The sequence below is a fragment of the Neolamprologus brichardi genome, chromosome 7 (genome assembly GCF_056152115.1).
Source record: "Neolamprologus brichardi isolate AB-2024 chromosome 7, ASM5615211v1, whole genome shotgun sequence".
Classification (NCBI taxonomy): domain Eukaryota; kingdom Metazoa; phylum Chordata; class Actinopteri; order Cichliformes; family Cichlidae; genus Neolamprologus; species Neolamprologus brichardi.
This window is the reverse complement of record NC_142110.1, coordinates 29,374,895-29,516,882: the sequence shown is the minus strand read 5'-3', so window position 1 is coordinate 29,516,882 and position 141,988 is coordinate 29,374,895. Positions and strand designations below refer to the sequence as shown.

Here is a 141,988-nt window from a genome sequence, read left to right as displayed (position 1 = left end):
GTGAAGTTTAAACCTTTAAGTCAACAACAGGATGTTTTTTCTGCTCCTTGTAACAGACCAGCAGTGTAACCAAGTTGTAATGAGGACGGGAGGGAGAAATATAAGATTTCCATATGTTGGAAATCCTAGGATTGTTTTTTTGTTTATAAGAGTTCATTGTTTTCAAGGTGCAGTGTTTTGTCTAGATGTAATTTCAAGCTCTTAGAGTTAAGATAAAAAGCAGTGAGGGTTAAGTTACATAGGGCATTAACTGAATGAGCAGTGACTCCAATCTTGAACTAATCTACTGGAATGTAAGAGGCCTGAGGAAATTAAGTAATGAATAGACTCAAACAATATCACCCACTCACATGTAGGTGTGTTTATTCAAGAAACACACCTACACGTGAGTGAAATCACCCGGCCTAGTCAGGTGTTTTCAGGCTCCTTCTCTTTACACAATACTTATTCATGAATCCTTATGTGTATAAAATCAATTAAGCAAAATTCACCAAAACAACACAATCTATTGATCGTTACAGGTAAAATACAGTATAGCCAAATCATGGAAATCCATTACCAGACCACATCTGAAAGCCTGTTTGTCTATGTTGTCCTTACTTTTATAATTAATGGTACTCTGCCTTTGAAAAGATGTGGGGAAACCTTTTGTTGTTTTTGAAATGTAAAGAAATGATGAACAAACGTAATCATAGTCATTTCATTTATATGGGAGATGTATTTTTGTTATTTCTATGGAAAACTCAAGGAACCCATATATACATGATTGCTTAATAAAAAGTAAGAAATGGACTTCATGATGTTAAACTACCCAAGATTGAAGAGGAGACTGTTTATTACTGCAGTCAAATTAGCTGATGCCTCTCTAATGGACATCTACTCTGAATGTTTTGACTAAATTTGTTGCTCTGATGTTACGATTTTAAAACATACTGCATTTTACCTGTCTATTTGGCACCTTGTGTGTATGTATATATCCATATATGGTTAAAACAAATCCATAAACACATTTTTGGAATTTTTTTAAAAAAAAAAGTGTGAGTGAACAAACGTTTTGGCCGTCGTAGCTACATTACCTTAGCTCAGATATTTGCCAGGCATTCAATCCAACTGCCTCTCACTCAGCTGGCCACAGTGTTGGCAGTAAAAGGACATTTTGTTATTGTAAAGTAAGGCAGCACAACAACAAAATTACTTTAGCACATGCAAGACATACTCCACTATATTACATGGATTATACAAGTATTATATTGCACAAGATAGAAATACTATATATAACATAGCTTAGCTGTAAAATATATAAATACCCTGAAACAAAATATTTTGGCAGTGTATTGAACTTATTCTTTTTGGAAATTTGCTGGATGAATTTACAGCATTAATTTTGTTTTTGAATCAAACTCAATTTTAAACTAAACAAGCTTGGAAGAGTTGGCCGGAATTGAAACAGGCAGAACTAATGCAAACGCTACATTAAAAACATAATTTCATAAAAGAAAAATGAAAACGCGGATTCTATCAGTGTCAAAGTGCCTGCTGATAAGTGGTCATATGAATGTTTGTTTTCTTTGTATTATTTTTGGGCCTTTACCTCAATAAAATAAAGCGCCTTGATGCAACTGTTGTTATTTTGGCGTTGTATACAGTATATAAAATTGAAAAAATTGAAACTGAATAGTTCGATTTTATCATTTCCTTCCTGTAAAAGTTTAAGACCTGTACCGCGAAGCAGGATTGGTCTTATCCAGGTAACTTCATGAATAACCCTGGGTTTTCTCCACTATGAAGGTTTTTAACTTCTTATCAGTGTACATCACCATGCAAAATTAAGCTCCAAACATAATGAATAATAAGTTCTCTGGAAAACAGTGTCACCATTCCTGGGTGGTCTCTCAGACATCTGTGCAGAGGGTAAGCAGGTTTTTTAATACTGTGTAATGTGTTTGTGTTACACTCATCAGTGATGAATAGAGATTTTAAGTGTGCCTTATAGTGTGGAAAATACAGTACATCTTTTGTCACGGTTAGTGAAGCAACCGCAAGGACAGAAGAGAAAGCAGACCCAAGTGCCAAGCTGTGAGTGAATTTATTTAGTGAAACTAAACTAACTTTAGTTTAGACTTTAGACTAACAAAACCTAAACTGGGATAAACTAACAAAAGAACACGAGGAAAGTAGTAATCGTCACAAAAACCTGAACAAGGAGCCTGAGACATAGACACCGGGGATGAGACACTACAGATTGCACGCAGGCGAACCAGCAAAAAACAACAGAGGGATAACAAGGGAAATGAGGTAGAGGAGGAGAGCACAGGGAGTTTTTAAACATGATGAGACCAAGGGGAATTCAAACAGGTTTGATTTTCTTGCAACCATACAACTGCTGATTGGGAGCTGGACATGAGGTGTTAATTGCTTCTCAATACCCCATGTTTACTACATAATGCAGGACACACGATTAAGGCGAAACTCAGGCCAATCCCCCCCAAAGAATCGTCTCAAAATGGGCCAAAAATCACACAGTGTATGCCCAGCTTAAGAACTCTAAATAACGCTGAAACCAAAATACTGGAAATTATAAATAATGAACTCAAAAGAATGTATAATAATTCAAAATACAAAACCCTGGGTCACTGAACCAGGACCGTGACACCGTTGGTGACTTTAAAAAGCAAGTGTCAAAGTACACATACACTTCTACTAAAATTTGCTTATTTTTCGAACATTTCCCTCAAAATGGAAAATTCTGTTTATTCATGGTATATTTTCTATCATTACCCATATATATTTTCTGTTAATAGAAATATTGAAAATTGTCTTTATATTACTATTTACAGGCTACTTTACATTTTTAAATTTAATCCATTAAATGTACTTCTTTATACATTTAACCATACATTTCTATAAAATTGCAATAAGGCTGTTGTGTTTTTAAAATGTTTTAATGCTTTGTATCTTGTTCTATTTAATCTTAACAAGCCCCTAAAACAGTCAGTGATCACTGTCGGCTTCTCTCGGTTTTCTATTACCGCTAATCATTTTAAAGCTCCGTTTTTAAACCCTTACGATGTAACTACAGCCCAGCCCATGCAGCACTATATTAATGATTAACCTGTTATTGTGGATGGATTATCTCGGTGGTTCTCCTGATTGATGTTTGGTCCGTTTACAGCATCCTGCCATCCGAGTGTCCCTAACCATTGGGAACCCTCACATTAGCTTTTATTCAGTGGAAAAAAGTCCTCAGTTTGTCAGCGTTCGCCCTCCACTGTTATATTATGCTAACAAAGCTTTGTCACTAGCATATCATTATATTCCAGCTAAACCAACTTCAGTAATCCTACAAACGTCACTGCTGTTTACTTTCCTGTCTTCATTTATGTCGGAAGTGATAGCAGAAAGTAAACAGCAGTGACGTTTGCAGGACTACTGAAGTTGGTTTAGCTGGAATATAATGAATGATATGATACGTGATTGCAATTACGTCTTAATTTGTTTCAGCAATTTCTCAGTCAGAACATGGTGTATTATGGAAGCTAGCGAGCTAACTCCCTGCTAACTTCTAACTCCGTTAAATTTCATAAATTCTGTTGTCGTTTTTTTGCCTGGATGTTGAACTTAATTGTTACACCTGGTAAAGCAGCAACGCTGATCATTTTATTACAGGATTTAGACAGTTTTTCAACTCTCAGTAATGCTGCAGTGATCGTTTGACTTAGGGACCTGCAGTGGAGTTTGGGCCCAGACATGGCTATCTTGCCCAAGGTCTCAGCTGTGATCCATTCTTTATGATGGTGCTTCTTTATTACGACCACTTCTTGAGAGATTGTTCTCATGGTATTTTTATGGTCTTCCAATTGGCCTGTATACTGCTTTTCTCCTCTCCCTGGTGCAGCTTATTAAGCACCTTGATCTTGTTCTGTAACTGAGATCTAAACTCCTCCCTCGTGCCAGTAATCTTTAGTTGACTGACATCATACTTCCCTCTACACTGTGTGGTTTTTGTCCAGTTCTTTTTTAACTTCAGCTGCATGTTGACTACTACAAGATGGTGGTCAGATGCCACATCTGTTCCTCTTCTAACCCTAACATCCATCTTCTTGGCCTATAATTACAGTCCGACATTTAATTTCATAAATTAATTAAAGCGGTACAAGTGAATAGTCACATGATTTAGGCCATTTTACTGATCAGAAACAGTTCCTAAAATGTGTGACTGTTTGTTTTATGTGTGGTTTCACTGGCAGTGTTTTTGAGATCATCATCATGCTGAGAAATAAAGTCATTCCTAATTAGATGCTTTTCAGACGCTATTACATGAGAGTCCCATTAATTCTGCCTTTCAGTTGAGTTTAAATGTCATCAGCTAAATTATTCTATGAAGAAAGAACCTTGGCTATGCTCCTCTCACTGCTTTACTTTGGGCTTATGTAGGTTCCAGTGCAGACCCTGACTATAGTAATTCAATTTTATGGGATGACCTAACCAAAACCAACATCTATACATATATATTTTTGTAAATATTGTCTGTGGACCCACTTTCGGGCTTTTTTGGGTTTTGTTTTGGGGTTTTTGGCACACTGAAATCTCAGGGCATCAAAAAATAATAAAGAAAAAAGCCTAAAGTTTCCACTGTCTTTTCTTAGCATCACAATGAATCAGGGTCTGCAATGTAGGACAGGCTCTTTAAGAAAATGTTTGATAAATGGCCAATTAAACACTGAAACAAAAAAAGAAAACGTATACAGTTATGTAGGCATATTTCACAATACTTTAAAATAACAGCTGCATAATCATTTTTAACATGAAATTCTCAGTCATAAAAATGAAGAAAATGCTATTTTCTTTTGACTGTCATGCTGGAGTGAGCAAACATGACAAATTATACCACAAAAATAAAAACATTACTAAATTATACCTCAAATACTCCAAATATTTTTGAGCTGTCTTTTCCAAATTACAGATCCCAATCAGTGAAAATTTCAGGCTTCTATCATTAATGTTCTTTTGAGATATTCATGTTAAACATTGCACTCAGATTTAAATGTTTCTAAAAAAAAATAGGTATTTCATTCATTATCATTGTTATTTGGAGCTCTGTGATTTGTTCTGCTGGTTCTCTAGGCTATTCTTCATGCTCTGTACTCCACGTGAAGAATTATTTCTCCATAGTTGGGGCTACAGAGCAGGCTCACACATGATTTACGGGAGACAGGAAATGTGGCGACTTACCGTTACAGTAAGAATGCAGTGACTCAGTCGATGAATTCTCAGAGCCACTGATTACAGTTTAGGAGAAAGCTCCTGAGTAATAAACGTGTCATTTTCTTTTCCAATAATGAGCATATATTATGCCTTCAGTTGAGGAAGGTGTGAACATGTTCATTTAGTAATTTGACCTTTAAAAAGTAACATTTTGGGATATCTCAGCCATACAAACTTTCAAATACATAGACTGAAGCTAGTCTTGCAGTAATTGTTATTGTTATTATTGTAGCGTTATTGGGCCTCACAGCTCTTCACAGTGAGGAAAAACTAATGTTTTCGTTCATGTTGTTTGCTGTTTTAAACACCAATAGACTAATTCTGCTCCACCTCCTCATTTCTCTCCAAAATTCTGACACATTTTTTTTTGCTATCTTACAAAATATAGTTTAGGACATTGTGAAATCAGTGATGTCTGGGAAACATTTTAGAGAACTAATTGAAAAAGTTGCGAGCAAAAAAACAAGACAGCGCCTGAAAGTCTGGAATCCCTTTGCACACACACAGTGGAACAGAGCATGCTAGCTCTTTAAAAAGATATTATGTTTGATTTTTACAGAACAAGTATTAGAATGAAGTTTGGAAATCACAAATGTATTTCATGGTTCTTATTTGATATCTAGTGCCTGTTTATAAGCTTCCTTTCACAAATGACTACATATTCATGTCTACAATGGCGTTGTTTTGTAATTGATTTGTGAATGAACTGAAACTGAACCATTAAAGCTGATCAAACTATTGGTTGATCCACTGCGACAAATTAATCCTCGCCAACCATGAGTCCACAGTGCAGTGTTTAAACTACTATCAAACATCCAGCTTCACTACATGTACTTTGGTGTATTAAGAAGTCCTTTGGTGTCCCATTGTTAGGGCTTGCATGTCAGAGTGCAGTGATTCAGTCTCTGTCTGGAGACACCACGTTTAAGTTTAAGAGAAATATCTGTGCAATTAAATGCTTGGTTATGTAATATATTCAGAGTGACACATGAGAAAGATTGTGTAAACAGTTGCTTTTGTACTGATGACACATTTGTTGTTCATAATCCCCCTGAGATCACAGTTTCTTAGTTTATTAAAACTGAACATCTGTGTCTCTGTAATAGTGATGGGATTTCCGGCTCTTTTTAGAGAGCCGGCTCTTTCGGCTCCCAACCGGCTCTTCAGGTTGTTTTGTTGCTTTAATTAATTTATTATTAACAATAATATAAAATTATGCACAAAAGGAATTAGTAATGTAAAAAAACGTGGTTTTCTCTATGTATGTTTATATATAAATATGTATGGGGGCCCCTAGAGACGAATCACGTAAAAACTCCAAAACACATTTCTAACTGAACTTGATCACTTAAATTACACAATCGAATGCATATGTCTATTGTTTTTGTATTAATACACAAACAATCATATTATACATATATATATATATATATTCAAATAATTGAAAAAAAATTGAAAAAAAACTTAATTTACCTGTTACTACCACACACCCAATCTGATTGTTGGTACTTGCTGGCTTGTGTAGCCACTAGGTAACAAAAGCTCAACACGGCCCCTAGCATCCTGGAGCACTTCTGTTGTGTTTTGAAGTGGGTACGTGCTTTGTCTCTAGGGGCCATTGTAAATATACTTTTATTTATTCACTCCACATAAAATGTAATAAATAAATTATAAAATACAAAAAACAACTATTTACATTACATACATTTAAACTTTTAACTACTTAAATTTTCAGCTTTTTCCTTTTAGACAAATTTAAAGTGAAACAACACAAAACACTGCAAACCACAACTAAAATATGGAAAAAAAAAAAAAAAAAAAGGGGGGGGGGGGAGAATGCCCAGATCTTTATTTAAGGGAAAGGTTGGCATTTAGAAATATTAATATCACACTCAACTGACTGCGTTTTATCTTCCCATTGCACTGATGGTTCTTAGGTGCCTGTGCATGTTGTTTGTGGAGCTGGCTCTATATGATATCCTTTTCTTGTAGACAAAACACTCTGCCTTTGTTTTGTCAATAGGATTGAAATGGTTCCAGACTTTGCTACTTTTCTTGGTGTCACTCATTTTCTTTACTGTACCTTTCCAATGTGATGGTGTTGTCTCTTGTTGTTGCTCCTGGCTGTCTTTCTTTCCCTCTCCCTCCTGCTCTTGTTGTGTGCTACTGCTGTTGCGAGTGGAACTACCGCCCCGCCCCCTCAGCTCAGCGCTGAGCAGAGGGGGGAGGGGCACAAACGCAAGGCTCTGTTTCCCGTCTCTGCTCATCGCAAACACAAGGGTGACTTGCAGCGTGAAGCGAAAAAAAGTGAAAGAGAGGGGAAGAAGAAAGAGAGAAAGAAAGAAAAAAAAACCACGGCTCCCAATAAGGAGCCGGCTCGCACTGTTCACTTCAAAGATCTGGCTCTAAGAGCCATTTCGTTCGCGACCGACCCATCACTACTCTGTAACTTGATGTTACTGTGTCCTCTGTTAAACTGAATCATTTTTAAGCACATCAGCTATTTAATTACAGATCCACAGAAACACTGGTGGAAATAATGGTTTTATAAAACAATGATGTGATAATCTTTCTCAATCTGTTTAAATGATATGAAAGCTCACAGCAGAAGATTGGAAATGCGCTCCAAACATGTTGTTTCTGAGATAAATCTAGATTATTCGTAAAAATAGACACGTTACACAAAGATTTTAATTTTTTTGGAAGTAGTTATGGTAATGTTTAGATATGATTTCACAGTTTTCTCCCTGGTTTCCAATTAACAATGAACAAAAATTAATGAACCCTTTTTCTGGGAATTTCACCAAAACATTGAGTTTGTTTTTAAGTAACATCTTTGAGTTTTCCTCTACACAACTAAATGCCCTGACTGACACCTGTTCCGCTTTAAAGCCAAGAAGGCCAGGAGCTTACTGACACCAGTTTAACTGTGGAGTTTTGCCATAATGAAGAACCAGACACGCTTTACGGTAACACACATGCAGGTTTATTACACATCAAACGGGTGGCCCCTACAGGAGGATGATAACACTCTGAAATCATCGATATCTGGACAAAAACATCAAAGAAACTTTTGAAGGACAACTTGAAATGTCACTAACCAAATAACACACCTCCTAAAAGACCTCAATCTATTTACACATATATGGTAAACTGGGCAGACTAAGTTTTGCGCTTCACATAAAGAACGAAGAGGCTCTCAGCTGCATCTCATTTTGGTCATAACTTGTTTTCTTCACATTGTGTTACCAACAGCCAACACTCTGTGGGAGTAAACCTAAACCAAACTACAAACCTAGATTGGGTTGTTGGTGACCTGTTTGTGTTACACATCTGACAATAACACCAACTGAATGTCTCTCTATCCCATTAATCCCCATCTGAGGTTTAACTGTCTTGTTATTCTGCCTCTTCACTTTCTTTTCCTTTTCTGGTAAAGAGGCTGTTTTTTGGGGTAGATTTGCCACATTAGTTCTGATTGTGAATTTATCCCTTACACTATGAGATAAAATAAACCAAACAACACAAACTCTAATTTTTGTGATTTTGTTGGTGTTCATGTTGGAAATCAACTCTTCCACATGGGAAGGAAAACACTTCTAAAGGTGAACACTGCTGGACCTCACACCATGAAGTAGCAATGTTGTTAGTTTTCATTTATACTTGCATCTGCATATCTTTCCTTAGTTATCATCCTTAAAGTCCTTAAAGTTATCATCTTGCATCTGAAGCCAAAATCTTGCGTAACAGTTACTTTTACTGAAAGAGGGGGGAAAGAGAAGACTTAAGGCTAGCTAAAATTAGAGCCTTTTACATTCAGTTTCATAGACGTGTTGTCCTTGTGCTAATGTTCATACCAAAAAGACCTGTCAGAGTTGTTAACCACCCAGTGATGACATGGACTTGGGCTATAGTTTAGGAGCTGTGGTGTAGGGGCTCAAGTTGTTCAATCATCCATCCATTTTGATTATGAATTAATGAGTTGGCCTAAACCTAATCATACATTACATTTTGGAAATCAACGCTATGATGTAATTATTGTGTAGCTGTAAGGTGTAACTATGGTGTAGGAGCTACAGTGTAGTGAGGGTATAAGACTATGGTGCAAAATATATGGTAAAGGTGTAGCGATTTAATGCGGTACTATGTAATACGTTATATGACCAGCTGAATAAAAAGTATTATTAAACAGTGCAGCTGAAGGAAAGCTTAATAAGAGTCTTAAGAGCTCAATAAGTATTGCTAGCAGCACCAGACACTGCAAGTGATTGTTACTGAGGGGTTAAACACATGGTTTGGAGTGCAGAGTCCAAACTCTTTTTTTTCCTGGGGATTCTCAGTCAATAAGTTTCTTTTCTTATGAACTAAAGCATATTTGACCTGATATTCAGGTGTCACAGAAACTACAGCAGGCACATAGAAATATGCCAGGGCCAGTTTCATTGAGCGACTTTAAATTAGGTTTCTATTGTTATTCTATGGCAGCCATGAAAGCTAATGGGGATTCCCCTTGTGACAGTGCACGCAGGTCTGGTATGCATGTTTCACTGCTGATGTAACCCATGCATAAGCACTTTTCATCATTTACTGTGACTTACAGATTACAAACAAAGGCATGTGCAAGACTTCAGTTTCACAAGATGAGTCACCTCTTTTACCTTTTTATGTTAAGCTTTGTTGGCACATGTACTGCATACCAACTTTGCATATGAAACTCCCTGTCACAGCTGCTGGGGCAGTGTTGCCAGATTGACCTTTGTACCTGTAGGGCTGCTTTTGAGTTTAATTTACTGGTAGGGTAAATTAAATATTTACCCTACCAATTTACCCTACCAATATTTCTGCTGCTATTCAGAGATCTTCAGGATGTAAATTTCTAGGAATCAGAGGTCTCATAGAATAGAGTATAATATTTGATTATCATATTTTTCCACCCAAATAATTATGGGTTGTGACTGAGCTGGAATCTATTCCAGCACAAAAAAACTTGATTGGTGACTGGTGGTTAAGAGGTTCAGTTGCTGTGAGATTGTTAAAAAGAATATCTCAATAATAGGCTTATTAGTTGACTAAACAGACTGTTAACCCTAAAAGGTGAATGCTTTATTGATGTGTGTTCATCCATTCAGTCATTTCGCTGCTGGTTCAAACAGAATTTTACCTCCACTAGCTTTTCTGGAGGGTTCACAAGCTTGCCAAGACACATGAGCTCTTCAGTGTATCCTGGTCCTGCTTGCTTTCTCATTTAGATGTGAGAGATCCTGAACAACCGAGCTCGGCACCCTGCCTGTGCACCTGAAGCCAGACACCCTTCTGAGGAAGCATATTTCCGCTCTTTGTATGCATGAAACTCATTCTTTCAGCTAGTTCCTGAAGTTGACAGGTACAGATGAGGGTGGGAATGTAGATCAACAGTTTCTGTCATATCAGACAGTGCATGCATGCATTTCAGTTTCCTGTTTGAAGCTCTCTGAATTTGACTGAATTCTCTCTCAAATACCTGACTGACAGATACCCAATGCTCTAGGAATAGCACATGCTTAGGTGTTACAGTCGCAGCCTACAGCATGAGTCAGTGAATATTGTGAAATATTACACCTTTGTTTGCATTGCTTTGTTTCTTTTAAATAACAATTCAAACTAGCAAATTACATACACACTTAGTATTTTAGATGTGTGCTTTGCTCAAATGTTTCTCCAGAACTGATGGAAAGAAGTTAGAGAAAGTGGAATATGCTAAGACTTCCAGCCTCTGTCTGCCTCTTGATAAAGAAAAAGGGAAGTCATTTGTTATATTTAAGCCTCAGTAATCAAGTGATACAACACTTAAATGCGGGTTCTCTCTCAGTATGTTTCCATTATATTCATCCAACCAACACACTGAGTACAGCTGTGCCACTAACACTTGAAGAAATCAAGGATGATGCGATCAGAGTGAAATCAGATGGATTCTACAGGAGAGCATTTATTTTATTAACTGCCTTTGTTGCAGGTTTAAACAGAGCCTTAATATGTTATTCAGCCCAAAATTCCTACACACCTCAGAAAATGCTCATAGCGTGGATGTAAAATGTTGCATCACATGATTAAATAAACTGAAGTAACAGAAGAAAAATAATGAGCTGGTTCTTATCGGGGTCTTGCTTTCTTTTTAGAAGGTGGAATCGCCGTCATGAAGTTCTGCATGACAAACATGAAAATGGGAACTTTTGAGCTTCCACGTGTGTGACACAGCTTTACGGCAAACTAGAAAGCCCTGCTGAGCAAATAGATGATGTAATTCATCAAGCACGACAATATCCAGGAAAGCATCATTCTGCACCATTAAACCTTGTATTCTTAATAGGAAACCCGCTTTATTTGCTTAACTGTAAATTTAGTGGAAATTTGAGCTCCTGGTTTTGTTTGTGAAGTTGTTTTATGAAACTTTTTTTTCTTTCCCAGCATCAAGTAGGTGTAACACTACCAGAGTGCAAGTACGGACACCTGCATTTACTGTAATCCAGCTTTATTTAAAGCAGAAGGGCCCGTAAAGACAAACTGACATGTTGGTCAATGTTGCCTCAGTGACTTAAGTTACCTTAAATCTTATTGCTGCAGGCTGCGGGCCAGCACTAAACTGGACACTGAATTAATTTTTTCTTATTAACTGAATAAAATTCAAACAAATATAGAAATGTGTGACTGTCCTTTATCTACTTCATCAGCTTGAGAAGTTATAATTGGTTGTATAGTATTGTTTAGTACTTCCAGTCCACTCACACCTCATTAAAGTTACTGCACTTTTGTTTATACACACTCAAGATTTTCCAACATTTGTTTCAAATTAAAAGCCCTAATCTGTGTATTGAAATGCTTCATTTTCTAAAAGGATTTTTATTGTGAAACAGTTGAAAGAAAATTGTGAAGAAAAAAATGTAGTTAGAGCTGATAAAATGTGCAAAATTATGACTCACATTGTAATAATTATTGCATGGAATTTTTCTTTAATGGATCAAACAAGGCCCGGGTCTTTGAAGTTTTCACAGATGTCAGAGTATTTGCCAGAACTGTGTAAGTTTCCACACAACAACAGACACGTTTGCACAGTCAACAAACTGAGCGCTTCATTACACTCTGTGTACACATTACGCAATAAGAGGAAATCTAATAGGTCACATCAACATAACCTGACTCGAACAGTCACAGGTTTCTTTCTGATAATCATCAGTATTACTAGAAATGAGTCAAACAGGCAGTTTTGCATAAGTTTTTTCACACAGCCTCAGATCAGGAGATGGGAAGCCAGCTGCAGTTTGGACTCTGCGTATAACAGAGGGGACTGTCACACTGATTTCTCTGGTCTCATAAAAATTAAAATACCGTAGCTGTGCAGGTATTTCCAGAATTAGGTTCAATCTCTTGAAATGGCAGGACACCTACAGAGATCATCATGAAAACCTCAAGACACCCATCCACACGGTCGACATAAGCACACTGTTCCACGAAGTCAGACGAGGTTCCTCTCCTGTGTGCTAAAAACATTGGTGCCTAACAAAGAGGCTTTTACTTTCATCTGAAATCAAAAGTTACCAGAACTGGCTTTTGATACTCAACAAATGCTGTGTGGAGATTAAAGCATTCACTAACTCCTTTGTACCATAACAAAGGAGCTACGAGAACATCTGGTGTAAATAAAATCTGTGTCAAAATGACGTGTAGGCTCATTTTAGTCTTTCAGCACTCCTTTTCTTTTCTTTGTGCTCCTTCATAAAGGTCCAAATTTAAATGACTCAACTTTTTTCTTCTTTTTTGAGTTGAATAAACTGAAAAATGTAATAAAATAACTGCATCATTATTGCCATTCTGTAGAGTTAATTGTATCAAAAGACCGTCCAAGAACATCTGAGCTCTGGGGGAATTTATTAGCCTGGTAATTGGCACTAATTATCAGATACAGTCTATGGATAGAGCTTGCTAACCAAGTTCTCCACTATCTCACCTTGATAAATCTTTATATTGTTTCATCCAGGTGGTTAGAAGATACCTGCACAGCATTTTCAAACAGTGCTGGGTTATTAGCATAGAAGTCAGTGCAGGGGTTCCCTCTGTGAGCTGAACCAATACACAAGGAGCACAAACTGGGGCCAACAGCAGGTCCACCCAGTCCACATGTGTGACGGTGGATAGAGGTTTTTGCAGGTGTGTGTGTGTGTGTGTGTGTGTGTGTGTGTGTGTGTGTGTGTGTGTGTTGCTTGGTCCATTAGCTCAGCAGTTCTAGGTAGGTGACGGGTACTTTGCCCTTTTCGTTTCCTCGTTCTCCGATCAGCCAGTCGGGGTCCATTCCTGGTACGGTGTAGACGGTAATGAGCTGAAGAGAGAAGGACAAAAATAAAAAACTAAAAACATACACACATACAGGTTACAGTGACCAATGTTACGTTAAGAGGAAAGAAAATAATTGCTAGTGACGTAGCATAACTGCATCCCGTCGCTGCTCGTGCTCACGTTTTTCATGCCAGCCCATTATCAGGAATTTCCCCGACTTCATCTATGTGTTATTATCTTTAAACACTTCCTACAATTAGCACCTGTGCCAGCATTTCTAAAGGTCTGCTAAGGGAAACCCATGTGTGAACAAAAGGGGGCAAACTGAAAACAGCATTACATAATTAATGTACCATAACAAAGGAGGACATCGATGCTTTTTCATACCTGCTGCTGGGCGTTTGGCTTTTTGTCAGACTCTGGGACCATGGTGATTTTTGTGAAGCCATTTTTCTCATTGTCAGGTTTTAAAAATTGTGATTTTGATTTTTGTGAAGGAGACGCTCTCATGACTCATCGAGTGACATCACTGAGAGGCCAGTCTGTGGCATGCAGTCTGCTGGATCGCTTGGGAACCTGGCTGAGTAGGTCCTAAAAAGTACCTGGTACCAGATACTACCATCTAATGAAAAACCCTTAAAAATTACCTACACCCAGCTAAACTGAGTAGGATGCCACTTTTATGTTTATGTGTGTTTTATTACCAAATTTTCCTAATTTGACTTTTTAAAAGTCTTACATTGAGAAGAGCTCAGATGATTGCAGGTGTTCATAATTTCTTTGTGAGTTGCGTCTGTAGTCACTGAAAATCTCTTTCCTCTCCACAAGGTGTTAAATGGAAGCTTGAATGTTTATGAGTTTATAGTTGAGTTAAACTCAAAGGAAATCTGACACATCCCACCGCAAGTCTAAAATATTACCCAACTGTGACCGAGACCAGGGAAGTGCTAGAAAAGTACTTTAAATACATGAATCACACTTTTTGTTTTCCATACATGCTGATATTATAGATAATGTCTTGTGGCCTGAAAGAGAATATGCTGTCAAGTCTTCCCACACAAACATACAGCACAACAATGCATGAGAAGAGGAAGTGAGGCTGAACTTCTCTCTGGAAAGTAAACTGGATGACAGGATTAACTTAACTCCCTGCAGATGTGCTGTTGTTACAGTTAACATCCAGCTGTTACTGATTCATTTGTCATGTGGGATGTCAATGTTGTTGTGGTGATGTTTTGTGGTTTTATTCTTGTTTAGGGCGGCAGCTAGGCCAGACAAATGTTCTACATCCAGCAGTGTGAAGGTGGGGGCTGATGGTGACTACTAGTCCTCACCTGCTTTACTTGTAATGATCAAAGTGGACCTCTCCACTGTGTTTATGGGTCATTGTTACTAATCTGTGCCATTTAATGACATTAACCTTTTAGAAAAATACACTCGTCAAGTTCAGGATATTCTCTCCACATGTGACAAGTGTCAAAATGTCGTGTCCATTACTGTCATTATACTCTATTAAAGTATTCTGAATGCACAGTCACTTTCATAATTACATTTTCTATGTATGTATGGAAGGAGTCATTCACGTTTTATATTGATTCTACTATTTGACATGACAGGTATACCAGTCCACTGACTGAATTGAATTATTCATGTCCATATTTAAAAGTGAGCTGCGAAATGTTTTAAATGGGGGTCCTCTGGATGTTGAAAAATTGTTTTCACGTAAAATGCGTAAAAGACTGGATAGAGAAGACTGCACTTCATTCTTGACTCCTTCACTGAGACACAAAGACTTTGTTCTAGGAATGTCTCACAGTCTGTTCAATAAGTGGCACAAAAATGGATTAAGGGTAATTGGCGATTTGTTTCGAAACAACACACTAATGAACTTTGAGCAATTGCAGTCAAATTTAAATATTCCTAGAGACCACTTTTTTGGCTTTCTCCAGGTTCATAACTTTGTTCATTCTAAAATTCCACAGTCTTCAGAAATAGTTATATATGATGATATTGAGACATTTCTTATTAAGCGAAAAGACAGAACTCATTTTATTTCAGCCTTTTATTCTCTCCTATATACTCTCAGTAGCAACACATTGAGTGGTATTGATACATGGGAGAGAGATCTTAATAATCAATATGCCAAAGAGGAGTGGAAAGGAGCCATTAACATAGGTAGTTCCACTTTTACTTGCAACCGCTTGCGAGAAACTCAATACAAAATCATACATCGCCTTTACATAGCTCCTAATGTCTTGCATAAGATTGCACCTCATATTCACCACTTCTGTAGCAAATGTCAAAAAGAAACTGGCACTTTTTTTCATTACTTCTGGGAATGCAAATTAATCAAAAGATTTTGGAGCTTCATATCTCAAGAACTAAGTAATATTTTTGAGAATCTGCTTCAAAGGGACCCCGGGTATTTTCTTCTTGGCCTACCCTCAAAAAACATTAAATCACTCGCAGCGCAAATTATGTGACAAACTATTGCTGGTAGCTAGGAAATGTATTCTCATTAACTGGGTTAAGGATAAACCTCCCTCTGTGACTTTGTGGTACAGGAAATTATTAAAAGTTATTCCTCACGAAAAAACTGCTGCTATTTTAGGAGGAAATGAGGGTCTCTTTCTCAATGTTTGGTCCCCTTTGCTTTCTTATTTGCCAAATGATTTGTCCCAACTGTTGGGGGGGGGTTTGCTTTTAAGATGTCCTCAGGTAAATAGGAAGTAAGCGTAAAGGACAACAGTTCACACTTGGAGTTTATCTTTTTTCCTTTGCTAAATCTGTGGGTAAATGAATGATAATATATTTCTTTTTTTTCCTCTTTCCCCCATATGTGTATTTGCACAGGTATATTATGACTTTAATATATTCCCTTTGGGTTTTTTTTTCTCTTGTTTGTCCGCTTTGTTATGTTTTTATGCTTTTCTTGATAATGAATAAAAACTGTTTAATTTTTAAAAAGTGAGAATTTTTTTCCCACTTGTTCGGACCATTTCAACAGCTTTAAAACTGTTCACATTTGGGGGTTTTTATTATATATTATACAGGAAGCATAATATAAATGTCAATGGAAAATTGTACTTAGTAGTCAGTATAATCTTTAATGATATAAGTTTGCATATGGTAGAATACTGCATGTAATCATTTGTGTTTAGAAGTATATAGTTGGTGGCATATTGAAAGAATGTCTCATCCTAGGAGGTCTGTAACAATGTTTTGTACATTCTTGGGTGTTCTGGCATTCACCCCCACATCCTAGGAGCATGGGAAAGGTTGTACCTTCTTTTATTGTTTTACGGTAGGATTAACGTAGCTATGTCAGTTTTAGTCTAAGTGCCTTTTTTACATATAGATGAACTGTTGGATTTTCCAGACCAGCAGGTTAAGGGAAGTCGTTTATGGGGTCACACTCTAACACACACACACACACACACATATACACCTCCACATTCCAATGTAAGGAACAAACACCCACTGATGTATAAATAAAGACCAGGGCTGGTCAAGGGCTGCAAGTCTCAGAGCCCTCACTCTCAGTGCGAGTGCTCTGTGCTGCCCTTGTATACAAGTAAAACTGTGTGTTTCTCCTCTCTGATTCTCAGCTGAAGAAGTGTTTTAGAATACATCTCTTAACAATAAAAGATTCAAAATAAAATCATGTCAAATGGTAAATGGCCTGTATTTGTAAAGCGCTTTATTAGTCCCTAAGGGCCCCAAAGCGCTTTACACGTTCAGACATCCACCCATTCACACACACATTCACACACTGGTGATGGCAAGCTACATTGTAGCCACAGCCATCCTGGGACGCACTGACAGAGGCAAACATAATTTATAGTAATGTTTGCCTTATGTTGACAGAGTATATAATAAATAGTCTTGCTGCCTGGGATGTCTGGGATAAACTGAGCACCAGAATGGAGAAGAAGGGTGATTTCATTGTCTATGAACGTAGCTTGGTTTCTGGTGCCAGGCGGGCTGGTCTGAGAACATCTGCTGATCTGATGAGATTTTACCACTAAACCATGTCTATTATTTACAGGTCTGCATAGGAGAAAATATCCAGCAAGTGTCTTTAAGTTGACAGCAAGGCAGAAGAGCACAATACATCCAACCTTGAAGCGGGTGGTCTACAGCAGCAGAAAACCACACCGGTGCCACTCCTGTCAGCTGAGGCAACGGTACCCAAACATGACCATAAACAGCATGAAAGCATTGATCCACCCTGCCTCGTGTCAACTGTTCAGGCAGCTGCTGGTGGTGTAATAGTGTTTGGGCCCTTTGGTACATGTGTTTCATGTGTTTCCGGCACTTTGTGTAATCCATTCCATAAAGAATAAAAGCATAGTGCAAGCAAAGGGCCCAAACCCAGTGCTATCAAGGTGTACCAAGTGAATGAATGTGTGGGATGTAATGACAGGACGTGCTACTTCAAGTAAAACTGATTAGTTAAAACAAATCATACTAAAAAACAAGTCTGTTTCTTATCATGATCGAGCCGATATTCATGTCACAATGTTCAATTCAATTTCATTTGTACAGCGCCAAATCACAAGAACAGTTTCCTCAGTGCACTTTATACTGTAAGGTAAAGACCCTACAATAATACAAAGAAAACAGAAAGCCCCAAAAATCAGACGACCCCCTTTGAGCAAGCGCTTTGGCGACAGTGGGAAGGAAAGACAGAAAACCAGAACCAGGCTCAGGGAGGTTTCATGTTATTTCTTGCCACGTTTCACCTCAGGGACTTTGTGAAGCTTCAGTTTACCATCTGTGACTCAGTATTTCTGCTGAGATGTGGATTCAAATATAGCAATGATGGCAATAAGAAGAAAATGAAATATAAGTCAGAATACTTGGTGGAGTTTAGTGTTACAAAGGTCCAGGTTAGTTTAACTTTGTGTGGTCTTCTGTGTGTTTTTTTCCATCGTTATCCTTCTGGTAAATTTGAGTGCTGAGTTTGTTTAGAAACGTACCAGTGTTATTCATTACCTTATTTAATTTAAGTGTACATAATGCAAGTAAAGCTGTGACTAACGGGAAAACACTGGACAAGCATCCTGAATCAAGATCAAGAAACTAATAACTGGAACCAAAACTCCACCAAGAGGCCCGCACCTCCATTCGCAAAAAGACAATCCCTGTTTTTTTTTAAAAGTTCTTATTGCCGTCATTGTGACATTTGACATTTCAGCAAAGATACTGAGTCACAGACGGTAAACGGAAGCTTCACAAAGTCCCTGAACTGAAATGTGGCAAGAAGCAACATGAAATGAATTTTCATTCAAGCTAGAAGTCAGACAGATGGAGGGAGATGGAACAGCTCCATTATTGACCTCCATCAAAGATCGTTCATTTGATATTTTTAAGTTGTCATGCTCAAGCCGGAGCAAGAGTGAGATTAAAAATCCGCTGCTTCCCTTTTAGGTCGACTTTTCGACTCTTTCGACTGAAGGTGATGAACATAAAACTTGTAATAAAACATTTGTTTTTGACAAAATCTTCTTGTAAAAATCCCCTGATTTGCCAGATGCCAAGCAGTAACGTCCAGTGTAATTAACTTCAGCCTGCATCTTCCCGGTCAATACTGTCTCTTCTTTTCATTTAGTTTGGTTAAATTATTTATTTTATGATGATTGTTGTTGTTGCCACTTAAAAAAAAGCATAAATGATGACTAGACTGTGCATGGAAATGCTCGGTGAGATCTAAGAGAGCTACTGCAGTCCTGTTTCAGGTAATGTTCAGCAGCTACCGATGTTCTCGCCTCATCCCACAGACTTGCTCAAGTGTTCCTCACTACACGGAGCAATGTAGCAACCAACACACGCCCCAGGCCAGTGCCAAGAAAGATTTTATATCCCCTCCTGTAATCATTTCCACACTATAATCTAACTGAACTGTTTTTATTCATACTTCAGACAGAAAATTAACTAGTAATTAGATCAGATCCTCCCTGGATGTTGAGGCGATCAGTGAGACTTCACAGTGGAACAGAGTGGGCATCAGCAGGACTACCAACACTTCCAGCATCTTACAAAAGCTTTCACCTTCACTCTCTCCACAAACACACTCACACCATACACAAAAAAGAGCCAGTACTTTAACCTGGATGCCTAAAACTGCATTTTTCAGTCTTAACATGAGGTTGGTTGGTCAGCTCCTACACTGACAGACTCGCTGAGTCTTTTAGCTTTAATCCCGTGAAAACACCGGCCCCCTACCCCCTGGAGTTTTTAACCCTTTGACACAATCACCCTTTTCTCTCATCTTTTTGGACATTTTAGACTTGCATCATAGATCTACACCATAAATATGCCAAACCAAAAACCCTTTCATAATTAAAGCTGCAACTTGGCGTGCAACTCACTACAAACACATCGGGCTCATGCAACTCACAGTCCCACACTTTCCTTTGTTACCCACAGCCTGTCACAAAACAAGTAAATGTCTTCCATTTCTTTATTTGAAACCATGAAAAATGCCAAATAAACACAGTTACAGAGATTAAAAAATGTTTAATCAACAGTTATTAGCTAAAAACCTGGCATCTCTCAGCATGGTGTGCAGGGTGTCCTTAAAAAGATTTTGAGGAAACTGGAAAGGACAAAAGCACTTTTCTATGCTACCTAAGCATTCGAAGCCCTTTATACAACATATCTTATTCGCACATTCACAGACACAGTTTTTTCTACGATTAAGTGCTTTCTTTTTAGCATTCACACTCGGATGGATTCACCAGAGAGCAACTTGGGGTTAGTATCCTGTCCAGAGATAAAAAAAAAAATCAACTTTCTGATTACTACATGACCTGCCCTACATCCTGAGCTACATAGAGGATTCCAGCAAATCATTCCCAATCATTAAAGAATACATAGAATCAAAGCAAATGTAACGCGGTTACGGACCAGGGCGCCTGACTGCAGCTTCATAGACAATGAGCTTTCAGAAGTAGTCTCGACTATGGAGCCTGAGTGTGTGAATAAAACACAGGAAACCAAAATAGAGCTCAAAAATATATATATATTGTGTATGTTATGATAAATATATAGACAGATATACAAAAAAATAAAAAAAATATATGCATATATATCACAAACAAAATAATGTTAACAATACAAAACAGCTTATTATGTTCCAAAAGGAGGTGGGATGAGGTTTAGTCCAGTATGAGATTTAGTTTAGTTCCATGGACCTGTGATAGGTCATGTGTCAACAGTTTAATTCAGTCCATAGGTTTACGATTCCTACCGCAATGTAGCGGTGGTCGGGTGGCTCGCCATCCCACGCTGATTGCGGGGGAAAAAAACCTGACCGTTGAGTCGATTGTGAGGTGGTGTAAAGATGAATGAATCGGCCGGGTTATTGCACGCTGTCAACTGGTCTGTAGTGTAAAATTTGTCGATATCTGACAAGTACGCCAACCACAGGGACAACAGCAGCCAGAGGAAGCAGGGAACATGCAGCTGATTGACCCGGAACTTATACGGGGTTTATTCCCGCCACAATAAAGGGACTGGCGGAAGTGGGGTCAGAAGTTACCGTGGTTACACAAAGCTATGTATGTACATGTTTGAATGGAAAACAAACACAGTAACTGCATGTCCTTCCCATTTTCCACAGATATGAGTGGTGGCAATGCAAAAGCATAAAGTCTTCGCTCTCTCTACCCTGTCATTTCCTTCCCATAATAATGACCTCGTCACAAACCCAACACTTAGTGGTTGGTGCTATCCAGCTGTTCCACTGTAGCCGATCAGGAGGATTCTTGGCGCGGGTTGAGTGCCTCAAGGGTGGTTCTGCCTCAGGACTCAGAGGCTCTGATTTAGTGGGTGAGTGTTGTGACAAGTTATTTCTGGATGCTTCTGAATCAGAAGACAGACTTTCTTCATCGGGAGAAGTTTCAGCAAGAGGAACTGGCACAAAGCCAGCTTCCAAAGTTCCGTTAGCAATAACTTGTTCCTCTTCAACAGGTACAGGTTCCTCTGAGAGAATAGCGTTCTCATCCTCTGTAGCCAATACTACAGGGACATCTGGCTGGTTGATAAGTGGAACAGGTTGCGGAGTATTGGGTAAGTCAATGGTTGCAGCTGGGATACATTGAGATTAACATGACGTTCCCAGCTGATTTTCTTGGTTCATCCATTAATGTTGATACACTTGCTCTTGTCGTGCCTGACGTCCAGCAATCACACCCAATGATACTTGTTGGTACCAACACTCTTGACGTTGCATACAGCAAACACTGTGATACCCACTCTGAGCAGTCATTCCTGCCAACTGGTTCCGGTTACATTGCAGTTTATAAAATCCTCCAGTGTCGCCACGTCCAGAATTCGAATGACCAGTATGCTCCTGTAATCTTGAAGTCAGACCAACCACATACCATTACTGCCGGCCAAACCACTGTCCTTGAGGGATGCCTGGTCACAAGGCTATTCCAAGGTGAGAAAGCAGTTATTCTGGAACACCCCACCTCCAGTTCTCTGCCTGGTGGACTCCTACTAAAAACCTGCCTTGTGGACTTACCTAAACGTCAGCCATGTTCTCTGCCTGTTGTAGTGAGTAATGAGTCTGACCATGAAATCCACATTCCAGCTCGAGCTATTATTGCAGAAATCAGCGCCTTCCAGGAAGTCATTTCCAAAGAGCAACACATTCAGTATTCAGACCAGTCTATAGAGTCGTTACCTCCATCTCAACCACAATACAACTTTGGAGATTCCCCTTTAACTCCAGACTGGAAAGAACGCATTGTTCAAAAACTCAACAGTATTCCTGAAGTATTTGCCAAACACGATTTGGATTTCGGCAGGACCGACAAAGTTAAACACCAAATCAAATTGTCCGATCCAACTCCTTTCAAGCAAAGACCACGACCAATTCACCCTCAAGATCTTGATGCTGTAAGGAAACACCTGCAAGAACTTCTTGACTCTGGCATTATCAGAGAATCCGACTCACCATTTGCCTCTCCAATCATGGTTGCACGCAAAAAGAACGGCAGTGTATGTCTTTGTATTGACTACCGCAAACTCAATCTGCAAACAATCAAAGATGCTTATGCTCTGCCCAAACTGGAAGACACCTTCTCCGCACTTGCAGGATCAAAGTGGTTCACGGTGCTAGACTTCAAGTCGGGTTACTACCAAATTGAAATGGAGGAGAAGGATAAGGCGAAGACTGCCTTTGTCTGCCCATTAGGATTTTGGGAATTTAATCGGATGCCACAGGGGATTACCAATGCACCAAGCACATTCCAACGGCTAATGGAAAAATGCATGGGAGAATTAAATCTAAAAGAAGTCCTGGTTTTCATTGACGATCTCAGTCTCATCTCTGCTGATGACAATGACGAGAAATTTGTCGATATCTGACAAGTACGCCAACCACAGGGACAACAGCAGCCAGAGGAAGCAGGGAACATGCAGCTGATTGACCCGGAACTTATACGGGGTTTATTCCCGCCACAATAAAGGGACTGGCGGAAGTGGGGTCAGAAGTTACCGTGGTTACACAAAGCTATGTATGTACATGTTTGAATGGAAAACAAACACAGTAACTGCATGTCCTTCCCATTTTCCACAGATATGAGTGGTGGCAATGCAAAAGCATAAAGTCTTCGCTCTCTCTACCCTGTCATTTCCTTCCCATAATAATGACCTCGTCACAAACCCAACACTTAGTGGTTGGTGCTATCCAGCTGTTCCACTGTAGCCGATCAGGAGGATTCTTGGCGCGGGTTGAGTGCCTCAAGGGTGGTTCTGCCTCAGGACTCAGAGGCTCTGATTTAGTGGGTGAGTGTTGTGACAAGTTATTTCTGGATGCTTCTGAATCAGAAGACAGACTTTCTTCATCGGGAGAAGTTTCAGCAAGAGGAACTGGCACAAAGCCAGCTTCCAAAGTTCCGTTAGCAATAACTTGTTCCTCTTCAACAGGTACAGGTTCCTCTGAGAGAATAGCGTTCTCATCCTCTGTAGCCAATACTACAGGGACATCTGGCTGGTTGATAAGTGGAACAGGTTGCGGAGTATTGGGTAAGTCAATGGTTGCAGCTGGGATACATTGAGATTAACATGACGTTCCCAGCTGATTTTCTTGGTTCATCCATTAATGTTGATACACTTGCTCTTGTCGTGCCTGACGTCCAGCAATCACACCCAATGATACTTGTTGGTACCAACACTCTTGACGTTGCATACAGCAAACACTGTGATACCCACTCTGAGCAGTCATTCCTGCCAACTGGTTCCGGTTACATTGCAGTTTATAAAATCCTCCAGTGTCGCCACGTCCAGAATTCGAATGACCAGTATGCTCCTGTAATCTTGAAGTCAGACCAACCACATACCATTACTGCCGGCCAAACCACTGTCCTTGAGGGATGCCTGGTCACAAGGCTATTCCAAGGTGAGAAAGCAGTTATTCTGGAACACCCCACCTCCAGTTCTCTGCCTGGTGGACTCCTACTAAAAACCTGCCTTGTGGACTTACCTAAACGTCAGCCATGTTCTCTGCCTGTTGTAGTGAGTAATGAGTCTGACCATGAAATCCACATTCCAGCTCGAGCTATTATTGCAGAAATCAGCGCCTTCCAGGAAGTCATTTCCAAAGAGCAACACATTCAGTATTCAGACCAGTCTATAGAGTCGTTACCTCCATCTCAACCACAATACAACTTTGGAGATTCCCCTTTAACTCCAGACTGGAAAGAACGCATTGTTCAAAAACTCAACAGTATTCCTGAAGTATTTGCCAAACACGATTTGGATTTCGGCAGGACCGACAAAGTTAAACACCAAATCAAATTGTCCGATCCAACTCCTTTCAAGCAAAGACCACGACCAATTCACCCTCAAGATCTTGATGCTGTAAGGAAACACCTGCAAGAACTTCTTGACTCTGGCATTATCAGAGAATCCGACTCACCATTTGCCTCTCCAATCATGGTTGCACGCAAAAAGAACGGCAGTGTATGTCTTTGTATTGACTACCGCAAACTCAATCTGCAAACAATCAAAGATGCTTATGCTCTGCCCAAACTGGAAGACACCTTCTCCGCACTTGCAGGATCAAAGTGGTTCACGGTGCTAGACTTCAAGTCGGGTTACTACCAAATTGAAATGGAGGAGAAGGATAAGGCGAAGACTGCCTTTGTCTGCCCATTAGGATTTTGGGAATTTAATCGGATGCCACAGGGGATTACCAATGCACCAAGCACATTCCAACGGCTAATGGAAAAATGCATGGGAGAATTAAATCTAAAAGAAGTCCTGGTTTTCATTGACGATCTCAGTCTCATCTCTGCTGATGACAATGACGAGAAATTTGTCGATATCTGACAAGTACGCCAACCACAGGGACAACAGCAGCCAGAGGAAGCAGGGAACATGCAGCTGATTGACCCGGAACTTATACGGGGTTCATTCCCGCCACAATAAAGGGACTGGCGGAAGTGGGGTCAGAAGTTACCGTGGTTACACAAAGCTATGTATGTACATGTTTGAATGGAAAACAAACACAGTAACTGCATGTCCTTCCCATTTTCCACAGATATGAGTGGTGGCAATGCAAAAGCATAAAGTCTTCGCTCTCTCTACCCTGTCATTTCCTTCCCATAATAATGACCTCGTCACAAACCCAACACTTAGTGGTTGGTGCTATCCAGCTGTTCCACTTTCAGCTTCAGAGGATGCATGTGTGTGTCTCCAAAAGCGAGACAGTGGGGTGTCTTCCACAGTTGCATGAAATATTTACAGAATTTTTCCAGACACATGCTCAGAAGATCTAGATTAAGAAGCTCTGTCTCTGATTCTAATCATCTACAATCGTAGAGTCATGTTCTCTTGGCTCCTTGTGTCACATAAATCAAGTCAATACAGAGCAGACATGCTCTCCCAGAGTAATGACGGGTTATCCGTCATTACTCTGGGAGACAAGTTCCTCTGTGAGGTAACCTGTGAATCCAAGATCGTACAGGATAGAAGGGTCAAAGTGCCAATGTCTATCCCGGGAGGGCGGATTCCTGACGTTTCAATGAATGAAAACCGCTTCCTTTATCCGTGTCTCGTGGTCCTCCAGCTGCTTTCCTTGCACTTGTAAAAGCAGAGGGACCGGTCCTAGTTTATCTTCAATGACTCTAGTGAGGTTCACAGTTACTTCCCGGATCACCTTGTGGACCGCTGGTTCCGATCTAATATCCAACTCTGCGTCGGCTCCCATGCTAGTCTCCTCATTAGCTTCTCTGCTCTGTAGGTTGGTGTCAGACACTACAACTTTCCTTTGCGGCATGTAGTCGGACTGTTTCAAAAAGTAGTTGCTGATGCTCATCCCAGACTTACAAATAGTTAATATCCATGTTGTAGCTTTAAATGCAGGTTATCAGTGTAAAATCAGCGAACTTGTGTGGTAGCACTCTCTGCTACAACCATACTTCAAGCCGCCATCTTGAAAAAACCAGAAAAGCTGCATTTAATCACATATATATTTTTTATTTCACCATTCTTTCTCATCGAGACACGAGGTCTCATTTCTAAGAGTGACCGGTTTTAAATATCCATACAAAACTGCAGCATGTTAAAACATACTACAGTCAATTCTACAGTATTCCTAAGTACTCGATGAGTTGTTGCTGTGGTTACTGAAAATCTCTCTTCCTGCCCACCAAAGGTTAAGTGTAAGTTTGGCAAACAGAGGTCGAGATTATGAGCTTATGTGCTGCATCCTGCTTGTGGTCAAGCACCCACACGAGTGTAGTAATACTAAGGAAAGACTGTGACTTAGAAAAAGCCCTGAGGAAGTTTTCACATCCTGTAGCTGCTCAAACAGATCATCCAAATATAAAAATATTGCATGGAAACTGTCCACTTGGACAAGTTCCTAAAACACGCTTGGCACACAACCAGAGTGAAATCAGACGGCTTCAGCAGGAAAACATTTACTGAATTGCAAGCGAGCAGCCCAAAGCAGGGAGTCATTCCAAAAAGAATCAGTTTGTGCCTTCCACTCCCAACACTTATAAAAATCTGCTGTGATTTGTATTCCTCAGCCAGGTACTCTGTGGAGGGTGGAAACAAGTGTCAGGTTTAATTTGTGACACAAGGACAGCAGCAAGAGTGAAAGAGAGGTTTAAAGATGGCAGTGAGACCTGCTGTCATGGTTTGGAGACGGTGACACTGAAACATAGACAGGAGGCCAAGCTGGAGGTATTCTGATGTTCATTCAGAGTGAGCGGGATGGACGTGACTGCATGAAAGTTGTTCAGCTGTTTGAGTTGTGGCCTGTAAGTTGAATACACCCTCAGGTCTTCCATGCGTTGGCACGGACACTTGAGTATAAACACTTAAATGCAGTGGGGCAGCAGTCAAAGCAGTTTTTTTAAATCTCCATTTTCAGTGACCCAAAACGCCGCTTACGTGTGGGCGAAAAGCCCAAAAGCATAGAAAAAGCTGCATTTTTTAAAAATACCCCACCCAATCTGTGGGTGTGTGACACCTCTCACAGTAAGTATCTGTATATTTTCTAATATATGTGTTGCTGGTGCTGTATGTTTATTGATGACTAATGCCATTATAGGAGTTTATGGTGTGTTGCTACAGCTTAAATCTTTCCCAAGGCATCAACTTAAAATTAGTGCCAGTGATCAGTTACAATATCCAGTACTGTGGGCTCACAGACACACAGGGTCACAAAAAACTAAAGAGAAAACCACAAATGAAAAGGTCACAGCTCTCACTCATCTAGCCACTGCGCTTTGATGTGTTTACTGCTGTTCTCCAGACTTAAAGGTCACTCAGCTTGTCCTGTTGTGGAAAAGATCTCAGCTTTTTGGACAAACTTGGCTCCAAAGCCTGAACTGAATGAGCGGTTGAGTGGTTGAGAAAATTGATAGGTAGTAGTTAAATCTGGTAAACATCAGTAGCTGATGCATCATTTCTTTTGGTTGTGTTGAGGTTGAGTTGCATTAGTGCCTTAAATCTGCATTCTGCCCGTTGACCACCAGGGGGCGACTCCCCTGGGTACAAGAAGAAGTCAGACTGTATAAAAGTCTATGAGAAAATAACACTATTGGTCTAATGCTACAGTCACAATAAGGAAAACAGTGACTTCACTGCAGAACAATCAAAATGATAGCAAAAGTGATTGTGTGTGCAATGAGCTCTCCTTGTTGAAAGCTGAAATGGGGACGGGAACCAGGCCTTTGACCACTCATAGCTAGTTACCATCTTCAAAATGACCTCATCATCGTAAAACAGGAATAAGAAGGACTCCGTCTGCGATTAGTTTGGACTGAATGGAGCCAGGTTTGCAATCCATCAGCGATAAATCAGTGAAAATCCCAAATCTGTCTACAAAAGAAAACATACATTAACTACTTCAAGCAAGAACCTCAGATGTGAAACAGAAATTTAAACAGTGACTTAGTTGCTGCAGGACAGCAATTTAAGTGCAAACATGAGTGCTCAGCAACTTTGGTTTGATATAGCAATGTAACCAAAACACAGGTTGCTGCAAACCAGCTGAGTCGAGTCCTGTACTGCAGAAAGAGAAGACGAGTCGAGCTCATCGGTTTAGACTGACTCAGACTGACTGTAACATTTGGCAATCTGTGTTTATAAATTAGTGACTGCGGTCGGTCTGAGTTGTGATAGTTTGCAGACTTTTTGATCAAGTGGTTTTGCACGCTCATACAATAACCAGTTGGTCACAGTAAACACTGTGCAAATACTTCTTTAATATTTAAAAAAGAGTTCATTCTGTAAATTACGGTTATAATTAATGGAAATGGGAGGATATAGATGGAGTTGTTTAGGGCTACTAAAAACTGTTTACTGTAAGCAGTGTTTCCAGTTCAAAACAAAAGATGATGAAAAACAGTAAATGTGACGTTCTCTTAGTGTTGCTCACACTATTTGTGTTCATACGTTAACCATTGTGAGAGACGTTAGTGTTTATTGTGCCTAGGAAATTCTGTATTTTGAGTCAAGGGTCCATGTGCTTTCATTTAAGTTTCTGAGTGAATCTTTGGTTTCGTAATTTCCTCAGAAGAGCTTTATTAATCCCTCGGGTGGGTTCCTCTGGGAAATTTGGTTTCCAAAAAAGCACAGCACCGACAGAAGTTACAGAGTTACAGAATATTATTTATATATATATATATATATATATATATATATATATATATATATATATATATATATATATATATATATATATATATATATATATATATATATATATATATATATATATATATATATATATATATATATATATATATATATATATATATATATATACACACACACACATATATATACACATATATAAATACAAAGACATATATAGATAAAATATACAAAGGGGATAAATAGAATAAATAGGAATAAAAATAAAAATACAAGTGAATTGCACATTTCAAGTATGGAGTCTATTGCACCGCTGATTATTAACAAAAAGTATTGCACAAAAGGTAATTGCACAGTGAAGTGGAGAGGCACTACAGCTTAGTTGTTCCCCCCTCCTTTGTCCTCCTGTTTCCCCTCCCTCTCCCCTCCAGAGAGGAGTTAAACAGTCTGATGGCGTGTGGGACAAAGGAGTTTTTAAGTCTGTTGGTTCTTGTCTTTGGGAGAAGCAACCTGTCACTGAACAGACTCTTCTGGTTGTTTATGGCCGTGTGCAGAGGATGCCCAGCATTGTCCATAATGTCCAGTAGTTTCTTTAGTGTCCTTGTTTAGCGTGCTCACTTTAAGTTCCCGTTTATTCATCGTGTTATTTTTTCACCTTGTGTAAATAAAGTCCCTTTCACTTCACACGTGCTTCTCCGCGTGCTGTCTGCATTAGACTACGTCTACACTAACCCAGATAGATTTGAAAACGCTGTTTTCATCTGAAAACGCTCCGTTTCCACACTAGTGTTTTCCAGTCGTTTTCACAGAGTTGTGCGTCCACATTGAAATGGCCGAAAATGCTTACGTTCCAGTACTGTGCATGCGTGAAGCGCAAGAAGATTCAGCCTGCCTCATTTCTATCTGCCGTTTATTTACTTTCTGGCTCTTTGAAACGTCGCAGCAAAAGGTCGAGGAAAAGCACCAAGTTTTTAAATGGACTAACAATGAGGGGGAGTTGTTGCTGCGAGTAACACAAAAGTACAAAGTTGCAAAAGCGAGTGAGAAATAAAGAATTTGAAGAAAAGCTATCTGGAGCATGTACAGACTGATATTAATCTTTAATAGGGCTGTCAAAACTGAGAGCAAACAAAACAACTGCTGTATAATGCCCTCCGCTATCTTTGTTTAATTGGTCACATGACTGCATCACATGACTAAAATGCGTCACCGTTTTAGAAAGTCTGCGTTTTCCCTGTCCACACTGCGATGCAAACGCACCGTCTTCAAATGTATTCTTTTTCGAGAGCATTTTCAAAACGCGGCATTTTCCTTGAGCAAAAACACCGTCTCAGTGTGGATGGGAGGCCAAAACGGAGAGAAAACGATGCGTTTTCAAACGAAAACACATTAGTGTGGATGTAGCCTTAGAGTCCTCCCTTACCCCACTCTCAGCCGTGAAAGCTTTGTTCTTCTAAAGCCAGCTACCCATATCAAGACAGGCCATCATTTCCTCACACCCAAAACATTAAAGATTTTTCTTCCTAGACCAGAACAGAACATCAAAAATGCTCAACCCCAAATCAGAAAAGACAGACAGAAGTGGTGCTACATGGCTCAGTCCACGACATCTGCTGGAAAAATAACCAAAAATATGTCCAATGTCACGGCGTGTCCAAGAGGTTTTTAGGTTTTGGAAAGTTGTTCTCTCAAATCTTTGAAACAACAACATTTTTTCTTTAGGACTTTTTCAGAAATATAGGGTTGTGGATTGTGTGGCCTGAACTTTAGAAGTTAAACTACAAATGTCTGATCTGACATTAAACACTCTTTCAAGTTCCGTCTCTTTAGTGCAAACCCTGCGTAATAATAATGACTGCACTATTGCAATCGGGGGATTCACAGCCTGTCAGTAGATATCTTTGTAAAAGTTGAGAATCATGTCTCGACCTGACGTTGGGATTTTAGGCCATTGAGTTTTCAAAGGGATCACAAAAAAATGCTACACATGCCCATGCGCTCTTTCTATTCATACTCGTAGCCTTAGGCTCAGGAGTGTCTGAGACGAAGGCAGGTGAATACATACACTTCCTGCTGGTTTGTCTCACATGCCATTGAAACAAACACTAACAGTTTGCATTGTTTTGGACAGCTTATATCTGTATTTTGTGTGGGAAGATTGAAAGCTGAAAAAAGATTCCAAAAAAAGGCAACCTTTAGCAATAAGGCACTTGAAGAGCCACACTTCACTTACAAGTGAAGTGTGTGTGTGTGTGTGTGTGTGTGTGTGTGTGTGTGTGTGTGTGTGTGTGTGTGTGTGTGTGTGTGTGTGTGTGGTGACTCAGCTTGACTCTGCTGTACCTCATCAGCCAACAATGACAGCTCACTGGTGTCGTGGGCATCATAATCATACAAGACCCTGGCCTTCCTGGCACCCGTGACGGGCAGCTGTGACTGCTCCATGGCGAGTGTGACCGGCTTCTGGCTGGATGAGGAGGAGGCGGCAGGGACAGCGGTTCCGGAGGATGCCGGTCCAGACAGAAAGGCGGGGGACACAGGGTCGGGGCAGACAGAGGCAGAGGAGTGGGGTGCACTGACAGCATTAGCACATCTGTGTGAAGACACATACACGGTAGGTATGGTTTACTTACTGTAAACAAACATTTTATGCCTTCCAAAAAGGAAGAAATAAAAATTATTATTTACAAAAAATAATTTAAAGCCTCTTTTTATTGAAAGAGTCTCAAAAACTTCAAGGCTTTATTGGTGTTTCTTTTTTTCTTCTAGTGTATGCAATTATTTCGGGGGGGGGGGGCAGTTGGACAGTTGGACTTTTAGCAACAGTTTTAAAAGCAAAAAGCTTTCATCTCTCACTTCATAACCTCATACACGACCCCAGGATCCACTGCTTCAGGATTACTGGCAGGCCTGTTTAGAAGCTGAGCTGTCCTGATGTGGAGTCATGCAGCTGAAATACGTACAAAATGTTAAAACCACATTTTGCTGATGGCCATTCCCCCAAAATCTCCTCATATCTTCCATCCTCCAGTTCCTCTGGGGAGACTGAGGTGTTCCCAAGCCGGCCAAGAGATGTAACCCCCCCACAGTTACAACTTTCCCCACAATGGCTTAAATGAACGTACAGTGGGGCAAAAAAGTATTTAGTCAGCCACCGATTGTGCAAGTTCCCCCACTTAAAATGATGACAGAGGTCAGTAATTTGCACCAGAGGTACACTTCAACTGTGAGAGACAGAATGTGAAAAAAAAATCCATGAATTCACATGGTAGGATTTGTAAAGAATTTATTCGTAAATCAGGGTGGAAAATAAGTATTTGGTCACCTCAAACAAGGAAAATCCCTGGCTCTCACAGACCTGTAACGTCTTCTGTAAGAAGCTTTTCTGTCCCCCACTCGTTACCTGTATGAATGGCACCTGTTTGACCTCATCATCTGTATAAAAGACACCTGTCCACAGCCTCAACCAGTCAGACTCCAAACTCTGCCATGGCCAAGACCAAAGAGCTTTCGAAGGACACCAGGAAAAGAATTGTAGACCTGCACCAGACTGGGAAGAGTGAATCTACAATAGGCAAGCAGCTTGGTGTGAAAAAATCTGTCTCTCATAGTTGAAGTGTACCTCTGGTGCAAATTACTGACCTCTGTCATCATTTTAAGTGGGGGAACTTGCACAATCGGTGGCTGACTAAATACTTTTTTGCCCCACTGTACATCCAACCCTTCCATTACCAAAGTTCATTCATTGTTCTGTGTGCAGATGTGTTCTCTGGAGTGATGAATCACACGTCTCCATCTGGCAATCCGATGGGCAAGTCAGGGTTTGACGTTTGAGAGGAGAACAGTACTTGTCTGACTTTACTGTGCCAAGTGTAAAGTTTGGTGGACGGGGGGATTATGGTGGAGGGTTGTTTTTCAGGAGTTGGTTAGTTTCAGTGAAAGGAATTTGTGATGCTTCAGCATACCAAGATATCTTAGAGAAGTTCATGCTCCCAGCTTTGTGGGAAGAGTTTGGGGACCATCCCTTTCTACTCTAATATCTTTAGTTCCTGTAAGTAGCAGCATTTTGGATGACCCTGAGCTCAGTAAGGACTGGACTAGTTTTGGGTATCACTTTGAGTCTGGATGTTTCTCTGGACTTTTTTTTTTTTTTTACTGCTAACATTATTCAGGTACCCAGGAGAAATCTCAGTGTTTAAGGCAGAGTAACAGTGTACCTGTTTTCTGCTTGTAGATGGTGTGAAAACCTCTGTGACTATATTCTCCCCTTTAGAGGGGATTTATATTGTAAGGTCAAAACCCTCCAATAACACAGAGAAAATCATAGTCATGAACTATTGATCATTGTGATTGCTTAGTTGAAGGCCTTACTGATAAGTCAGACATTGGATCCAAGTTAATTATTGGAAACAAAGCCATCATGGGTCCTTGAGAGACTGCACCAACTCCCAGTTGCACATAACCAGACCCAGACTATGTGGTCATTTTCAGTATTTTATGATGTGACTAACTCTGATCTTTCCCCATAAACAATTCAAGAAAAGGTGAAAATGTTTCTGATTCAAGAAATATTACGGTCAGTGGGAGTCCTGGCAGTCTCTGCAAATAAATGCCGACCTGTTGAGCTCCCGCTGAAGGTCCTGCATGTAGTGATGACACTGAGCGTAGTACGTGGCCTGAGCTTCAGCGAAGTCCTGCAAACAGCGCAGGTGGTTGAGCTGGTGGGAAAAGAAAGGAGAGGATTTACTCAACAGGAGTGAAGGACACCAAAGACTTTATAAATCATCATGCACCTTTTACAGCCAGTTTTCCCACTCATGGATGAAGATGGGACTGAAATATTTAGCTCTAGAAATGACCACTGACAGTCAAACAGCAGAATCAAAGCTGTACAGTCACCATTTACTGCCCAGCTTTGTGCCATGATTAAAGGCACAAAAATGCTTTAATCATGGCGGCCTGATAATATTCCACAGGATGCTTCTATTCACAGCATTACAGTAGGATGGACACATTAAAAGAGTCCCCCTGTGTGTTTTAGTCACGGGTCTTTTATTTTTAACTTTTGATTATGCAGTATACATTTTCCTTATAAACTGGTAATGGTTCAAAAGGAAAATGGTTACGTTGGAAGGGCATGCTGGGAAAAATATCGTTTGCCTTTCCCTGTCGTCTGTGCAAAACAGCGGTGAACCCGTAGACGTTAACTGTGCAACAGTTTGTTTGTTTTTTTTCCAGTGAGTGTCTTATCGAGCAGTCAGCCGGCCTTTTAACTGATGCTTAATGAGTGTCGCACACCTGAAAGATGAAGCTGTGATGATACTGAAACATTGTTACCACTGATGTGTTTCGTATGTTTCCACTCATACTGTAATACTGAGACATATCTACAAGCTGGTCGTCTGGAAACAATGAGGTGTGAGTGTGTTTGTGTTAGTGAGAGGGTGTGTTTGTGTGTGTACTGGTTTAGAAGTCTTTGTGAGGACAGAAAATTGGCATGCCACAATACTTGTGGGGACAAAATGCCCGTCCGCACAAATTTGAAGGCATTTTTGAGGCTCAAAATGTGGTTTTAGTTTCAGGGTTACAATTAGTTTATGATCAGGTTTATGCTAAGGGTTAGGGTAAGTGGCTAGAGAAAGCATTATGTCAATTAGTTGTCCGCACCAAGATATGAAAACAAGTGTAAGTGTGCGTGTGCGTGTGCGTGTGTGTGTGTAGGCACACTCTGGCACAGCACTGTGTAAAATAAATCTGCACCAGTACTTTTATTAAAAATAAACACATGTATTACAATATAAACACACAGACACAAAGATGACGTCAGGCCACTGAAATGCTCCCAAACTCCCAAACAAACCTCTCTGCCTGAAGGGTGGGCTCACGTAAAAGTTTCTCAGCACCATCGACTGGATAAAAATCCAGACAGTTCACAAGTTTTCTAAAGCCTGGCAGCTTCGTTGATGTGTAAACATGTGTAAACATCAACAAAGCTTTATCTGGCATCTAAAAGCTGTCTGCCTTCATCCATTTAAAACTTATTTAAAACCAATTTAAAATCAGCGTGAGAATAACATGGTTTGGTTCCCATGTGTTCATCTGCAATATTTTGACAAAAACATTCAAGTGATTTACACTGCCAGGCCTTTAACAGGAGCCCAGTGGGATGACTGGCCTGCGGTGACTCACGTGTGTGCTGCTGATGCCTTCAAGCAGCAGCCTGGTGACCTCAGCCTGGCGATCGAACTCCGTCTGGGCCACGCGAAGCTCGTGTTCTGCCTGGAAAACAAGACGAGAGGAAGGAAGGAAGCTGACAACACGAGTCATGCTTTAAATCTAGAGAGCACTTCCTGCTGGTGACGGTACTCACTTTGTCCACTTCCTCACTGAGCAGCTGAGACGAGTGTGGCGAGGACAGAAAGAAAGAAAAAGTCAGGAAGAGCAGATTATCTTGGTAGACACAGCTAAATCTACATTAGGGCTTTAGTTTCACACAGGGGAGGGGGAAAGCAGCCATCAGGGTAGATTTAAGGTTGATTTAAAGTAATTTTTATTGGCAATTTTTAGGCACAAACTATGGAAGAAAAGTGTACTTTAATTAAGTTTATTTAGCCCACTTAACTTTAACTTCTATCTTCTCAGAACATCCCATTTTTACTTTGGGTCAAGCCTGCATTACATTCCCACAAACCCTTTGGCCCTCTGTGCCTAAACAAATCTACTAATGCACACATCAGAATAAACAACTTGGCAGCACTTTATAATGACGTCAGAGTACTGAGGTATTAGCAAGTGCTTCATTCATCATTTATATAGCTTACTCTTCCTTAGCATGCTATTTATAAAAAACAGATATTACTGTGACTGATAGCAGTGGCAGCTGTACATGGTGTAACAATAGCTGTATAAACATGTCTGTGCTTATAAATGGCAGTAAGGATATGAAAATGATGAACCAAGCACTTAATAATGCTAAACAGTGTGAAACTATTATATATTGTATTAATATATATATTAATTATATTATATTAAAAAAAGCTTTTGTTTTTCTTGTTTCTCACATTGAAATGTGTGTTTCTGGGGAATCCCTGCACTAAAGCGGTGTCCCTGGAAAATGACTCCACATGCTGTGACAGTGCGCGTCGGATAATGACACCTGATAAAGGAGAATATCTTTCCACAGGAATATGCTGGTAAAACGAAAATCTCGACTAAAGGATTCTCCTTTTACACTGGAAAATGCCTTTAAAAGTGCAGCCGCCACTGTGGTCTGCTGTCATGCAGTCTTACTCATCGTGAATATGATAAGAAAACATGAGGCTCAAAAACAGCTGTAGTCCTTGAACACATCTCTACTATAACCTCAAGAGGAAAAGCCGCTGGAACAACCGGCATCAGCAGTTTTAACTGCAACATATAAAACGGAACAAGACCAAAACAAAATATTATTTCAGTTACTTAGCGAGACGCAGTGGGACTCTGAGGATTTTTGCAGGTTTTAAATGTTCCCATGTTAGAAAATAATGCTCAAGTTTCATCTTCCACCACACAGAGCTATAAAAAGATGCCATGGCAGGAATCTCTGTTTGTAAATAAGACTGGGTGGGTGGGGTTATCCTGTGCTGTGGGAAAAGTGAGATGGATTACGAAGGGAAAGGATAAAATCGTGTGAGTCCCCTTCCAAATGAGAAACAACAAATTGCTTTTTGTTGTTGTTTGCATTGAAAGCAGAAATCACAGGGGAAACCCCGCTGCTAAACAATTCCACTACAGAAAGGAAACATTTAAATCAAATAAAACCAGTTTTTTGTTTGTGTTAGTAATGCCAAACCCTGCATTAGCGACCTTTACACACTTTGCTTTACAAACACTTTTTGGTTAGTTGGGATCTGGTCTCCCTGTGAAATGATCCCAAATTCATGCCCTTCTACCCGGGCTATGACGACAGCATGCGATATAAACTGTGCTAATGTTTATAGTTAAGACTTAAACGCATCATTTCACTGAGTGAACCTGAGTTACAGGAGATGCTGAGTAAAGGGAAAGCATGACCTCAAATGCACTGTAAACACAGCGATGACGCGCCTCTTGCAGCAGCTGCTGAACTTCACACGACCTTTACTCTGCATTCTGCAGATGCTGAAGACTGGAGGAACTGGTGTGGAGCTGCGCCCCCCAGTGGTAAACATGCAGTATTGTAGCAGGGAGGGAGCATCTTTTGCTTTGAAAAGACTTTATGGACAGATACTTCATGTTTAACCATCCTAAATGTAGATGTGTATCCCTGTGTGCAGGTTTATACTAATTTATGCGAAAAATTGTGAGTTCTTTGGTCTTCACGATGCGGTTTGTTCTCTAATGTTCCTCTGAGGCTGTCACAGAACCGTGTTCTGTATTTAGACTGAGATTAAAGGACATACTCTGGACTCTGTTTATTAGACGACCTCTTTTATTTAGGGCTGTTAGAGTAAAGGGGGCTGAATACATATGCAGTCCACACAGATTTTTATTTGTAAAACATTTTGAACGTGTTGGTCTGAATGTGAAAAATTTAAAGAGGGTATGATTTTTTTTTTTTTAAAAACACTGCATGTCTGTTATAATGTTATTAACATTAAAATAATGAATAATGAATGAAACGGTAGAAGTAACCTTGAGGCTCTTTTTGTGAATAAAAGGTACAGTCCTTCCTATCTTGTGTCACACAAAGAATACAATTTATTACATTTCTCCAGCTTCACAGATTTTTATAAAGTAATTTATTTCCCAAATTTACCAGAAGAGTCTCCAGTGGAAACTGTGTGACATCTCTTTGGTCTAGTTTGCTGATTCAATCTGCAAAAGTAATCAGTGAATTTCCTACAATCTGATCTTCTGAGAGTGTCCTAATCGATGCCTGTCTCTGTGTTCTGTGCGCTCTAAAAATAACAAAGGGAGGGAACAAAACAACCGTGAAGTCTAAACAGGAGGGGAAATAACCATGAAACACCCTAAAAAAACATGTCTTTTCTACCCAAACTACTAAACAAACACGGGACTTCTAGTCTCTCCACGTGTCCAACCTTCCTCTGCTCTGACACGACCGGGTCGGGCTCCACGTCCCAGCTCTCCCAGCCGCTCTGCAGCTGGTTTAATGAAACCATAGAGGGGGTCAAAAAAATCAAAAATAAATAAAAAATCATATGTTGCATAAACACTGTAACTGTCTGAAATAACATAACAGATTATTTCCTGTCACATACATTTCCAGCACCAATATTAAACACGGCCAGTAAATAACAACATGAAGGTATAACCTCAGGTTTCAGTCGACTCTAAACCAGGTATTTGAAGCTCCAACCACTTCTGCTTAAATCAGAAGAAAGCCCTCTGAAAGGGGGAGGAGCTAAAAAGGCTTGTTTCAGACTGAGCATGAACTGAGGCTTGGCACCGAGGCTCTTTAAGGATATTTTTATTTTATGGTAAAATAAATGGTAAGTGGCCTGTATTTGTATAGCGCTTTACTAGTCCTGAAGGACCCCAAAGCGCTTTACACATCCAGTCATCACCCATTCACACACGCATTCACACACTGGTGATGGTAAGCTACATTGTAGCCACAGCCACCCTGGGGCGCACTGACAGAGGCGAGGCTGCCGGACACTGGTGCCATCGGGCCCTCTGACCACCACCAGTAGGCAACGGGTGAAGTGTCTTGCCCAAGGACAAAACGACCAAGACTGTCCAAGCCAGCGCTCGAACCGGCAACCTTCCGATTACAAGGCAAACTCCCAACTCTTGAGCCACGATCGTAAATGAAGCCGTAAAAATCCGGCAGGTTACAAATACAAGATAGTTGAATATAAAGTGACGAGGATCCCAGGGACTGTATTTATCAGGGAATGTGATTTGATCATAAAAATAATTAAGAACTTATGACTCCAATGAATTACAGTGATTTTTCAAAATAAAAGTCCATGCTTCTTTCAGGTTCTGCTGAGCGGTGTTTCTGTTTGAGCTGAAGCTGCCGTTTTTGTTTTATTTCACATGGACGTACAATAAACTTCAACAAGGCCTCATTTAAAAAGCATCAGAGCCAAAACTAAACAATAATAACCATGCTCAAACATGCTTGCGTCATCTGTAACACGTCATGCACAAACACGGTTATCTCATGGCTAACATGACATGCTTGACTAAACATTCAAAACACAGCCCTGAAAGATCACTCATGCTGTGAAATCTGCAATCTGACAACTTTTTATTTTCTAGGTGTTAGCGCAAAATAAAGGAGCCAGTGAAGTGTAAACTCCAGAGCCCTGATAGGTTCAGCTGAGATAAAACAAATCTCACTTTCAGATCTTTGTGTTCCTCATCTGTGCTCACAGACTTCTGTAAACAGCTTTTCTTCTGAGAAGACACGACCAGGTTTAGATTACATGCTGTGTTGTGTTTTCATTTTTATACCTTCCTATTGTTCATCCCTGAGCTTTCTTTGAAATTATAAACGTTCCAGCAGAAGTAAAGAAATAAACTCGTGTTTTCCTCTAAAAACAACAGGTCAGGATCTCACTGGGTTAAAAAGCTGTCACGTGTGCGTTTCAGTCTAAAAAAAAAACTTTTTGAGTGTGATTTGCAGAAAAATGCTGCTCAGATTAAAAATCTGAGATCCTGGTAATGAAATAAGATTCCCCCCCCCTTTTCTGTTTATTTAACTTTCATTCAAGCAGCAAATTGTTAGTGACAGCAGCAGCCTGGCAGTGTTCGCTAATACAGCTGTGGCAAAACTACATTTTGATTTGAACAGTTTTTTAATACATCTGAGAACCATTAAAAAAACTGAAGCAGTGAAACACAAAACCTTTAGCTTATTGGGTTTCCTTTTAAAAAAAAATGAATACATAAATAATAATAATAAAAAAAAGAATAATAAATAGTATTTCTGCCCATTATTGGGAAATTCTATTTTACAGTAGCTGAAATCATATTGATAGCAGGACTGGTAGCAGAAGCAGTAGCAGCACTAATAACAGTAGCAGTACTAGTATCAGGGGAGTGATAGTTAATTTCCGTTTCACCACAATAACAGCAGCCTCGACGTTCTTTATACTGTAAATTAAAGACACATTAATACGGAGAAAGCCCAACGATCAGATCACCCACCATGAGCAACACTTTGGCGAGAGTGGGAAGGAAAAACTCCCTTTTAATAGGAAGAAACCTCCATCAGAACAAGGCTTGTTTCATTGTTGTTATTATCATTATCATTAATAACAATAATGATAATAATAATTTAAAACTAAGAGAGCAAATCAGACTTTTACGTTTCTGCACCTACATTATGGACACAATTGATTTCATTTGGCTTTTTTCTGTTTGTCAATGTAACCTTTGTGTAACCTGATAAGTCATTAATTATAAATTCATATTTAATGTGACAGCCTGGCTCTTTTTTTAATGATGGCTCACTTTCCTCACCTCAGGCTATTTTTGTTTATTTGACTAGTGAGGTTGCTTTCTCAAAAAGAAAATAAATAAAAAAAAATACAATTAAAAACCAATTCTAATATATTTCCAACATATGCAGAAATATTTTTTAAAATTTTTTTTAGAAAAATCATACGGCTGTTTTTTCCCCCACTGTCCTCACTTCTCACTTTGTTCATTTGTGATTGCCATGAAAAATAGTATATTTAAATATAAAAAGAAAGAAAAACTAAATTTTTGATAATAAGTAAAACCAAAGAAAATACATAAACAGGTTGATGGTAAATGGAGGCCCGATTGTTAAACAAGCCTGTGTTAACAGCTTCAGCTGCCGGTCAGACTTAAAAATTCTGCTGTTAGCTTCTTATGGAGTTTTTTGCATATGACATGTTAAAAAAAATGCAGTTTCTTGATTGTCATGTGAGCCATGAGCTCTGCGGTGCTGCTCGTTTCTCTTACCGCTGATGCACTGGCAGAAAGAACATAATTTCGAGGCCGAGTCTCCTGAAAATCAGGTGTAGCCTACAGCAAAGGAGAGCAAGGAGGAGGAAACAAACACAGGTTGTCATGCAGTTACAAACCGTGAGCAGACAAATAAAAACATGTTAGCAGGAAGCACAAAGCAACCACAACGAGAGCGGATCATTGAGCCTGAAGCTGGAAGCATCCACAGCATTTAACCTGTGACCCCTGCTGACCCCAAAGAGACGTCACAGTGAATAATTTATCGCCTGCTTTTAAAGCTGCTGTGTGGTTTTATTTATTAAAGTTTACTAAAAGGACACTTTTGATTTGTTTTCACAAACAGAGGAAGGTCAGATCATACTGGTAGATTTTTCTTCCACTTTAAAAATTTTGTGTTTTATTGGAAATAGAAGTTTTTCAGCTTCTATAATTTTATAAATCCTATCGACCTCCCTGAAAAACCTCATTCATGCCTGTAATTCTCTACAGGTGTGTCTTGAAAACTCATCTGTAGTTTGTCCAAAATACTGCTGCTCATCTTTTAACAGGTGTTAGAAACATGATCACATCACCGCGGCTTTAGCAGGTTTACACCGACTCTACCTCTGTTCAGGTTTTAAGATATAAAGCAGCTAAAGTTCCTCTGACTGCTGAGGCCTCGAGTTGAAGCCCTGAGACTCTGGAATAACCTGAAACTTCATATTTGTGCTGGAGATTCTTTTAAATCCTGTCTTCAAACTCACTTTGTTTACCTTTGCTTTAAATTAAGTTTCACGTTGAGTCCCATCGGGCTTTTTTATCTTGTAGTGTCTTTTTTTTTTAGCTTGTTGTAAGTTAAATTTATTGTTTGTTTTCACGACTTACTTTGTAATATTTATTTATTGGTCTATGGTCTTTTCTTGTATGTTTTAAACTAACTTGTAAATAACTTCCATCAACTTTGTTGCTTTTAAATATGCTGTAGAAATAAAATTGAACTTAAAGTATCTTGTGTTAAAATATCTGAATTACTAACACCTATCAATGACATTGATTGGATTGATTGGACCTTCCATTTTTAAGCTTAAATATGTTTTGTGGCCCCATTAAGATTTTTGAGGATCAAAAATCCTCATAAAATGTCTCTTGTGATGTAAAAGATTACTAATCCCTGTCATAAATCTACTACTGAAGGGCTCATTTGATCGGAGTAAACTGGTACTGATGTTTTGTTTTGTGACACGGGCGCCCCCTGCTGTTCCTGATTCAGAGTTTTTGGTACCACAGGCGTCTGAGATAGCTCACCAGCATCAACTAATACCAGGTTTACCGTGTTTGTTTTCTTACATTTCTACATGCATAGGATAATCTGAGGTAGCTGTGTTAGATTAAATCATTTTAAAATCAATGCGATGGTGAACAGATGAACTCTGAAGGCTCCCAGTGATCACTGAACTGGACTTTAGTTCTGATAATCCGGTCATGGCTGAGACATCTGCTGCTCTGAGAGTGTTAACAGAGCAGCCATCAACCCGTCTGCTAACGAGGCGTCCACTGCATCTGTTGGAGTTTTTAAAGACTAAAACAAAAGACTGTTTGTAATATTTACATGCAGAGTTGGTGCATAAAGAAGCGTTAGGAACTTTTCCTTCATGAATCTGACAAACATGCGACAAGCAGCGCAGCCAGCCAGTAAGCTCTCCAACATGTCAGAGGTGAATCTGCTCACATGCACTCTGAACATGTGACCAAAACAAGAACAAAATGAGCACCTGACTGACTTCACTTAAAGCTGTCTGAGTCTGGCTGTGCTCTGATGGTTTCTGATCTTAGGGTAGAAGAAGAACTGTTGAAATTTGATCTCACCGCCGCTTTGGCTTCTGCCAGCTTGGCTTTTTTCAGGCGTGCCTTACAGATGTCCAGATCCAGCCGGCGATTCTCCAGCAGCCGCCTCTCTTTCTGCACGAGGAAGAAAAATGATTCATTCAGGAACAACCACGAGGAACAAACCTGCAGCAAACCTGTGCAACACGTCATCACCCCGAAGACCTCCAGCAGCGAGTACATCACTCTGACTCTGAGTTCAGGATTTGTGTTTTGATCACCATTTTAATTTTACTGATATTCTTTCCCTTCTTTATCTTTGCGTTAGGTACATTTTCTTCTTTCTTTCAGCTTCCCGCTTTATTTTGGTAAGCACTTTTTCCTATGTATTGCTTTCCTTTCCCGCTTTCCCTTTCCCAGCCACTGTTTTTTTGTGGAAAAAGTCATGAGGTTAGGGAAAAATGTGAAGGAGAACTGGTCAGGACAGAGGAAAGGAGAGGTTTGCTGCTCAGAGAGTCTGACTGCTCTCATAGATATCCAAAGATATGATATCATCACAAATCACAATATGATATTACTGTGATTTTTAACATTTTGAGACTTGCTGAGATTTCCAATAAGTGCAAATTACAACTTAAACTTTGTCAGTATCTCTATCTGTAAGTCCAAATGCTAACTTCGGGTATGCTTGAGATCATCATGCATGCCAACGCTGTCACTGAAACCTACTCATCTGTTATTGCAGCTGTGTAAAGGTCAGAGTTCAGCTGTGGTTTTAAAGGTTCAAACATATCAGCAGGTTATGGCATTGAATGAAAAACACACTATTAATGAACATTTTCATGATATTCACCACACAGCCATGCTGACTGTTTGTTTTTTAGTGATGGGATTTCCGGCTCTTTTTAGAGAACCGGCTCTTTCGGTTTGGCTCACTAAAAAGAGCCGGCTTTTCGACTCCCATCCGGCTCTTCAGGTTGTTCCGTTGCTTTAATTAATTTATTATTAACAACAATATAAAATTATGCACAAAAGGAATTACTAATGTTTAAAAAAGTGGTTTTATTTATATATGTTTATATATAAATATATACGGTGGCGTGGCCCCCAGAGACAAAACACGTACAAACTCCAAAACACATTTCTAGCTTTAACTGAACTTCCAAAACAGAGCTACCTAGATCACTTAAATTACACAATTGAAAGCATATGTGTATTGTTTGTGTATTTATACACAAGCACTCATATATATTCAAAAAGTGAAACAACACAAAACACTGCAAACCACAAAACAATTAAATATAAATTAAAATATGAAAACAAAAAGAAGATGCATATTCTCTGTCATATGGGCCTGCATGAATAAACTTTCTGAATCCTTTATCATCTGCAACTGAAAATACTTGTGGATGATTACTATACCTTTCTAATGTAATGTTGTTGTCCCTGACTCTCTTTCTCTCTCTTTCCCTCCCGCTCTGTTCCTGCGCTACTGCGAGTGTAACTACCGCCCCTCCCCCCTCTGCCCAGCGCAAAGCACAAGGCTCGCGTGCGGAGTGAAGCGGGAAAAAGTGTGAGAGAGAGGGTGAGAGAAAGAAAAAGAAAAAAAAAAAACAACCCACGGCTCGCGTCGTTCACTTCAAAGAGCCGGCTCTAAGAGCCGTTTCGTTCGCGACCGACACATCACTATTGTTTTTAATGATGCTATGAATTCTGGGACGGCACTTTCTCTTTTGCTTTCCTAAAGGATGTAATAAGGATGCTTACAGCTGCAAAGACTTCATTCCTATTTTGTATCAGCACGTCTGTATTTACTACCATATTTTCATACGACACACTCACTGATATGGTCCTCCAGTCTCCCTCCAGGAAGTTGCGCAGAGGTGAGAGGAAAGTGACGGCCGAAGTGTGGAGGAACTCGCGCTCGGCTCCTCCGAGCCTCTTCTGGTATTCCGCTACTGTGATCAGGGTCTTGCCTACAGTTACAACAGCACAACAGCACACTCAGGTTCAAACCACAGGTTTGATGGAGACAAAACAATCAAATCGGTTTTTAAATACAATTTGGACTAAAGTGTGTTTTAGCTGTTTAAGCAGCATCCACATTTTTTTTTCTTTTTCTCAAAAATGTAGTAAAATGGTGTGCTCTTTAACTGCTAACAGAAAGAGAGCTGCTTCAGAGGAGCATTTAGAGCTTCATGAGTCATTAGCTGCAGCAGTATCAGTTTCAGCTGCAGGTCCACTCACCGTATGGCGTGTCTGAACCGAATTCGATGGCGGCGTCCAGCATGTACTGACCCAGCAGCTCCGCGTTGGTTGTCCTGGAGGGAAGCTTCTTGTCCAGCTTGTCATAGATGAACTCCTCGATCCGAGCACCTGGATACAAGGTGATAAAAAGACAACTGTGACCAACACATTAAAAGGAATATCGCACACTGTTTATTATCCTACATTTAAGAGTCTAATTGTACGAAAGGTGCTATTAATCTCTCTGAACAAAGAAAGTTAAACAAAAGGTAATTAGCTGTCATTTTTGTCTTGAATTTATCCATAGTTTACTCCTAATACCAAAGGTTATTGTAATTGCCGCCACTACAGTTATCTTTGCTTCTAAAATAAGTTTTTTTTTAATGGGGAAACATTCCTCCAAATTCCTCTGATACGCTATGTGTAAACACCAGTTCACTGCAGATGCTTAATCTTCAGTCAATCTTCAGTAAGTGCAAACATGTTGGCGGTTCTGAAAAACATTCGCTTATGCACAGATGTGTTATTAATAATTCAAGCTGCATCAGAGCTGGCAGGAGGTGGTTGGGGTCGGTGGTGGGCGTGTACAGCTCTTGAAGCGTTTTTTAGTGGGAACCCACTAGTGTCATAATCTTCTATAAGTGGTCTTCCTATGGTATCACATTTATGTTTCTCTGGGGCCAGAATTGCAATTGACCAATCCCACCAACAGGGCTATCCAGGGGTAGGAGTGGATCGGCGTCTTTGATCATTAAATATTGGCAGCAAGATCAAAGCTGCAGCCCAGTGTTCCGTTCACCTAATGGAAGTATAGCCTTTGCTTTCCATGGCAGCTGGATCACAAACGGATCTATAATCTAGACTTCAACCTGTTTTTAACGACGGCATATAACTGCAGATAAATGTTGTGGGTGGCATCATATGTGTCGTGACATGATTGGTTGAAGTGGCCCATGAAAAGCAGTGACAGACAGATGGTTCAATCGCCTGCTAATCATTATATCAAAGAACCAGCCCTTCTCCAAATAGTTTCCAGGATGACTTCAAACCATCTGATGGGTCTGATTGGTATAATGTGTGATGGGAAATAAAAATACAAGTACACACAATTGTACCCGAGTATGGTATTTGAATCAACCAGGCCCCATGAAGGTATCAGTGGCTGTATCCCATCAAAAGTTGGCAGCTGTCTTCCTGAATAGAAGGTCATTAGTAATTCAACACCTGTTTGTATCTACACGCTCCAGTTCAGACCTTAAACAGCACAGCAGACGGTGCCTGAAGCTTAAAATGTGGGGCCGTACTGTAGGTCTGTGGTATGTGCTAGACTACAGATGTCTTCAGACGTTTATGTGCATGAAAAACCAGAGTAATTTTGGGCTTTTAATAAACTATCTAGAGCTTTACACCACCTTGGATTGAGAGGGTACCAACCCACAACGAAGCCCCTGCTCTAAAATGAACACCGCTATTTGGCCACAATGACAATATGTGTGTTTGGAGGAGTAAAGGTGAGGCTTTCCAACCTTATGCCACTACACCACCTCTCAAGCCCAAGATTACTTTGACATTCCTGCCCATGATGAGTTTATGGAAACTTTTGACCACAGCTATGTATGTATAATCTGTAGTCACATCACAATGCTTAGTAGGCTTTTTACACAAAGCACTCTGGGAAACAAGGCCAAGACTTACCAGTGTGGTCAACTGAAGCATGGAGGGTACAAAATACACAGGTCAAAGGTTAGGCATTACTCCCAAAAACCCAATCATGTTCACGTTTAACTATAAAAGCTTCTAAAAGGCACATTTCCAGAGAAAGTTCCCAAAACACCCAGGAACTAACGTCCAGGGACTTTCCCCAGGGTAAAAGTTCCTCCAGCAAGTTAAACTGATTAGACTAAAATTAATTTGGGAAATTGTGTCAAATTCTGACCTAACAACCTCAGAAGCTTCGACTTTCTTGTTAGTCCAAACACAAAATCCCCCTGGCTAATTATTTTCAATTATTGTCAGACACTAAAAACAAATCCTGCTTTTAGTAGTGGTTTCTCAGAAATGTAGAGCATTAAAAAATTGCAAGATTAAAAAGCTTTTATACATGACCACTTAGCATTAGTTGTTAACACGGGGAGGTTGTCAATCTTCGGAAAATACTAGCTCCTGAGCAAAGACTTATTACATATACATTTCAACAAAAGGGGAAAGGGGGAAATAATCTATCGCTGGAATTCGGGAACTTCTGGTGGAAATGATAGAGCTCAACGGGTTTCTGCTTCCCAGGGAAATTTCTTTAGTAGAAACCTTAACTTTTAGTTTCAAAGCTTAATGTTACTGAGCAACAATTAGCAAAACAAGTATGAACAGATCTTTTGTCAACAAGTTTAAGAACTACATCTTCTTTAAACCCAGTGCGCAGAGTTGAAGATGCGACTTTATATATGTAGGGGAACTTCCGCGATGTATAGAACTTACTTGGATTGGGCTGCAGCAGCACCTCTGTTTGTTTTAAGATCTTTTCAGTCCAATTCTTGGTGGAGTCGGCACGAGTGATCAGGTTCTCCAAGTGTGGATCCAACTCAGTCTTCTCAGCCTGGCCAAGCTTCTCTTCTGTGAACTAAGAGTGAAAAGCCACAGGTAGATGACACTGATAAGAGGCAAACAAGCTCTAGAAGAACAACGACTGTATGAATCTAAACCAGGTCATCCACTGCCCATCACCACACAGTTCTAGTGCCGGTTTGGATTATGAAAACCAGCTGATATTTTGACAGTTTTGAGAGTTGATCATCACATAGCATTTTTACAGAAGTTGGGGTAACTTCATGGGGAATATTCTGATCTGCATCTGCCAAAAGCTTTGTAGGGGTTCAATAGCCACTTCAACATCATTCCAACTTTGCTGGCACCAATTGTTTTTTTGGTGGAATCCATTCTCGTTTGGGTCACGGGCCCACGTCAGTGGAGAGGGACTGCATGGGGCTGATGTTTGGAGCTTTGAGTGAAGATCTCAACAGTTATTGCATAGATTTCTATAGAATAGTATACCGTAATATCTCTAATAATGCTTAATCTGTGATCATATTAGAAGAAGTGCGACATAATCAACAAGTCACAGATTGAATTACTTACTTAACAGAATGAATTATCTACCAACAAACCACCAAATCAATAGAGTTTGTCACTGTTCGGTTGGCATTCCCAAGATTAAAAGGTAATCCTTGACTGAGTCCAAAGGTTCTCTTCATCTACTTCAAAAGGATGTTCATTAAAAACAAAAAAGGATCACATGGCATTTTAGTTTTTATTTATACAGAAATTACAGAAAATCTCAAAGGTTTTACAAACCAATGTGAAAATATCTTAATTTTTAAACTTGTCCTCATGCTTTTCATCCACCGTTTACTCGATCTTTATGATCGCAATTCTATAATAATCAGAACAAACCCATCATATTTTAAGACCCAGACAAATTATCTTAAACCTCAGTTTCTAACTTACACATAAGTTTTTATTCTCACTAACTGGAACTTTGAAGCATGTCTTATGCAATCAAAGATGAGAAGGCCCAGTTCTGCTCTCTAATAACTGAGGCCAAAGATCGCCATCTGTGGTATCAGGCTGGGCTGTCAGATGATTTCTTTCATTCAAATCTGACTGACATACAGCGACGGCGGCCAGCTGGACTTCAGAGGCAGGCCGAGGAATTCACCGTCACTGTCACCAAGCAGCAGGGAGAAGCTCTGACTGACAGCAGCTTCATGGGCCAGATCGGTTCTTTAAAAGGCAAAAGTACTGGCAGGTATTCAGGAGCTCTACGATGGACAGCCTCTTATTCAGGGCTGGATTACTGGACTCCACTTAGGGCCTTAGGGACTGTAAAAGCCGTAGGTCCACCAAGTTTTAATTAATTTGTAGGTATTTAATTAACCGTTCCCATCCTTTACAGCAGAGCAATTTAAGGACTATGCAAAATACATTAACTCAGCACTTTGCAATTTCTAGTTTTATATCTCTTGGAGTTATATCTTTTATGCACCATGGGTGGCTTGGGATGAAACAGAATTTCAGTACACTGTATACTGTGTATACTGCTGTATTGTCAATAAAGCTCTTGAATCTTGAAGAGTCAAACTGGGATACATTTGAGTGTTTATCCAAATACAAAATTTAATCTAAAGGTCTTTAAATGTGCTTATTACGTTTTTTGCTTGGTCACTGGCACCACTAAAACACAACATCCAGTACTGTAGTTGCATTGTGTCAAAATCTGCACCCAGAAGCAGCACCAACCACAAAGAGACACAGAACAACTACAAAGATGCAAATTCACCACAAAGAGACACACACACAACGACTGAGTCTCTTTCTCTCCCTCTCTCTCTCTCTTAGTGTCTCACTAATGGTTGGTCAGACTTTTAAAGTCAGTGTGCAGGAACCCTTTCACTCCCAGTCCGTGAGTCATATATGATACGTGTAGACATGTAAAATACAGAAACAGTTAATGGTTTTCTGGTGTTGTGCAGAGCTGTTTTTTGTTTGTTTTTTTATACCGCTTCCTGCCTTCATTGGTTTCCTGTGTTTTCCCACAATGCACTTGGACAACCTCCAGGAAAGCAGTCTGACCTTGTTGCATTCATGGGTTCATTTTTTCCAATAGGAGCAGCAGTGTGCAGAATAAACCAGTTAATATGCTTCACTGGGCTTTTCTCCTTTTATTGATTCATATTATTCTTAAATGATTTAAAATACATTATTTTAATCTTTGAATTATACTGTGAAAGTTCATATATGGCGAAGTCAGAAGAGCCTCTGTCTGGATAGGATGAAGTGTCACTCTTCAAATAAAGAAATCTTTAACAGCATAATAACTTAGCAATAAATTCAATGATTTCTGACTAGAAAAAAAAACAGAAAAAAATGCATTCATGCATTGTTCATGCATTGGTCAGACCACATGTTTCAAGCTCATGGACAACATCCAGCTGTAACTGCAGAGTTGGTGTGATGTGGATCAATGTTCAGGATTTTAACAGAAATAGTGAAAATAAGCAGCTGTTGTGCTCGACTTGCTCGGAAACAGTGAGGCAACTTGTTGAATTTTTGTTGTGTCATTGAGGCTTTTATGCAGATTAAATTCTATCCACAATGTTCAACAATATTATACAGAAGACCCTTTTTTTATGTGGCCCTTGATGTGATACCAAACCGACTTCAGCTTTTAATGAAAGTCAGTTTGACCTCCTGCACTGTAGACTATTGTCTTTACAGGTGACAGACAACTGCAACTCACCCACTAATGCCCAAAGGGGATCCCAAGAACCCAGTTCTTAGTCTACGCAGCACTAAATGAACTTGGGTATAGATGCATGTGAATTTACTTGCGACAAATGGGAACTAAACAAAGTGAAGTAGCTTTCAGTTTTCATGCTCTCCAGCTGTGGAACAAACATCTTGAAAATATGGTCAGTTAGTTTGAAACAGGGCTTAAAAACTTGACTCTTTGAAGTGCCCCCATTTTATTATTTTTTTACTATATTTGCTTCTTACTGTAACAATTCAATGTATCCTGATTATAACGTTTTAAATACAGTTTTGATGTCTTCTCTTTCTTTGTTGAGTGAGATGGGAGACCTTTTTAAGCCTTTAATGAAAAGTGCATCATATGGCTGCCGAATTTCTTACTGAAGCCTAAAGATCCAGTATTGTTCTGCTCATTACCTGACTTGTAGCACAGACTTCATCAATGAATTTCTAATTTTTTGAATGAGGTTTGGTGTACAAGTTCTCGAGAGTGAATGATTTAATGCTGTTTACTGCTGGTGAGCCAGATAAATGAATGAATCTCTATGTTGGGGAGTTGGAGGGGAGCAGGACATAGTCTGCTGGAGTCACATGGGTGATGCACCCGATCACAGCCATCAATAATGGATCGAGGCTAGACAAACCTTTATCGGCTTACACGCAGCGGGCTGCTCGGTCTGCATGGAAAACACGCCACACAAATACACTCCATTATACCCACAGACCTCACAAATAAAACGCAAGGCTTCACCTGCTTTAATCGAGCTCCAGGCCCAACGGGATGCAGTGAGAGCCTAGCAGTAGTAAATCGGTCCACACATCACCGCCTGCAGCTGGAGTGAGGTCCGGTCTTACCTGCACGGCCCGGGTGAAGAAGACCCCCGCATCAGAAGCCAGTTTTTTCACGTTGAAGTCCATGATGGAGGCGAGCGGAGGCGAGCATACAGGCGGGGCTGTGCTGAGTGTCCCGCAGAGGGAATCCTCCGGATCAGCTGAGCAGCAGGAGCAGGAGGAAGAGGAGGAGGATGAGGAGGACTGATGTCAGGGGCTGTAATCCGCTTCGTGCACGATCGGAAATCTGCTCACCGCCCTGCGCTTAAAGAGACACCGCACCGGGCTGCAAGTCACGACTCCTCCGGTTCCCCTGCAGCGGTACTGAATCTCCACATGACCTCCTCTGACACCTTTACAAAACAAAAGCGAAATATCACAAATCTGCATTAAAAAACGCCTTCAAAGCGGACCTGTCTGCTTTTCATGTCTTCTCCAGTCACATCCATCATTCAGGGGCGTTTCTACGGTTTTTTGATGGGGTGGCTGCAGACAAAACACCAAAACCTGCAGTTCCTCTAGTGTCCACTAGCGGCTCTTAACAGCGAGCTGGTCCCCATGTTGAAGTATCAAAATAAATATGTTTAGGGATATATCATTATTTAGTTCAGACCTTCCCAAAGTGTGGGGCCCGCCCCCTAGGGGGGGGGCCAGAGCCATGGCGGGGGGGACAAAACGCTTGGACGCAAGCAGGAAATGAAGCATAGCTGAATATGTTTCCAAACCAACTTCATTCTAAGCCAAAGACTAGAAGATATGGTGAAGCATGTCTTCCCTTTGGCTTCACCTGCACAAGTGCCAAGGTAGGTCTCCCCTGCAGAATTGGTTTTCCCTTCGTCGGGAGCAGCGCTGGGCTCTTCAAATCACAGACAAACAGTATCCCACATTCTTGATTTTTAGTTCACAAACACTTCTTGTAATGACTAACTACTCCTGACATTTTGGAGATATTAGCTCTTTATACAGTAAAGTTACAGTGGGATACAAATAATATCAGGCTGATCCTGCCACGATTTATTCCCCCGGTTCAAATCACGGACAAACAGTATACCACAGCTGTTTATGTTTTTAAACCCATTTTTTACGGTGGCCCTGAGAGGCCAAACGGACTGCAACTTCAGAAAACACTTGCAAAAAGAAAAATGCTGCAAAAAGAAAAATGCTGCAAAAAGAAAAACGCTGCAAAAGCACAAAAAGCACAACGGAAATGTTTCTGGGGAGACAATAACCGGACGGACCAGTTGCACAAACCAAAACATGTATGTATGGCTGTATCCCAATTCAGGGACTGTTTCCCAATTCAGGGTCTGCAGCCTTAAAGTACGCAGCCTTAACGGTCCTCAAGGGCCGCGTACTCAAAGACCGCTGAGGCCAGAAGTGCGAGGCTTGTAGGCTTGTGAAATGGCCTACAAGCCTCGCACCTCCGTCAGCGCTGCCCAGGTTGCCTAGCAACCATGATACTAACAGCTGGAAACGTTTCATACAGCTTTGTTTGACAGAAATGAAGGAGAACATATTTTGTACATTTGTTTCTAGGTGAGCTTTGTGTGATTTGATAAGTATCTGAGGCTGAGACCACAGGACAGTAAAACATGATTGTTGGGCTTCATTTCTGTACTGAACAGTCATTTAAGATTAGCTAGTAAATAACAATTAGCTAATGTTGTTCATGAGACTAAAGTCATCTCACTTTGGTAATGTAAATATAATATGGCCAATATTATATTAATCATTATTAGTTATTACAGCAGTGAACATGAACTCTGTGCCAAATACTGAGCTTCAGTAAAGATTCAAGTTGCAGTTATTTATATTTCCTATCACCTTAAATCTTCACTTAAAGACAAGTATCTGTGACAGTGTATATATAGATGTATTATATATAAGAGACAAACATTGTTCTTTTAATATGTTGGCATTACTAAATTTGGCTCAATGCTTATATATGTGTGGAAGAAGCAAATGTACAAGCTGTGATAACTGTTTCTGATAAAATGAAGAGTAGACTGATATATTAAATATTCCTTTATTGGGTGAGAAAATCAGGCCATGTCATAACTGCTTTAAGTCATACAGAATAGATATCAGAGCCTTAAACAGGCTGACTTCTGCTAAATGGGTCAAACTGGGCAGAAAGTATCCAAACACATAACATCCTTATAGAATATGATGTAACACTAACTCCCACACTGAAAACTGGAATGATAAAATTATTTGAACATTACCTAATGTCTGTGAAGGTTCTCAGTCATCCAGGTCATCGTAGTCAAAGGAGCTTGCAAAGAAAAGCGTCTGGACTTCTTTAAGTTGCTTGAAGACGTTTCACCTCTCATCCGAGAAGCTTCTTCAGTTCTAAGGTCAAATGGTGGGGAGTCCCAGATTTAAACCTAGTGGGAGTTTCCCCCCACAGAGGGACAAAAGGACCCCCTGATGATCCTCTAATCGCCTGAGCCAAGGTGTGGAACTGGGTGTGGGTCCCAATCATGGGTCCCAAAAATTTGAAATGAGAAATGTCCATCTGCATCTAAAGGATAAAGGACACTCTTTCGAGGATGCCAATGTTCACATTTTGGACAGAGAGGACAGATGGTTTGAAAGAGGAGTGAAAGAAGCCATCTATGTCCACTGTGAGCGACCATCTTTGAACAGAGGCGGTGGTTTACGACACCAACTCTCTGCCATCTATAATCCAGTTTTGAGTTCCCTTCCCAGACGCCTTAACGCCCACTCACATCCTGGGCCATCTGACCTCAGGAATTTGTATGATAAGGTGGGGCCAGGTTTCATAATGAGCTCACCCGAAACCCTGGCTGATTGGGACCCACACCCAGTTCCACACCTTGGCTCAGGCGATTAGAGGATCATCAGGGGGTCCTTTTGTCCCTCTGTGGGGGGAAACTCCCACTAGGTTTAAATCTGGGACTCCCCACCATTTGACCTTAGAACTGAAGAAGCTTCTCGGATGAGAGGTGAAACGTCTTCAAGTAACTTAAAGAAGTCCAGACGCTTTTCTTTGCAAGCTCCTTTGACAACATTACCTAATAAGACTGATTCAGGACAGACAATTAGTTATGTTAAACTTTCCTGGCAGTCCTTCACAAACAGGGAACAGTCTGTCTATTCTCTCCATCTGTCAGCTGCTGCTGGCTCTTCCTCCTCCTCTTCCTCACACACTGCTGAGTTTGTCCTGGTGGATCATCAGGGGTGCAAAACCTCACAGATGATGTGCAGCAGTGGGTCCCTCAGTCTGTCCTCACTCTGGACACTTGTAGTTGTGACACATGGAAATCAAATGTGTGATAAGCTGCAGGATTCAAACACAAGTGTAACTTATAAATACATGTTCATACTTTTATTCCGAGCAGCATCACTGACTTTCAGCTTGTTGTGTTTGTGGATATATGACTGACTTTAATTATCCACAAAATCATCAGATTCTCTGTAAGATTAAGGTCGACTATCAAACGGCGTATAAAGTAAAGACTTTAAAACAAAGTAAACGCTGAAAGTACAAACATCGCTAATTTCACATAACTTTGCCGACACGTGACCAACAGTAATGTTTTAATGTTCCTCATTATTAAACATTTGCACATAAATAAGTGACATAATATTCAGAACTTACTTTTGAAAGTTTACTCTTTGGCCGCTCCACTTCCACTTCTTTGAAGTGTCTCCCAGTCCCAGTGCACCTGTTAGCATGTTTTGGTTCGTGCAACTGGTCCGTCCGGTTATTGTCTCCCCAGAAACATTTCCGTTGTGCTTTGTGTGCTTTTGCAGCATTTTTCTTTTTGCAGCATTTTTCTTTTTGCAAGTGTTTTCTGAAGTTGCAGTCCGTTTGGCCTCTCAGGGCCACCTAACATTTTGCACAGAGAGACATTTTTTGAAAAATGTATTGATAGCAATGTTGAATATTATTACACAGGAAAAAAAAACAACTACATGTAAAATAATCACACCGTGATGCCTCTGCCTTTGTAAATGGAGGGACATTAACTGCGTGTGTATATGTAAGCTGTAAAACCTGCAGATAGTCAGATTAACAGTTTGTCTCTATCTGCCATTCTGCAATTCATCTCATGTAAACAGTAACGTGGAGCGCAGCGTGACGTGAAAAAAGGCACATACCTTTGACGTTGTGTGAAGAACTCTGTATTCCTCGTCCACACATAAACGCAAAAAAGGAGTTTTAAAAATTCTGTGTTTTCGGTGATTCTAAACGCCGTTTACGTGTAGACGAAACAGCTGCGTTTTCAAAAATACCCATGTAGGTGCGGACGTAGCATAAAAGAGTTAGTAGTTTATTTCCTTACTACCTGTCATTTATTGCAGATTACTTGTATTTGCTTAATTGTTTACTAAATGTTTGAGGTGTAAAATAAACCGCAATGGAGCAAAATATGGGTGTGTGTGGTTGGAGGATGTGTGCGTGCGTGTGCGCGTGCGTGTGCGCGTGTGTGGGGGGGGGGGGGGGGAGGGGGCGAGCATTTTTCTTGTAAAACAAAGAGGGGCCTAGCAAAAAGAGTTTGGGAAGCACTGATTTAGTTGAAAGCAGGTGAAGACTGAAATGTCTGCCTGTATATTTCAGGTTGACATCAAATACATATAGAATGCAGAGTTTTTTAACTTGCAAAAGGTAAATATTTAAGAAGTGTGCACATATACTCTTAGCACTGGATCCCAAGCCTGGAGAAATGGGGAGGGCTGCATCAGGAATACAGGAAGTTTTAGCCAGTGATCATTATTTAAATCTGAAGGTACAGACATACAAACTTTACATTACTGTATTTGAAGGTGGTACAATCACAGCCGTTTTTGACTGTGTAAAATATTTTTGTTTGTTTGAATTTCAGTCCTCTGATAAAGGTGATTTAATGCTGAGTTATTTTCTTTTTAAATAAAAAAATAATTTGTTATAATAGATTTGTAAGGAGCTGCTAATGTCACATATAAGGCAAGCTTCTTTTTCTTGGGCAGACAAAATGCCCCTATTACTGAATTGCAGTTTGTTATCTGAATGAGGAAAAGCCCTCGAATTTGGACTTGTCTAAATCAGTGGTCCCCAACCACCAGTCCGTGAGTCGTTTGGTACCGGGTATGAAATTCATGGTTTTAAGGGTTTTTATCGTTAACTCTGTTCCCCTGGCTCTTTCTCCGTGTGTTATGAAGAAATCCTTTTTTTGGTGCCAGTACTGATTTTATTTTGTTGTATTTATCCATGACACCTTAAAGGCCAGTCCGTGAAAATATTGTCAGACATAAAAGGGTCCGTGGCGCAAAAAAGGAGCCGCTGGTCTAAATGTTTGAGGATTTAAAACAAACAAACAAGCAAACAAAAACAAAAAAACCCCCACATTTTTTAATCCACTCCATCTTTATTGCTTTTTCATATTTTTACACCGATGTCCTGGAACTACTGAGATCAGGAAAACGTGGAACTCCAAACTGTCTGGATCCAAAGTTCTTCACTTCAGTTTGGACTAAACTTATCAGCAGTTACAAAACAAACTGAGAACAGAGTGTGGACAAACAGGAAACCTAGTGGATGAAATCTGAAAGGCTTTGCCACACAGCAGTTCTCTCTCTCTCTGTTTTTTTTTTTTTATTATTATCAGTACATACATCTTCATAAATAAAGAACAGTCAAACCCAAAGAATAATGCTGTGTCCAGAAAGCATAAATGGAGACATTCAATGAACAGAACAGGCGACTGAGAAAGAAGATCTGTGCGACTCTAAAGAGCTTTGATCATGCATCAAGTCCTCCTCATATTCAACTTCCACACACACTGAATCATCATGATCGTCATGGTGACCGTGAGAAAGCAACAGAGACCTGCACCAATCTGATCCCTGAAATCACACAAAGAAAAACTGTACACGAGAACCAGGAAGCGCGTTTGGTTGGAAAACCGACGCGGCTGATATGAAGTAGCTAATCCATCAGTCAGGCACTGCTCATGAGTATGAGTACTGTAACGTTAAACCACAGGAAACAGGACAGCCGGTGATGTGTTCCTTCACTGGCGTCATCTGGGAGGGAAGCCCAGCGTCAGAAGCCTGGTGAATCAAACTGCACTCCAACTAAATCCTGTTAACAGCATCAGCGCCGCTTTCACCCCATGAAATGAAGACAGTACTTAATCCCTGTTCCTCCAGCCCCGCTCAGGCAATTTATTAAAGTGGCATCAAATCAATTCTGAGAATTAACGAATCACTGACGTAAAACTGCATTCAAAGAATAAATAAGTGTTTGGGGGCATTACATAAGGTTTAAAAAGAGGAGCCGAGGAAGGGCGATTATCCTCAGAGGAAAAGTCTGAAGCTAAAGTCGCAACTTTCTGGGAACAAACGGTAATATTCTTAAAACGAGAGGCATAATCTGTAAGGACTACTCTTATATTCTGAGGTATTATGAAATTACAGATTTTAATGTTAAGGAAAACAAACATTTCTGAGATGGTTGAAAATAAATGTGAGAAAAACTGCAATTTTATTGAAATCAAACTTGTAAAAATATCAAAACTGCTCTGAGATTAAAGCTGTTAATTCACTGGATACGACTGATCTCTGAGACAAAAAGCCAAAAAAAGAAAAAGAAATGAAAATCTAATATTGTTTCCTAGGTTTGTTGTTTATTTGCAAACAAAAAAAAAAAAACCTACATTGATATTCTGTAAGAATATAAAATCACAGGAAGGACAAAACTTTAATATAAATTAGTAAAAAAAATTCTTTTGATACAATAAAATCAAATTAAAATTAAAAGAAAATAAACTAATATGTATTTAGGTCATAAAGTTTGAATTTCTAAATTTGAGATGGAAAAACTAATCTTCTTTGATGGTTAAAAACAAAGTCTCTGAGTACACTTCTAGGAAAGCACTGAAGTATTTGTTGAGGTTATAAAACTCAAATGTCCAATAAAAACCTCAGAAAAGTCTTAAATTTGCAAGAAACATTATGAAACAGAGATTACGGTTGTAAAAACCTTTGAAATTTTCCTTTCAAAGTTTTACATTTTTGGAAATTAACAAATAAACTATGGACTATATTTGTCTCCAAGTGTTGAGCTTCGGGTTATTAAAGTCACACTGACCGAGGTAGGAGCCAATTTTGCCTTAAAAACTTGATTTAAAGACTAAAGGAGAGAAAATAATAAAAAACTGTAATATCCTCTGACATTAAACTGGTTAGTTTATGATAGAAAATTATAAATTTAGAACTAATTTATTTATTTATTCTTGATTAAAGAGCCACAGTCCTCCATCCTGTACTGTTTGTAGTTCTTGCAGTTTAACAGATATTTTTGAAGGTTCAAAGTTTTTCCTCAGAAACCCCCCCCCCCCCCCCCCCCGCCCAAAAAAAAAAACAAATAAATAAACCCAACAACAACAAAAAACACACACATCAGAGGCGAGTGGGAGGAGGAGCAGAACTGATGTGACAGAAGATACCGAAGGATTTATTCACAACTTCGTGCTAGAGGAGCAGCACCAATCGAGCAGGAAATAAGGAAACGAATGCCAACTGTCCTGTTCACACTAAAAACAAACAGCCAGATGTAACCAGGTGGTTTGTGGTGTTGGCAAAGCTGTTGGCCTTACTTGGTTGGTTCTGCTAATGGTGATTAATGTAATTTAATAAAATAAAAAAATAAAAAAAACAACAACACTACAACAACCTGAAACTGCAGTTTAGAAATAAATAATTACATTAGGTCTGTAAAAACACTAAAATTTTTAGAATTATCTGCATTTGGAAGTTTCCACCTACTAAGCTAAAAGCAACTTTTCGGAATTGAGATTGACATATTTTTTTTAATAAAGTAAAGTTTTAGTTACTTAATAAATTAAGAATGCTGTTTAAAAGAGGAAATTCCTGAAGTCATCTTTAAAGCTACAAGACGAAAAATGCCAGTGAAGGAACTTTTTAAACTCAAAGACATCTTCAAGGTGCCCTGTGGAGGTTTTCCCTTTCTTTTTTCCACCACTAGGGGTGCTGTTGAGCTAAGAAAGAACTCTTTTCCTGGATTTCTGATTCAGGTGTTCAAGATATTCAGCTTTTGAATGTTTATTGTGAAACAAACAAGCTGACCTCGGGATCTCCACAGGGCATCTTCAGGGACACTACAGCAAACAGAGAGGAGAAATTCAGAGTCTGGTTGTTGTCAATGTGTTTGAATGTGTTAAAGTGTTAAGTTTAACCTTAACCTGGTCAGCAGGGGTGGGGATGAAACATGAAACTTAACCTCCCCTCCTTCTGGATGACTAAACCTTAATTTGAAACAAGTCAGATGTGATTTTTTTTTTTTTAAGATCCCATCACCAGTGTCGAACATACAAGTGAACAGTTTTATTTTCCTCCCCTTAGCTTTTCAAAATAAAACTGTTTGATTTAAGTGAAGGAGTTATTTTAGCAGCAAGCTGAATGACCAATAACCATGATGGGCCGTCAGGTGTCCTCAAAGGATAACCGTTTATCTTCCAACCTCCTCTCTTTTAGTATCATCTGGACCACTGGAAGCACCAGGGAGTTCAGAGGGTTCTGGGCTTTTAACACCACAGAGAGAGCAGTACAAAGCATCAAAGCTCTAGTAAAGGCCAAGTATGTGGACACGTGAGTAGACCTGTAGAGGAACTCCAAAGGCTTTCCATGAGCCTGCGTTTCCAGGTGTTTAGGTGTCCAGCTGTACTGGATTATTGTTGTTTCATTTAATTTAGTGTTGCGCTTCCAGAAGACTCAACTCTGTTAATAATGAAATGAAAATTGCTGAATATTTTACTAAGTTGAGTAGAGAGCGGTACTGACACTGATGGAGATTCTCATCATGTAGAACCGCTGAATGTGACACCACTGAGGTCTGGCATTGCACAGTCCATGTTTAGTGCTGTAAAACAAAGCATGACAGTCAAGGTCTGCATGTCTGGGTCTTTTTTCCATTAGACTTCTATAATCTGACTTCACAGGAGTCACCCCCTGCTGGACATTAGAAGTAACACATGTCTGCCCAAAAGGCTATGTGAATCTTTTAATATACATTATATGTCCAAGTCAATTCACCCAGAGCCTGTGCAGGGATCATTTCTTACTGTCTGTCATCAGTAGCTCTTTGTTTGTATAGAGGCTTTATCACTTTGTATCCAGAAGCCTTAATGTCCACATACATTTGTCCATGAAGTGTATTTGCTTTGATTAATTTCACCTCCCTCTTAGTTTAAAGCTCACCGCTGCTTCCAGTAAGAGTTACCAGATAGGTTAAAGGTACTTTTTTGTTGTAAGTCTTTGTTTAAAAAGAGTTTAAAACCTAAACAAAAATCAAAAACACCAACAGAATGAGAAGAAATTACTATGTTGTTACGTATGGACCTGCAGAGATATCAACTCAAGTTTGACTTCTATACAACCAGAAGCCTTTTTCCCCCAACCCAAGAAGCTGCCCCCTGCTGGTCACTAGAAAGAATGTAGGCTTTATAATGTTAGAAAAAAAGGATGCTACACTGGCCGACTGCACTTTTTGGTTCAAAGTATTGCACAACAGTACAGCTTGTCCCCATTAAAACCTCAGCTGATATCTCTGTAGCTCAGCACACAGACGCGTTGGACATAATGTCAGAACTGCTGTTTCTTTACAGTCTGTTGATACCTTGAGTTAACTTTAAACTCATTTTAAAAGCTGGAATCTGCAGTTTGAGTACCTTTAAGATGGGAGGCTGAATTACATGTGAATGGTCCTTTAAAGAGTTTACAGGACTGCTATGAATGATTCTGTGTATAGTTTCTTAGCACTGACTGCAATCAGCCAGACCTAAAGAGATTTAAATACAGCGTAAAGTCATGAGTGTTTACAGTTATATTATAAAACATACACACAGTAAAAGGATGAGACCCACACATAATATTTACATATATAAACAAAGAAGTCCATCACAGAGCTGCGAGGTCTGCAGCCCGCACACTTAATGGCTAATATTCACTGTACATGTGTCCGACGGCTCCGCGGCCTTCGCTAGCACGAGCGAGTGTGAGCTGAGGCCTCCGACTCGCCACGCGGCCTTGTTTTTTGTTCGGTTACCGACAGCGAGCTGGGGGCGGCTGGCGCTGCCGTCCGCTGAGAACCGAGCATCACTACGGCTGTTTTGTTCTGGTTTAAACCTTTGACACGCAAACACACTCACACTGAGAAATAACAGTCACCCAACCCCACAAACCTGTCCCCAACAGAAGAGATGTGCAGCAAAGGTAAGCACCCTCACGACAAAATACCATGCACCACGTCTTAAGTTCTATGTGTCAAATATCAAACTGCTGTGAGGAGGGTCAGAGACACTGTTCTAACTCTACAAAAGAAGAAGAATTATAAGAATAATGCACACAATTGACCCTTGTGGTGATGATGGTGGGAGGGGCCTCAGGTTGGTTTTCTGGATATTTACTGGGAATTTCAGCTCCCTTGGCGTCACCCTCTCTGTCCAAAGTTTGCATCCTGTCCGGGATTTGTTTCCATCGGGTCTTCTTTGAAGTTTTCACAGTGCTCCATTACTTTTCTGCAAGAAGACAACAGTCACAGGTTGGAATTTTGACCAAGACGTTCTTAATTCATAAAAAATATATATTTATCTAATTTATTTCCATGGAAATCATCTGTGAAGCCACATCAGTGTTAGTTTCTTAGCTGTGCTGGGAGCCGGTCGTGACTGGTGGGCTTTATTTCTCAGCTAGCGTTAGTTTGACTCAGGAAAGATCCCATTTTTTAAAAATTGAATTATCATCGATTAAGATAATGGCATTAAAGAACCTAACAGCAGAAAAATGTCACCTGATACATGTTTTAAAAAAAGTGCTTGTGATATCTGACCTGCTGTGTTTGTAAGAAAAAAAACCCCAGATATGTGATTCAGCCTCAAACACTCGGTGATCAGCCCCAACAACTCTTATCATCCTCTCTGCTGAATGCAACAGAGGGCTTCTAAAAGCAGAAAAATTAGGCTTTCTGGCTGCTGCCCAGCCTCTGACTCAGTTACCACATCATCATACAGTTTGTTCAAAGAGCCGTCAGTCTCACCGGGCCATGTCCTTTGTGTCCGGATGTGAACTCTCCAGCTCCAGAACTTTCTCCAGAAGAGTCATTCCTCCTTCTTTTATCAGCAGAGGACAATACTTGCTTGCTGCAGAGTAGGAAAAATGCAAATGGAACAAGTGTGAGATTCCCAGAGAGTGGACTGGATAGAACATTAGGCCCAAAAGAAGCAGGTAAAGAAAATAAAAAAAAACAAAACAAAACAAACAAAGCAGTTTGAAGACAAGTAAACAAGTAAAGATAATAGCCATGTCCAAATTCATAGGCTGCATCCTCCTGAGGACCCGGCCTTCGCGGTCTACGTGGGCCGGGTCCTCAGAAGGTCGGGTAGGCCGGAAGTGAGCGGCGGTGAAATGGGACAGTCTAGCCTTCTGATTTGCGTCATTGCTGTGTCGGTGGAGTTTAATAAATTTGGTCGTCTGCTCCTTGCCATCTAAAATATAACAGGACACTGATGTAAATTCTTGATCATCTCACACTTCTGTTTAATCAGTTTTCCGTTTGATGTTTATTCAGCTGTGTGAAAACTATAACTTTAATCTCAACCAAACCGATTTACTTAGGAGGATGCAGCCCATGAATTTGGACACCCCCAATGTTTCACATATACTAAGTTATTCTGGTCTGTTAGGCAAGTCAGGTGACATATAAACCCTTCAGGACAGCTTTAGGGGTAAACGACACACGCTGTGCTCTCAAAGCCTCTTGATACTCACGGTAAACTGACACCAGGTTGTAAAGAGCCCATGTGGCCCAGTGCTGACTGACAGGGGAGATGCTCTGAGGCAGCAGCCGCAGGATGGGCTCGAATGACCTGAGAGAGGACCGTCGCTTTGTTAATATATTCAGACAGGACAAGCCACCAGCGGCTGTGGAAGTTCACTATAGAGGGGAAACGGTAATCGATCACCTGTAGTTGATGTTGCGCCGCGAGCTGACGTCCCAGCTCTGGATGGCTTCCCACATCTTCTCCATCACCATGTCTCTCCGCGGCTCCTCCATCTTCCAAACCTCAGGCCCGTCAAACATGATGTGCGACAGCACTCCACAGGCGTTGTACGACACCTCAATCCCATCGGCCTTACTGTCCAGCAGGTTACTGCAAAGAAAACAGGTGGAGAAGACGACATGAAGAGGCTGAGAGGAGAGACTGTGCAGACCAATAGTAACCACCAACAGAGTCTCAGTCCAGGTGTTTCTGCCTCTGGTACCTGAACACTGTGATAAACTGTGGGGTGAGCAGCTGTGGCCTCAGAGCTTTGACCTCAGCCACGTTTCCCAGAAGACCCAACATGTTGCGATGAAGCTCCTGCTTGTCTGGAAACTCCTGCAGAGAGAAATCATACAACATGAGATGAAAACATTTAGAAATGATGGCACAGCGAAATTCTCCATGAGGATTGCAGAACTGTATAGTCAAGTGATAATTGTATTCCCTCAAATCCACTCAGTGTTTACAGGTGAAGACAAATTTCAGACCAAACTTACAGCAGAAAAAAACCCATAAAAAGCAAAAATGTAACTACTCTTTGAAAGGAACATAACAGCAAAATAAAGGTACTCACTAAGTTTAAGGATAATGGTGAACTTTTTTAAAAAACTGTTTCCTCTGACACAAAATTAATTTTGACAGAAATATTTATTTTAGTATTTTTCAATTATTACACTTATCATCACCTTAACAGTGTGTGGACACGAGCTGTACACGAGTAGTGAAAGAAGGGCTGCACTTTATTTTATACTCCTAACAGCTCCTTTCATGGTTTTGGCTTTAATAACAAAAGCGATCATTGTTGTCGAGTCATTTCTTGTGAATCGAGCAACTTTCTATATCAGTTCAGTTTCTATATCAGTTCTGAAGAATAACGAGCAGCCTGGACTCACCTGCAGACACTCCAGGAACAGGCTCATGCCCCGACAGTTCAGGAACATCTGACAGTTGTCGGGCGTCTCATCTGTGATGTTCCACAGGGCGCTCCAGGAAAACTCCATCACCTGGTCACACTGAGACACACACGCGAACACAAAACATCTGCTTTAAACAACAAAACAAAATAAAGTATAACTGAATAAAGGTTCGTTTTCATTTAAACGATGATGATGAGGATCTGTTTCCTGCTTCCAGCAGGTGGAAGTGTTATGTTTTCAGTGCTGCTTGTTTGCCTGCTTCTCACCAAGAATAAATAAAAACAACAAAAACTGGACTTCAGGAGATTTGGTGGAGCACAGACCAAAGAAGAGACGCTGTAACACTGTAACACCTTCTCAGTCATTATAAATGTCTGGGAATTTTCAAAATTAAATACCTCCACATTTGTTTCACTACGAGGGAGACTATACTACAGTCAAGGCATAAAATGCTACAAACACTCTGGCATATAAATTTAGTCACATGATTACTGAGCTGAGTTTAGTAATCACGGTTTTAATAGTAAAGCAGGGCTCATTTTGATGTATACAGTAATATTAAAAATAAGCATGAATATTTCTCTAAAATGAGCCAGTGCCACTAGCCTGTAGGCCGTGAAAAGATGATTAAACTTTGGTGTCAATCCGGGGCGCTCTTAGTGAGAGACTTTGTGAGCACTCTTTCAGTTTCTAAAAGCCACGTATGAATCTGTAAAGCACTTAAACTCACCATTCTGTCCTGTAACTTCTTCTGAATTAAATTCAGCATTGTCTGAGAATGAGAAAAGAGTCAGGAATGAATTTATCACCTGTATAATCACCGGCTGATTTCAGTCAAAATGCAACACAAACATGAGAAAATGCAGCTTTGCTACAGAGAAACAATCCTGAATCCACTTTGAAGGTAGGACACCAGCAACAGACTCCTGAAGGCTACCTTTACTATAACGTTTGCTTTAAGTTATTGTAAATCAGACTAAATAATGCTGCTACAGCCATATATCACACCATAGATGTAGTACAATTTTAGCATGTTGGTATAAAATTCAAATTACAGAGCACGTTCTTTTTCCAAACATGGCTAAAGCGCTGAGATTGGATCTGAAATATCTGCACTGCTGTCATCACATGCTCTCAGTGTGTTCACACAGCTTTCCTCTGGGTGCTCTGGTTTCCTGCCACACCAAAAATAAGCTTGTTAGATAATAGGAGCTCCTGCTGCTGACCTTGACTGGCAGTAAGTAACAGGCCTGAGATCTGAAGCGGATCACCAACTTTTACACTAAGGAGGAAATTTATCCAAGACTTTCCAAGGTTTCTTTACCCTCACAAATCCCATCTTGCCCACAGCCTCCTTATGGTGGTTGTCCACCTGGCAGACCAAAGCATTGCAGAGGTGCACGGCGATTCTCTGGATGGACTCATCCTGCCTGGCCGGCTCCAGGATCTTCAGCAGCAGCTGGTTGACGCGGCTGTACTGGAACTCGAGCTCCTCTGGGATGCTGAAGTTGCACAGAGTCAGGCAGCAGTTCCTCTGGACCTGGTGAGGAAACAGGAACTCACAGATTCACAAATCAAATGTAATCGAAGAGCGTGATTCTAAATATATGATGGCCTTTGTTAATAATCAACTGAAGGCTAAGATGCATAGTCATGGTTTCCTATCAAATAGTGGACCTGAACAATTTCTGAGCCCTTTCCGATCTCCCAATCCTGCCCCCAGTTCTGAAGACGCCGTTTTATACATACTTCAGTCCTACAATAAAAACACAACTGAAGGTTTTAGAGCTTCACATAACACAAAATCTGCCCTTCTGCTTTAATTCTGTTAGTGTGGCCACTGACCATAACACTCCGCTCAGCTTATTTATGCAGCAGCTGGTTCATGGGAATGATATCAGACTTACAGTGACCTCCTGGTAGTGCTCCATCCCATTCAGCACCACCTGAATGACCTCCCGCCGTAACCGCACACTCTGATCGCTGCGGTACTCGGTGTTGGTCAGGTAGAAAAGAGCGGCGCTGCCCGTCACCTGGATGCTCTTATCGTATTTATGGCACTTCAGTGCTGCGATGACAAGCTGCAAACAAGGAAACAAAGGTTTCAGGGGAGGAATGAGAAGCAGTCAGGAGAGATGATCACAGGAAGTCACTGAAGGAGAACTTTAAGTCCTACCTGCAGAGCGCGGAGCAGCTGGCTGCAATGTTGTATCCTGGCAATGTCAAACAGCTGATTGATGGCTCTGTGGGCGAGCTCAGGGCGAAACTCTGTGTAAGCCTCGATGGCGTTCAGGACCTGGTCTTCATTCTTTGATCCAGTCACCTGAAAAAGTCCAGAAACACAAAGATTTAACCAACAAAACAAACCTTGAATAAAGCGCTATAGATGGTATTAATCTGCAGTTCAGCCTGGTGTGATCAGCTGAAAGAAACCCAGGTTCAGGTACCTTATAGGCAGGGATGTGCGTCACATTACAGAGGGTGGTGTCGTACAAGCCCAGAAACTGCAGGGGCCTCTTCAGCTCCTGGAAAGGGTAGATGCTGCTCTTGCACGGTTCAGTGCTAATGGAGAGAAAAACGCAGCTTGTTAAGAACCTCATTTATCATCTGAGGGTCAATAAAGGGAGATTCCAGCCTCAGCTCATCGTCACACACCTCGGACGTCCCATCGCTTCTTCAAAGTGTGGAACTGTGCAGTTGTCTAGCATGATGTGACCCGAGATGTCCAGGGACATCAGGTGTACCAGACGCTGGACGATGGCCGTCAGGATTTTCTTGGTCATCTTAAACTTTGAGATCCGCCTGCTCTCCTGGGAGATGTCGAGGTGCCTGAAGGAGGAGGGAGTGTCATCAGTGACTATTTTTCAAGTGATCAGTGGGCATACAAGGGGAGCTACACATGTATTAAAATGACATAATGCAAACTGCTCTCAGTTTATCACAGTTTTTTTCCTTCTCTTGGCTCAGGATGATGTCACCAAGGAGGGATTTCCCAAATATGGTCTTCTAAGGTCCACCCACTTGTGTTTACGAGGGCCAGCTAATCAGAAGAGGGTTGGAATAAATGGGGAGGAGCAGTAGGTTGAAGTAGGTTGATGGCACTTGAAAAATAAAACCAGGAGCTGAAACTGAGCAGAAGAGTTACTTTTAACTTGGACTTCAGTAAAATATATAAAAATATTCTAATAAACGCCCTGCGACAGACTGGCAACCTGTCCAGGGTGTACCCCGCCTCTCACCCTATGACAGCTGGGATAGGCTCCAGCGCTCCCCGCGACCCTGGAAAGGATAAGCGGAAGCGAATGGATGGATGGATGGATTCTAATAAACGTCAACCTAAAGTTTAACAGCAAAATATGTATGAGGACACTATAAATGCATTACTTTGCCTACTGGCCACAGATTTATGTGCATTTGCTCCCCAATCTATAAACAAGCTTAATGACATTTAACAATCCAGTACCACCAAATTTTGTGCTTCTTCTTGATCACTGAATATAAAATCTTTACCAAGTCTTTCATTGAAGATTGAGCCATTTAGCCAAAATGACAGGGAGTCTGTTTTGACAAATAAAGATGACCCTTTAAAATCTAAGAACACTGCATCAGGTGTGAAGCACAGCAGTGGTAGCATGATGCTGCTTGGCTGTTTTGCTGCCAGTGGTACTGCTACAATGAAAACCGACTACCTCCAAATTCTTCAACTTTAAATCAGCATCTAGATCAGTGGTTCTTAACCTGGGTTCGATCGAACCCTAGGGGTTCGGTGAGTCGGTCTCAGGGGTTCGGCAGAGCCTCCGCCATGACATGCATGGCTCATTTTGTGCACCAGTAAAAAAAATCACATTTTATTTTTCACTAAAGAGGGGTTCAGTGAATGCACATATGAAACTGGTGGGGTTCGGTACCTCCAACAAGGTTAAGAACCACTGATCTAGATGGCTTAAACTTAGACATAGTTTGATGTTCCAACAGGACAGTGATCCCAAACACATCAAAACTGGTCTTAGAATAAATAAAGCAGGCAAACATTAAGCTTCTGGAATACTCTTCCTGCTTAAATGCCAGAGTTCGTGCCAGGACACCAAACAATTTAAATGTGATCAAATATCCAGCCAGAATTATCAGGGAAGCTTGTTGATGGCTACCAAAGCATCTGGTTGCTAAGGACTCCTCAGCAATTTGCTAAGGGACATTTAACCAAATATTAGTGGAGATATATGCTTTTAACCCTGTGTGGATTAGAGAAAATCCAAAATAAAATCAAACTTGTGCACTCAGTTCTTGTTTGTTTGTTTGGCTTTTTTACAGCCCTTACAGATGTATGCGGTACAGTCATTTCACAGAACAGTTTAAAGATATCATTAAAAGCCCAAGATTCCCCATCATTTATGCCCATGATTAGTTTATGGAAACTTCAGTGTCTGATGAAAGGTCTCCTTTTACCTACAAGAGATGACCACAGCAGATAGATCTAAATTTTTGATTTGGCACTGATTTTCACACTGGTTGCCCTCTTTGACCCTTTTGTGGATTTAGGTCTCCTCCCAGTCTTGGACCAGACATTAATACTTTTTATTTGATGTGTTAAATGAACGTTAACCCCTTATCCCCCATCCCACAGAGCTTACCTGAGATTAACGAGCTCCAAAACTGTGCTGATCAACTCCTCGGATAGGTCCACGTTGTAGAGAACAAGAGAGGCCAGTCTGTCCCTCCACTGGGTGAGAAAAGATGTCCCCAGTAACTGTACATTGGACAGATCTAGCGAGGTGAGCGACTTCAGGGGTTTGAGCAGTGTCTCGGGGTCCAGCTCCTTCGGCATGCCACCCAGGTTGAGCAGCCTGAGCCGGTTGAATCCCTGGAAGTTAAAGTCTGTTTCTAAAGCATGCCGAGAGGCGGGGCTCTCCTCCTCGTCCTCGTCTGTGTCCTCGTTGCAGGCGAGCGGGGCGCCGCACTTCCTGTAGAAGATGTTGCTGCAGCCGAAGAGACAGAGAGACACCAAAGTGTCGCGGAAGCAGGACAGCGCTTTCAAGCTGCGAGACGACAGGTTGTTGCAGTAGGTGAGGTGGAGCTCGATCAGGTCCTGCACACAAAGACAGTGATTAGTGAGGCCACGAGAAGAAACCACTGACATTAACTTCTCACTGTCTCTATATCATGAAATTCCTGTCAGACGGGGTTTTCCCAGGCTTGAGACATGAATTCTCTCCTTCCTCCAGTTTTGTGCATTTACTTCAAATAATTTGCATTTTTGATGATAACAAGGTCAGAAAAATACATCAGATTTCTGTTAAACAAGGCATTCATTCACTTGACTTTACACTCTAATCGTGCTTACTGCCATGCAAAGCCTTGTTCTGAGCTCATGTTTCCTTCACACAGGCTTTATTTGTGCGGGCCACCAGTGAGGACAATGCCAGTCACACTTAATTTACTAGCAAACATTTCCCTCAGTCCTATTTTGAAAATTCAGTTGCTGTCAGCTCTAGCACTTCGTGTCTCCACTGTCTGGCTCTCTGGGAACGTTGCTGCTGCGCCAGTCCTCGATATAAATCCTCAGACAGGATGTCATCCAGCAGTCAGATAGACTCCAGCTCCTCCATCTTGGACTGCAGCTGCTAGTGCTCGCTCTGCAGCCTCGGTTTGTTTAGATTAGAAGCACATAGACCACTTCTCCACCTGCTGCAGGTTCTCGTTAAAGTGACCCACCACCAACTGCAGTCAAGAAGGTAAAGCTGGAGTCTGTCCAACAACAGAATGAGAGACATGGGGAATCCTGATTTTATAGCTGCATGTTCGGCATTTTTCCCCCAGCTTTTTAGTTTATTAATAACCTGTGGATGAAACCTCATGGCAGATCTGAAACACAGGGACACTGTGTGACCACACAATAGCAACCCACCAATGACAAGTTAGCCCCACCCTAAATCCTCCCTGCTTTGATGCCCTGTTTGACTCTACTTTTCTGAATTATGGTCCCATTAGAGTCTGAGATAATAAACTCATCAGGAAAGTCTCTACTGAGGTCAAAGGTCAAGTAACAAACAGATTTATACACAATCAGACTTGTTTTTAAAACCAGGGCAGTTCACATCAGAGGACACAACACTACGGTGGGAGCAGAAAATAGTTTTTGCTGTTGTTAGTCTTTTATATGTAGTGTTATCACTATTTAGGACAAACAGTCCAGTTTCCACACACAGTAACACTGTGATCCAGGAGGGGAACGAGCAGCCACGTCTCCATGGGACACATGAAACTCTGCTCACTGTGCTCCCTCAAGCTCGTCTATCTCAGTGCCCAAGGTTGTGTTTAATGTTTTGCTGCTGTAACGCAGGAATTTATGGTTAAATACAGTTTATATAACTTCATCTTATCTAAATTATACAGATGTTTTCTGCTTAGAGACATTTTAGGAGAATTCGCTTGTCCCTTATAATTTTATTTAAATCTGATTTGTTCAGTTTTGTGAGAAACACACTGCAGGTGTAATACCTGAGACTCCCCATCAACTTTTAGAACTGAAGAAACCTTTTGGATCACAGGCGAGAACCCACAGGAAGCTCAGCTGCCTTAAACTCAAGCATTTTAAACTATCCAGTGTTTAAATGTTAACACTCCATCGCATGTTCTGTCAGCTACACCATCCACCTTCAATGCAGTTTTTCTTCCATGATTTCTGATACTTTATGGATAATTTATCTCAAAACAGAGATTTTATTTTTGTACCAACCAGAAATTAGAAGCAGCACTGGCTGAAAAAAACCAAATTTTCTTAATTTTTGGTGGGTTTTTAATGGTCATATCTCCTGCCAAAAGCTTAAACGGGTGTGGTTACTCTTACCACTTTGTTGCCTCCCACCTGTTTTTTGATGGCTTCCAGGTCTCTGTCACGGACAAAGTCCTCTCTGAGCTGTACCCGGGTCAGTCTGGTGCTCCGGGGGTCTGAGAAGAGCTGGAAGAAGCTCTCCTCTGGTTCAAAGTTACTGTCTGTGTGGACCAGTTCCATGTATCTGTAAAAAAACAACAACAACAAAAAACAATTAAAAGTCCATGGCTACTGACATGACAGGCTGAACCCTTTAGACTGTTACTCACGTGTTGACCAGCTTGTCGCAGATCTCGCTGGGGAGGAAGATGTCTGAGCGCAGGCACAGCTTGTTCCTGAAGCCCTGGTAGCACATCGTCTTCTTCAGGTTCCTCAGGCAGAAGACAGTTGCCAGAGTCATGAGGCTGTCGGGGTTGTCTCCTGCTTTGGCTGCCATGTTCGCCTCTTCTTCTCTGGCTCAGATCAAGACGGGGCAGTGCAGGGGACCTGTGAGGATAAAACAAGTGAAGCATTTCTAATGAAACAGAAGAAAAAAATAGTTCCCTTTTCTAAGCCTTTAAACCAGAGAACATGTTTGATTTTCCCAACTAAACAGCAACCAAATTTACTCAGTAACAGCTGTAAGAGACAGATCAGTTTAGCCTCGGCTCGCTCGTGCAAATCAATTTACTAGAGATTTCTGGGCTATTTCAACCCATAAATATTCAGGCAATAGAAGAACTACTTCCTTCCAAAGTATGACCATAATGATCCCACCACATACACTTTACTCTGACAATTAGGTATATTTAGCAAGTAAATTTAGCATTTTTAAGTTACGGTCAGGGTTTTTACACTGCTCAGAATGGACCTTTGAGGAATGACATTGCTCAGAAAAACAACTGGCCCACAAGTAATTTAGACAATGAATGTGGGGGATCACATGAGCATTTTCCTGTTAATTTTGGCCATTTGATTAAGAAAAGTGGTGACTTTCTTTAGGCGGAAGGCCAAAGCGCTTCTATGCGTTAGCAACCTTGGTACTATATTTGATATATCAGGTAACTATACAGTTTTACAGATCATAACATTGTTTATTCTAGAAGCCCTATGTTATTTTTAGAGCAATTCAAGTGGTGTGCTTACAACCTTTTAAGCCTTCCTCTTGTGGTGAAATGATTATCATCAGAGCTATGTGCATATGCAAAAACATTTCTTATTTCTTATCAAATAGACAAGCAGACTGCACCTGCAGACCTCGACCAACGCTGAAAGTTAACTCCACTAAAAACTCAGGCCCTGTCCCATTCATGACACAATAATTATTTAAACACTTATAATCATATTTTTATAGATGCTGACACTTTTGTTTTGAGTTTAATTGGTGAAAATCACAATAAACAGAAGTACTTTGATCGTGAAACTGCTATTATCCCCCCCAAACACACACAAATTTTCTGTACTTTTTACATTAACATCACGATTTTTTTTTACCACCATAACCTCACATTGTGACTGCTCTGATCACTGCTATTACAAATGTTAAAATAAGATAATACCTGCCACTTAGCATTAACTGCTGCCTGAAACTGAATATATAACCAAATTATTTTTTGTAAACTCTACTGAAGGTTCAAACACTTAATTCCGCAAGTTGATAAAATACTTTAAATGCAAAACTTTTCTATGGCATAAGTTGGGAGCTGAAGTGAGCTGTCTGCCTACAAACTCGCTGAGTTTTTGTCCTGTCAGTTAAATGAACATGTTTCTGTTAAAGGGCCTAACTGCTGTCACACAGCGTGTTTACACTTATTTGCATCTTTGCATACATGTTAGCATTTTACTTCTAACTGCTCTGTACCTCCTAACATTTTCTACAAACACATTTTTCGTGTTAATACCAAAAGGTGATCACTGCTCCTGTTGGACTGAAGCCAGAGGTCCAGCTTTCACTGTTTTTTTTCTGTTGAGTTAGCCAAACACTCACACAGCAATGAATTCTGACTGTTACCAAGTTAGCAAGCTAGCTTAGCTAGCTACCTACACTGTAAAATAATTCCCTTTAACATCATTAACGCTGCGAGAAAACACACAACAGTCATGAGTGAGTCTCAACAGGCTCAAACACCGTGGATGAGCACTTGTTATTCAGAGTTTAGTTATAACTCGGGTCAGCAGTGGATTTCAGCGTCTGCATTAGCTCAAAGCTAACGATGACTTTCCCCCTGTGCTATGACGCTAGCAGACTTAGCCGGAGGAGCTAGCGCAGAGCTGTGCGTGTGTGAAGCCGGGATCCGAGCGCAGGGCAGCGGCATCTGAGTGCCAGGTTCCCCCGCTGGGGTCCTACCTTAGCTCTCGCCAAGGCTTCGCGTTCCGGTTGTAGCGACAAACTGATAATTATCAGCAGCCTTCACTCATCTGATTTTCGATTTCGCCCGATGTCAACAAACAGGCTCCGCCTCCTGCTACTTCTACAACTCTTCTTCTTCGTCGTCTTTTTCTTCTCCGAGGTCGGTGGCATCCAGCAGCCAGGTGTACTTCCGCCAGTGGAGTGAGGCTGATTCCAAATCTGCAGAAATACTCCTATAAATATGGATATCCAACAAAGTAATACATTAAACAATACCAATAACGGTTCATTATTAACCTATAAAGTTTACGTAAATCGCCACAAATAAAAATATGTTTATAGTCACACATACTATTTGACGTGAACACCCATTTAAATTCTGTTAAACTCAAGATCGTTCGCAGATTAGTCCTTTATTTTCTTGCCTTTCAGCAGCCATCTTGGTCATCCCAGCAGTTCTTTTGAGTAATGGATCAAAAATCAAAATTAGACTCACCAAGATATTAAAAACATACAGGAAAAGGTAAATGTATCTATATTCCCTTGTATAGAGGACGAAATCTGATGAATTTAAAAAAACAAAAAACAAAACAAAACAAAACCTTGTTTTAAATTTTATTTGTCATTTCCACAAAAATTAGAAAAACTGACTTACCTTTGTATGTGGAAGACCTAAACTGCCACGTGTTTAAAAAACAAAAATCAGAACTATGAACAAATGCTATTAAATAGGGAAAAAAATGAAAAAAGAGAGAAAGTACAGGTATTACTCAGTTAATTAATTAATTTCCCTTCCTTCCAACAGGAAAATTAAAAACAAGACTGAGACTGTGCAAAAGGATGGCGCAAAGGTTTTGGGTAATTAGAGGATGCTGTATTGCAATTATATAATAATAAGAACACTACAAAAAAGCTTCTTCTTTAAAAATAAATAAATAAATAAAAGCAGGAACCATGGTAAAACATTGAGTATTAATGTAAACATGACACGATACTTGAATTTCCTGTTTACGTCTATCTTATTTTTTAAAATTATTTCCTGTTTACTTGTTTGGTGAGATTAGTGATGCCAGCCTGAGTGACTTTCATCGTCTGTATTAAATCTGTATGTTTTACATAATAATAAAATGAATAAATATTACTGATTGCATGACAAACTCCTCTAACTGTCCATTGGAAAGGATAATCATTTCAGACATTCAGCATGCTTAATAGTTCAGAATCAGACTGTCGTTTTTTACAATAGTCTGTTGTTTATTATTCACAAAAAATACAAAATGTTTTCACCATGATTCATGGAGACAGTGTAGGATTATTTTTGATTTGTTTCCTGATGTATGTGATGTATGTTTTGTGTCTGTAAAGCAAATTCCTGCAATCAACTACCTACATCTTATCTCTCTCTCACTGCGCTGCAAAAACAGAAAGATCAAACAGTCATATTACAAATGGTGTCACATATTTGTGAATCCATAACTACGTGTATTCAGGCAGCTTGGCATGCAGAGACCCTGCAGCTGTTGAGGGGGGGACTGTCAGCGGGAGTGTATTTATGTCAGATCTATGCCAACATTTGCGAGTTACAAAGAAAGGTTTGGGCAGTAATTAACTGTCTTTTAATTTATTAATTAAAAGCTCAACTCGGAGCTCAAAAGCTTTACTCAGAATGTATTCTCTGGAGTAAATCTTCTGGAATTCTTCCGTTTAAAAATGTATTACTAACTGGCTGCAGGAGGCAGCATTGCAGCCGACAGTGCATCGCCTGTCGGATTTCCTTGGTAAAAGAAGAAGAGAAGTAGGAAGACTTCCCTGTGGCCAATAATTCATTCCTCTTTGGAAACAGTTAAAGGAAAGCACCGTCTCCTGCCTCGACATGTCTACAGCGTACAAAAACAGGTGAGCGGCATCCAAATCTCTGCCCTCGTGAGGGATGTAGGGCGCGCGCACATACTGAAGCTGTTTATTTCAGCAGCTAGCCTCCAAAGCGTAGAATTAGCATTAGCAGCAGCAGCCCCGCTGACCAGACACGAGCCCAGTTACAGCCGCTGGAACACGCGCACCGTGAACGCTAATATGGGTTTTTCAGCTAAAAAAAAAAAGGGTCACCGTTAGTATCGCAGATGGAAAGCGCGCAGGGTGCTTTGTAAACTCAAGTATTCAGGTGTTATGCTACCTCCGTGTTAGCACATCAGGTGACACAACTTCCTCCACCCCCAAAAGGCTAACAATTAGCCACCGTCCGGCTAACGGTATGTGCTGACTTTGTGTTTGTGTCGCCGAAAGATTGACAATCAGCTGTTCACACATAAACCCTAGACCTGAACTGAAATTAAAACACACGTGCTTACTACAAACGAACCAGGCCCTCTGACCTGATAACTGCTCGACAAAAAGACCTTATTAATGCCTTTTTTATTTTTTCTCTTTTGCTTTTTCTTCATTGAGCAAATCTTTTTCGTCAACAGTACATATTTTAGGGAAGCTGACAATATTACCATGTCTTTGCTGTCAATGTAATAATCAAATGTCAGAATAAATAGAGCCAAGTAAAAGAGTCGAAAACTATGTAAACACAAGCTGAAAATTTGACAGATAGAGGAAGGACGGTTACACAAATGGCAGATTATTATAATAGGAAAAGCAGGGTGTTTTCTGTTTAAAGTTTCCTTTAGATTTAAGGGAAAGGGGCCAATGTGGCGAATGTAGTAGGAAAAATAGTTACTGAGAAAACCCCCAAATTTGTTAGAAGAAAATAATCAATTTTGGAGGGACAAATGGGAACATTTGACCTGGTGGTGGTCAGAGGGCCCGGTGGCGCCAGTGTCCGGCAGCCTCGCCTCTGTCAGTGCGCCCCAGGGCAGCTGTGGCTACAACGTAGCTTGCCATCACCAGTGTGTGAATGTGTGTGTGAATGACTGAATGTAGTGCAAAGCGCTTTGGGGTCCTTAGGGACTGAGTAAAGCGCTATACAAATGCAGGCCATTTACCATTTACCATTACAATGAAATAATAGGAAGAATAATAGGTCTACAAGGAAGAAATGTTTAATTTCTGAGGGAACAATAGCAAATTTCTGTGAAAATGTTGAGGAAATAAAACAAAATTAATAAGGAAATAACAGTCAAATTCTTGAGGGGAAACATTTTTTGGGGAAAAGTGACACATTTGTGGGGGGCGGCATCAGTTTTGTTTAAATAAAAGGCACATTTCCGAGTCAAAAAAACACCCAAGTGAGAAGAAAATGGCAGATTTAAAGGAAATAATCAACTTAGGGAGGAAAAATAGCGAACGTATGGAGAGAAAAAAAAAATCTGTGAGAGCGAGGAACAGAGGCAAAGTTGTGTGGATGAAATGGGCAATTATACAAGATCTGGTAATGTAATGAGAATAAATGGAAAGTGTACAAAATTACATTTATTTACATCTGATGAACAGAGATGTTTTCTGTGCTTTAAAAAATGGCTCAAATATTTACATCTTAATTCTGGGTTTAATTTTTCCTGTGGGAGATCGTCTCAAACCTCTTTGGGGAACTGCCGTCATGTCCCCGATTGAAAAGTGTTAATAGTGAGCGATGCCATTTTCCCACCTTCATACTTGACTCAGAGACAAGAGGCTGTCATCAATCTTCTTCTAAAACTCACTCTCTCCTGTTGTCTCTCTAACTCTGGTGAGGTAACATTTGGGTCAGAAATGAAACTGACTCTTATCTCGCCTCCTTTTTTTCAGGATACAAGAGTTCAAAGTTGCCTTGGCTGAAGAAAAAATCAACTTGAAGACACTGAGGGAGCTGTGCTTCAATGGTAACTGAATTTTTTGAAGGGGTGGGGCTGGTAATGTAATAGTACAATATTCTGTTAAGCTTTACTGACGGAACCTTTCTTTATATAATGCAGGAATCCCTTTTGAAGGAGGCATACGAGCGCTCTGCTGGAAGGTGAGTCGCCCTGCCTCATGGGACCATTTTAGCTTTAACTGGTTGTAATTGTATAAACTGGCATCTCACTTTACAGACAAAAACATACAATACCATATCTCTGGTGTACTTTGAGGAAATGCCTCCAATACTTTATTACCTCATATTGTGAAAAGAAGATGTGCTGCCCTTTTACTGCTGAACACTTTACAGTTTACTGGGCTGTTTGTGTCTAAGACAACTAACAATATCAGGGAACTGATTTTCTCTCAGTGAAATATCCAAACTCCAGGAAACACGGAAAAATTGCTGTCTAAGAGTTTCACCAATAGCTGCTAATCTGTTGTCTGCACTTTCTTTTTAATGCTACAGCTTGTATGTCTACATCCCTGCTGACACATAACTCTTACAACACTCCCACCACATGAGACCAAACTACAGACTGTATATAAAAGCTGGACATAGCCTCAGTGATGTCACCCAGTGGTTTTGGAGTGTGCAAGGAGCTTTGATCTGTTTGTAGGAGTGAAACAGCTTTAATTATGTTTTTAACACAGTGCGCCGTTCTTCTTGTGTTTTACCTCCTTCTCAGATCCTTCTTAATTACCTACCTCTTGATCAGACCCAGTGGGAGTCTTTCCTGAAAAAGCAAAGGTAAGTGGATCAGTTTAAAGCCTGATCAAAGAGCTGGTGCTTTGATTTTATTTAGGAGAACCCTTGTTTTGTGTCAGCTGCTCTGAGTCTGACTCACAAAACCTGATGCTGCTTATTATGATGCATTATGGTTGAAGTCGCAGCTCTCTTGTGGTTTCCTCTGTTTCACATGAGAGCACTGAGACCCAGTTTGGTCTTAACCACTCTTTCCTTCGACTGGGGAAATCAGTGAAATCTAAGAGTGTTGAAAAAGGACATTTTTAGTAAATGAATATGCAGCCTAAAGAAGATTGTCTTTTCCACCTCTGATTATTTAGATTTAGCAGTAAGTCTGCTCTGTGAGCTTCCCGATGTTCCATGTGCATATATGGAAAGCTGGAGGCTTCTCGATTCTCATTCACTTTAAATGTGCCAAACTCGCGCGTGACCACACTACACTGTGGCTCTTTTGCTTTGTTCTGTGAATGCTGCTTAATTTGAAAAGATGAGTCAACCTAATTTTAAATGCTGCGGCTCAGTCGAGTAGTTCTTAAACTTTTTGCTTCACTTCAGTAGCTGGAAAAGGACACACAAGTTTTATCAGTCATCAGCAATCCAAATACAAGGACCCAAAGTAATCTTAAAACTTAAAGGTGACACATACACAGGGGGAAAAGTAAGCAAACTCAGAAGGGAAACGCTGACAAATTTACAAGAGGAAAAACTGTAGAGTCATTATTCTTTTCTTTTAGAGTTTAAACTATTTAATCAGTCAAACTTGTCAAAGAATAGAAAATCTAAAAAGAAACTTTATTTAACTTCAAAAACAGGACGTGAATCCTTCCATGTGATTCACTAATATATGAGAATCTGATGTGACTAATCAAATTCATTGATTATTAATCAATTAATGTATTCTTTCCTTTTCTTCCATGGGTCTCGCAGAGAGGTGTACTCCCAGTTCCTGAAGGAGATGATCATCCAGCCCGGCATTGCCAACGCCAACCTGGGCCTTTCCAGAGAAGATGTGACGATGGAGGATCACGTGAGTCATCCTCCGTCGTTCTTTCTTTGCTGCAGTGACGAGCTGAAAGAAATAATGAAACCAAATTGTGCTATGAGTGATAAATCGAAATGCAAATTAGCATCACCTGCCAACAGTTATACAAGTGTCAGATTGAGATAAACAGTGCGGATTCTCCTGATGAGTGCCATTAAACTGTGTCAGGTGAATATAATTACACAGTGAGGTCTAATAAAGTCGTAAAACACTCACGCAAACTGCTGCCGTTTTCAACTCGAGCACTCAGCAAGCAGGAGTTTGGTCTGGGTCTGATTCTGTTACAAATCTTTAGCTGAGGTCTGCACAATAAAGATTTTACTGGACTCGCAACATTAAATTTTATGGCTTGGCTTCATAAGGTTGTGCTTGAGTGAACCTTTAAACGTGTGAGTACTGAATAATACCTTTCACTTTGTGACTGCTGCCCACACTGGGCACCGACTGTGTGCAGTAATTTATATTTGCACGACGGCACAAGGTGTAGTATAAACTAGAGCTGTTACAGAGGCTTTTTAAACAACCAAATCCATCACAATGAGTCCCTACAAAATTAATCACTCATATGCACATGGCTGTGCTTCATCTGTTTGACTCTAAAAACGTGGGAGTCAGAGTCTGAAGTGATAAGAAGCCAAGTTATCTCCATGCACACAGTGCACACACGCAGCAGTGTGATTCTGAAAACTGTCGGATTTATATTTTGAAGTCACTTTAAAGTCAAATTTGCTCTGCAGTCAGATAAACGCTAAAGAGATGTACAGCGCGTCCTTACAGATCACAGAAATATAGATCACCTTCTCCTGTGGCTCTTTGTCATGAGCCACTTGTCTTGACGAGTTTGAATAGTTTTTATCTGATCTGATTCTTTTCAGCCTCTGAATCCAAACCCTGACAGCAGGTGGAACACCTACTTTAAAGATAATGAAATTCTGCTGCAGATCGACAAAGACGTGAGGTAAACACCTTTACCAGCTGTTCTGTTACTTCCTCCTGTTAAATAACAGTAATGTGAATGTGAGTGTTCACCTGCAGGCGGCTGTACCCAGACATGGCGTTCTTCCAGCGCCCCACAGAGTACCCCTGTCAGCTGATCCTGGACCCTCAGAACGACTACGAGACGCTGCGTCGCCGAGTGGAGCAGACGACGCTGAAGGCACAAACGGTCAACTGCAACCGCAGCGGGGTCACCAATGTAAGCCTACATCCAGGGCATGAATGCGATTGTGGGGTCCAGCTCAGTTTGGCTGATTCAGGCCCATCTGTCGAATTTTGACTTTTCTGCCCCGCTTACAGTACAAATAGGTTAGTTCAGGTACGGTGATGTGCTGAAACAAATCCATCATCCTGGTATTAACAGCAGGAAGGGTTGAAGTTACTCACACGGCCTACATCAAAGCTGACACAGGTACAGCTGAGAAAAGAAAACAGTTAATGACTAAGAATTTGTCTCATTAGAAATGTAATAGGAATGTATAACTTATGATGGAATGATGATGGCCATCGTCGGCTATTTACATTCGTTTGTTGTACATGACTTTTCTGTAAACATTTATCCACCTATAAATCACAAACCTAAATTACTGCAACATTACATAAAGTTTTTAAAACTACACGTTTACACAGTCACTTAAAGAGGAAATGGTTCAGCATTTTTCTACAGGTCAGGCATTTTAACCCTCAGGTTAATATCTGTAATAGGGGTTTTTAATTAACTTAGAAATTTAGATGTAAATGACTGAAAGGGCAATACTTTACCTCAAAGGAATGATTGTGGTTCTTTGGATAATATCTAGACAGATTCTTCTCTCTCTGCCGTGACCGTCTTTCAACCTCAGTTAATGGTGAAAAATGTAGATGATGTCCTGTACCAGGCAGGAAATAAAAACTTGGCAGTTGTTAAAACTTAAACCCCCTAGTGACTGCTAAAATGTGCACATAATGTGTAAACGTTAAGTTTGAGTTATGTGCAGAATAAGTGTGTGTTCACAAAGCAGCCTTGGTCACACAGTTTGTGTGTACAAAGAAACAGTAGTTTTATTCAGAGGGCAGCAAGATTATTTATGTAGTGGAGAAACCCTGCTCATGTGGATATGACTAATCGGCATGAGCACCATGTCTCCATTTGTTTCACATCTATTTGATATTTGGTAACATTTACAGACATAACTGGCATAAATCAGGTGTTTCCTTCGCCAGTAAACAATAATAACATGGGCACATGTGTAATTGTCATTAATAGCATGTGTTCTGTGATAATAAGAATATTTTATATGTGCATTTGGCATATTTGCGTTACAGTTTTGTCTGTTAGCATAAAAAAATGCAAAAAAAACCCAAAAACTAGAAGCGGCGTTAATCCTTGCTTCCATGTGATTGGCTGATTAGATATTACCGTTACTGTGCAGTTGTACAGGTGTGCCTAACAAAGTGGCCATTGAGTGTATGTTACTTCAAATCTGTTTCGGATCAGCTGTGTCTTGTTTTCCCAGGTGAGTTCACCTGGAAAGGCGCTGAACCTGTATCCATCTAACGAGTACGAGGTGCTGCCCAATGGCAGTGAAGCCCACTGGGAGGTGGTAGAGCGGATCCTCTTCATTTATGCCAAACTGAACCCTGGCATCGCCTACGTCCAGGGCATGAATGAGATTGTGGGGCCAATTTACTATACATTTGCCACAGATCCCAACAGCGAGTGGAAAGGTTTGTAACGTTTAAAAGGGGAAAAAAAGCTTACATAAACTCTATATGTTTTCCTTTTGGTGATATTTTTTGTGTTGTTTGTTTGTTTGGTTTTTACTGCGTCATCTCACAGAGCACGCTGAGGCAGACACCTTCTTCTGTTTCACCAATCTGATGTCGGAGAACAGAGATAACTTCATCAAGAGCCTGGACGACTCTCAGTGTGGCATTACCTACAAGATGGAGAGCGTGTACTCCATGCTCAAAGACAAAGACATGGAGCTATATCTTAAGCTGGTAAGGTTCACTTTTAACACATTTCTTGTTCCTTCCACTAAACACAGACGCAAACAAGTATTTTCTTCAATAAATCAATGACCAAATTGACTTGAATATGCTTTGTAACAGAGCTGCTTCCAGTCAGCCCTTTTCCAGTTTCTCTTATTGATACGATACTTTAAAAAAGTAGAAAAGATCTCTCCTGTCCTTCCTCTTGTAGGATTTAAATATTTTTTGTCGGACAGTCAGCACTTTTCATGATGTTTCTTTTCAAGCTAATTGCCTGTAACTGCTGTGATTCTTGGCTGTTTGACAGACTTTCTTCTCACTCATCAGGAATTTATTTCCTGCAAAACAGAAACTCCCACAGGTTAAACTGGGCTGACCAGATACGTTTAAAGCCTACTGACTCTGAATTACTAAACATGAGCTCTCACAATCAAAGCAACTTGTAATTTTCATGTTAGATTGTATGTAAAAGATGATGATTTTTTTTAAATTATTATTATTATTATTCATTTATTTTTTGGCAAGAATCAAAGCCAGTGCTGCAGCACCACAAGCTAATTTCTCTCGTGGTCTTTTGATGCTGGCTCTAAAAGCGAGTTAGTCCCCATAGACTCCCGGGTTAAAATGTCCAACTTTTCAGCAAAAATAAACACCTTTACAGCCTTCTAGAATGTGACTGACAGGTGACACATTCATCTGTAGCTGCTAGCTGTCTATTAGGTTTCACCTCAGCTAACTGGAGTCTCAGAACTGGACCTCTGGACTGTATGGTGTTTGCATCTTCTGGGCCAATTTGCTGAGGATAGGCCTAGCAGACAGGTAAAAACTGCAGTCAAGACTGAAACTGTAGACCTGAGCGGAATCCAAATGGATACTAATAAACCTTCCAACTCCAAATAGATCTGGTGACAATGGCTGCCTGGGTGTGAGCCCACTGGGAAGTATTCTGAGTTACTTTCAACAACCCAAACTAAGCCGTTTCTGGGCAATACACCTAGTGCTCCCAAAGCAGTACCCATAGGGCACACTTCTAATTCACTGTCAAAATATGAAATTTTTTTCTTGATCAGCTGCAGGTGCAAGGAAAAAATAAACGGCCCTTGGAATTACCAAGATATCTACTCTGATTATTCATAATTAGTCATAATTATAAACAAACACAAAATCAAAACAAACCAGTACTGCTGTGTTTTCTTTCATTTATGGAACAGCTTCACGTTCTCCCTGCAATAAAAATGTAAAAAAAGTAAAATGCAGATTAAAGTCTTGTTAAAAATTGTTGCATTGACTTCCTGTGTGTCTCCCCCCCCCCCCCAAGGAAGAGCAGAACATCAAGCCACAATATTTCACCTTCCGCTGGCTCACCCTGTTGTTATCTCAGGAGTTCCTCTTGCCAGATGTCATCCGCATCTGGGACACACTTTTTTCTGACCAGGACAGATTCCATTTCCTCATCCTGGTGTGCTGCGCCATGCTCATGTGAGTCTTTCAGACTGGATTGAATTTATTTCAGTTATTTTTATATGTCATCAATTGGACATCATTCTCCTGAGATTTTTAGAGCCAAATACAATAACTTTAGTTTACTTTAAATTTATAAATACAAACATGCAAGCAATCCAGGTCTTTGTCTTTAAGACATGCCTCTAGTTTTATTAATTGATCTGTCATCTTCACAATTATAATTGGGTATCATCTGCATACAATAGAAACTGTTATTTTCTAATGATATTACCTGAAGAACGCGCACAGAGCATGAAATGTTAATTATTCAGGTCTAAAAGACTATGGGCAGACTAGGCTTTCAAAGTCCGAGTCAGGGTGCTATTTAGCATTACAGTGTTCTTTGCAAAGAGGAAAAATGACTCGGGCAGTCATTGCAGAAGTACTTGAGTTTTGTGTGAATTTAGAAGTAGGCATTAGTTGTCTTGCTTCATAGATGGATATAAGTGGGTGTCATCTGCATAGAAGTGTATGCACTGTTTCTTTTTTGTTTGTTTTTTAAATAACATTTCCTAAGGGAAGTATTCACACTGCGTCAACTCCTCCTTCTCACAGACTCATCCGGGATAACTTATTGGCTGGTGATTTCACAGTGAACATGAGATTACTGCAGGTACAACTCTAAAGCACACAGTGTTCATGTTCAGACATGTAGCTGATGCTACAGGGATTAATTGGGCTGGATATGTCTTTCAGGATTACCCCATCTCAGACGTCCACACCATCCTGACCAAAGCCAAAGACCTGCAGGATACATCCTAACCTGGTCCTCGTCCTCCCGCCTTCTCTGGTCACGTGTGGTAGGTGGGAGTCGAAAACAAAAAGGAAAAAAAAAAAAAACAACAACAAAAAAACATTTGTCATGTCAAATGTGTTGTGGATGGACCTGACCAATGAAGAGTCTGCACAGATGTTTGGGACAGCGTGCAAAACTTGGGAGGACATGCTGAAACTTCCTCGAAATGAGTGGAGGATGGAGGGGTGCCTTGTGTCATAATGCATTATGGGAAAAGGCTCCCTTGGCACGTGCCTGTCCTGCTTTCTCAGCCATCTCTCCCGTGGAGACAAATGAATGTCTGTAGGGAGGCGGGGCCACAGTAATCCTACACTACCAATCGTAACCAGATGTGTTCAACGAAGGAGCCAAGAATTCAAAGGAAACTCCCACTGCGATCACGTATGTAGTCCGATTGAGTTTAACTGTGTTGAGCAGTATGTGCATGTTTGTTCTTCTTAAAAAAAAAAAGTTAATTTTCAATGATTTTTGCTGATATAAGAAACATGTATGCCTTATCTTTTGAAGGATGTGAAATGGGAGATGGCATTTCTGTGTATATTTTCACTCTGACATCAGAAACATGAAGCGATAGTTTCCGCCTGTTATCATCTCAGCAATGCTTTCTAACCTTTTGGAGAATCACAGCAGAAAGAAACTGCTGTTGAAAGAACGGTGTTGTTTTTTCATACTGAACATTATTTTCACAGCAGTTTTTTTTTTCTTCCTCTAGCCCAAAGAAGCAAGTCTCACAACTACGGTGGGACCAATGTGCACTTAATTTTAATAGTAATGAAATATTAACAGTATGGCTTAGTGAAGTTCTTAATTTCTGATCAGCAATCAGTGCAGCTTCTGGAAATTGCCAATTTAGTGTCATCGACCAATCGGAGGAAATGTGTGAGAAGCTAAAATAGCTTGTTTGAGACGGAAGGATTAACTGAGGGGCTTTAGCAAAGCCCAGTGTAAGATGAAGAAGGATTATTCTTATCTATGAATCATGCACAGTTGCTCAAGTAACTTAAAGTGAAAAGAGGGTGTTTTTTTTTGTTTGTTTGATGTTTTTGGATAGTGAGGAATTATCTTTACATAGCAATGCATCAACCACACAGCTGCCTTTTAGGCAAACTTTCTAAAAGTTGGCATGAAACACTTCTTTTCTACTCTTCTTTGCTACAGAGTGTAGTTGTTCAGTCAGAAAGGAGGCTTGGCTGTTTATAACAAAATAATAGCCTTGCTAAATTTAAGTTAATCACTTTTGGTTTAGACTGATGATGTTCAGTGTGAAACGGCATCCTGGCTCATTGCACTTTTCTCTTCTGATGCGCACGTCTGTGTCCAGCCTTGAGCTTGTAACACGTCAGTGAGAAGAATCGATGCAGAATCAGAAAAGAAGCGAACTGTTGAAGCTTATTGAGTGATGACGCTCATATTAAGGCACTCTGTGTGGATATTTTATCTGAACACGAATGAAAAGAGGTCATTCTAACTCTAAGAATTTGTAATGTGGCCCTACATGCACAGGCCTAGCAGGCACCAGGCCCAGGGCCATTAAAGTGCAGTGTTTATCGTCTTTACTAACACTTCTCAGAAGTTGGTTTGGGCATTAAATAATCTAAGCTTTCCCTGTCTGCTTTTTATTTTCTGCTTCTAAAAATTAAACCTAATCTTACACACTATAGAAACATTACTTTTCTTCATTTACTTTTACCTACAGTCTGTAACAGTGCTGAACTTTGAGGAAGTGTTAAGTTGCTCTTTCACTTAAACTGAAAAGATTATTCTTGCTCAACTTATCATAATGAATCAAAGTGGACCTTTTCTTCTTTTCCTGTTTCCTGTCTCATAGTTCCTGCTCCAGTGGTGGATGTTCATATTAAACACGGCCAAAGTTAACAAATAACAAGGTCAGTGTACAGTTAGTCCCTCTGACACCAAAGCTCAGGCTGCAAAATGCTCCAAACACTCATTTTTTTTCTACTTTTGGACTTGCATGAAGTCACAGAGAAGGGACGTCCCTAATACAGTCATGTTAAGCACAGACAACCCACACACTTCAGTTGACAAGGGGCAGGCTGTCAGAAGAAAGTTGGCTTAAAGGGGGAGGAGCTAAAATGGCTAGCTTGAGATCTAAAGGTCTGCTGCAAGGCTCCGTGTAAAATAAAGAAGTATTATTTTGAACTGTGAATTATGCAAAGCTCCTCTTATAGAGTTCAGAAAAAAAACTGGAGCTGGAAATTAGAACAATGCATCCACTTAAATCTAAAACCAGTAAAATCTCAGAACCTGAGAAATGGCTGTATTGTTTTAGTTTTAGTGACCACTTTTAACTGTCAGACTTAATATAACACTAACTGTTCAATAGCTTCATATAGGAATATGTAGGAAAAAATTAATGAATTACACATAAACTGCTTTAACACTTTGAGACGATAAAGTCAACATTTGTGAGAAAAAGGTGATGAGGTGAATCCAGATATAAAGTTTCCCTGATGGAAAAAACACAAATTTTCTTGCAAAATTATGACTTTAAAATGTAATTTTGGCTTTTTTTCATTTTTTTTATTTTAAAGAAAGAAAAAACCTTTAATGCTGAACTTTTTTTTCTTTAAATATCACTCTTCTTTAAACCTGCAATGGCTCATAAATTCTGCTGTAAAAGTGATCTAAGGGTGTTTTCACACCAACGCTGTTTAGTCTGTTTATATCGAGGATGTGTGAACATGGTGATCAGAGCAAATCAACCACACCGAGACCCTTTGGAGGAGGTGGTCACGGTGTGGTTCGTTTATGGTGTCTAAACGAACCACTAGATATACGCTACAAGTCTGAGCTAAAAAATGTAAAAGAGTAACATATGGTTGGAGTCACAGTACAGACACAGCTGGTCGCTGAGTGGACCGAACAGTTCACTTGTTTTCATCTCTGTGTGAAAACAGACCAAAGCACAGGGAAAAGCTACAAGTTTACAAACTCATCAAGACCAGATTAAACGAACAATAGGTGTGAAATCCCCCTAAACTAACAGTAGAAATCAATATTTAGTCAAGCTGGAGATGGTACGTCGCACTTTAAATGAAATGACAGATCTCCCAAAATCTGTATTTTCAGATTGTCTCAAGTAATCTGAGCTGTTTTTTTTTTTTTATTAAGGAAAACTGGAATCATTTTTTTCTGTACAATAATTTCAGTTTATTTAATGAAGCTGTTCAAAATATTAGGCTGGAAAAACACATTTGAGCTCTGTTTTAAAAACTGCAACCAGATCACTATTAGACCCACTACAGGTTTCATAATGTGAAGCCACAATCAGATCTTTAGTCAGCAAGATTTTTTTCCTAATTTTTCCTGACAATAAACTGCAGAAAACTTCAAAAAGTGCAGTTTGGGTAAAACTTTCAAGGCTCATATCACCATGTGAGATATATAGCTTCTTAAAACAAGTGATACCATATGACCGGCCTCCTTTCTACCTGCACTTTGATACCAGGGTTGTCCTCCAGCTGTAACTCCTGCTGTTTAAATGTGTTTTTCAACCACAAAAATATTTAGATCTCAGAAATCCTGGAAAGATTAAATAAATAAAAAAGCACCAAATTGCATCCCAGTTGCTGAGGTTTAATGTCCTGTTACTGTACAAACAGCCATGGTGCTAAGATGAAATTATAAGTAGCTTCAATAAATGCACTGGCGTTATTGTACAAACAAAAATGAGCTGATTCTGAGGAGGTCTGCTGGGAACTTTTCTCATATTTTGCTGATTTTACATCAAATCTTCCTCACTTCTTGTTGTACTTTCTAACCTCTTACTGTCCATTGAGTAGTTAAGGGTTCAGTCAGATCTTCCTTTTCTGTTTTATGTTATAACAGACGAATATTGAGGCCAAAATTGCTTTGAGAGTTGACTTGAGAGGCCCACGTGCTGAAACCATGTTTGTTAACATGCTTAAAATGCAACATCACTGTGACTGATACGAGGTTAAAGATCAGTAATCACGTTAAAAATCTGAGATTACAGTTTTCCCCCCAAATAATCACAATTATGATTTTTACCATAAGTAGCCCTGCCACAGCTGGGCTACTTATGCCTACTTAACAACAGGTTGTTCACATTTCTGCTGACACTGTTAAATCGATCTTTCATGTTTCTGACTCCGCAAGGAACAAACGCACAACTACACTAATCTTTGTTTCCTGACAACCTGCAGCTGAAGTAAAATCTGCTGTTTTTGGTTTTTTTGCATCTCAAGAAAAAGCCGGCATGAAAATGAAAGTATTGAAGTGTACTTCTGAACATCTGGAATATTCTGTTCAGTGTGAAAGAGCAAGTTTACGAAGACCAAAATTATTCTGTATTTTTACCATGTTGGTTTTTTTTATTTTATTTTGAGGGACTGTTACTAGTTAGATCCACATGCTCCTCTTTTAATGTGTATTTATTTCCTCTGTGTGTGTGTGCACGTGTGTGCGCGCGCGTGTGTGTGTTGAAGGGAGGGGGTGATGTTCTCTATACTCTCAATGTCTTATATCAGTTATATGCATGGAATGGATTTTGTAAGATGATTTTTGTAAAACGTCTCCAGTGTTAAGACTTGTAAATATGTTTTTACATGTTTGCAGACATGCATTAAAATATTAAAATGAACAATGGGATAAATCACATGCTTCTTTCTTTCTGGTTTCAGAATAAGTCGGATTCTGTAAAATTCTGTCTATGAGGACCCTACTTCTCCTGTGGCCTCTGTAAATACTTTCATGATGAGTTTATGATCTCAGCTGCTAGTTTCAAGTCTTTGGTCAAATAATCATCATGTTTTATTTACAATCATGATCTCATTCACAGTAAAAGTAATGTAAAGCAACGTATGCCTTAGATTGGGCCTACCCTGAGATTAAGTCATGTTTTACAGCAGACAGTTTCACACATCATTCCTGATAAACCATGTTTTGCTTATCACAGATCGAAACAAGCACCAGCCTCCAGCACTGAAGTATAAAAGCTGCAGTTGCTCTAATGTTGTCTTGAGGCTGGTTTTCACTCCTTCAAACTGTACTTAAGCTTAAAGTTAGTAGTATATTAGGGGAATGACCTGGAGTACCTGAATTGGACCTAAAGACCATGTTTGTTTTGTTGATGCCTTTTGAAGCATTAATAGAATTATCAAACATGGTGTGACAGCCACAACAAACACTGAAGCTCTAAAATGAGTTCTGAAATCAGTGGGTGGTATCACAGTAGCTATGCACACACACACACACACACACACACACACACACACACACACACACACACACACACACACACACACACACTCTTGCAGGGTAAGAATAAAAAAAAAAGACTAATTAATCAGACATCCTCGACCCACATTACTGTTTTGTTTGTGTTTTACTGCACAGAAAGTGTGGACAATTCAACAATAAAAAATACATTTATTTTTTTTTGCATAATTTAATTAGTTTTACTCAATCGTTGTGGGCATTTGTGTATCGTATGGTCCTAAATAACAGGAAACACATTACTCTTCAGGTAAGGTGACAACAGCGCATTGCTTTTACTACAGGTGATTTATTACATGTATAAATAACTTTGAAACAACTCCGATACAGAAAGGGCCTACTGCTGCTCTCCCATACTGAACACCAGCGGGTGCTGTTCCATCCTCCCACCGGAGGGGGCAATGATGAGCTCATTTCGCTGATGAAAATGCTGCTTATGGATAAATAAGCTTCACACAAAGTTCACATTTCTTCACTATTAGATGTATTTAAAGTAGGGTTTTTTTCAGTTTAGCAAAAGAGGGACACTAAGAAAGAAGAGTAAGATGATGTTTTTGCCTACACGCGCCTGTTTCCCAACTGCTCCGTAAAAAACGTTAAGCTAACGGCCACTTCTCACTTCTCCCATCGTTTCTTCGGAACCTTGGAGACTGAAGGTAACTTGGCTAGTTTTAGCGGCTTTAAAAGCAAAAACTAACGCTTAAAATTAATGACTGCCTATTTTAGTGAACACAGAACCGCACACACTGCATGTTTAATGCGAATTCACTATGTTAAACTGATTTTTATTGATGAAGTCCTGATTGCTTTTTCTGTTCACAAATCACCTAAACTCTTGTACAGGTTCACTTAAACCTGCTGCAGCCGATAGGGTTCATTTAAAAACAGTTGCATCACCAACACTGATTCAGAATAATTTACCTTAAAAAAAACTCAAATTAGTGGTAAAAAAAAATAGTTTTAAAACAAATTTAAAACGGCAGACTTTCAGAAGAAGGTTAACTTGAGCTTCAAGATTGATAATAGTTATAGTACCAGATTAATTTCATGTGTCGGTGTCTGATGGCTCTGATTTATTTGCCGCATTTTATTAAAATCACTGTTAGTGCTTCACACTGTTCACGTGATAGAACAGTTAGATTTTATGTAACACAATCAAAATAATGAGAACCAAAGCTTATGTCATGTTACGGTTATTCACTGTGTTTTATTTTCAGTGAAATCAGAAAATACCGCTGACATGGATGTGTGTGAAAACCTGGGAAAATCTTAGTTAGACTGACTTTATATTAAGTAAGTGTGTCCTGGTTTCAGGACGGTTGTTCCAAAGTCCAGGTCTTTTCTTCCTGGTTAGTAGAGCCATGCCTCGAAGTTTAGAAAGCTTTGGTTAAAAAGCAACTCTTTGAGTTAGTTCTTCTGAATTATGAAAAAAAAGGACTGCAGCAGTTCTGCTCAGTGCAGAGCGGTAAGTGTGTGTTTTATAGTTGGCAGTGTGAAATGTGCTTTCTTTGTAGGAACAATATCTGCCACAAAATAATAAGTAAAATTTAAAGTGCTCATTTACTGCTTAATATAACTCATAAAGGTCACAACATGTTTATGTTTACTCCCAAATCTGTTTATTCTGTGTCACCACAGACAAAGCTGATTTGTTTTACACATGCATGAAAACGGCCTTTTCCTGGTCCCTTTGACAATAAAAGTCACGCACACAAAAATCACACACAGAACTAAGTTTCCATAATCGTTTAAAAAGAAAAATTGTGAAAAAAATAATTTGTTTATTTACTCTTAGTGTTTTAGTCCTGCTGTCCAAGGATGTGTACAATGGCAGTCAAAACTTTCACCCATTCACATGTTGGTATTGTCTGTGTCAAGACTGCTGATGAACCTGTACCAATAACAACATAAAGTGTGGCTTAAATTCAAGCTTTTCTTATAAATTTTTGCTATACATAAAAACACACACACATAGTTTCAGAGAAGTGCACCCTGGCAGATGATGCAGAATGATGTCACAGAACTCAGACCAGGATATGATGACTGTTACCTTCCTTCACAGGCGTGTAGGATGCAGTACTGCAGTACTCGTGGGGGGGTCAGGGGCTGGGACTTCCGGGATGTTCTGTTTTCGGGCTATGCCCCAGATGGAGGGATGTTCATGCCGGAGAGTTTGCCTCTGCTGAGTCCCGACACCCTGAGGAGCTGGAAGGGGCTGTCCTACACCAAAGTGGTGGTGGAGGTCGCTTCACTGTTCATCCCTCCTCAGCTGATCCCCAGAGACCACCTGGAAAGTGAGCTGGGGGGAAAAATTCACCGTTGCATGCAGGTAGAACTGATCAGATAATCAGTGAGTCCTATTTACCGTGTTTCTCTTTCCCAGTCCTCGTGGGTGAAGCCCTGTCTGGCTTCTCTGTGCCGGAGGTAGTTCGAATTGCCCAGCTGAAGGGGGGTCTGTCCATCCTGGAGCTCTTCCATGGAGACACCCTGGCCTTTAAGGACCTGGCTATGACCTGCACTGTACGCTTCCTAAACTACTTCCTGCAAAAAGAGAACCGCAGGGCGACTGTTCTCGTAGGTGAGAGGAAAACATGTTTTTATTATGTGATAAAACCAGAGAACTAGATGCAGGTGAAAAACTGGCATAAATGTCATCCTCAGGTACGTCTGGGGACACCGGCGGCTCGGCCATCCAGAGTGCCAAAGGTCTCCCTGGGCTGGACGTGGTGGTGGTTTACCCCCGTGGACGCATCACTCCAGTGCAAGAGAAGCACATGATCTCTTGCATGAAGGATAACGTCCATGTTTTTGCAGGTACACTCAGAGAAGCTCAAACAGCCACACTTTTTATTGTTATAAAGTTTCTCTGAATCAATGTCACTCCGTCTGTAGCCGACGGCAGCTCTGATGACATAGACCAGCCACTGCGCCGCCTGTTTGCCGACCAGGAGCTTGTAAAGTCTCACGGCCTCATGAGCCTCAACTCAGTGAACTGGTCCAGGGTCATGATCCAGCTCGCCCACTTCGTCTACGCCTACTTGGAGCTCAGTGGGGTGAAGCAGGACGATGTGGGCGCAGCGCTGCCGGAGCTAGAAGTGGTGGTTCCCACGGGAGGGGCAGGAAACATCGCAGGTGGGTTGATAATGTAAGATTTCTTATCCATGTGAGAAATCTTGGTCAGACTGATCTGAGAGCCAAAGTAAAATCACCAGCATTACTTTTTCAAAAAACATTTTTATTTAAAAAGGGAGGTTTCAGTTACTCAGTTTTATTTATTATATTGTCAAAAACAACATCCGCTTATCTGGGTCCTGGCTGCAGGTCAGCATCCTCAGCATCCAGGAAACATCAAGAATTTTTCAAATATGACACAAATAAGGTTTTTCTTTATCGTTACAATCCATCCCGAGCTCCTCCCAGTCGCACGTTCCCACAACACCACATCTAGAAGGTGTTCAGGAGGCATCCTGGTCGGATGCTGAACCACCTTCACTGACTCTTTTGATGTGGAGGAGCATTGACTCCTCTCTAAGCTCCTCGTCCTGTTTCTCAAAGTGTGAAGTTTTTCCACAGTTCGATTTCATACCCATGAAATGAGGTAAATTGATGCAAATTTACCTGATGATGCAGAAAGAAATGGATTTATCTGCAGAGACTATATCACAGACCGTGGATTCTCCTAATGCTACCATCAGTCAGAAAAGGAGGAGGAGCTTAGTGATGTTTGAGCTTGAACTTCATGGATCAACTTTTCTATCAAAACAGAAGCTCAGCTCTCTTCAATGCAGCAGACCTTTGCAATGTCCTGATCACTGCAGACACTCTGTTTGGTCCTGGGGAAAGTTTATCCTACGTCCTAAGTAGTCCTAAGTATGATCCAAAGACGTCTATGAAGAAAAGACCAAGTGAGCACATCACTTTGCTTTGTACAGAATTACTGGGACCTGGGGTCAAGCTCGCAGGTGCACACCCAGTGGATGGGCCACATAGATCTGCAAGGTCTCATGGAAAAATGTGAAATAGTCAGCAAAAAACCTTTCTCTCTTATTTTGAAACTGACGGTTTCCATTAGTCAGTATGTTTCCTGTCTGCAGCACATATATTTTGTTGAGTCTTAAGAAGAAAAGTGTCACCACAGCTGCCAGTAAGACCCTGAAAAGTCTTTTTCTAACACTAACCAAGTAGTTCTGTGATTTTGCTCAGTTCTCACCAGACCCTTCTTTTCTTTCTCTTTCTTTTTCTGTATTAAAGTTAAATCATATACTCTTAGAATTTATGAACAGCAGTAATAATCTTGTCGTTTTGGTCCTCTTTTTTTTCTGTGTGTCTGTCTCTCTGTCCTTACACTAGTGCCTCCTTATAAAAGCTGTTCCTGTCTCTTTTCTTTTTGGTCAGCCGGCCTCATCGTAAAGCAGATGGGACTCCCCTTGAAACTGGTTGCCATGGTGAATTCCAATGACATCGTGCACAGGATGGTAACCAGCGGTGACTTTTCCATGGCAGCTAATGTCACACAGACGTTGGCCCCGGCTATAGACATCCAGGTAGAGACACTACACCTGCTCGTGTGTGCAGAGTGTATCTATTTCCTCCAGTCCTCAGACAGCCTGATGGCTTAAGCATTTTATTACAGTGCAGTTCCTCTGATGTTCACTTGAAGCTCTGACAGTCAGTTAAAATGTCCAACTTTACAGCAGATTCCCTCCTTTATATCAGCTGCACAGGGGTAAATCTCACCTGGTCTCACCTGTTTAAATTGTATAAAGGCTTAAAGTTTCCATTATTAGAGGCGTGGCCTCTGACTGACAGGTGGGTGGCGACACAGGTGACATATCTCTGGTTTATTTGTCTCCTGCAGGACCCATACAACATGGAGCGAGTGTTCTGGCTGCTGCTGGGCAGAGACGGCGCCAAAGTGAAGACGATGATGGAGGAGTTTCAGCGCTCGCACCGACACTTGCTGCCTGAAAACCACCGCAGACTGGTACCCGTCACCTAGCTGGTTCACGCCAGTGCTTCTCCTCTGAGGGTCTAATCGGATTTTTTCCTTTTCAGCTGTCACAGGTTATGTGGACGGGGACAGTGACGGACGAGGGGATCCTGGAGACCATGAGGAGCTGCTGGGAGGAGAACCAGTATGTGCTGTGTCCTCACACAGCTGTGGCAGTTTGGCATCACTACCACTGTCCTCACAGTGCCCAGCTCAACAGGTCAGACAAGTTTAAATATTCAGTCATATGACCTGTGCTCACGCTGTTCTTGAGGCTCTCCTCTGCAGATACTTTATTCTGTGACAGATAATAATCAGCTGATAGTTCACTGAGTCTCTCATCCCTCTAATAAACTTAGTTAGCAGTAGTAATAGCCTGCTGGGAGGCATGTGACATCTGCGTGTTAAGTCCACTTTTCTCTCGTTACAGATGTTACATTGCAACTGCTTCTCCGGCCAAGTTTCAGGCAGCAGTGGAGAAGGCAGCTTTGACCTTTGACCTTCCAGAGGCGGTGCTGGCTTTGGAAAAGCTGCCGACCCGTTATCAGGAGCTGGAGCGGAGCCAGAATTGGTGCGAAGACTGGGAGGACAGACTGAGAGAGACAATCCAGTCTGTGAGCGTGGCGAGGAAGAATGGCATGACTTACTACACCTGAGTGGACATTAAACAGTTTTTAGGTCAGGTGACTGTGGCAGCACGTCGCTGATCTCTGAACCTGCTTATCAGGATTTAGTGAATGATATTGATGGCAAAGGAATCATGTGAGCCCTCAGGTGGACTTTGGTCTGTGGTGTCATATGACTTTTGTGTTTTCACACCTGAAACGAAGCCGTCTCTCCACAGCTTCAAACTGTATGTGACAAATAAAATGAAGCTAATTTTTTATAACTTTAACCGTCTCAGCTGCTGTTTTACTGAATTTATCAATGTAGTCATGCAGTCATGGAAACACTAAAAGGATGTTTGAGGCCTTTATGTATTTTTAAGTTATGAGTTGGTCAACAGATAAAAACGGTCTAGGTTTCATGACAGCTCACCCTGAAATGTCAAATCAACATATTTTTGTACAAATACATTTTTGGCATGTCATTCTTCATCATATTTTGGCACCTACATATCAGGACAAGTACTATTTGTACTTTTGGGGCCTGAAATAATTTTAAAACTTTTGTTTTTGTGTGTCATGTTGAAGAGGAATCAGCTGAAGAAACCTTTAAACACAGCCACTGGTAAAACACTGCCCTCTGCTGGGGAATGTATCAATTAAAATTTCCAGATGGTAATTACAAACACTAAATGTGAAAGTTTTCCAGATTTGAGGGAGGGGAAAAGAACACACACACACCAACAGATAAATATTCCTGTCACTATCACTTTTGTCAAAAATTATGGTAAGATTGCACATTTATTTTGATAAAATATACTCTTTTTGGCTCCTTAAAGCTGCCCTGTGACCAAATGACTGAAAAAAACATGTGGTTTAAAGTAAATACTAATATATGAATACAGAAAGGAAGGTGGAGGAACCTAAATAAATGTAGACATACATAAATATTCAAATATATTTATAAAAATTAGAAATATAGAGTTATATATAAGATTTAGAAATAAATATAAAAATACAGGAATACATATGTGCAAAAATATAAATAAATTAGTTAATTAAACTGCTTATCCAGTGGATGTGGCTATAGATATACTTTATATTAGATAAATATCAGTGTAGTACAGCAAATTTTAAAATACAGATACAGAAATAAATACTTGCATCATTTGTTTTTCTTCTTTTTTTTCTTCCCCCCTTTCTCACCATCTCTACTCCCTTTTCTTTCTCTCCCTCCCTCTCTTTCATTCTTTCTCCCTGTCCTATCCCCCAGTCATGTCTGTAACAACTGAAAATCAAATCAAATAAATACATAATTATAATAAAGGTCAGTCAAATGGACCAATACAGCAAGGCCATGATGATCTACTTGGTAAAGTAAATCCACTTGGCATCTTTCTTGGCCTTCAGACAACAATTCTGATGGCTAAAGATCCAAACGGGACAGGCAAAAAAAAAGAAGTTTTTATTTATTTAAATATTTATTCATTTTTTTTGTGTGACATTGTGCACTCTTTGTATTTTATTTTATTAATTTGTTTTTAACAATCTTAATTATTCTTGTATTACCGTGGTTATGTGGGTCGCGCCACAGAACTGCTGACCTTGATGTCCAAATAATACACATAATTTTAATTTCTTCATAAGTAAAAAACAAACAAATAAAGGGATGTGGGAGGGGGAAATGGAAGAAAATATTAACTGGCCTGTCTTTACTCAAGTAAAAATGTCGAACTTGTTCCGTGAACGCCTCTCTGTCACGCTGTGAACTCTCCGAGGTTTCCTCAAAGCAACACGAGCTTTGACAGCTCGACGTGCCAACATGGCGGCTGGCAGCTAACGCAGACACCTCCTCCTCCGTCTTTATCGTTATCTTTGTCAGCAGTGAAGAGATCAGCGGGCCCGGGGAGGATTCACGGAGAGGGCCGGTGAGCGGATGTCTGTCCCGGTCTCTGTCTCGCTGCTGTCCGGTACGTGACGCCGGCTTTTTTTCTGAACCGACAACAACAACAACAGGAGGAGCGGAGGGTGGGCTGGTTCAGCGGGGCTTCTTCACCTGTCGACCGGTATGTCTCTCAGGTAAGAAGGCGTACCTGTGACTGCTCGTTGCTGTGCTGGCTTTCCTCCCTCTCGGCCAAGTCAGGTGACCCGTTGGCATTAAAATGGCTCTCAGAGATAAGAAAAGAGGAGCGGGCGGCTGACTGCTGTGACATTAGTCTGCTTAAATAGACTCGTCAGGCTTATTAAGGTTAAGGGTCAGAATGGTGCCACATCACCCTGATACAGGCTTATTTCTCAGAGGCTGTTTTTAAACCCGAGGTTCTCCTAAACAGAGACTCCACTGTCTCTGCTGTAGAGTCACAAGAGAAGGTCTTTTGTTTGTCATCCAAATCTAAGCAGTGGTTTTCATTAACACCTGAACCTGGTGGTGGCTCCACCCATGAGTGATTCATATTAGATAATCCCCTCCACTTATTCTGCTCCATTTTTTTTTTTTTTTTTATTTGGACTGAACTGAATAGCTTTGCATGAGTCACACTTCAAAATAAACCTTCTTTATTATATAATGGTCTTATTTAGCTATTCTGTCTTTAATAGGGCGTTTCAATTATTGGCTGCCCCTCATAAACAGAAGTGGGTGGAGCTTCTGTGTGACTGAGATGGCATGTTAGGAATATCCCCTCTGCCAGAGGCTGATATGATGGGTTTAGACCACCACATCTAACCAAACAGTTTTCAGTAGCTGAATAGAGCAAGGAAGCAGACATCGACATGAATGACCTGCTTCTGTTTTTCATCTTTCATTAAAAACATTCTGCTCATTTCAAGCTATGTATTGAGCATATGAGTAGCTTAGCATGCTTCAAATTAAAAAATAATCCTCCTTCATCTAATAAAGTCCTCTTCTGATTGGTTGCTCCTCGTAAACAGAAGTGGGTGGGCTACTGAGCAGGAGTATCCAGGCGGTCTGAGTAGTTTTTGTCACCTTAACATAATCAAGGTGTTTTTAATGATAATTAATAATGCAGTACATATCGAAAAACATGTCCTCAAGCTGCAGAGAGGCTTAAATAAATATATATTTAATATAAATAAAATATATTGATGTACTGTCTGGATAGATGGGAGCAGGATTAGGGGGGTTAGTGTGGAGTGGGAAGGGAGGCTTATTAGCAGCATATCTGGAGACTGTAAAGAAGACATAGAAAAGGATGAATGCTGGGAAACCAGCAACAAAGGCCGAGTGCTGAAAAGCAGCACAGGTGGATAAATTTGGCTTGGCGCCGGCACATTTGGCAGGGCTGAGTATTTGATTATGGAGCTGCTGTCATCCGGTGTGCTTCTGGTCTGACTCCGGCACACCTGAAACCACACAAACACAAAAAGGAGACGCTCAGGGAGGGGCGCAGGTCAGCAGGAGTGAAAGGTAGGTGGAGGAGGGTGTGGCACATGAAGCAAAATCTGTAGACGGCCTCTGTCATCTGTTTAACTTCCACCTGCTGGTTTTGGTTTTGCTTTGTGTGTTTGGATGGTTTTGGCCATACAGAGTACTTTTTGCTGTTTACATAAAGACACCTCACAGTTCCCACTGAACTGAGTCAAACCCTGAGGACCGCTGGAGAAATTAGGCGGGATCATGATCAAAAATTGAACCCTTGCTGCACATCCCTACCTCAGTGTTTTCCCTCTTCTTGTGCTTTTATCTGCTTCTCTGTCTTCCTCACACACGTGAGCCGAGCAGCAGGCACCCAGCGGGTATGTGCTGCAGCTGTCTGATGACCACGGTGGCGTCTGGGCGGAGACGCACATTCCTCAGCTACATACCAAACATGCTGGTTCCTGTGAAGTCTCAGGAAGTAGTCTGGGCCCTCAGACTCTTCCTCTCTGGTTTTGCAGGAATTGGTGAACTTTGCTCGTTGTGACCTTTAGTTGTTTGTTTTTCTCTCTGCAGGTAATCTAAGGAATCTCAGATAACCTGCTGATGATGTCATCACCGATGGCAGCAAAGCCATCCACTGCCTCTGCCTCCCAACTTCGTCCCTCCACAGCTCTGGACTCACTGTCCGTGTCTTCCCTCTTAAGCGGGGATCTGGACGATGAAGAAGATGGAGGAAGTCGAGGCGGTGAGGATGAAGGACTGGGAGACCTGGAGGTGAACCCTTATGATGGTTTGCCCTTTTCTTCGCGATACTATGCCCTGCTGGAGGAGAGGCAGCGTTTTCCAGTGTGGCGACTCAGGCAGAGTCTGCTGGAGCACCTCGAGAGCCACAACATGGTCCTACTGAGCGCGCCCAGTGGGTCTGGCAAAAGCACACAGGTAACCACAGGCAGGAAAACGTTTTGGTTTTTTCGAAAATGTAACAAAGCCAGTCAGATCTGTGACTGCCTCCCAGTTGCTCCCGTTTAGAGAATTTCCTAATCCATATTTGCATTCTTGGACTCTACTAGAGACGCTTTGCATGACTTAAAATAATCCATCTTTATCTTACACTTTGCACAGCTACGTTTGGCATCAAAAACGAGGCCTGATTTTTGGTCTTTTCTTTGTAAATTCAAACTGTGTTTTGAGTTTTGCTGGTTTAGAAGCCTGTGTGCTTTATGGTGGTTTTACTGGTCTCGCTCATTTAAGATCAGACTGAGCTGTATGTGTCCAGTCTGACACCCCGTCTTTTAACATGACTCGTGTGTGGAGCCAGCCTCAAGTGGACATCAGAGGAACTGCAGGCCTGGAGGTGGTTTCTGTGCCGGGTCTGTTTCTCAGGGACGATCTGGTTATCTATATACCTGCTCCATAGTCACACCCACCCACAGGCTAATGAATGACACCATTAAACCACTGTGATAGATTCACAGTGCTGTGCTGTAACCTGAACGCTCATTTCGTCCTGAAACACCCACAGATCTCATTTCCAGCACCTCCTCCTCCTTCTCCTCCTCTCTGTGAGTCTTTATGTGCTCGTTGCTTCGGTCTCTGTTGATCGGCTGTTTTCTGTGATACCATCACTTTGTCTTTCTTTTTGTGTTACAACCTTTATCTGCGCTGTCTGTTTATTAACCTGAATCTGGGTCACATAGCTGTTATCACTTTGACCTTTGCCCCTCAGTGCACTCGCTGTATGTCAGTAATTTCTTCTGTTTTTACTCAGTGTTGATGAGTCCTGATTTCCTCTTCAAGGTTTAATTTAGAAGAACAAAAATGTGTCATAAGGCTACATTTTTGTCTATTCTGGGTCTGAATATTTTGCTTATTTTGTATTTAATTCTTTATTCTTAGTTTGGGTCCCCATCAGCTTCCCCCTCCTCCTCTTAAGATCAAATGAAAGCTTTGATATGGATTTAAGCTCGATTTAAGGCCCAGTTTGTTCTCTTTGGTAATGCGTGGATGACACTTGTTGGCAGTTTATTTATTGCTGTTAATAAGGGATGGATGTAGCCATGGTGATGTCACCCACTGGTTTCTGCACCTTTTGAAGATGACTAAATGTAGGTCATGTGCAGGTTTTGGGACTTGTGCACCGGTTTCTTGTGGTGTCTGAGGTCATGCAGCATGCAGGTGGTTGTCTGGTCGCAGGCATGGCAGGCTCAGTGAGCAGACTTGACTAGCAGACGAGGGCAAATTCAAACAAGAGAACCAATCACAAGCAGCACTCAGAATTTGAATGCTTACAGCCAAATGACAGCAGTCCATCCAAAACCTCACGATGTTGCACAAGTATAGTGTGAATTATAGGCTTTGAAGAACTTTATTAAGTCTAAAAACATTGTGTGACCTCTGTCCTCCCATGTGCTCACTGCAGGTTCCTCAGTGGTGCGTGGAGTATGCGCTCTCCTACGAGTTCTCTCATGGCCTCGTGTGCTGCTCGCAGCCTCATTCGGTGGCGGCGGTGAGTTTGGCCCTGCGCGTGGCCGATGAGATGGACCTCAGCCTGGGTCTGGAGGTCGGCTACAGAGTGCCCAACGATGATGGCTGCACGCCTGACACCATGCTCAGGTTAGATCGTTTTGAAATCTTACGCTGTTTTCAAAGTAATTTCATTTCTGCAGTGGCAAATAAAAAGTATTCAGATTACTCTGAAATTTCTCCTTTACTCTGTCTCTTGTATCTTTAGATACAATATATTTTTAAGATAAATGCTTTTTATTGTGAATTATAATGTTATTTAAAAAATGAGGCACACAGTGCATAGAACAGAGCAGCACTGCTTCTTGTTGTCAGTTTCAAACAATTAGGTAATCGTAAGTAAAAGTAATTAATCTGCGGATTCTTTGAATCTTTGCTTCAATATTTACACTAGATATTGTCTTTCTTCTGCTTTCAAGATCAGCTGCCATCACTTCATAACACATTTATACTCTAATCCAGCAGGTACAGGCAGTATATCTTATAAGCATTGGATGATTGGATGATGCCCCTCTGCAGGCTTCCAGAAGGTGATCAATCAGGGGGGTCTTAAAAAGACGGGAGCTGAAATGGCTCGTTTCAGTTAGATGAACCGAGTGGTTACCTAAAGGCTCGATAAAAGATAAATAAGGATTGCTTTGAACGGAGCTACTGTAGCTCGTTCCCTGTTCTCATTTAACTCACAACAAGGAAGCAAGTATCAAATTATTCCTTTTGTTATTCTTTGAAAAGTCTCTGAAACAAACCTGCATGAAACATTTGATCCATGTTAAAGTCTAAACTTCTGCATCTCTGGATTTCTTTGGTTCTGGATGAAAATATTCCTCTGCCTTTCTTCTGCCCACAGCCTCACCATCAATTCTTATTCTCTGTACACCTTTAGTTTCCTCTGAGATTGATCCACGTGTCCTGTTTTGATGCCCTCTCTGCAGGTTTGTCAGCGACACGCTGCTGCTGGAGGAAATGATGTCAGACCCCCTGCTGCATCAGTACGGCGCCGTGGTCTTGGACGAGCTCCAGGAGCGCACAGTGCCCACAGACGTGCTGCTTGGCCTGCTGTGTGACGTCTGCCGCCAAAGGCCAGACAACTTCCGAGTGGTCCTCCTCACTCACCCCACTCTCGCCCCTCGGCTTGCCACCTTCCTGGGACCCTCTGTCCCTCACCTCTCCTTGGACAACCTCCCCTCAGAGCCTGCTAATGGAGACCAGGAGGAGGAGGAAGAGGGTGGAGCAGTGGAAAGGAAGGCTGTGAACGTGGAGGTGGAGACACTGTACAGGGAGCTTTCGGCGGGGAAGGAACCCACCGCCGTTGCCTGTCACATGGTGCTGGATCTGCACCGGAGAGGAGAGGAAGGAGACGTGATGGTGTTTCTGGCCAGTGCACAGGTACACAAGTAAACAGCCACGGAGAAGAAAGTAGATCCTCCGAGGTTTTTTGTGACAGAATATCTTTAAAAATTAATCTCCACATCAGCAGGCATGAAAATAATTTAAATACAACTTCTAATGAAGGAAAGCATGAATCATTTAACAAAAACTAAACCAAAGACTGATTTAATAATAATGTACACTATATTAATGCCATAGGAAATTAGTCCTCTGCATTTAACCCATTCACTCAGTGAAGCAGTGGGAAGCCACCAATCCAGCACTTGGGGAGCAGTGTGCGGAGACGGTACCTTGCTCAGGGGTACCTCAGGGTTCGGTGGATTCAATCCCCCGACCTTCCAATCTTGGAACCACCTACTGAGCTATCTCTGTTTCAAACAAAGTAAACAACACCTGGGCCTGTTGGTACAATGACACCTGATCTTATTCCTTTAACACAGTGTTTAGTTTTTACACTTTAACACAAAGCAAATTACCCAAACCGATCTTCATTCTTTATTCTGAGCTGTAGAGTTTCACCACCTTTGTCCTGCAGAGCAGTGAAATAAGGTCAGCTCCGCCTGAGAGGCGTCTGGGGCTTTGCAGGTGTCTGATGTCCCAGCTCAAATGAAACTACAAATATGCAGAAATCCCTGTGCTTTCTGTACATATTGACCTTCACTTTAGACTCTCATTTAAACTCCCTTTGTGTCAACATTACCACACCTCCTGCTCCTTCACTCACTGTTGAGGCCTTGTCTCCCTCGAGGGTGGTTTAGTTAGGATTACCTGGAGTGGAACAGTGTCAAGTTCTTTTTAAATTGCCACTAAGTGACAATCAGCTCGTCCTCAGTTTGGAGAAGCAACGCTAGAAGAGAAGGGCAGCTGCAGGTGACAGCAGGCCACCTAAAAACATTCACTCTGTTAAGTGTGCTCTTTATTTAGAATATTTTTACTTCTTTGTCTTCTATCAGAGAGCTAAAACCATCAAACCTTGGCAGGAGCATCATTTAACCTCACAGAGCACAAGCTAGGTGAGGGTTTTTTGTGCTTGTTTGTTTGTGGAAGCTGTTTTAGTTTTAGAGAAATGCCCCAAAAGGAACCAACAGCACAAACAAGAGGAAATTGGCAATGGAGGCAAAACCGTTTATGTATCAGGTGGTAAATGTTTATTTCTGCTTTAATGTCAGGCACTTTAACATGGGAGAGTATGGGGACTGACTCACTGCTGTAGCTCCAGTGGACATCAGGGGAACTGCAGCTGTTAGTGCTTTTTTCAGCCTGGTGATGAAAACGTGTCCCCTGAATCACACCCTCACAGTGGATTTGATCGTGTCCTGTCTCCTCTCTGTTAAACAGGAAATAGAAGAGTGCGCCACCCTGCTGGAGAAGGAGTGTGTAGCTTTGAGTCCTCAGCTCGGCGCTCTGCGACTCCTCCCCCTCCATGCCGGACTGGGTGGGCTTACCCAGCGGATCTACGAGTCCGACCCTGATGCGTCCACTCTGAGGGAGGACGGCAGCTCTGAGGACAACTCGGCACTGGGAGCTGGAGGTGTGGGCATAAAAAGGAAAGTCATTCTCACCGATGCACTTGCAGAGGCGTCCTTCTCACTGCCCGGAATTCGCTACGTCATCGACATGGGGCTCCAACTAAAAAATGTGAGTTTGTTTTTGTATCAACAGCAATATTTCATGTAAAAGTACTCTTTTTATTATCACTTAATATGCTTTACGCATATTCAGGCCTGTTTTTGAGCTTGAATTTAATTAATGGTTTGTGGCAGGTTTATAATCCACAAATAAGAGCAAACTCTCAGGTTCTGAGGACGATCAGCAAACACCAGGCCGACATGCGCACTCAGAGGGTGAACAGCCACCTTCCAGGTACGCCATCTGTTCAGGTTTCACTCCCACACAAATGCTTCCTGAGGGTTAACAGTTTGCTGAAGAGTTATGAAGCACTGACTGAGCTAATCACAGCTCAAAGACTGAAAGATAAAACTCCATTGGTATTTCCCATAGACTGTAAATAAAAGATGGCCATAGCTGCCATGATGTCACCTGCTGGTTTCTCAACTTTGGTGGTGAGAGTCTGAAGTGACCATTGATCTATGAATTTTAAGTTTGCACATATTCGCACCCCCAGCTGGTCGCAGCAGGTGCAGCCCCTACCTGAGCCGGATTCTGCTGAAAGGCTTCTTTGTGTTAAAAGGAAGTTTTTCCTTTCCACTGTCACTAAGTGCTTGATGATAGGGTGTATTGCAGTATCTACCATTTTAAGGCAGCAGAACAGCTCATCTTTACAGTCGCTCCAGGCTGAACAGTGATAATCAGGCTGAACAGCTGCCGGGTAACTTTAAATGACCTGAAATTGATTTAGTGACAGCAGCTCTCTGAGATTTAGTTTAGATGTAATTTTACCAACTGAGTAAGGGCAAAAGGGGTGACAAATTCTAACTTTTTTTTCCCCCAGAAATAAGCTCAGTGCAGGATTTGGGGACAGACAGTAACTTCCAAAACCTTTCAGTAGATGATAGCATAAATGTATCAGTGATCTACAGAAGTAAAAGAAGACCATTAAACATGAGCAGAATACAGCGGGGATTAAATGGTTTTAACTTTAGGTGACTGTGAGGTGTAAAACAGGGTCGTCAATAAAAGTTTCCATGTAGTTATAGTGCAGTTCCTCTCGGCAGACTGCATGCTGCCATCTTATGGTAAAGTTTGGTATTACATGGACAGGGAGCGGCCTAGCTCTGTATCTTTCTTCACACTCTGCTGGCTGCTTTGGATAATTCTGGGAGGATTTGAACTATTTTTAAACAGGAGTTTACAGAAAATGCCTTTAATATGTCACTTAAATCGACCTGCAGTTTCACTATGGCTGTAAACTGTGACTTCTCTCACTTTTTAGGCCTGTGCCTCCGTCTGTACTCCCAGTCCCTGTATGAAGAGGGGATGGCGGAGGCTCACTGTCCAGGTGTGATGGAGGAGAACCTCAGCCACCTGGTGCTGCTGCTGAAGAGGCTGGATATTGCCGACATGGGGCAGTGCAAGTTCCTGGACAGACCAGGTGACTTTTTGCAAACCTCTTCTGTGCCACAGAGCACACAGTGAAGGAGGTACACGTTTGTACCCATGCTAAGGAGACAGTCTTCTTTAGCTCTGCTTTTTCATGGAGTGGTACTAGTTTGGATTTACCATCATACCCTCCTCTCTCTGCCCCTCCCCCCAGCCCCTGAGGCCCTGATGCAGGCCCTGGAGGACCTGGACTATCTGGCAGCGCTGGACGACGACGGAAACCTGTCGGAGGTTGGCATCATAATGTCAGAGCTGCCCTTGGAGCCGTCGCTGGCGAAAGCCCTGATCGCCGCCTGCGAGTACGACTGTGTCGACGAGCTGCTCACAATAGCCGCGATGCTCACGGGTAAGCAAGCATTACAGGAAATGAAGCCCGATGAGAGACATTCGTTCTACATTGACTCTTAATAAAGAACATTTGATCTGATCTTTGTTTTCTTGTTGCAGCTCCTTCCTGCTTCGTCACTGCAGAGCCCAGCAGAGAGGAGGCTGCCGTCACACACTGGAGGCCTCTGATGCACACAGAGGGAGATCACATGACTCTCATCAATATATATAATGCCTTCTTGGAGCGTACGTACACTTCACCTTCATCACAGATGTACTGTGCTCAGCAGTGATTGTGCAATATTTTTCAGAAGCTTTAGGCAACTTTTTTCCACTAAACAGAGAAATGTAACAGAACAGCCCGTGGACCCGTTTCCATGCTGTATTTGACATTAATAAAGTTGAAGCCTAAAGAAAAAAAAAAAAACCCCAAAACATTTTTACTGTTGTCTGGGTACAAGTCCTGAAATTCAATAACTGCTTCTGCTGGTCCCTCTCTGATTGCTGGCCGGCCTGTGTGTGATCACTGCAGACAATCAGGATGAGGCCTGGTGCACGACAAACTTCCTCTGTCACGCCGCCCTGCGATTGGCTGTGGTGATTAGGGCGCAGCTGCTGGAGGTGATGCAGCGGATAGAGCTTCCTGTTTCTCCTCCCACTTTCGGATGCCAAGACAACTGCACGAACATCAAGCGGGCTCTCATCTCAGGCTTCTTCCTCAAAGTAAACTCCTCATTTTAAAAATATTTTTACCCATATTTCTGCTCTTCAACTTGGTGAACTTGTGTAACACTGACTCCTCCTCCTCCTCAGGTGGCTCACGATGTGGACGGCTCCGGTAACTACCTCCTGCTAACTCACCGCCACGTGGCTCACCTTCACCCCTTCTCCTCTTACCTGTGTCGACAGCCGCGGCCCGACCCCCCCAGCTGGGTCCTTTATCACGAGTTCACCATCTCCCGCGACAACTGCATTCGCATCGCCTCTGACGTCCACCCACAGATGTGAGTTAAAGCTGTGAATTGGCTGCAAGATAGTAAAAAAGTGGCTTCATGCAACTTTATTAAAGTGAAAAACATTTTTAATCCCAGTGTCTGAGCAGATTATAATCTAACTTAAAAATCAGACCCTCCACAACTCTCTCAGCTGCCTCGAGCAGCCTGTGAAGGATGAGGGCGTAAAAGAGTCGTGTTTTGAGACGCTGTTGTCCCTTAGTGCTGATTATTATCACCTTTAAGCATCTCTGTTGATGCCTGTCGTGATTCCTCATAGGCTTGTGGAGCTGGCGCCACAGTACTTCCTTGGAAACCTGCCTTCGAGTGACGGGAAGGAGCTGCTGATGGAGCTGCGGCAGAGCCTAGAGCCGCCAGGGCTGTACGATCAGGAGGGGAAGGCGCAGGAGCACGGCCAGAGTCCTAGAGACGCTGAGGGGGGGCAGGAGCCTCACAATCAGTCCAGCACTGAGCTCTGCGTCATCCAATGAGAAGGGAGAAGGGGCGGAGCTTCTCAGGAGAGGATTCTGAAGACTTGGCGGTCTTCTTGATGTGACTTTACACGTGCAACACTAATGTACAGTCCTGTGTGTCTCCTCCTCTGTGTGGCGGCTATGAACATTCACACCTCATTTCCTCCTCCTTTTTTTTTTTGTTGACTTTATTTAAAAATGAATCTCAAACATTTGCTTTTATTTAAAGAGAGATTTCTATGTTTCTATGAATTTAGAGTTTTAAATTAAAGACAAAAAAGGAAGGAGTGATGAGGGTGAAATACCGGAAGCAATACTCCCTGTTAGTGTACGACCTTTGACCTCTATGCAGACGCCCATGAAGAGGTGCTTCTCAGGGCTCACTGTGATCTGTCGTGATGCTGATGCTTTCCAGCTGTTTTGATACCGTTTTCTTGCTCAGTCTTTTCCCTTTTTAATAGAATTTGTGTCGGTGCAAAAACTGCTTTGAATAAAGTGAAGTTTTCATGTTTTCAGGATTTCAGCTGAGTGATTTTGCACTTTGTAGCTACCTGAGTTTTAACTTTTAAAGTCGCTTTACTGTAAGATTTAAAACTGAGTTATTAAAGAGAATTTCCTCCTCCAAAGAGCCTGTTGGTCTGTCAGTGAGATTACACATAAATGATGAGGCTAAACCACAGACTGTAAGTAAAAAAGGATGTGCCAACCGTGAGTTCAGCCACTGGTTTTAGGTTTTTGGGCATCGGGGAAGACTGTAAGACTGTATTTCAACAAGAAGCAGGAGTGTCAACTTTGTCCTTGCTCAGCGAGCTGTGTAGATGCATTACTCAGGCAGATAAAATTTACACTGAATGATAAACACTAGTGATGCCTGTAGTTACAGCACATGTATCTCCACTTTTATTGTACATACATGCAGCATATTGCATTACAAGCTGCAGCTTTGCAATCAGATCAATCTCTGCTCAGGGGCTGTTTGCAGAGCTTTAGGGGACTCGGTATGTACATGTCAGCGGACAGTTAAGATGGGAGCATCAGCGGTGAAGGTTTCTGGTGTTCAGTGCTTCAGTGCAGCGTCCCTCATGGTTTGGTACGCAGCCTTGTTCTGCTTAAACATCTTCAGCTCCAGCTCGGTCTGTGTGCGCATCCCCTAAAGTGCAAAAAAGTGAAATCAGTGAATTTACAATTTATTATACCACTTAAAGACCAAACATGTGGGTGCAGTGTGACCTCCAGGTCTTTGGTGATGGCGTGGTTGGGTCCATGGGTGACCATCAGGATGCGGTAGGCCTGACAGATCAGGCTGTGGCCCTCCTCGATCTGCCCTGCATGCCAGTGGGTGACACCTGCCCGCATAATGGCCATACCCAGCTGGGCGTTATTGGGGTGGTACAACTTCCTGTTTCCAAAAGTAAAGGGGGCGAAAGTCATCCAAAATCGACATTTTAGATGCTTTACATACACACTCTAAAGCAATGAGTATATATTATAAATGATTTATTTATTATTTGTAGATTTATTTTATATTAACTCTCAGCTCCAGCAGGATTACAGGCCAGGTTGAAGTAGTGTGTCTCAAGCATTCATTTAAAAGGCTCTGATGTTTAGGCAGATCTGTTATGAAGTGATGGACTGTTTCAAAGCTCAGAAGCAGCAGATAAAAAGCGTTAGAACCTAGCCTTTGTTTGCAACCATTTGAGTTGTGCTCCTCCACATCGAAAGAGGCAGTTGAGGCGGTTTTGGTATCTGACTAGTATACCACCAGGACACAATCTAAGTGAAGTGTAGGACACATCCTACCAGGATAAGGTCCTGGGGCAAACCCAGTATACGCCAGAGGTATTATTTACTCTTTCCTCAGTCTACACCAGCCTCCATGTCCAAGTTACTAACATAGCAACCACACAGCATGATGCTACCACCACCATGCTTTACTATAGGGGCAGTTTTAGCAGATTACAGGCAGGGACTGATTTTTTTTTTTTTTTACCTCAAAACTGTGTTTTTTGCCTCATCGGGTCTAATAGTCTGGGTCTTTCCAGCTGTTCTAACAGAAGGGCCCTATTAATGAAGAACTACTGAGATGGCTATCCCTAATCTCTTCAGTGGAAGTTTTGTTGGAATAACCAGTTCATCTTTGCTCCACAAACAAGACCTCAGTCACTTTCTCTATGAAGAGTCCTGGTGGTTCCAAACTTCTTCCATTTCACACATGGTTTTAGACCCTAGCTCCCATGCATGACCTACCAAAGTTTAATTATGGAGGTCTGCAGCGAGTTAAGCAGACATCGGGACTCCTAAATGTGCTGTTCTGGTCTGCCTCATGGAAGCGCTTCCATACTGGCCTCACTTCTCAAACCTGGGGGCTATGTTGATCTGATACGGAGTCTATTATCAGCACTAACCTGTATCCCTCCACCATCCTGTGGGCGTAGTCTGCTGCCTTGGCGAAGGACCGCTGGTATGACAGGACCTCGCTGGCGATGCTGAGCACTCGCAGCTTGTACAGGTTAGTATCTGCCAGGACATTCTCCTGCTTCTGCAGACACTCATAACACAACTTCAGCACCTGAGAGAGGAAAGGAGAGATGCTGACTAGACTGAAGGAGTTAACGAAAGCATGGCAACAGTCATCAAGAGAGGGTTAGGTGGAAGGAAGCTGACAGGGGCGTGGTGTACCTCATTGTAATCTCCCTCAATGCGTGACTTCTCAATCTTCTCCAAAGACTCCTTACTGAAGACTGTTACCTCCTTTACCTTATCCGCAGATGGCTGAGAGAATGAGAGAAAAGTCGAGGTAATAAACTGAAAATACACTTTAAAAACAGTCTAATGTTTGCCCTCGCACTTTGCTGTCTGCACCCGCTGTCATCAGGTCATCCTCGATGTGCTTGCTGCAGTGCTCACAGGTGCAGTCAAAGTGGAAACGCTCCTTCAGCTTCTTCTGGCGGTCAGCCGAAAGGTTCAGGAAGTCCACGTAGCTCACGGTCAGCTCTTCTCCCTCAGGGATTTTCCCCAGAGCCCGTAGCTCAATCCTGGGACAGAGAAGGACCGGATGGTGTAGGTTTCTCAGTCATCCAGGTCATGGTAGTCTAAGGAGCTTGGAAAGAAAGTGACTGGACTTCTTTAAGTTTGGTGAAGACATTTCACCTCTCATTCAAAAGGCTTCTCCAGTTCTAAAACCACGTGGTGTAGAGTCTCAGTAAACCCCAGTGAGGGTTTACGATGGTTATCAACCATCTTAAGGGACAACTCTGAGGACATGACGATGTATGTAAATTGTTTTATAGCGGAGGAAACTGGACGTTGTTACCTATCTGAATATCTTGAATCCTGGAAGTCGATTAGTCCATGTTCACTATGATCTCTGCATACAAGTGTACTTTTAGAGATACTTTTAGAGTTCTTGTGGAAAAGCGGTTCATGTCTAAGAACCTCTTTAGTGCAACCAAACATGCACAGATGCTATGAAGAGGAAACTATCCACAGAGATCAAAACTGATTTTCTACCAGGCTGTAAACATTTTTATTTCTGCTGTGAAGTTGTATATTTTAACACAAGTCCTATGGGGACTTGTGCACTTCTCGAGGGAGCCTCCAGTGGACAACACAGGAACTGCAACTCTAACCTCAGTCTAATATTTGTGAAGAAAGATAATAAAACTGTATGTAGCGTTCTCCGTTATAGCTGGAATAAACACTGGCGTGTGTCTCTGTGTGTTCTCACTAAAGCCAGTCATATGTCGGAACAAGTGGTGAACGTCTGGAAAACATACCTTCTCTGAGAGTGGAGAGCAGAGCTCACAGCTGACTGGCTGCAAAGAAAAGAGAGAGTCAGACGTTTATACGCTGCACTCTGTTTAAAGTAAAGCATCGGTGTGGTCCACTAAATCTGCCAGACTCTGGCATTATTACTGTACTTTACTTCCCTAATATATGCGTCCATATATATCTGTAAATTAAGTCGTCACAAGCACAAAAGACACATAATAAACAACTTCTTAGTGTTAGGAGGATAAAATTCTGCATGCTTTCATTAAGATTTTTTCAAATTGTAGTGTTTTTTTATGAAATGACCCTGAGAGGTTTATTTCATGATGGAGCAGTGCTCCGCAGCTCGGATACGTACTTCCCGTGGTTGAGGATGACGGTGCAGTTAGGCCAGCAGTCATGGTTGACCAGGCACAGGTTGGGAAAAAGACCCACACCCACAGCCTGCAGCCCTCTTTGGTCACTCAGGGTGAATCCATTACACTTGATCTGCAAGAACAGACACAGATGGCAGGAAGGGTAAGAAGAGGCAGAGGCAGGGCTAGGGTGTTGGATTTGGTGATTAATGAGGAAACACTAACGATGCCAAAGATGTGTGAGATATAGTCGACAGAGTGCTGCCTCGTCCCGTAAGACCAGTACTGAAGGAACTTGTGCACGTCAGCCCGGAGCTGCTTAAAGTCTTCGGCGGCCAGGTCGGCCACATGCTCCTGCAGTTGGTCAACGGAGATCAGCTGACTGTCGGAAGCGATGCCCGTGTCCTTGTGCATACGCCACAGCACACGAGCTGCCAAGCTGTCGCAGGAAGAAACAGGAAATTGAAGGTTCATTCATCCATGTCCAAGATTCCTGGGAATATCAGCCAGATCATATTCCAGGACAATAAACCTGGCAGGAAACGCATGATGTAGTGCAATGATTCCAGGTATAACTGGGATTTTGTTGTAGATACACAAATCTAAAACAATCATGTGACACAAACCCCCAGCCTGGCTGATTTATTAGACTCAGATACCTGGAAGTTCAACCCACTGATCATGACAGCAGCAAAGGCTTTAACCAGGTACCCAATGAGCTATTTAGACTTTGGTTAAGCTTTTTAGTTGGGTTGGTCCACCTAATTTGGAATACCCTAAATGAACCCCACCCCAAAAGAAACTTTACCTATTTAGCACGTGGCTAAAACAAAATCCAATGCCAATCTTAGCTTTAGATGAGTCACAGGTATTTTGGGGATAACAGATAAATGGGATTGCTGGTAGTAACCAAATACAAAACAAGATTGAGCACATTTGGACAAACCTTGCACTATCACATTTAACATCACTTCCGGTATTAATAAATCTTAGTTTAAGCACACTTTCTGGTACTTCGCGGCCTGTAAACAGCTCTTAACTGCCGGGAATGTGTGAAGTCTAGAATGTGTGAAGCGTTCAAGGGGAGTGAAAATCTGTCTTTTCATACAAACTTTATTTATCCAGGAAGCAAAAACTTTTCAGATGTTAGCACATTTTTCGATGGTGGGAAAACCCAGAGGTCTCTGTCATGCACATTTTCTTACCGAATATTCTCGCTGGGCGCGCTGCCGAGCTTCTTGATGGCGCCACACTCCTGCTTGTGCTCGTTCCAGCACGCGGTCTGGCAGGTTCGGTCGCAGTAGTGGGCAAACTTGCACTGAGCGCAGCGGTGCAGATTGGCCTGATGGCGGAAGCAGCTGTGGCACACCTGGGTGGCCAAACTGAAAGAGAAACACAGACAGGTTAATGGTAAAATCACAGAGATGAGGAGTGCTCCTATGTTCAGAGAATAATGAAAGTGTGTAGCTGTTTTTCTAGTTTCCCTGATTCTCATTTCTTTATCATTCTTTTAAACCTCACAGAAGTTTGCAGGTCTGTGTGTAAACTATTTATTTAGCCCTCTGTGCCGGTCCAAAACAACGCCAAGCAGCCTTGTTAATGCCTCTCACCACTTACAGCGTCCTCAGTCTCTTTGTAGTTTTGGACAGCTCCCACCTTACACTGTGCAGAAACCCTCAGTGCATGCCTGCTTCGGTGAGCTGCCGTCTTGCAGATACGAGCTCTTATAAGGCTGTAACACTAACACTGCTACCAGATCTGTGTCTGGTATTCTAGCACATCAACAAACCAGCGTTCCCTTTAATACCAGCTGATTTTAGCCATCAGAAAATCATTACTAACCAAAGCAAACATGTAGAACGCTCAAAAAAATCAGGAATCAGCTCCCGCCTGATCCTGAGATCCAATAACTTTAGTTCATTTAACGAAGGCATAAAATTTTTACCTTCTTGTATGAAATTACAGTTGCAGGCCCTCATCATAATATCTCATAGTTTCAATAAAGATCAAAGATTTCATGTCCTCGTAGAGGAACAGAAAAAACAAACTAGTTCTCTGGATGTTTGTTTTCCAATAATTTGCTGGATAAATCTTCAAAACAAGGAAATTTTTGCTTTTTTACCTACATTTGGACACAAGAGTCATTTTCTATGTCAAAAGGTCAACTGTCAACTTTGGCGCCAAAAAAACAAAACCAAGCTTGAACGACTTTAAACTCAGATGGCTGCAACTTATTCAAACCACTGAAACCAGCAAAGCAGACCACATCAATCCAGTTCTTAATGACGTCGCAATGGCCTCCTGTGTGTCCCAGTTTGACTTTTGCTGCGTTGTCAAACATCTATCCCTCTCAGATTTTCGGGGACAGGTCTGTTTTCTGTCTCCAGAGGCCAAACTAAACAGTGAGAATCAACCTGCAGATCACTGCATACCTGAAACCAACCACAATGTGCTTTTTTATATTCCATATGTGATGCTAAAAGGCGTTACACTCTTAAATCTGATCTTATATTAATAAAACCTGAACGTTAAACCTTGTAAAGGTGCCATAATCCTTTCTGCTGGAGCCTCCTCACATTGGATCCAGAACTATGTCACGCTCAAGTACATATGACACCTCGATGGCCTTCGTGTTGCTGATGTCATAGAATTCAGAGGTCTAGAAGGAAGGTCACGACCCTGAGATGGTGACCAATGCCCACAGTCTGAGTACACCTGAGACGTGTTCATGCAAAACCCAGAACGACCAGGCGTACCTGTCGAAGACCACAGCTGCAAAGCTGGGCTCGGAGAAGATCACTTCCCCCGTGTTGAGCTCTTTGGTGGCCCTCAAGCCTCGACCTTTGCTCCCGGCATCAAACAGCTCAGCTCGCTCCATGTTCCCTACAGTCATTGTGCCGGGCAAACAAAACACAGGGGAGACAGTGAGGAAGGAGAAAGCAGCCGTGGGCGGGACAGGCTGAGGAAGTGCAGGACTCTCACTAACATTCGGGTGCCCTCTCTCTCTCCTCTTAGGCCGACCCCTGCAGAGGCCAAAAATAACCCTGAAGGGGTTGAACCACCTCAGCAGAGCGGTAAGAGAGGGAGGGAGGTGACGGAGGTATGAGGTGGTGCATGTGGGTACCCCTTGTTTGGGTCGGTTCCCCCAATGGTATTTTGGTCCGGGGCAGCTGTGGCTGTCTGTCAGAGGCACATGACAGGAAACAGATTCAGTGACTTTATCTTTGCTTTTTACAGTAGAGTGGAGGTGACTGCACCCAGTTTACACTCATTAACACATAAAAGAAGATTTTAAAGTCTTCTTTTATGAAATACATAGAAATAAAGTCACTTTAGTGTTAATTTTCATTGGAAAACAGACAGAAATACAAAGCCATGCTTCATATTTAAAACAATAAATTACATTATTCCTGTTTTAAAGTCACACCATCCACAAAGTGATGAGTCTGAAATAACTGCTGACCCAATAACCAATAAAGTGTATATCAGTCATGCTGACTGGTCACATGTGCAATTAAAAGCATTAAAAGATTCAGGACCAGTAGCGAAGAGGCAGAGCCAATGAGAAAGTGAATCCAGGTGTGAATTGTTTCATGCTGTGGATGCTGCACGCTCAGCACCAGTATGAAGAAAACATGTATAAATGATATTTCCAGTAAATGTACATTGGTTACAGGCTGTGATTAAGGTACTTAAAATAATACTAATATGTGGTATAGCCTGAACAACCTGATTTATCAGCATCAGCATTTAAAATGGTTTGTAAATCTAAATAAGTAAAGAAGAGACGAGAGAAACAGCATTTATCTGTGCTGTGAGTGTCATTGTCAGAGTTTATCCACTAGAGGGCACTCTTCAACATCCCTGTTAGCAATACAGTTTGAGGATTTGTTCCAGTTTCTTCATTGACCCCCCCATCGGCAGAACTCCGGAGAATCGTGTGAGTACCGATTTATTCCGTCTTTCTTTGCTTTATTTTCATGAAATAATGGTGAAAAACAGTTAAATTATATTATTTCAGACTCACACGAGGCTCTCTGTGATTTTCTTTCTGTGACTGTGTGAATCAGTGATTTCACAATGTTTATCTAACACACGGGCGGAGGATTTAAAGTCGGTACACAGTTTTGGTCAGTGTTGTGTTAACCGAGCACCGTTCACGCTGTACATCCGGTGACTTATTCCACTGTGAGAGGATGATCCAGCTCATCATCATAACATCTGTGCTCGCTGCAGACATCACACTGTATAAAACACCTGATTCTACAAGTGAAGGCTTTGATGAAAGAGTGAGCAGATTACTAAAAACGGTGTCAAATTCTCTCTGTTTCACATCCAAAGTGCTTTAAAAACAAACATATTGAGTTAGATTTTTCTTTAATCACTGCATTTACTATCTCATACTGATGCCTAATTTTAGAAGGAGCATTTAACATCTGGGAGAGCCCCCACTGGGACCCTCATCCTAGAAGCCTCCAAAGAAGTCCAGGTCATCGGCCAGCCATCTCCTGCTGCTACTCCTCACAAGGCTCCCCCTCCATCTTTGGTGGCTTCTCCACCATAACCGAGCAGTTCCTGGCCTCGTCCAACCTGAGCCCTGGTTTCCACTGCCAGACCAGATGAGGTGAGCCAAAGGTGTTTAGTCTTCACGTGGGTTTGATCAAGCCTGCTGTGTACACAGGTCGAGGATATAATGAAATTTTCACCTTTAAGCTGCTCTGTTCTCACAGTATAAATGACGTTCATACTTTGAGATCTACGTGTGATGAGTTACAGAAAACTGATCGGGGTGGAGTAGCTGTAACAGCAGCAGGCATCAAGCTCAAAGATGTCAGCTGATACTCTGGATGAGGGGACTGACCCACCGTCATCACCTCCAATCCCCCCCCCCTTCCGATGCGGACGGTGGGTCAGCTGCAACGCGCAGAGATGACCTGATGCTGCCGTCTACATTGGCTTACTCTAACCCTACTCACCCATCCCTGTTGCTTGTCATGTGTTTCCATGGTGTTATGGTGTGAAGATTCGTGTGCTTTTGTGCTGAGGAGTTTTTGTTTTCTGTTCTCATACCAAGAAACTAGCCAATCAGGAGCTCAGTCTGAGCAGAGTTTTTCTCCTCCACTGCCCTTTTGTGTTGAACATTTCATTGTTGTTCTTTACGCTACCTGTTCTGACCTGTCTCCCCAATGTGAAGTTTGTGTAATGTATGTATGGTTGGAAGAGGTCCAATTTTGCTGCAGGCAACTGCAAGTCACAAATAAAGTCTTCATCAAATCAAATCATCGGCATGGATATCACCAGCACAGTGACATGTCTCCAGACTCCTTTTTAAAAAAGAAAGAACTATTTGGCGTCTTTGTTTACAGTTATTTCCATCACAGTGATAAGAAAGAATTTATTAGTCCCAGAAATTCACTTTGTTATAGCAGCAAAGTAGAAAGGGAAGGAATAAATCAATAGATGCGGCATACCTAAGAACAATAATAACAATAATGCAAAAACAGAAGAAAATATAAAATATACAAGGTAGAAGAAATATTTAGACATGCATGTAAACAACAAGACAAGCTCAACAGGTCAAACAGTGCAAACATGATCGAATTACAATTACGCCTGATTTGATAACAGAGTTCACTTCTGTGTGATTTCAGCTTAGACCGATTTTTGAGATATTCACAGTCATATGATGGAGTTCAATTAGAAACATCAGTGTCAGTGATGGAGGTCTTTACACTCCACCACACATTTCAGATATTAAGTCACGCTGAGGAGTCGGTCCGTGGCCTCCCAGTCAGGAGGAAACACTGCAGAATGAGAAGGACATTTTCTACAGACACACTTTATCACTGCTTACTACAGGTTAGCTCAGTCGTCTGAGGAGAGTCAGGCTTCAGTCTGAAGCATTATCCACACTAACCCTATCTTCAGAAACCAACAGGATATAAAAACATCATTAACTCTGATCAAAGTTTACATTTCAATTGAAAGCGTTTAAGTGTCCCCTCTCTCTCTTTTAACACGCACTCATTAATTTTTATAAATATTTAAATAACATAAAAATATTACTTAACTGCTGTTAAACACGTTTCTGAGCACGGAATCAGCCTCTGCTCAGGAACATTTACAGCATAATGTGCGGCTTTAAACTTCACACTGATCTCATGTTACAATCCTGCTGTGATCTCAGTAAAAGGCAGCTCTCTGCTGTCGTGCAGGGAAGCTGAACTTAGCATGTGGACTGCTGCCATCGCCTGCTTGTGTACCACCAGGGGGCGGAGTCAGAGGCACTTTCTGCATGATTTAATGATACAGTCAATCAGCTAAAGAATGATTAAAAACAGATTTTGTGCGTGTTTTAAAAGAGAAAATGAGGAACGCTTCACGAATTTGCGTGTCATCCTTGCGCAGGGGCCATGCTAATCTTCTCTGTATCGTTCCAATTTTAGTATATGTGCTACCGAAGTAACACGACAGCTACAAGGACCCGGGAGCTATTTAAAGCCCTCCGTCACGGAAGCTGTCTGAGTCACGGTTACAGCGGGAAGACGCTTAAACTGCGTTTAAACTGATGGGAAACTGCAGCAGAAACATGTCTGGGTGCTGCTGGGTCGGTTATACATCTGTAAGAAGACACAGAGGCTCAGAGAGCGCCAGTCTGAGTCTGTTCCTCTTTCTCTGCTTTCACTTTGAGCCTGTGAGACACACGGAGGCATTGTGGGTAATATACACAGATCAGTTGTACTCACACGCTGCTGATTGGACGGCTGAAGGCAGCAGAACAAAAGTAATAGTGTTCTTAATGTGATCCATAATAACAAACATTACTCATTACCACTTGGTGGTAAATTCTGCACATAGTATATTTCAGAATCTCAGCTTATTGTGGGCAAAAACACTGATCAGCTCCTTCAGGCTGCGGAGGTCGCGGACAAACAGACTCCAGGACAGCTTGTACAACAGCGCAATAGCCCTAATCAGTGCTAACAGCTGACCGGATTGGCTGCCTTTATGGACAATAAAAAAAATACTAATAATGTGCAATAAAAATATACACTCATACTTTTTATTTATGAAGTTACTGTGTTGTGTTCTCTTGTTTGTGTTGTGCGTACTGCCAACGTGGGACAGTTTTGCCATTTCGTTGTACTATTGCACTAGGTATGACTGTACAACGACAACAAAGCGTTATCTCTTATCTCTTAAAACACCAGCCGTAGTTCCAGTGGCTGCCTCAAGGCGTCGCTGTGTGGACGCGAAGCTGAGGAGTGTGATTGCAAGAGGAGGAAATCAGCCGCATCACCAATCTCATTAAAATTATCAGTTACTTCTGATCAAAGCATTAACAACGTCACCAAGATGACTCGTGACAGCCTGCACTAAACTAGTTGGGCCAGGTTACGAACCGGCGTAGAATATTTGTGAGATTTTCAGGTTTATGTCGGTTTTCTTCTGGACTCTTCACCATCTGACCCTAGAACTGAAGAAGCTTCTCGGATGAGAGGTGAAACGTCTTCAAGCAACTTAAAGAAGTCCAGACTCTTTTCTTTCCAAGCTCAGTAGACGTCGGTTTTCTTCCCACAATCCCCCGCCTGAAGGAGGACAGGTGACGGTGAAAGACTTTAGCCCAGCTTCACTAACGTTTGAAGAACTGGACAGTTAAAAATTGTGCTTTTAATTTTGAAATGTATGTCAGAAAAACACATTTATTACAGCAAATGAACATGCTCTGTATTAATTCACAAAAGACAAACTCGTACATTTGCAAAATACGGCTTCAAATATTATTCTAGCTCCACAACCTCCTGAGGAAATCGGCTCACACTGTGGGAAATATTTGAACTTCATGTTTTTTATTTCAGACTTTCGGCTGGGAAGGTACATGAGGACTGCAAAGAAACTCTCTGTCACCAACAACCATCTCCGAATTTATTCCCCCCCCCTACATAATTCATGTACAACGTTGGGGTTATATATAATATAATAAAGTTTTATATATATATATATATATATATATATATATATATATATAAAACTCGCTTTATTGATTACAAACCAAAGACACAGTAATTTAGCTAAATATTGAACGAAGTCTGGCGCGCACAGGAGCTACAGTCAGTCAGTTAAAGAATGATTAAAAACAGATTTTTTGCATGCTTTTCAAAAGGAAAATGAGGAACGCTTCACGAATTTGCGTGTCATCCTTGCGCAGGGGCCATGCTAATCTTCTCTGTATCGTTCCAATTTTAGTATATGTGCTACCGAAGTAACACGACAGCTCCAAGGACCCGGGAGCTATTTAAAGCCCTCCGTCACGGAAGCTGTCTGAGTCACGGTTACAGCGGGAAGACGCTTAAACTGCGTTTAAACCGATGGGAAACTGCAGCAGAAACATGTCTGGGTGCTGCTGGGTCGGTTATACATCTGTAAGAAGACACAGAGGCTCAGAGAGCGCCAGTCTGAGTCTGTTCCTCTTTCTCTGCTTTCACTTTGAGCCTGTGAGACACACGGAGGCATTGTGGGTAATATACACAGATCAGTTGTACTCACACGCTGCTGATTGGACGGCTGAAGGCAGCAGAACAAAAACCGACTCAACAACCCTCCTCCTTCATACCCCCGACTGACCTTCACCCGCCCTGCAGGCTGGGAGCAATGATTGGCTGGGAGAGAGACATCATCGGGAGGCGAAAGGAGAGAGACACCCGGCCCTGCTGAACTCAAACAGAAAGACCTCCACAGGGTCCGGATCCTGCATCAGGACTCAGATCTGGAGATTTTTCTCAGCAGGACCTGGACTCATTCTGCTGCTCACTGCCTCTGAAATAGCTCCTGATCTGGCCTCTATTTTAAAACCTCTCTTAATTATTGTTATACTGAATGCTGCCTCTGAACATTAAAATGGCCTGCATTTGTATAGCGCTTTATACTTTAAGTGTATTAAGTGTACATACACACATAAACATTAAGTGTATGTGTGGACTAAAAACTGCTTTGCTGTCTTTATTTTCCTGCGTTAAACTGAAGGAGGAAGTCTGCTTTTGTTTAAATGACAAAAACAAAACCTGCAGCTCCACCAACCTGCCACACAAGGGCGACACTGAGATATAAGAGTCTCTGATTTAAGACGACAGATCTCACCAGACTCCGTATAAAAATGGTAATATTTAGCAATCTCAGGGCATCGCTGTCTGACTGCAAGCTGCATAGTGGGCGTGCAAAAGGAGGAAATCAGCCACATCACCAATGTCCATTAAAAGTATAAATTACTTTGATCAAATCATTGACAATGTCACAAAGATGACTCATGACACCACGGAGTAAACCAGTCGGGTCAGCCTTCAAATCCAGAATAAAATATTGATCAGACTTTCAGGCTTATGTCGGTTTTCTTCCCACAATCTCCCATCTTAAGGAGGACAGGTGAAGGTGAACAGCTTTAGCCCAGCTTCACTAAAGTTTGGAGAACTGAACGGTTAAAAATTATGGTTTTAAGTTTGAAATGTAGGTCAGAAAAACACCTTTATTATTGCAAATTAGCATGCTTAATTCACAAAAGACAAACTTGTACATTTGTGAAATACGGCTTCAAACATTATTCCAAGCAGAGGTACATATCCTGCTGAGAAGATTGTCTCACACTGTGGGGAATACTTGACCTTCATGGTTTTGTTTTTTGTTTTTTATTTGAGTTTTTCGGTTGGGATGCTACATGAGGGCTGCACATCTCTGCAGAGGAGAAATTCTCTGTAACCAACATCCATTGTTGAATTCATTAAAACCTCCTTGCATAATTCAAGCACAAATTTGGAGTTGCTATAAAACTCACTTTCTTGGTTGCAAACCAAGGACACAGTAATTTATCTAAATATTGAACAGAGTCTGGCGCACACAGGAGCCACTTCTCTTTTTTTATCTTTATTTTCTTCTATGGAATTTACTTTGAAAGGTAATTAAAATATAAGGTAATCCATAGATGGTCGTGGAAAAACACCCCCCAGTTTTACTCCTCAGGGCCACTGCAACCTGCTGAGGAATTCATCTCAACACTCATGTCATTCATTTTGACTCAGACAGCATATTTGGATTCAGCGAGTCTTGAAAATCTTTAAATGTGTGAAAATCAGATTTTCTCTGTTCGGGTAACACTCACAGTATCTCTGGTCATGATCTCTGTCCATCCACAGATAGGGTGGTGGTGGTGATGGAGGGGATTTCCTTCAAAATGAAAGTCCTGCCCAAGTTGAAGTACAACTCAGGTCAACTGTGTGTTTTAATGAAAGTAAATACAGAAGAATAAATGTATATACTTGTATCAAATTTAACATAAAGAATGACATATTTTAATATTGTGTCTGACTCCATCACCAACACGTGTTTGTCCTGCTACAGCCCTTAATGTGAAAAATCTCACATTAAGGGCTGTAGCAGGACAAACACGTGAACTCTCAGAATGGCCTCCATTTGTCAAAATGACATCCATTATGAGCTAAAAACGTCCAACAAAAGGAGCGAGTGCTGACTCTCCTGGTTGGTCCAGCTAATGTGTGACCCCCAGCGGCGCCTCCTGTGATGTTTTTAATGCTTGCCTTAGACAAACTTCCCTTAGGCAGCATCATTAGAAGGTACAGAATACATTTTCACTGATCTGCAGATGACACCCAACTTTATCGATCCATGAAGCCAGATAACACACACTAATTAGATTCTCTACCACCAGGGGGCGGAGTCAGAGGCACTTCCTTTGAGTTAAACTAAAGAATGATTAAAAACAGATTTTTTGCATGCTTTTCAAAATGAAAATGAGGAACGCTTCACGAATTTGCGTGTCATCCTTGCGCAGGGGCCATGCTAATCTTCTCTGTATCGTTCCAATTTTAGTATATGTGCTACCGAAGTAACACGACAGCACCAAGGACCCGGGAGCTATTTAAAGCCCTCCGTCACGGAAGCTGTCTGAGTCACGGTTACAGCGGGAAGACGCTTAAACTGCGTTTAAACTGATGGGAAACTGCAGCAGAAACATGTCTGGGTGCTGCTGGGTCGGTTATACATCTGTAAGAAGACACAGAGGCTCAGAGAGCGCCAGTCTGAGTCTGTTCCTCTTTCTCTGCTTTCACTTTGAGCCTGTGAGACACACGGAGGCATTGTGGGTAATATACACAGATCAGTTGTACTCACACGCTGCTGATTGGACGGCTGAAGGCAGCAGAACAAAAACCGACTCAACAACCCTCCCACCCCCGACTGACCTTCACCCGCCCTACAGGCTGGGAGAGAGACACCATCAGGAGGCGAGAGGAGAGAGAAACCCGGCCCTGCTGCACTCAAACAGCAGGTCCCAGCAGGACCTGGACTCATTCTGCTGCTGACTGCCTCTGAAACAGCTCCCATTTTAAAACCACTTTCAGTTATCCCAAAAAGATTATTATGTTCATTGTGTATGACCTCCTTGGCTTTGGTGATTCTCCAGGTTGGTCCAGCTAATGTGTGACCCCCAGGAGCCCCTCATCTATTAGCTCTATTAGGGACGTCTCTACACTAACGTTAGTTCAAGACAGCTGTTATGTTCTTTTCTGTTTTGTTTTTTTTTAATAACACCAAGGCATTCTTCTTCCTTTAATTTATATTATACATGCTTCCCATAGGCAGTATCATCAGAAGGCATAACATACATTTAGAGAGAGCATATAACCCCTGTGCTTGCCTCACTGGACTGGCTGCCTGTGTACAAACATTTTAAAATTCTTATGTTTGTTTTTAAACGCTTTAACGATCTTGGCCCGGCCTTACCTCTCTGAGCTTCTTCATCCCTACACACCCTGTCGGTCTCGTAGGTCAGCTGACCAGTTGCTCCTGGAAGGACTGAGATCCAGGAGGAAGCTCAGAGGGGACAGGGCCTTTTCTATCTTTGCTCCTAAATTATGGAATAACTTGCCCTTAGACGTTAGAGAAGCCCTTCACTGTCTGCTTTTAAAACACGTGTTAAAACCCATTTTTATTCTTTGGCTTCTGACCTCAGGGAGATTTAGTTAACAACTAATTTAAATACAAGACAAGCTAACTGATTATTTATTTGACCTTTTTTTTTTTTTTTTTTTTTTTACTTTATTTGGCTTTTAATTATATTTTATGTAATTTTATTATTATATTCCAATGTACAGCACTTTGCATCAGCTGTGGTTGTTTTAAAGTGTTTTATAAATAAAGATGATGAAGAAGAAGAAGCAGAAGAAGAAGATGATGATGATATCTCTGAAATTAGAAATATCCTGTCTCAGAGTGAAGCTGAAAAACTGGTTCATGCATTTATTACTTCTAGGCTGAACTACTGTAATTCATTATTATCAGGATGGCCTAAAACTCCCTGAAAAGCCTTTAGTTAATCCAAAATGCTGCAGCAAGAGTCCTGACAGGGACTAGAAAGCCAGATCATATTTCTCCAATATTGGCGTCTCTTCACTGGCATCTTGTTAAATCCAAAATCAAATTCAAACCCCTGCTCCAGCAGGTGATGACGTACCTGCTTCCGGGTCAAAACTACTCTGTGTTTATTAAGGGTGTTGTGTTTTTAACATTTTTTAATTCTTTGTATCTTGCACTATTTAATCTGAACAAACCCCTAAAAAAGGCAGTGATCTCCGTCGGCCTCTCTCCGTTTTTATTACCGCTATTCATTTTAAAGCTTAGTTTTTAAAACCTTACGATGCTACAACAGCCCAGCTCATGCAGCAGTATATTAATGACTATGTCACGGATCACAGAGTGTACAGGTAATTGGACGCCAAAAAGCAGACTCAAAACACCAAAACTCCAAACTATGTACAGATTTATTGATTAACTCATGAATCTTTAACGAAGTCGGGGGAACGAAAAACTAAGGCTCACGCTTTGGGGGAAAATGAGGAGCGCGGCGCCCATGAGGGAACTCCAAGAGAAAGGGGAGACACAATTAATAGCACTCAAGCTGTGTCCAAATTCATGGGCTGCATCCTCCTGAGGCCGCATTTGTAGACCGATTACGTCACAGCGACGCGCCGAAGGCTGTCCAAATTCGTAGACTCCTCCGAATGCAGCCGACAAATGCGTCCTCCTTTTCCCCGAATTTGAAGGATGGGTCGGGTGTGTCCTTCGTGGCCTACCATATCCCAGAATTCATAGCGCGGCCCAGCCAAACTCCAGTTTCCAACAATGGCGGCCGCTACTAAGTTTTAAAATTACTCTTACTAATCTTTCTGGGTCACAAAATAAACTTTTAACATATTTTCAGGCGAGAAAGTAGCTGTGTAAACATCAAATATCTGCTCGGTTTATCAAGATATCGCATATTTTTACGTTTTCGGAGATGTCTGTTACCCACCAGCTCGATAGCTAGCCGAGAGCTCGAGGGTCACTGAAGCCGCCGAGAACGGCACAACTCTCGGCACATCATTTTCAGATCACCTCAGACTTTCGCTACTCGTGTTAAACGTAATATATAAGTCACTTAGAGAACCTAAAAATGTTATTGTTGGGCTTTTTTCAGTGTTTTGTTTGTTCGTGAGTAAATCGGTTTGGCTGAGATTAAAGTTATTAGATTAGATTAGATTAGATAAAATAAAACTTTATTAATCCTCCTTTGTTTTCACACAGCTGAATAAACGTCAAACAGAAAACTGATTAAACAGAAGAGAGACGGTCGAGAATTTACATCAGTGTCCTGTTATATTTTAGATAGCAAGGAGCAGACGGCCGAGTTTATTAAACTCCACCGAGACAGCGGTAATGCTAATCAGAAGGCTAGACCGTCCAATTTCCCCAGCCGTTTACTTCCGGCCTACCCGACCTTCTGAGGACCCGGCCCACGTAGGCCGCGAAGGCCAGGTCCTCAGGAGGATGCAGCCCATGAATTTGGACACAGCTTCAGGTTACCCGGAGCGAGACAGCTAGACTGCATTAATTGCCGAGGCTTACAGGCAGAGCAGGACCGTAGAGTTTAGAGAGGAAGAGCTGTCTTTGGAGGGAATCCAAGGGAGGGAGGCAATCAAGCAAGAGGACAGGCAGGCAACAGACTACCTTGCCGAATGCTGATCTCTAGTTGCACAAACAAAAATCAAACAGAATCCAAAATCTCACATGGAAAAAGCAAAGATTTAATGCAGAACCTAGTTACCACCGAAGGGAGACTAACAGACAGGTGAGGAGTAGCCATGGAGTGGATAAAAGTTAGTGTTCATCCTCCAGCTGTTTATATTATGCTAACATAGCTGAGTCGCTAGCGATCACATAGCACATCATTATATACGCTGGCTAGCCCAACTTCAGTAACCCTACAAAAGTCACTGCTGTTTAGTTTTCTGTCTTCATTTATGTCGGAGCCGATAGTAGAGCATGTTTACGTTTGATTTTTTTTCAGAAATCTCTCAGTCAGAACATGCTAAATCATGTTTAGGTGGGAACTAGTGCGCTAACTCCCTGCTAAAGTCTAACTCCATTACACGATCTGGGGCGATTGTGGCTCAAGAGTTGGGAGTTCGCCTTGTAATTGTAAGGTTGCTGGTTCGAGCCTCGGCTTGGACAGTCTCGGGCAAGACACTTCACCCGTTGCCTACTGGTGATGGTCAGAGGGCCCGGTGGCGCCAGTGTCCGGCAGCCTCGCCTCTGTCAGTGCGCCCCAGGGTGGCTACAATGTAGCTTGCCATCACCAGTGTGTGAATGACTGGATGTGTAAAGCGCTTTGGGGTTCTTTGGGACTAGTAAAGTGCTATACAAGTACAGACCATTTGATAAATTTTGTTTTCATGGATGCCTGGATGTTAAACTTAATTGTTACACCTGGTAGAGAAGCCACACTGATCATTTTATTACAGATGAAAGAATTTAGACAGTTTGTAATTCTCTGTGATGCTGCAGTGTTCGTTTGACTTTGAGAACTGAAGCAGAGTTTGGGCCTGGAAACGGCTAATGACATCAGACCTAAAGACCGGACAGGGGGTCATACATTTGTTGGGGTTTTCTGTGTTTTCTTTGTATTACTGTAGGGTCTTTACCGTACAATATAAAGCACCTTGAGGCAACTGTTGTTGTGATTCAGTGCTGTGTAAATAAAATTGAATTGAAGTTGCTGTTTTGCTGTAGTATCATGAAAATGCTGGTTTGCTGTATTTATGATCTCTAGTGTAACACTGCTCATATTTTATATCTGCGCCCACTCTTAATTACATTCAAAATAGGCTTCCAATTTAAACAAATTTCAATATTTACATATTAAAAGAAACTAAATCAATGAGCTGAATGTCCAGCTGAGCAGGTTTGTTCTTCCATCAGGCACTTATATTATTTTGTCTTTCTTGTTTTTAGAGCAATTCTGAGCACATCTGAACTTCTTTTGTGGAACTGGCTTTATCAGGGCTCAGGCTGCCAAAGTTCATCAAAGTGCATCTGAAGATGTCTTGAGCCTGGCATGATCCAGAAAACAGACGGGTTCAGTTTGGGTCAGGCAGGATGTGTGTCTGCATACAGCAATAGTCTTACTGTGTGTATCACTGTGATGTCATTATGGTGTTTCAACTGGCTGGCTGGTCATCACCAGCTGCACTTTTACTGAAGTTCATCTTCGAGTGAGAATGGACATGTTTGATGTGCCTGCTTCTGACCCTTAACCGAGTTGAGAGCTTAAGCACTTAATCTAAATACCCTTCTGTGTTCCCTCCCCTTTGTGTGTGAATGGGTGGATGACTGGTTGTGTAAAGCGCTTTGGGGTCCTTAGGGACTAGAAACCCCTATTTTTTGAAGTGGCACAAATAATTTGATGCAGAACAGCTGATTGTTCTGTAAATAGTTTGAAATGTTTATTTAAAAAAACGCCTTGGCTGCATTTTTAGGTAAACAGCTGCAAAAAACTTTGTTTGCAAAACTCAGTAACTTTTTTGAAGAAGTAACTATATAATTAATTGCCCAGCATTGAGAGTTACAGGACTCTCTGCCAGACCACAGACTCATAATACAAGACAGAGCTTCATAAAAAAAAAAAGAAAAAAGAAAAAAAAGAAAGTTGTGTTTTCAAAATTAGAGTTCAAGTTATTTTTACTCCCAATAGTGTTAACATACTACACAGGTCATGAACAAGATTTTTTCAAATTTCATTGTAAGTGGGCTAAAGCAGTTAATTAAATGTAAATGCTGTAATTTGATTATTTTAATAAACCATGTAACATGGATTTGATGCTGGCGTGACCACAGTGCACACATCTGCTGTTGCTCACAGTGGTCCAAGGGACCGCTCAGGAGGTTTGTGTGTTCGCTCAGACACATGAAAAATTAGAGGGAACATACAACCAGATTAACATGTGAGTGAAGTTTCCCCCTCCCCCCATCTTCTTCAAATCAAACAAAAATGGTATCAAACACTGTGCTATATTTGTGCTGGTTTGTGCTACTAAAATTGTAGTTTGTGCTGCTTCTGTTTTAAATATAATAAGGGGGGGAGGGGGGGGAGTTGGTTGACCTAAAGGTTAAAAGGTCAACCAGTCCCCACATACCACCCAAATCCAACAAAACTGATGTCAAACATTTGTGCTACATTTGTGTTGGTTTGTGCTGCAAAAGTTTTTGTTTGTGCCGCTCTCATTTAAATTAAAAAAATAATAATAAAATATTAATATTAATAAATATTAATAAAAGAATGTCTTGATGCATACTCAATCATCTAGGTAAGTCTTTTCTCTGCACATTTTAACTGAAATAACATGGTAGGGACTTTGTATATTGCATCTGTGTAACTCACCTTGGAGAATCGTGTAGTGTTTGCTAGGAACACCAGTAGACAATATAGGTAATTGATAAGCACAGCTGGACGGTATTGGTAGTTATACACAGTCTATATAAGCTTGGTGAGTAAAAGAAACCTTTGGGGGTTTATGAGGACAGAGTAGTTACAGTGGTTAGAAAGCAATTATAGCCAGGGTGGTGATTGAGAAGAGCTTGTGAAAGTGAGTGGATTTCAGAAAGTGAGTGACTGGGGTGTTTCAGTTGGTTTGCTTTCTTTTCTTTCTGAGTCTGTGTGTTTGTGGTACAGTGGAGTAGGTAAGTTATCAGGTGTGATAGATACATGAACAGGCGTAGGTGGGGGAAATGGAGCCCAAACTTGTGAGGGAGCTTCTGGAGTTCAAACTCCACAATTGCTGAAGGGTCAAGAAGCAGATAAAGATGTACAATTAAGAGAAGAGCTGAGACCTTCAGGAAAAATGGTGAGTACAACTGATCATTTCATGTAAACTATCAGAGTGTACTATTCTGCTTTCATGTGATCATTTGTTTTGTTTTTTTCGCCTTTACACGCTTAATCTAGATGGAAATAAAACTAAAACTGAGCACTTGGTGAAAGTGGTCTGCTCTGCCAAAGAGGCAAGTGAAATGTTTAAGGATATTTCATTACAGCCACTTTGGTGGACACTGTGGATGGAAGAAGACTCAGACTATCATGGCACACTATTACTGCCCTGGCATGGAAGGGGACATTCAAAAATGTGTGAGTACATTTCTTCAAGATGAGCATGACCAAAGGTGTGTGTTTTACTGTGCTTTTCTTTGTTTGTACTATGTTGGTTTTATCAAACACATTATCTACAGCTATAAGTCATTGTGCTGATTATTATGAAAAGCAAGGAGAAATTTAGACTGTTTTTAAGAATTTAATATTACTGTTTGCCACTAGGTTGCTCAGTGTCCACAATGCCAATGTAACCAGGGCAATATTATCCCATATGGAAAGGATACATATAAAGTTTGTATCTGTCTTTTGTGAAACTTGTATGGAAAGTATACAAGAGTGAAAACAGATATAAGATCCCTAGAAAAATTGTATAAATGAAACTTGTATGTTTTGGATACTTCCTAAAACAATATATGAAAGTGGCCACTTTCACGATTAAATCATGTAAGCCTTATATAATTCACTATATGAAGTAGGCCACATCTGATGCAAGTTTTTTCTATTTCTTTTCCATATGGGAAGGGAAATTATACATTCCAATAGAGTTGTTACAGTAATGCAGACAGAATAGTTGATACTATTCAAATACTTCAAACATAATATAACACACTTGTCTTTTTTCCTCATAATTCACAGAGCCCTTTGAGCTCACTGGAATGGATCTTGTTGGTAAACTAACCTTAACAAATGGCGGTAATCAATATATTTGTGTCATGATTGATTATTTCACCAAATGGACAGAGGCCTACCCACTAAAAAGTAAAACAGCAGATGAGGGCACTGGTGTATTCTTGATCTCTTTTACAAATTTGGTGCACCTAAAAGACTGCTAACAGACCAGGGCTCAGAGTTTTTCCACAAGGTACAACATTAATAAATAAAGCAAATATGTAATTTCAGCTGTGATGACTAATATGATCAACTTTTCAAGGTTATCTATGACCTGTGTGAAACTCTGGGCATCAAAAGAAGCCTCTGCTCACCATGTCATCCCCAAACAAATGGCCTTATGGAAAAATTAAATGGCACAAGCCAGAGGTTAAGTACTGCCATTTTTATTTAATGTTGTGACTACGTCACAAAACTGCATATTGAGTATATTTTTCTTTTTCATGCTACCCAATTTCAGATCCCTCAATAAACTGGTGACTGACCACTCAAAGAGCTGGGACAAATTTCTGCGGTTGACTATGTTCGGGCTCAGAACAAAAAAGCAGGTGACTACAAAATAAAGCCCCTTTTTCCTCATGTTTGGCAGGGAGGCAAGGTATCCATTGGAGATCCCAAAGGAATGCAGGTAAAATGCTATAATGCACTTGAGGGAAAATGTTTTAATCCAGTTTCAGTTACTCGGTGTCCTTCTATTTTGGCAGATTACAGAAGAAAGCGTCTGTACGATCATTTCAATGAAGTTTGTGAGGGCCTAAAATCCCATGAGGTGGTGTACGCTGAAGTGACCAAAAATGCCAAAAGCAGCCAAGAAAATATCTGCAGGAGAGAAGCAAAAAGGGGAGATGAGGATAGTTTTCAGGTGGGAGACCTTGTGTTGCGTTAAAATATAAGGCAAGAAGAGAGGAAAGGTGGCAAACTGGATTTGGATATGGTGGGACCCTTTAAAATTATGAAGCCGGAGGGCAAAACTTGGTGTCAGAGAAGGGAAAGAGGACTCTCAACATTAACACAGACCAATTGACACACTACTTCCAGCCTAAAGAGAGGGTCCAAGCAAAACTGAAGGAACTGTTTGCTCCTTGTGAGGGGCCATCAGCACCACCAGTGTCACCACCTTCCTGTTAGGGGAAATCGCCGGTGCAGTCTTGCTGTGACTCAGAAGATGATGACTAAGGAGACGGTGAAGTTATTTTCTGAGAATGTTGACTTGGCCCCTGGGAAAGAGTTGGAAAGTGAGGTATGTAAACTTTTTCCAAATTAGTGGTCACCTTATTGGAAGGGAATGACGGTGTAATGTTTGTGCCTATTTGACGATGGTGGGGCAAAAAAAATGCTGCATTAATTATGGACTCATGTTTAATGACATCTGTTTGGCAGGGGTCCACAAAAAGTCTCAGAAAGATGAGATGGCTTTGAAACTCAAGCTTTCTCATTTAAGACTATTCATAATTTAATTTCAAGATTTTCACTTTGTAGCTGAATCATGAAAAAGTATGTGGCAGTCTACAGTCCAAGGATGTAACAAGGTGAGCAAAAAGAGTTCATGTTAACCACAGTAGTCATTTCTATTAACTTGTACATGTGAATTGCATGAGGCTCTTGCAATGAGTGAAGTTCAGTAACAATAGTACCCGTTTTTGTACAAAAGTCTGGTTGGGAGGAAATGTCCAGCCATTGGCAAATGGACACGGTCAACTGTCACCCATCCTAAACAGCAGGAAATTACATCCTGTGGTGTCTGCAAGGTATGTAAAATGCTCATGGTGTATTGTACTTAGAATTTGTTCTGCAAGCTGACCATTTTCTATCGGGGACAACAATACACTACCCTGTTGACAAGGAGGGGGTTGCCGGGCTCAGACTGGACATGGTGCTCTCTCTGTTCAAAAACTCAGGTATACCCGAGAAACTGCATTTGGGTCTCCATCTAAAACATTTATCTGTATATCCTCATTGTGGCATATATTTTCAAATGACCGATCCCAGCTGTCATGCCTGTGGTGAGAGAAGCTCGGGTGCAGAAACAGATCAGTGGGTAAGATAACCAAATCAATACCTAAGACTGAAGCACCTTAAATGGTTTACTTTAATATCACTGGGTGAAATGTCGCTTTGATGCACCAACAGAAAACTTCAGGTAACCTGCATGCCTTTGCACTTTAAAGACACGGAGCACCTAAAGGACACATGAAAACATCGAGCAATCCACAGATAAGACTTTTACACAGAAATCTGCAGTACCTGCACATTCAGATATGTTTAGTTGCTTCACTCAACAGCCTGACTTTAGACGAATGACTCTGACAATCTAATTTTTCTTTCAGATTGAATGCAACTGCTACGGAAAGTGGTACCACACAGTGAGCGTGGACTGTACAGAAGGCTACTACAAATGTTATGCATGCTAAATAAACAGAAGAAATGATCGCTGTTGTCTTTGCTTAATGATTGGTTTAATTCTTGACAATGCACATTGCTGGCATTGCATCTTTCAACATGCTTGTGGGTAGATTTGAATGCACATGATTTATGTGAGTGAAGTTGGCCCCCAAACGAAAAATTTTGCAGCACAAACGTAGCACAAACATTTGATACCACTTTTGTTAGATTTGAAAAAGGTGGGGGGGGGGGGGCAACTTCACTCACATGCCAGATGTAAGTGCAGCCACTCAGCCTCTACTCAATGTGGTGACAGAACCACGTACAGATGTGTGTCTCAAGTTAATCTGGTTGTAAGCTATGGCACCTGGCCAAAGGTGGCAGTAGTGGACTGACCTCCATTTGAGACTGCTCCAGCTGCTAGGTGATAGTCAGTAGATCTGCTACAGACTGAAGATCATATGCAAGTTTTGGAAATTAAACTATGAATATTCTTAACTTAGAATGTTTTTGTTTTAAAGCAACTCACCAAAAAAAATCAAAACCACTCAACAAACCAACTGACACACCTGAGTCACTCACTTTCTTAAATCTACTCAAGCTCGACTCAATCTCACTGGCTCTGTTTTTTACTAATCACTGTGTAACTGCTTTGAGTTCAAAGTAACTACCATCTCCCTACAAATGTTTGTTAAATTAACCAAATTTCTACAGACTGTATATAACTACAAACTCTCTCCAGCCATGTTGATGAATTACCTATATTGGATCAAAATGTTCATTTCCAGAGAAAAGACGCAGATGTCTATTTATTTGCTGTTTTCGTAGTTGCCTCATGCATGAGAATATCACCACATAAACTTGCAACATTTTAAAAATATTTTGTTGTAAAAGAGCCAGGCAGACTAAAGGTTCAGTTAAGAAACAAGGGGACAGAGCGGTTGTAGCACAGTGTGGAGCACTAGTAAAATTACTGCTCACTCTAACCCCATGATTACACTCCAAAAACCACTACACACCATTCCAACCCCTAACTGCACTCAAGTAAATGCAAGTTTTTGGAAAAATATAGTTTTAAAAGTACTTTTATTGCACCATGTTCATTCACTCATGAGCTGCTGTAACATGAATCAGATGGCTGAATAGCCGCCTCAGCATGTAGTCAAGTTCTATAGTCTTGATTTTATGAGCTTTATTTTATCACCAAATTATTTATTCTCTTGTAGATTTTTGGTTTTCTCCATGTTTTTTTCCACCGTGACATTTAGAAGGGCTAAGAAGATCTCTCCAGAGCAACAGTTAGTGTTTTGAAACAACCTTCTGTATCTCTGTAAACAATATTTTCAGTAAACTGACCGCTCTGTGACCATCACTAAATGAATATATTAACATGACTCCGGCTTAATCAGGATAATACTTTCCTGTTGTGACCACCTGAGCTTCAGATAAAGAACAAACTAACACAATACACATTTTAAAAAAAGGTAAGAATTCACATTTACAGAGGTTCAAATTGCTATCAGCAGCTTTTGTCCTGCCAGGTTGTTTTTTATTTAAATTATTAGAATCCACCAAGAAATATGAAAACATGCAAGACTAATTTAGAATGCAGTTTCTGAAAACTGGATGGAAAAATAGGTGAGCTGTGAATAATATTTAACCTCCTGAAACTTAGGATTTTTATTTTTTTAAGTAAGTAACAACTATGTTACATCTTCCAGTTAATAAAGGAAGCTTAGTTGGGGCAGACAGGAATATAAACTCATTACAAATAGTTAGGAGAAAATTTAAAAAGTATCTGAAATAGTTTAGGTCTCAGGACTGCTATTTCTCTCACCCAAAACACCCTTTCACATGAAATACATCAGCTCTAAAGTTGTGCTGTCTATAAAAAAAATTAAATTCCATGTGATGACGTTTTCAGCTAAGTTTCTTCCTGAACAGTAATGGCGGCGCACTGCTGAAAACGTGGTTCGTGACTTTGGCATTCCTTTAGGGAATTTTTAAAGTAGCCTGTGGCATTTACAGAAAACAATAACGTACTCATAAAACTAAATACAGTCAGCCGATCTAGAAAGCACGAGAATGGCTGCCGAGTCATCTGCGTTGTTCCGCTGGTTCTTGTGGTTTTTCAGCATTGTCATGCTTGTCTCTGCAGGTGAGCGTTATTTCTTAAACATTCACATTTGGTTTATAGAAGTTGTAGTATCCGCCCATTTTGCATATAAATACTGTTTCTTGAAGAATTATTTTCATAATGACTGAGTTTCTTTGTGTGTTGACACGAGGCTGGTGGTGGTGGTTGTGATACACACAAAGCAAGGCTACGCTACGCTAAGGCAACACGAGGCTGGGTGGTGTCTGTGGCCTTGTAACGTTTTGACTCCATGTCTGACCACAGAGACCAAAGAACTTTACTGCCTGCAGCATCTGTAGTTTTCAGAATGAGTCTCCATTGAATAAAGCTTTTTGTTCAATGAATAAAGGCCAGCAGTGGCTGCACTGAATAGACACAGTAACTTATAATGAGGGGATTGCATATTTAATTGTACCATGGCATGGTTTTGTTCTGTAATCTGTATGCACTGATTTACACTACTAGTAAAATGTTTTAGAACACATCGATTCTTCTAGTTTTTAAATTTTTTATTTCAGAATCCTACAAAAAAAGCCTTTTTCAGGGAACAAGAAATGGCTTAACAACTTAAAGCTGTTCTGCAACAGTAGAGATGGATCAAGCCTTCAAAGTCGATGCTACCAATTGCTACAGGTGTCCCAATTTTTCTTGATTACTTACAAACTACTCTGTCTGCTGGGGGAAGGGGGTTGTAAATGCAGTGTTGGTACACAATGTGGTACCATACCCTTAATTTACTCAGTTGTACTGCAGTAACGTACTGAAGAAATTAGTGTGTTGATATAGAAATAGAAAGAAAAAAGCAATTAACAATGGAAGGCAGACTTCATCATAAGGTTTAAAAGTCTTTCCTACAGTGAATTTGCAAAGAAAGTCACTGTGTTAGTTGGTACAGTTCCCTTCACCATCAAAGGGCACTCAGAAACTGGGGAATCTCAGACAAGAAGAGGTCTGGCAGACCACAATAAAAATCAACAGACAAGTTTCTGGGAGTCAACAGCTTATGTGACAGACGGCTCACACAACTTCCCAACTTCAAGCACAGCGAGTTACAACAAGAAACCATTGGTAAGTCGTCAGAATAAGAAAACGAGACATGCTTGTGGCATGAAACACCACCGATAGACTACTGAAGACTGGAAGAAGGTGCTATGGACTGATCAATCAAAATTTTAACACTTCATCATGCATAATTTACGTACACCACCGGGTATTGTTTTGCTGCGGTTGATGACTGTTACAGAATGAGAGGAAATGAAGCAACCACAAGGTGGACATTTTTCCCTCTTCATCCTTTCTGGGGTTTTTTCCCACTAGTTTTGCTTTTGGCTAGTGTCAGTTTCATTACCTGTAGCATGAGGCGATACCTGGACCCCACAGTAACCAACTCGTCCCGAATGTCTCATCATTATGTGCCACGGCCACAAAGTTTGCTGTGTCTCAGTACAGTCTCAGAGGCACGGTACACTGAGCCAACAGTGGTCTCTCTCGCTGATCCTCACTGTGATTGGCTGTTGTAGAAGCAAGCAGTTATACAATGATTGCTCTAACCCCTCTACTTTGTGTTGTTTCCTCTTTTAGAGCTGAAAAACATCACAGCTGAGTCTGGACTGAACGTCACTCTGCCATGTCGAGCTCCAAACAATAACATCCTGATCTCAGTTGTAGAGTGGAGCAGGCCTGACCTGAAGAGAGACGAGTATGTGATCTTATACCGGGACAACCAACTTCATCCAGATTACCAGGATCCATCCTTTAAGGGCCGGGTGGACCTGCAGGATAGCCAGATGAAAGATGGAGACGTCTCATTGGTGCTGAAGGATGTGACGATTAGTGATGCTGGAACATATGAGTGTCGTATCATCCAGAGGACAGGAACAACTCGAATGAAGAGAACTTGGCTGACGACTGACCCCATAAATATCATCAACCTGAGTGTTGTTCCTTCAGGTGAGTTTGAGTTCAGTGTGTGCAGTTTGAAGAGGAAATTGATTCTGGTCTGTGCTTCAGTGATCACCTTCCTGTCCCTCACACCTATTTCTCACCTACAGATCCACCAGGAGGACACAGAGAGGACAGATGGGAGGAAGATGGATCTGCTGGACTGATAGTTGGTGTGCTAGTTTCTTCTACAGCGGTGGTTGTTGTCAGTGGTCTATTGATTTACAGAAAACTTAAAAAGCAACAGAATCACGGCTCAGCAGCAACAACAGGATGAAGTGCAAGCCTCCTGGTGCCGTTTCCAGTGTTGACATTGAAGACTTGACTGAACGCTCAGTATTTGGTTTGATTTTTACATGCCTCTTATTATCCTCAGTGTTTATACACCTGCAGTACTTTCTTTGGGTTTTCATTACTGTATTTTTCAGACCATAAGGCGCACAGGATTAAAAGGCGCAATAAGCAAAACAAAACAGTCAGATAAGTCAAACTTTATTCATGTCATTTTTCTTGCTTCCTTCACTTCCGTACCATTGATTCATTAATGTTGAATGCTCTCGCAGCTGCTCTATTCCCACGTTGTTGCTGTATGTTAATGACTAACCTCGTATTGTGGATGGATTATCTCAGTTGTTCTCCTGACTGAAGTTTGGTCCGTTTACAGCATCCTGCCATGCAATTGCATTTTTCCCTAACCATCGGGAACCCTCGTGTTATCTTTTATTTAGTTGAAAAAGGTTAGCGTTCATCCTCCAGCTTCACTGTGTTTATGTTATGCTAACATAGCTGTGTCGCTAGCGATCACATAGCACATAATTATATACCAGCTAGTCCAACTTCAGTAACCCTACAAAAGTCACTGCTGTTTAATTTTCTGTCTTCATTTATGCTGGGAGTGATAGCAGAGCTGTACATTTTAATTTTTTCAGAAATCTCTCAGACAGAACATGCTAAACTAATCTACGTTAGATCTTACAGACACTGAGCTGACTGACAACAAATACACTGTGTATTACTGTAGATTATAAACCAACAGTTGTTACTAAGCTGTTTAATGGTGCAGGGCCTACTGGTTGATTACAGCTGAATGACCTCCAATTTCAGATGGGGGAGTCTCGTCTATGCCTCTTCCTGTTGGTACTCTCACTGCAGATTGTGTAGCATATCAAGAGCTGTGCAGATGATGTTGCTTTATGTTGTGTTGGTTTTTTTTTTTTTAATGTGAGTTTGTGTACTGCTAATAAATGTCTGTATCACTTTTTGTAAGTCAGTCTAGTCTTTTGTTGTCCTTGGCTGTAAAAGTTCAAATTCATCTTCAACACTTAAATAGTTGTAATTAAACACAGCTGGAATCAGTTCAAAGCAAAGAAATCATCACTGAACCTGAGTAAAATCTAGACCAACCAAGTGATAACTTCTAGACTGCAGTTTGCAGTCTATGACATTATCACCTGAAAAGCCATTTAGTTTATTTATTTATTCATTTTTAAAATAAAAATAATTATATTTAGTGGCGTCATCAGATCTGCTAATGTTAGCTAGCTTAGTTAGCGAGCTCCATTCATATGCACACACTTTTACATCCTTTCCTCGTGTCCCATCACAGATGTGAGCTTAAGTGTTAAGGTCAAATTGAAGCAACAGCTGGAACAAAAATATTTTTATAAATCATTCAATCACTTTTAATGATCTCAGGCATAAAAGTGTTCATGGCATACTTTATACACCAGGCCAGTTCTAATTTAACCACAGTACGCCATAACTGACAGAATCAAACTTAAAAAACCCAAAAACTTAAAAAACAACAACAACAACATTAATCTTCAATAAACTCTGATGTGAAAATGAACATCTCTTCACGGGAGCCAAGAATCCAGCGACTGTGGCGTTATAGGGCGGAGCCCTCACTGTCTTCTCCATTCGTCAGCTAACCTCACATTAGTTACAAGCCGCCTCTGCTTCGTGTTTGTTGTTTCTAAACTACGTTTACCTTGTTTACCTTACTGCTGTTTCCTATGATCAAATCTGTGTTTGGGTCCATGTCCACGTCCTGGCCTCTGGGCTCCCTCTCTTCCGTGCCTCCTAACAGACTTCAGTCTTCAGTTATGCACCTTCACGGCTCGTGCTGCAGCAGGACTTAATGTCGTTAAAGCAAACCTTTAGAGAGTGTTTTTCCTCACAATCACACACAATCCAGACGTGTCTGCTTTAAAAAAGTCAACATACAGCCAGAAACCACCCGTTACTTTGCTTCTTGTAATGGACCGTGCTCTACTGTGAAGGCTCAAAATGCACTCAGCACACCCAAATAAATACAACAATAAGAAAGATATTAAGGTGAAACTTTTTAAAAGTCCAAACACACAGAAATGATAAAATTACTCAAGCAGCAGCAGAACTTTTTGCCCCATTGGTGTGAGAATCCATCTAACACAGGACCATGGCAGTTTGTGATACGGTCATCTCAATACACTGATTTGTGTCTGTATGTACAAAATAAATATTTTCCTATATAAGCAGGCATCAGCAATAATTTATATTTTAATTAGGGCAATGCGGTTCCTGTGTAGAGTTTTAAAAAAAAGAAAGAAAAGTGTGTTGCACTGAGGTTTTTGGCCAATGTTATCAGTACATGTTACAGAGCTCTAGTATCAAAAATATCTCAGGTTGAGGACAGCAAAGAACCAAAGTTTGGGAACATGTTTCCAGCATTTTCTGGTAATAATTAAAATTAGTAGGCATTTTGTTAAGAAATTGATGTTGACAGGATACCATTATGAGGTAAAAAAAAAAAAAAAGAAAGAAAGAAAGAAAGAAAGAAAGAAAAAAAAAAAAGAATAAAAGTAAAATAAAACTATTTTTTACTATTTACAATTTTTTTTATTTTCAGTTGTTACATAAGGGACATACATGGCTGGTGGAAGGGAAAGGGAGACAGAAAGAGATGGAGGGAAAGAAAAACAGCGGGGAAGAGGAACAGTGATAAAAGGCACAAAACAAAAAATGAGGTGGTGGGACAAAAAATACATATATATATATCAATCACCTGGATCACCTGTTGAGAGAGAAAAAAGTTGTGGAGGCAGGTGGAGTGGTGGGGGGAGATAGGCCTCCATACCTCGGAGGGCCTGAGATGTCCCCAGAGAGGTGGCGTCTGATACCCGACCTGACATATAGACACAGACAAACAGGCACACACAGATACAAACATCCATTCCCACCCTCATGCTCTCATATGCAATTGCTCAACACTCACCCGACCTGGAGACAGACATAAATAGACACTGTACACACAATCACACTCCCAAAGTGTACTCTATACCCCAGGTCTAGGTACCCTTGCCCTGGAGGCGGAAACTGCACCCAGACCCAGGAGGAGTTACCCTCTTCCCTGGGGTGGAGACAAGCAGACCGCCCTGACTCCGCAGAAGCAGAGAGGCCCTACATTCCAGACCCCAGTCGGACAGCCAACTCCTCCTCCCAGCCCCTCCATCCCAACAGGCAACAGAGAACGGGGGGGAGACTTCAAACCTCCCTCCGCCCGCTCATATGTAGTGTTGATGGATGTGCATTCTAAGGTGCATTTAAAACCCAGGAGGGCATGGAGCTACCTGCCAGAGAGTAGCAGATAGCAATAAGCGACCATCTTTGAACAGAGGCGATGGTTTACGACACCAACTCTCTGCCATCTATAATCCAGTTTTGAGATCCCTTCCCAGACGCCTTAACGCCCACTCACATCCTGGGCCATCTGACCCCAGGAAATCACATAATAGGGTGGGGCCAGGTTTCACAATGAGCTCACCCGAAACTCTGGCTGATTGTGACCCACACCCATTTTCACACCTCGGCTCATGTGATTAGGTAGAGGATCATCAGGGGGTCCTTTGTCCCTCTTTTGGGGGAAACTCCCACTGGGTTTAAATCTGGGACTCTCCACCATTTGACCTAACTGAAGAAGTTTCTCAGATGAGAGGTGAAACGTCTTCAAGCAACTTAAAGAAGTCCAGACGCTTTTCTTTCCAAGCTCCTTAGACCAGCAGATAGCTGAACTGAATCTAACTAAAGAGACATCTGAACATAACACAAACAAGACAAGAGACCATGAAAATAGAAGAGGTAATACCAGAATATGGGCATGCAGACTTTTACACAAAGACAGAAAGAGACAAAAAGCACAGAGAACAAATTATTTCATACAGGAGACAAAAACAAAAATGAGATCAGGACAGGTGCGAAAGGGAACTAACATAATGAAACAAGGAACTAAGGACTGGAACATACTGGAAGATAATCTCAGGAGCACTAGGAATAGATAATCTATTCTAAAGACAAAGAACTTATATATAAACCACTAGTTAAATCCAAAGGAACAAATCCTGAGTTCACAACAAACTCAAAAACACTGGGTCAAAGACCTAGGACCATGACACCTTCCACATCACGTGGTACTACCAATGTAAAATTAGGAAAACATTAACCTATCTTAAAATCTTTATCTAATTTAAAAGTTACATGTATGCGTTTGACGCCAAATCCAAAAGACAACATAGATGTCTCCATTACAGTTAAAATAGAAAAACAGTTGTAACAATCAGTTGATGCAGCTAAAAGAATTTTACTTCGTGAAATTAATGTTATCAAAAGCTTTATAGTTACACATTACATTTTTAAAATTTTATTTAATAGATGTTAGGAACTTTTCTTCATATTAACCTTCTTACTATTAGTATTCCTATTTTTGTATTAGTAACTTATGTCCTCTCCACTGTTTCTCCTCTCTCTATGCTGTTTCCGCTGTTTCTTAAATTTAACTAACTAAATAAAACAAAACAATATTACACGTATCTTTACGGTTAATTGAACGAGTAAACTGACAAAATGGAAAATTTGACAAAATCTCACACATTTGCAAAGTTTGAGATATTTAACTCTTAAATTATATAAATATGAAAGTGACTGTAGATTCAAAACACATTTGATACACGTGTGGAGACTTTGGACAAAATTATAGCGCAATATCCTGAGCCTGACCACTCTATCCTTAATAGAAGCCCTCTTTGAGATGAAATGATAAATTCATGGATTTACATTTATCTATAAACAAGAATAAATCTTTCCATTTAAATATCTTGTACAATTTTATGAACTATCATGCTGTACAGAACTTATGATATCAAGAGAGCCAGTATATGGGACAGTATTGTTTCTCTTTCTACCAGGCTGTCAAAAGAATGATCTATTATTCTGGAAAAGATGGGCCTATGGGGGTAGGTCACCCCTTACATGCTAAAAAGAAGTGGGACAATTTAAAAAATCAAATACAAAACATGTATATGTGTTATCAATAATATGAATTTGGATGGATGCATAGATAACTGTCATCAGCATATTTTATTTAATGTCTATAACATAAAGATAATTTGGAACATTTTAAATGGCTGACTAATAAATGAGAGGAAAATGAAAAGGTAACAACAAAACGAGAATATATACAAGGAATCAAGAATATTTACAGGAGAAAAAAACAACTATGTACAGGTATTTATAGTGCAGACCACAGGATTAATCTGACTGACCTGTACCTTCTTTGAACTTTAATAGCACAGCAGGCCCGATGTTTGCCTGAACAGGAAGTCTCTGGCAGTTTCTGCTGAAGCTAGATCAGAGAGAGGGATGTTGTACTGCTCCTGAGACCCGTATCTTGTCTTTTCTGGTCGGGTGGTCTGTAGAGAGTGCTTTGGATGCTTCCTTCCATTGTCCATCGGTGGCTGCCACTAAGATGTATTCAGAAAGATGAAACAAAAAAATGTGGATACGAGTCACTCTTCAACAAACAAAACATAACAGGAACCTATACTTAAATTTTTTAGCTTGCCTGTTAAAAGTAGTCGTGTTCTGGTGTACCTCCTCCAGGACAGCAGAGAGTTTGCTCTGACAGAGAGAACCCCTGACTGCCTCCAAACCAGTCGTCCTCTCAACCACTCCTGCATATTTCTCAGGCTCATTCTGCGGGGCCATGATGTCACCAGCATGGAAGCAGAAGAAGCATATGTTGTTATGACCTCCAGCACTTGCAGGAAGATGGCTCAGAATCTGGTCTTCATAACAGAATGTGCCCTGGAATATTGGCTGTTGACGCACTGGGCTCCCACAGCATGTACTTGCCTTTTGTAGGAAGTGATGAGGGGTAGTGGACATTGGAGTCATGGGTACACTCCATCTGCCAAGATAAAATGCCCTTGAGGAGGGTAGACTGACTGCCTGCACAGTGGGCTGTGGCAGAGCAGTCTGGACTCGTACACTGACCTGAGGCTGGTCAGGTACACGTCAATAAAGCCCTGATGGTCACAAGCCGCCTGTAAGATGATGGGCCCTCTGAGGCATACTGGCCGTGCAAACGTATGGGACACTACCTCCATGT

General features: G+C 41.1%; 7 protein-coding genes, 1 long non-coding RNA gene and 3 other non-coding genes across 19 annotated transcripts; 5 read left to right on the top strand and 6 right to left on the bottom strand.

The window, feature by feature from the left end:
• Positions 1 to 12,231: 12,231 nt before the first annotated feature.
• Positions 12,232 to 51,068, bottom strand: LOC102786307 (endophilin-B2-like). 5 transcript variants are annotated; one of them, XM_087843462.1, is made up of 13 exons: positions 50,839 to 51,067; positions 47,155 to 47,296; positions 46,375 to 46,386; positions 44,680 to 44,808; positions 44,275 to 44,408; positions 42,475 to 42,567; positions 40,624 to 40,686; positions 37,761 to 37,823; positions 35,069 to 35,092; positions 34,888 to 34,977; positions 33,316 to 33,416; positions 31,042 to 31,291; positions 12,232 to 13,615 (listed from the first exon to the last, which is right to left on the bottom strand). In XM_087843462.1, exons 1-13 carry the CDS (start codon positions 50,899 to 50,901, stop codon positions 13,508 to 13,510), a joined length of 1,272 nt encoding a protein of 423 aa, XP_087699588.1. In that variant the 5' UTR covers positions 50,902 to 51,067; the 3' UTR covers positions 12,232 to 13,507. The 5 variants fall into 5 exon arrangements, with proteins under 5 accessions (XP_087699588.1, XP_087699590.1, XP_087699585.1 ...); XM_087843464.1 differs by lacking the exon at positions 46,375 to 46,386 and having other exon boundaries at positions 50,839 to 51,068; XM_087843459.1 differs by lacking the exon at positions 37,761 to 37,823 and having other exon boundaries at positions 50,839 to 51,061.
• An 8,430-nt stretch (positions 51,069 to 59,498) lies between these two features.
• On the bottom strand, positions 59,499 to 73,114 carry zer1 (zyg-11 related, cell cycle regulator). 2 transcript variants are annotated; one of them, XM_006782142.3, is made up of 16 exons: positions 72,961 to 73,114; positions 70,904 to 71,120; positions 70,668 to 70,818; positions 68,434 to 68,888; positions 66,458 to 66,631; positions 66,250 to 66,364; positions 65,979 to 66,125; positions 65,710 to 65,883; positions 65,127 to 65,342; positions 64,533 to 64,574; positions 63,779 to 63,898; positions 63,106 to 63,221; positions 62,805 to 62,993; positions 62,611 to 62,708; positions 61,880 to 61,982; positions 59,499 to 61,361 (listed from the first exon to the last, which is right to left on the bottom strand). In XM_006782142.3, the coding sequence occupies exons 2-16, from the start codon at positions 71,068 to 71,070 to the stop codon at positions 61,274 to 61,276; spliced, it is 2,355 nt and encodes a 784-aa protein (XP_006782205.1). In that variant the 5' UTR covers positions 71,071 to 71,120; positions 72,961 to 73,114; the 3' UTR covers positions 59,499 to 61,273. The 2 variants fall into 2 exon arrangements, with proteins under 2 accessions (XP_006782205.1, XP_087699584.1); XM_087843458.1 differs by lacking the exon at positions 72,961 to 73,114 and adding an exon at positions 72,515 to 72,604.
• A 1,633-nt stretch (positions 73,115 to 74,747) lies between these two features.
• Positions 74,748 to 88,466, top strand: tbc1d13 (TBC1 domain family, member 13). 3 transcript variants are annotated; one of them, XR_436600.3, is made up of 13 exons: positions 74,748 to 74,859; positions 76,693 to 76,766; positions 76,860 to 76,900; positions 77,472 to 77,533; positions 78,458 to 78,557; positions 79,448 to 79,530; positions 79,608 to 79,767; positions 81,065 to 81,275; positions 81,388 to 81,551; positions 82,861 to 83,021; positions 83,601 to 83,658; positions 83,742 to 84,222; positions 85,670 to 88,466. XR_436600.3 is itself a non-coding variant. In XM_006782145.3 (12 exons), exons 1-11 carry the CDS (start codon positions 74,837 to 74,839, stop codon positions 83,639 to 83,641), a joined length of 1,116 nt encoding a protein of 371 aa, XP_006782208.1. In that variant the 5' UTR covers positions 74,748 to 74,836; the 3' UTR covers positions 83,642 to 83,658; positions 83,742 to 88,466. The 3 variants fall into 3 exon arrangements, 2 of the variants coding, with proteins under 2 accessions (XP_006782208.1, XP_006782207.1); XM_006782145.3 differs by having other exon boundaries at positions 82,865 to 83,021; positions 83,742 to 88,466; XM_006782144.3 differs by having other exon boundaries at positions 83,742 to 88,466.
• A 1,033-nt stretch (positions 88,467 to 89,499) lies between these two features.
• Positions 89,500 to 94,985, top strand: thnsl2 (threonine synthase-like 2). 2 transcript variants are annotated; one of them, XM_006782146.3, is made up of 9 exons: positions 89,500 to 89,756; positions 91,163 to 91,394; positions 91,484 to 91,678; positions 91,762 to 91,914; positions 91,993 to 92,232; positions 93,496 to 93,644; positions 93,959 to 94,084; positions 94,156 to 94,310; positions 94,521 to 94,985. In XM_006782146.3, the coding sequence occupies exons 2-9, from the start codon at positions 91,172 to 91,174 to the stop codon at positions 94,744 to 94,746; spliced, it is 1,467 nt and encodes a 488-aa protein (XP_006782209.2). In that variant the 5' UTR covers positions 89,500 to 89,756; positions 91,163 to 91,171; the 3' UTR covers positions 94,747 to 94,985. The 2 variants fall into 2 exon arrangements, with proteins under 2 accessions (XP_006782209.2, XP_035769238.2); XM_035913345.2 differs by lacking the exon at positions 89,500 to 89,756 and adding an exon at positions 90,438 to 90,565.
• Positions 94,986 to 96,479: 1,494 nt separating this feature from the next.
• dqx1 (DEAQ box RNA-dependent ATPase 1) lies at positions 96,480 to 107,457 on the top strand. The gene is made up of 12 exons (XM_006782147.3): positions 96,480 to 96,774; positions 98,648 to 99,013; positions 100,494 to 100,687; positions 101,530 to 101,983; positions 103,325 to 103,624; positions 103,750 to 103,849; positions 104,880 to 105,038; positions 105,201 to 105,392; positions 105,494 to 105,619; positions 105,906 to 106,096; positions 106,187 to 106,377; positions 106,646 to 107,457. The coding sequence occupies exons 2-12, from the start codon at positions 98,678 to 98,680 to the stop codon at positions 106,854 to 106,856; spliced, it is 2,454 nt and encodes an 817-aa protein (XP_006782210.2). The 5' UTR covers positions 96,480 to 96,774; positions 98,648 to 98,677; the 3' UTR covers positions 106,857 to 107,457.
• Positions 107,458 to 107,715: 258 nt separating this feature from the next.
• Positions 107,716 to 113,998, bottom strand: smyd1a (SET and MYND domain containing 1a). The gene is made up of 10 exons (XM_087843457.1): positions 113,722 to 113,998; positions 112,171 to 112,347; positions 111,191 to 111,404; positions 110,968 to 111,098; positions 110,615 to 110,653; positions 109,687 to 109,873; positions 109,518 to 109,610; positions 109,244 to 109,407; positions 108,069 to 108,237; positions 107,716 to 107,988 (listed from the first exon to the last, which is right to left on the bottom strand). The coding sequence occupies exons 1-10, from the start codon at positions 113,856 to 113,858 to the stop codon at positions 107,896 to 107,898; spliced, it is 1,404 nt and encodes a 467-aa protein (XP_087699583.1). The 5' UTR covers positions 113,859 to 113,998; the 3' UTR covers positions 107,716 to 107,895.
• Positions 113,999 to 114,848: 850 nt separating this feature from the next.
• Positions 114,849 to 116,274, top strand: LOC118455836 (uncharacterized). Its single transcript, XR_015719275.1, has 3 exons — positions 114,849 to 114,905; positions 115,386 to 115,589; positions 115,742 to 116,274. It is a non-coding gene; the product is annotated as an uncharacterized LOC118455836 (long non-coding RNA).
• Positions 116,275 to 117,328: 1,054 nt separating this feature from the next.
• On the bottom strand, positions 117,329 to 117,434 carry LOC148102059 (U6 spliceosomal RNA). Its single transcript, XR_015719384.1, has one exon. It is a non-coding gene; the product is annotated as a U6 spliceosomal RNA (small nuclear RNA).
• A 1,695-nt stretch (positions 117,435 to 119,129) lies between these two features.
• On the bottom strand, positions 119,130 to 119,235 carry LOC148102058 (U6 spliceosomal RNA). The gene has a single exon (XR_015719383.1). It is a non-coding gene; the product is annotated as a U6 spliceosomal RNA (small nuclear RNA).
• A 2,525-nt stretch (positions 119,236 to 121,760) lies between these two features.
• Positions 121,761 to 121,866, bottom strand: LOC118456025 (U6 spliceosomal RNA). Its single transcript, XR_004844326.1, has one exon. It is a non-coding gene; the product is annotated as a U6 spliceosomal RNA (small nuclear RNA).
• Positions 121,867 to 133,571: 11,705 nt separating this feature from the next.
• LOC148102057 (programmed cell death 1 ligand 1-like) lies at positions 133,572 to 135,841 on the top strand. The gene is made up of 3 exons (XM_087844420.1): positions 133,572 to 133,644; positions 135,205 to 135,573; positions 135,675 to 135,841. The coding sequence occupies exons 1-3, from the start codon at positions 133,572 to 133,574 to the stop codon at positions 135,839 to 135,841; spliced, it is 609 nt and encodes a 202-aa protein (XP_087700546.1).
• Positions 135,842 to 141,988: the final 6,147 nt, after the last annotated feature.

Bases quoted from the DNA above. Each gene is read 5' to 3' on its own strand.
- LOC148102057 (XM_087844420.1), top strand. From the start codon at position 133,572: ATGGCTGCCGAGTCATCTGCGTTGTTCCGCTGGTTCTTGTGGTTTTTC. The intron at 133,645-135,204 runs GTGAGCGTTATT...TTCCTCTTTTAG, and splicing joins TGTCATGCTTGTCTCTGCAG to AGCTGAAAAACATCACAGCT. The intron at 135,574-135,674 runs GTGAGTTTGAGT...TCTCACCTACAG, and splicing joins CCTGAGTGTTGTTCCTTCAG to ATCCACCAGGAGGACACAGA.
- LOC102786307 (XM_087843462.1), bottom strand. From the start codon at position 50,901: ATGGACTTCAACGTGAAAAAACTGGCTTCTGATGCGGGGGTCTTCTTC. The intron at 47,297-50,838 runs GTAAGACCGGAC...TTTCACTCTTAG, and splicing joins TCTTCACCCGGGCCGTGCAG to TTCACAGAAGAGAAGCTTGG. The intron at 40,687-42,474 runs GTGAGATCAAAT...CCTTTGCTGTAG, and splicing joins TGGCAGAAGCCAAAGCGGCG to GCTACACCTGATTTTCAGGA.
- zer1 (XM_006782142.3), bottom strand. From the start codon at position 71,070: ATGGCAGCCAAAGCAGGAGACAACCCCGACAGCCTCATGACTCTGGCA. The intron at 66,632-68,433 runs GTAAGCTCTGTG...CTCCTCCTTCAG, and splicing joins TTGGAGCTCGTTAATCTCAG to GCACCTCGACATCTCCCAGG. The intron at 65,343-65,709 runs GTAAGTCTGATA...TTTCCTCACCAG, and splicing joins AGCACTACCAGGAGGTCACT to GTCCAGAGGAACTGCTGCCT.
- dqx1 (XM_006782147.3), top strand. From the start codon at position 98,678: ATGATGTCATCACCGATGGCAGCAAAGCCATCCACTGCCTCTGCCTCC. The intron at 99,014-100,493 runs GTAACCACAGGC...TGCTCACTGCAG, and splicing joins GGTCTGGCAAAAGCACACAG to GTTCCTCAGTGGTGCGTGGA. The intron at 100,688-101,529 runs GTTAGATCGTTT...CCCTCTCTGCAG, and splicing joins ACGCCTGACACCATGCTCAG to GTTTGTCAGCGACACGCTGC.
- tbc1d13 (XM_006782144.3), top strand. From the start codon at position 74,837: ATGTCTACAGCGTACAAAAACAG. The intron at 77,534-78,457 runs GTAAGTGGATCA...TGGGTCTCGCAG, and splicing joins TCTTTCCTGAAAAAGCAAAG to AGAGGTGTACTCCCAGTTCC. The intron at 79,768-81,064 runs GTAAGCCTACAT...TTGTTTTCCCAG, and splicing joins ACCGCAGCGGGGTCACCAAT to GTGAGTTCACCTGGAAAGGC.
- smyd1a (XM_087843457.1), bottom strand. From the start codon at position 113,858: ATGACTGTAGGGAACATGGAGCGAGCTGAGCTGTTTGATGCCGGGAGC. The intron at 112,348-113,721 runs GTACGCCTGGTC...TTTCTCTTTCAG, and splicing joins GCAGCTGTGGTCTTCGACAG to TTTGGCCACCCAGGTGTGCC. The intron at 107,989-108,068 runs GTCACACTGCAC...TTTGCACTTTAG, and splicing joins CCATCACCAAAGACCTGGAG to GGGATGCGCACACAGACCGA.
- thnsl2 (XM_035913345.2), top strand. From the start codon at position 90,524: ATGAAAAAAAAGGACTGCAGCAGTTCTGCTCAGTGCAGAGCG. The intron at 92,233-93,495 runs GTGGGTTGATAA...CTTTTTGGTCAG, and splicing joins AGGGGCAGGAAACATCGCAG to CCGGCCTCATCGTAAAGCAG. The intron at 94,311-94,520 runs GTCAGACAAGTT...CTCTCGTTACAG, and splicing joins CACAGTGCCCAGCTCAACAG to ATGTTACATTGCAACTGCTT.